Source organism: Pavona decussata, unplaced genomic scaffold, assembly GCF_977016875.1.
Source record: "Pavona decussata unplaced genomic scaffold, jaPavDecu1.1 SCAFFOLD_96, whole genome shotgun sequence".
In the NCBI taxonomy this organism is placed as follows: Eukaryota; Metazoa; Cnidaria; class Anthozoa; order Scleractinia; family Agariciidae; genus Pavona; species Pavona decussata.
Window position 1 is genome coordinate 856114 of NW_028145513.1, and position 143304 is coordinate 999417.

The 143304-nt window shown below is 39.5% G+C and overlaps 12 protein-coding genes and 2 pseudogenes across 21 annotated transcripts in view; 7 read left to right on the forward strand and 7 right to left on the reverse strand.

Moving 5' to 3' along the window:
* Positions 1–5498: 5498 nt before the first annotated feature.
* On the reverse strand, positions 5499–10135 carry LOC146472827 (bcl-2 homologous antagonist/killer-like). Of its 2 annotated transcripts, XR_014866501.1 has the most exons (3): positions 9535–10135; positions 7463–8158; positions 5499–7366 (listed from the first exon to the last, which is right to left on the reverse strand). XR_014866501.1 is itself a non-coding variant. In XM_085119065.1 (2 exons), the coding sequence occupies exons 1-2, from the start codon at positions 10096–10098 to the stop codon at positions 8048–8050; spliced, it is 675 nt and encodes a 224-aa protein (XP_084975191.1). In that variant the 5' UTR covers positions 10099–10135; the 3' UTR covers positions 5499–8047. The 2 variants fall into 2 exon arrangements, 1 of the variants encoding a protein (XP_084975191.1); XM_085119065.1 differs by having other exon boundaries at positions 5499–8158.
* A 390-nt stretch (positions 10136–10525) lies between these two features.
* Positions 10526–11591, forward strand: LOC146472828 (uncharacterized; annotated as a pseudogene).
* A 4582-nt stretch (positions 11592–16173) lies between these two features.
* Positions 16174–17429, forward strand: LOC146472829 (uncharacterized). The gene has a single exon (XM_085119068.1). The coding sequence runs from the start codon at positions 16326–16328 to the stop codon at positions 17280–17282; it is 957 nt and encodes a 318-aa protein (XP_084975194.1). The 5' UTR covers positions 16174–16325; the 3' UTR covers positions 17283–17429.
* Positions 17430–18684: 1255 nt separating this feature from the next.
* LOC146472830 (uncharacterized) lies at positions 18685–19939 on the forward strand. Its single transcript, XM_085119170.1, has one exon. The coding sequence runs from the start codon at positions 18833–18835 to the stop codon at positions 19727–19729; it is 897 nt and encodes a 298-aa protein (XP_084975296.1). The 5' UTR covers positions 18685–18832; the 3' UTR covers positions 19730–19939.
* A 2149-nt stretch (positions 19940–22088) lies between these two features.
* On the forward strand, positions 22089–39611 carry LOC146472831 (CUGBP Elav-like family member 3-A). 2 transcript variants are annotated; one of them, XM_085119066.1, is made up of 13 exons: positions 22089–22380; positions 22449–22531; positions 23156–23204; positions 23646–23774; positions 23860–23939; positions 24896–25060; positions 25752–25830; positions 26613–26831; positions 28337–28504; positions 28934–29005; positions 35994–36137; positions 37283–37416; positions 39118–39611. In XM_085119066.1, the coding sequence occupies exons 1-12, from the start codon at positions 22203–22205 to the stop codon at positions 37408–37410; spliced, it is 1494 nt and encodes a 497-aa protein (XP_084975192.1). In that variant the 5' UTR covers positions 22089–22202; the 3' UTR covers positions 37411–37416; positions 39118–39611. The 2 variants fall into 2 exon arrangements, with proteins under 2 accessions (XP_084975192.1, XP_084975193.1); XM_085119067.1 differs by having other exon boundaries at positions 25764–25830.
* Positions 29710–33547, reverse strand: LOC146472832 (uncharacterized; annotated as a pseudogene).
* A 4077-nt stretch (positions 39612–43688) lies between the features above and the next one.
* LOC146472833 (adrenocorticotropic hormone receptor-like) lies at positions 43689–103521 on the forward strand. 7 transcript variants are annotated; one of them, XM_085119072.1, is made up of 5 exons: positions 43689–43780; positions 46608–46670; positions 96700–96790; positions 97217–97277; positions 97390–97839. In XM_085119072.1, exons 3-5 carry the CDS (start codon positions 96731–96733, stop codon positions 97521–97523), a joined length of 255 nt encoding a protein of 84 aa, XP_084975198.1. In that variant the 5' UTR covers positions 43689–43780; positions 46608–46670; positions 96700–96730; the 3' UTR covers positions 97524–97839. The 7 variants fall into 7 exon arrangements, 6 of the variants coding, with proteins under 6 accessions (XP_084975198.1, XP_084975195.1, XP_084975200.1 ...); XM_085119074.1 differs by lacking the exon at positions 96700–96790 and having other exon boundaries at positions 43695–43780; XM_085119073.1 differs by lacking the exons at positions 43689–43780; positions 46608–46670 and adding an exon at positions 95996–96598.
* On the reverse strand, positions 53451–56863 carry LOC146472834 (melanocortin receptor 4-like). The gene has a single exon (XM_085119172.1). It carries the CDS (start codon positions 55284–55286, stop codon positions 54267–54269), a length of 1020 nt encoding a protein of 339 aa, XP_084975298.1. The 5' UTR covers positions 55287–56863; the 3' UTR covers positions 53451–54266.
* Positions 65989–68430, reverse strand: LOC146472835 (adenosine receptor A2a-like). The gene has a single exon (XM_085119076.1). It carries the CDS (start codon positions 68226–68228, stop codon positions 67233–67235), a length of 996 nt encoding a protein of 331 aa, XP_084975202.1. The 5' UTR covers positions 68229–68430; the 3' UTR covers positions 65989–67232.
* Positions 68546–70809, reverse strand: LOC146472836 (adenosine receptor A2a-like). The gene has a single exon (XM_085119077.1). It carries the CDS (start codon positions 70055–70057, stop codon positions 69065–69067), a length of 993 nt encoding a protein of 330 aa, XP_084975203.1. The 5' UTR covers positions 70058–70809; the 3' UTR covers positions 68546–69064.
* On the forward strand, positions 85520–86817 carry LOC146472837 (adenosine receptor A3-like). The gene has a single exon (XM_085119173.1). It carries the CDS (start codon positions 85817–85819, stop codon positions 86810–86812), a length of 996 nt encoding a protein of 331 aa, XP_084975299.1. The 5' UTR covers positions 85520–85816; the 3' UTR covers positions 86813–86817.
* Positions 99368–101632, reverse strand: LOC146472838 (uncharacterized). Of its 2 annotated transcripts, XM_085119175.1 has the most exons (4): positions 101326–101632; positions 100765–100879; positions 100374–100434; positions 99368–100238 (listed from the first exon to the last, which is right to left on the reverse strand). In XM_085119175.1, exons 2-4 carry the CDS (start codon positions 100828–100830, stop codon positions 99883–99885), a joined length of 483 nt encoding a protein of 160 aa, XP_084975301.1. In that variant the 5' UTR covers positions 100831–100879; positions 101326–101632; the 3' UTR covers positions 99368–99882. The 2 variants fall into 2 exon arrangements, with proteins under 2 accessions (XP_084975301.1, XP_084975300.1); XM_085119174.1 differs by lacking the exon at positions 101326–101632 and having other exon boundaries at positions 100765–101006.
* A 3506-nt stretch (positions 103522–107027) lies between the features above and the next one.
* LOC146472839 (uncharacterized) lies at positions 107028–114811 on the forward strand. Its single transcript, XM_085119176.1, has 4 exons — positions 107028–107208; positions 109890–109983; positions 110392–112403; positions 112994–114811. The coding sequence occupies exons 2-4, from the start codon at positions 109917–109919 to the stop codon at positions 114446–114448; spliced, it is 3534 nt and encodes a 1177-aa protein (XP_084975302.1). The 5' UTR covers positions 107028–107208; positions 109890–109916; the 3' UTR covers positions 114449–114811.
* A 20954-nt stretch (positions 114812–135765) lies between these two features.
* The window catches only part of LOC146472840 (protein PAT1 homolog 1-like), an 18305-nt gene continuing 10766 nt past the window's right edge, over positions 135766–143304 (reverse strand). The window contains exons 16-20 of the mRNA XM_085119078.1: positions 143096–143170; positions 142145–142291; positions 141301–141392; positions 140367–140516; positions 135766–139932 (exon numbers count right to left, since the gene is read on the reverse strand). Of these exons, the coding sequence (XP_084975204.1) occupies positions 139896–139932; positions 140367–140516; positions 141301–141392; positions 142145–142291; positions 143096–143170 (501 nt within the window). The 3' untranslated portion in view covers positions 135766–139895. The remainder of the gene's footprint in view (positions 139933–140366; positions 140517–141300; positions 141393–142144; positions 142292–143095; positions 143171–143304) is intronic.

A 143304-nucleotide genomic window follows, 5' to 3' on the forward strand; every position in this document is an offset into this window, starting at 1 on the left:
GTGAAGGATCTAGAGTTCCATTTTATTCATGAATCAGAGATAATGATCTTTCTAATCTGACGTATACCTGTAGGCAATTACTAATAGCCTGCACCGACTCGGAGAAGAGACGCCTTTTCCAGTTGGATGAAAAGCTGAAAAAGAGATCTGTGTGCTTTCACAGGCTACAAATTAAATAAAGTCATGAATAGAGATCTTAATGTTAAACACACACACAAGCACAAACAAAAAAAAAAATGGCACCTGAAGATAGGTTTAATTATGCATGAAAAAACTGTGATAGTGGATGCATGGTGGTATCAGAGCACCATACTTTTGGCCTGACTTTCATTTGGTAGGTCAGAAGGCTGGTGATTCAAAGCTAGCTTGGTCATTACATTGCTGTATTGTTTTTAGACAAGCAACATGCTGCTGACACTCAGTGCCCTACAATGGATTAGTATCCCATCCAGGTGGAGTTAACAACTTGCTTTCCGTTTCTTTGGTTTGTTACGGAAACTCGTTTAATCTCTGTCCAGGTAGGTCACTTGGGTTTGAAGTGCGACTTCACCATTACCCTAGTTTGTATTCAAACAATACTTGGAATACATGTTTACTGATCAGAGGGCGTTATGAATGTGGCCCCTGAAAAAATTATCTGGTTGGTCTCTCCCAGCACCAGTGTGTTCCTATCAAAAGCAAAATGTGAAAATATATTAATTTCCTCTCTGGCAACTTCCAAGGAGATTCATTTCACGCTCATTGTTTTTGGCTCAAAGGAAATGCAGCTTAATTTGGCTAATAATTAGTCAAACTTTTTGCTCCCAAACTTTCATATAATTATTATATGAAAGTTTGGGAGCAATAGTTTATGAGTCTGTGGATGAAATGCAGCAGTCTCAAGTAGTGTTTTTTTTTTTGGAAGATACTGTTTTTCACCATTATTTTCTGATAACAGAATTAGGTCTTCCAACATCTGACATTGTTTGCAGATGAAGGTAAGTTTGCAGGGTCCTCAGTCTATTGACTGAGTTGATGTGCTTCAGGGCTGTCAACTCTCCCAGATAATCCGAGAGTGTCCAGATTTTGAACCGAATCTCCCGCTCTCCAGATTTATGTCTGTTATCTCCAGATTTTGAGTCGGATATTCTCACTAGCTTGTTCCATGTTTTTAAAATTTAGCCAAAATATGTACATACAGTATATAGGCCCTTTCTGCACTTTGACCCTCATTTTTGTTTACTTCAAGACTGCTACTTATAATGACAGGATACTATTCTAAAACCGGTCAACATAGAAAACACTGTGTTCAATGTTAGAAATGACAGCCACCAAAAACTTTCTTTATTTGATCACACGAATACATGGAATTGAAGCATAAAGGCATATATTTTTAATAATATCATAAATTACAAGCAATTAAATCCACATATTTCAGCTTTCAGCTGCTTTGTTAATTTTTGTTATTTTCTAATAATGAACTAATCTCAAGAGAAAAAATAAGAAACAAAAAACATGAAAAAAAAAATCCGACACAGCCATCAAAGGCAAATAAAATGATAGAAAAATACTCAAATCTGTACAAGTACTTCCACTCATCCATAAATATCACAGCCAATCAACATCCACAACAAATTAAAGTTTTTCAAAGTTTTGACAATAATAAATATTGTATGAATAATAATATGAAGGACACTCTAACTGTTATTTAACCCTTTAAGCCCTAACAGTGATCAGCATCAAATTTCTCCTTATCAATGCTTTATTCAACCCCTGAGGTCATGAGAATTTAATTAAGGATATGATCACCCAAGATTAATTTCTTGATATTTTAATAACTTCTCCCCAGTACGTTTATAAGAAAAGTATGGGGACAAGATAGGGGAATTTGTTCTTTGGTATAAGGGGTTAAAGGGTTCAAACTTAACCCACTCACTACTAAGGTTCTATTATTTTTTTTATTACAGTAACTGTATTATTAGTTAATTATCAATAATAACTTCTTGACTGTTCCGCCTGTCTGCAAATGTAAAGTCAATTTATTGAAAGCTTTTTCCCCGAATAAAGTTCTTATAAAATCTTTAGCTTCGTCAAAACTTGTTTTGTGCAGCAGAGATAACTCCAATTCTTAGTTTTGATGTGAGTGAAACACATCTTGATCATGGTACTTTAATAATAATTTATTAAAGGGGCAGTATCATGGGAGATCGATGGGAGATATCATAATTTTTGGCCAAAATTCACTAAATTTAAACTTTGAACTCTGTGTTAATTAATTTCTCAATCGCTAATTTAAAGAAATGTCAATAGTGATTCTAAGACGAAAGGCTGAACCAAAATTTAGTGCAACCGGCGATTTTTAGTGCGTTACAACAGCGAAATTTGAAAACGTTTGCAAGATGTTTTCAAATTTGAACCCCTCTCTATCTTGGTCATCTGGCGGCGAAAATATCCGTGGATAGTTTCTTTGCATTCTGATAGTCTTTTAATGGAATTTTGTCATTATATCTTGGCTGCTATCAACCGAATGGCGTCTTTCCGATTTTCGATGTGTTACTAAAAAAAGCGTGATAATGTCCCTTTAAGGATTTAGTAATAGAATTGACTGAGGTTTTTCTTATAAGCCAGTTTTGTTACTTGCACTAAGGTGGACACACATGGGGAAGAGGAAGCCAGGGAGGCAAAAAACAACATGGCATCCAAATAATTATTGTGTACTACTTCCAGAAAAAAATCCATACCCACCCCATGGAAGGTCACTGGAAATTCCTAGGAGGAGGGTGGTCTGAAAAATCAAATATTAAGAAGCAAAGTATGAAGTTAAACTGGAATTTCCTGTGGGAGGGGGTTGCAAAACAAAAAGCCTTCCATGGGGGGAGTATGGATATTTTCTGGAACTGCACATTGAGAGAGATGGGCCTTATGTGAGTCGAAGCTGGGAAGGTAGCAAAAGATTATGCCTCAACTGAGGCAATGAGGATGAATGAGTGAGTAAGTTACTTGCTGAAGTTATTGGTAAGACCCAATCTTTTACCCAGAGTCCCTGCTCTTCCCAGTCATTAGTAGGTTGTCCGACCCGTGATCTCCCGCTGATCAAGGAGAGTGGAAACTCTAGGTGCAAGATTGGGTAAGTCATCCCTTCGAGAAACCTGCACTGAATTTAAGAGCCCAGGACACAGAGAATACAGTAAAAACCCGCATATAAGAACCTAGTGATATAAGAACCTACAGGCTGAAATTTTGCATTTAAATACCCCAAAATATAAGAACCTGATCAGCCTGGCAAAGAAAAATAGGTTCTTATACAAAAACAATCACTCCAATTTTGATGGTCAAAATTCTAGATTTTAATTGTGTGAGAAACTTCTGACAAAAAGTTATTGTGTATATGTTTTCTTTGATTTACATTTGTTTGGATTTTCACTAGATTTCACTAGTGCTAAACCATTTTGTATTAGCAGTACAATATTTCTGCCAATGTTTACACTACGACAACCTCTGAAAAGTAAGAACCTATTAAGCACCTAATCAGCCTGAATTGTGAAAAACTACCCTAAAATATAAGGACCTGCATGTTCAGCCTGACCTCGAAAATTCTAGGTTGCTTCTTATATGCGGGTTTTTACTGTACTAGGTAGCGGCTCAAATAAAAAACTTGCCACCCATGCCAGATCCTTTGGTACCCTGAGCGAGCAAGGTCTAGCAAAGCAACATCTGTCAGTGAATAAACTGCGTACCACAAAATTTGTAATATGCAGTTTTTTTAAACATTTAATGTTTGATTACGAACTTAAAAGGATCTTTAGCAAAAATTAATATGTGCTCAAAAAATATTAAGTAAAGAAAAAAATCTTTTTTGGGGGAAATTTGTAAAAATCTCTAGCTTCTCGCTAGGCAGTAATATTTGTGCTGGTAGTTGGCAAAATTTTTAAAAAGTAGAAAGCATAGCAGGGATAGCATTGAGGAACAATGCCTTGCTTGTCTATGAAATTAACCAAGGCTCAGAATTATTGTAATAACATCTCCAGACCCCTAACTCTTACTAACAACTACCACAATTTAATATAACATTACAATAATAATATTTCCTCAAAAAACCACCTTGGGTACTAATCATATTTGTTTTTTTTTTTTTCAACATCTATAAACTGGTCTGCAGAATTTTGAATTTTATTTGGTCTTCAGCATCCATAAACTGGTTGAATGTGAAATTTTTTTTGTGACTATAAATGTAAATTATGTTTAAAACACGAGCAGCAGTATTTTATCAGGATTTGAAACCACAAGGTGCAGCCGAGTGGTTTTAGACCCGATAAAACACCTGCTGCGAGTTTTTTGAACGGCTTAAAAAAAATTCGTGGAAAAGCTTGTGTCAAGTCTGAGAGTTCATAACAATGATGCTTTTGTGACCGTTGGAAATTAGCATACAAGAAAAACATTAAACGCGGCATACTAATAAGGAGGGGGTTTTATCGGATATAAAACCACTGCACGCGATGTTTTATCAACCATTAAACTTTTATCGACCATCAAATTTTGATAGGTCAATGGGCTTATGAATTATTAATAAGTTTTTGAAATGGAGTGTATTCCACGTTCAATAAGCTGGCAAACTATTTCTACCTCTCTTTCATATGCAAGGGGTGAGTGAGTGGTAAAAAATTTCAGTTGTTACATCACCAAGAGGGGTGCTCATTTGAGAGTTGGGGTGCTTAGTTGGGGGCTGTGCTTAATCAGGAACTACTCTACAGTAGTTTCATTAAAAGTATTTTAGGCTATTTTGTCAGAGGGGAATTTCTTACACAGGAAAATATACTCAGTGTAGGCAGGTTATCTTTAAAAACTTGATATTAATTTTTTGTCTTGAAGGTTAAAAAAGAAGTTCCAGTATAAAAAGGCATGGTTCCTCCTTCCATTCATGCATCAAGAATTCAAATTTGTGACACAAAATGGTAGACAAGATAATAGTTCACAGGATCCTCTGGTGAAACTTCATTGAAACGTGATTGCGAAAGTGCTGATCAAAATTTGAATAAAAATAATGTAAATGAAAATTTATTACACCCCAAACGTAAAAAAAAAAAAAAGTACACATAGTACCAGTAATTAGGAAACTTACTGTTAAGTTTGAAGCCCTCAAAAGTAAAATTTGAATTCTGTAATAATTGCAAGAAAAACACATCACTCCTGAGTTTTACAGACATGTTGGGATGACAGGAGTTGATGAAATAAAAAAATAATAAGGCATCAGACTCTGTATGGAACAAACAAAAAGTGTCATCCACGTACCGTCAATAGAATAGAATAATTCTGTTAGTAATACTTTCAAATTAATGTAATTCTAGACAAGTGATAATTTAATCATCACAAAAAAATGCCAGTTTTACACCCAGCTGAGGTTGAAAGGCAATTTGTAATCATATTGTCACTTGCTGGGCCAGGGAACTTTTTTTATATTGGAACTTCTGTGTGACCACATTACAGTTCTACCAATAGAGCACTAGATAAGCACTTTTATGCCAAAATGACTTCATACAAATCCTTATAATTTTGCCTCAGTTCTAAACATTCAGAAAGACAAAATTAGAAGGAATTGTATGGGGTCATTGGGGCATAGAAGACTGCTCAAATCTCTAACCCCCAAATCTCTGTCAATAAGATGATGATTTTCGGCAAGTACGCATTTTTCACCATACTCTTTAAAAATATCCCAACAGATCCCATAATCATAAATTAACTTAGTTTTTGTGAGGCCATCACTTTAGAACTCTATATTGGATATTTACAGTGACCTTGATGCAAAGACAGGGCTCGACATAATGGCTGGTCAACAGACAATGTCCGGACTGATTGGGGAGTTGAATGGTCAGCCTGTCGTCTTGCCGGTCATGTTGACCAGTGACATTTGATCGTATTGAAAATGAAATAAATTAAAATTTCCATGTTGTTCAGTTGTTATCAGTGTGTAGCGAGTCGCTGTGTATTGCGGAAATCCTGGGTGGTCTTATAGACAGTGTACCTATTAATACAAGTAAGCTTATTATTGAGAATGAGTGCTTTAATTATAAAAGTGCTCTAAGCCCTAAGCAACAACTTTTTTGGAAATATATAACAGCAGTTTTGGTTCATGGGCACCCGTTTTTAACAGTTATTTATCTTTGACTGGCCAGAAACGATACGTGACCGAGCTAAAATGAATTTGGCCGGTCATCATGTCTCAAGAATCTCCGGAAATTATTTCGAGCCCTGAAAGATGTTACTGTATCAAAGCCAGCAATTCCTTTAAGTCTTCACAATTTAAACATCCATGTTCTCCTCACTGTTCTTGGAGATTGTAAGGAGAAATTAGATGCTGATCACTAACGAGGGATAAAGGGGTACTGTCACGGCAATTTTATTACATTGTGCAGTTCCAGAAAAAATCCATACCCACCCCACGGAAGGTAATTGGAAATTCCTAGTGGGAGGGGGGTCTTAAAAGTCAAAATTTTAGAAGCAAAGTATAAAGCTAAACTGGAATTTCCTAGGGGGAGCAGGGGTGCAAAACAAAAGACCTTCCGTGGGAGGAGTATGGATATTTTCTGGAACTGCACATTTTGGTAAAAGTGCTCATTAGACAAACATTTGACAAAGAGCCTTTTCTCTAACATAAAAATAATTGCTCTTAGAGCAACTGGAGGAAAATAATTTTAAAAAAGTGATTTGTCTGAGGAAGAACAAGCTGTAAACAGTTTTTAGTGATTTCTCTGAAATACGAAGGAAGTGCTTGAAAAAAATGGCCATTTTTTTCAAGTTGTATCCATTTCCATCCTAGCCATACGCAACCAAACATAATCAATACTTGCTTCTGTGTACCAGTAAGGTTATTGCTAACAAAACTAAACCATTATTTTACAATTCCATTGACTCAAATAATTCATGTTTTTGGCCATTCAAAGCAACATTACAAATAGGTGACACTGCCCCTTTATATCTTGTAATCACAGAAGGCAAAATGAATATTATGTCTCCTTGGCCCAGTTGTTGACAGCCCTATTAAACTAATCCTGGGATGTGAATTTTGATTTGTACTATAGTCAATAAAGATTCTTCCAAAAGATTTTTGTCCCTCAGTATTGACTTTGATGCTTCTTTACCATTAGCTTAAAATGAGCCTTTCAAACCATTTTTAATTGAGCAAGATGAAAACTTTGGTTAACTTTTAATCATGAATTAGTATTAATGGGCTTTCAAACAAGTGGACCCTGGACACTAACCATTTATGGGGGGTGCTGGGAGTGGTAGTAGGGAGACATGATTATTTAACTTGGCTAGAGTACAGGATTATGACAAATTGATTTTTTTTTTTTTTTTTAATTTTCCATCCTTGGTCAAATCAGGTCAAATCCTCTCACTTTGACTGATTTATATACTAATTTTCAAGTGAGTTTTGGCCCATGGTGAAAAGCACCACATTTTCGCAATTAATGAAAGCCCTCTGTACTTTTGTAAAATGTTACATGGATCTTGGCATGGGTCTGGGGCTTAATTATTTGACAGCCTCATTGTTTGTCACTTACAGCTCTATGTCAACATTTTTGGAATGCTGTTAGAAGCTTAAATCCAAGAGAGGAACAAATGTTTCTTGTCATTGTATTTAGGTGTTTAGAAATGAAAAATCTAAGAACTGACACAGTGAGACTGAAAAAAGTATAAGGAAATGCTGAAATGACCTTGGGCTAATATAAAAAGCTTGACAAAAACCTGCATACTTATAAATGGCATGTAACTTACAGTTCCACAACTTATGATTGGGTTCAAGTACATGCCAAGCATCAAATAAATTCTGGAACCTTAGAAATAAATTTTGGGCACATTAACTTCAAACTATGTACAGGCTGGGGTGTGTACCCAACATTACATTATTTTATGCAGAGTCTGGTGTTTAACTTAGAAAACATGGTTGCCATACTGGTAGGGACCTTCCCCCTCAAAATGTTTTATTACAGGCATACTAATTTCAGAAAATGCATGTGATTAAGGATTTACCTTTCCAATCAATCATAAAATTAGTCACATAATTTTGAATTTATGTTCCCGTCTTCTTTGTCGCACAGAAAACAGCTATGGTTCCTAACAAAAGCACAAGACCGATGGTGTACCAGCTGGGTTCTGACAGCCGGAAATCTAGCACAGCTCTCTGTGAAGGAAAAATCTCAACATTAGAGAAAATAATCAAAGTAAGAAAAATCTAAGTCAAACAAATCTTATATGTAGCTAGTGAGACAGCTGGATGGGCAAGTAATTATGTGGGAAATTATAAAAAAGTGTCAATTCAACAAGACAAATTATTTTGCAATACTGGCTTGCTAAATCTGAAAGTTACAAGAGTTCATTGATTTTGGAACTTGAAAGTTTTCAAATAAGGGGAAAAAAGACTTTTATATTTAAGCGTCCAAGTATTTAGCACTGTAGTGCTAACTGGGGACACTATAAACCAGTGAAATAAATATGCAAATTGAAAATAACATTTCTTAAAAATCCCAACTGGTGGGAGGCAAATCAGTTGGCTACTTACAAAGTGTGGCCTTGGAGCGAGACTTGAACCTAGGGCCTCTAGATTACATGTCTGGCGCCCCTAACCACTAAGTCATGCCACCTCCCAGAGCTAGAAATACGAGGAATGGGAGACAGGCTTATAAACTGTAAATAGAGGGATCTGTGAGTATGTGTGTGTGAAGGGGATATTTGAGAGAGGAGGCTTAGACTAAATAACCAATTCTTTCCTGTTCATAAAGACAATGAGGACTTAAGATTGGGCCAGGTAATGACATGCAGTACATGTATGTGGTGTACGACAATTTGTACTAAACTAATTAAGTTTTAAATATATCTGTCTTAACTTGAATATGTCATTTTCGAAACACAGAAAGAAGCTTCTTCAGTGCTGTTTGCCTTCTAAATCTTCCTTTAACGGTACTTACATGTACACTAATCTTTGAAATATTTGTTTCAGCTGTGTAACATGTAATTTACCCGTTATATTTTTATTTACAATTTTGGCAAGAATATCAGTTACATAATCACAGAATACCAGCACTCAGAAGAAAAATATCAGACATTAGGAAGACAAAAAATAATTATACAAGCTAACATGAATACGTATATATACTAATTTACAATTGGAACACTTGAGTCATATAATACATGAGCTTAAATGTGAATTTGATCGAACACATACATAGGATTTCGTAAAGAAGTGACGCAAAGTAACTTACTGTCTATTACAAAAACAATTTACAGTGTAAACGTAAGCTGACAACTAGAAGATAAGAATATTTGGTGAAAATACATGGGGGATTGTACAAACCGTGAATCGGACGAAAAGGAGGAAATAACAATGATCGCATGAGGCTAAGCTTATAACATATGGATTCAGACGATGAGATTAGTCAAACAAGAAAATTTTTTACGGTAGAATTACTAAAAGTCATAAAATGTTATCTTACAGTATGATATCACGAGGGAGTCTGATATTATTTTCATAATAGGCAAATTAGGCTCCGTCTCTCTTACCCATCCTCCATGCTGGGCTATCCACCGAGCAATTCTCTCATTGAAGATAAAATCCCCCACAAATCGAATGATTCTCCGTAGAAAGCTTCCACTGAATCCTCTGCGGATGACATTTACAGCAATCTCGTACCCGAAACAAAGTAGAGCGACTATCCTACCCCAGTTTATTCCTGAACGAAACAACCGTCGAGCGACAGCGGCAAACGTTTCATAAGCCGTTGCAGGAGTAAGGCTTAAGGAATCGATCATATCCTTGAATTGGTCCTTGTATTTAGCATCTATTTCATCGCCTATCTCTCCTAGCCGCCTGCCAATAACGGGAACATGCTGCGAAAATGGATGCACATCATTGCAAGAACGAAGTTCTTCCAGTGCATCTAGTCGAGCACTCGCGGTAGGGTTGTTCATTTCGCCGCTCTGTTCCCCTCTCTCCGTCTCATCTTGGTAGCGTTGGAACATAAAATGACGGAACACACCTTCTGTATCTCGTGCGACAGCTAATTCATCTTCTTCAGGTTGAATTTCTTGATTATTGCCGCTAGAACCTTCACCACCTGAAGCCATCTTTTTGTGCAAAACTACGAACTTACCAAGCCACTGAGCCGACAGTCTCTGAGCAGCGGCACGTTTCATCAGAGTAAAATTCAGGTTCGGGAACGCCCGCGGGATCAACGACTCGGGGAGAGTAGATGTAGAAGGTTTCCCTAGCTCCGATATATGTTTCTCTTTTGCATTTTCAAGATGCCGTGCTAATTTCTGACTGAGGCCGAGGGGGCTGGGATAGTTGTATAAATTCTAAGTTAAATATTGTATTGTTTGAATCAAGTATTTAATCATATATATCAGGAGCCGATGAGTACCTGATATATATAAATATATAATAATAATAATAATAATAATAATAATAATAATAATAATAATAATAATAATAATAATAATGATAATGATGATGATGATGATGATGATGATGATGATGATGATGATGATGATGATGGTAATAATAATTATAATAATAATAATAATAACAATAATAAGTTACAGTTATCAGCTGTGCAAGAATGAGTGTTTCAGTTGGCTGAATAAATGGAGATCATGCCCCTCGCACACTATTGCCGGTGCATTTGAACTGTACGAGCAACTTTTGCCCACAAAGCTATACTCTAGTAAGAAGACACACACGAGTTGTCCCGGGGATGTGAAGTGTAGGCTATGTGGCCATGTCCAAGAAAGTGTCCCGCACATTCTGTCCGGGTGTTCTGCACTAGCTCAGAACAAGTATTTGCTTAGACATAACATGGCTTCAAAAGTCCTGTTCTACGAGTTCCTACGTGACCAAGATCTTCTTGACGAAGTACCACCATGGTACTCGCCAGTGATGCCAAAGCCGGTGTACAAGTCAGAACAAGTAGAAGCGTGGTGGGATGTACCTGTGTATACAGATCATCAGGAGGTGCGAGCCAACCGGGTCGATGCGAGGGTTGTGAATCATGAGAGCAAGAAAGTCATGACCATAGAGATGGGTCGTCTATGGATTAGTAATCGAGACAAGAAGAGCGAGGAGAAAACCATGAAGTATGGTCCGTTGAGGTTCGGAACTGAAGGAGCAATATAAAGGATATGAGGTGCACCAGTATAACATTATCATGGATGTGCCAGGCGGCTGGTCGAAAGAGACAGAAATTAGTGTGCGATCACTGGTTGGGCGGAAGACTACTCAAGTCCTAGAGAAAATGCAGAAGGCGGTTTTATCGGCGACGCTGAACATTGCAAGAATTTTCAAAGTAGTAACATGATGTTTTATTATACCAAGATTGATAGACCAGCCATGAATAGACCAGCTATGACTTTTATACATTTTTATATAAACTATGACTTTTAGATATTTTATATTTTTAGACTATGGCTTTTATATATTTTTATATATTTTATATTTTTTTATATATGTATATATATATATATTATTGATTTATTCACGTGCTATTTTAAGTTTCGCTTGGCTCACAGGTTACGCTACGCACCCTGTGGTGCTTCTTATACTATGCATACAGATAGTTTTACTGCGCATAATAATAATAATAAATAAAAAAATCAATGGAGAAAATATTGATTATTTTCTATCATTTGTAGCCCTGGCCCTGAAGAAGACTATTAGGTGTAAAATCAAATAAATTTCGGAGACCAGAGCAGGCTAAGTAAATTAAATCGTCCATACCCTCAAGAGATGACACATTGCCGAGCTTCTGCCGAGTTGACATCTTGTTCAGGCAGTCGTAACATCGAACGAAACTACCCTTTTAACCAGCCAATCGCAAAGATCCCACTGAAAATATTCAGTTATTGAAATGATCAAAAACATCTACACGTATTAAAGTTGTCACCGCAGATTGAATATAAAAGCTCTCTGACTTCAGCGTTACCCGTTGGCAATCAAAGAAAAGGCGGGTCGATCAGAGAACTCCGCATCTCACCATTTCTTTCCGTTCTTTCTTTCTTTTCTTTTTTTCTTAGCCAAACAAACATCTTGATTGGAGATCACTCCAGTTTCAAAAACCAACTGCCATGTTTCGATGCGTTTCGATCGATCAATTAACCATTTATCCCTTCAGCCGTCTCCGAATCATCTCGGATTATATACCTTCTTTTCAACGGTTTTTATTGAGTTCTGTTTAGGCGAATAATCTTTGTGTTTTCCTTCCATTTCAGCGGCATTGATGTTTTAGTCCATTCCAGACCCATTCAGGTTTCAGAATTGTGCTTACTCCGACAGTCTGGTATGGGTCCTTAGCTTGTTGGTAGAGCACTGGACTGGTATTGCAGAGGTCATGGTCATTCCAATATTCCGTTTAATCCTTATTATTGTTATTATTATTTTTTTTTTTTTTCAGGCTTTCTTTTCGTAAATGCTTAATCTGCGCACAGAACTGGTCTTCGATGCATTTAAAATATAACAACATTCCAAGTTTCCCAAATTAATCCATGCATCGAGAACTTGATTAAATCAGTAATTCATATGTAACGTAAGTATATGTTGTGGTTCAATTTTATCCTTGGTTTAATTTTTACCTTCCTATTGTTCTTGGGTATGGTAATGTGTGGAAATAAATTTGAAACAATGGAAAATAAAATTTAAACCAACGGCAAAATTGAACCACAACATATACACTCGATTGAAAAAAACGTCCCGTTCAAAGTGTGAACGATGTGACCTGATGGAATTATGCCGGGTGATCTGTTTAGATTTAGCATGCGCATATTTCGTCTTTTTCTCTCCCCTGTGAGCATTCTCGATCGAGATCAGAGCTCCTATGACTGAGTCAAGCCACGAAAGCCGGCGACACACCTGGCGATTTTATACGCCGATCGCCGCGATCGGCGAAAATCGCCAGGTGTGCCCGGTGCAGCGATTGCGATTTTCGCCGGTCGCCGTGATCGGCGTATAAAATCGCCGATATCTGGCATGTCAGATATCGGTGATTAAATTCGCCGGCATTCGCCAAGTGTGCCCGTTCCCGCGATTTTCTACGCTCATCACTGCGAATCGCCAGTAAAGTCAACTAGCCAGGTTGGGCGATTTTATCACATGACCTTTCAAAACGCTCCTCGATGGAGCCCGGGAACAAGGTTGAAGTGCCACATCTTCGCAATCGGCGAACAAATCGCCAGGTGTGTCCGCATCAATCGGTGGCGAAAATCGCTTGCGATTTTCGCTGGCGTTCAAATTCGCCGAGAGCGGCGTATAAAATCGCTATGTGTGTCGCCGGCTTAAGAATCAATCAATCAATCAATCAATCAATCAATCAATAATCAATCAATAAATTTTTATGTAAACACGGTAAAATCCATCAGGAGTATAAAAATTAGAAATAACCTAACTAACCTAAACAACATTCAATACCCAGTTAGTTAGGCTAACTACAACTAATCTAACTGAAACCTGTTTTTCATGAATGCCGTGTATACTAGTACTCTAACATTAAAAATGATCATGAACTAATCTTTTGAATTGACTAAGAGATTTAGCTTCCCTCACATGACAGGGCAGGCTGTTCCAGAGAACTGCTCCGCTATAAGTAAAGCTGTTTTTCATGAAATTAGTTCGCGGAAACGGGTCAAATAGTTTGTTAACAGAGTCCCTCAGGGAGTAACGCGTTTCATTTCGTTTAACAAATTTAGATGATAAATATTAAGGAACAAGACCATTTAAAGACTTGTATACCATTATGGCTTCCTGTATTTGAAATTGAGTGCTCAAGTGTTTCCAATCGGGTTGTCTAATTAAACGGTTAGCGTCAGCATCCTAGCTAGAAAAGGTTAAAACGCGAGCGGCACGGTTCTGAAGCTTCTGTAGCCTGTCAAATAATGTTTTACCACAATTACCCCATGCAGACAAGATTGCAATAATCGAAATGCCGGATTAAATTAGTGCGTTGTATATGTAATGAAGGGTAGGTGGAGGGACAAAAGGTCTAATTCTATTTATTGCTCCTATTCTGGAAGCGACCTTTTTAGATAATTTATCAATGTGTGTTTGCCACCGTAGATTTTCATCAATAAATACCCCAAGCGATTTGACAGAGGAAACGTGTTCTACCGGAACATTATTAATCGAGAGCTCAAGTGGGTTCGACAAAGTACTCAATTTTTGTCTGGAGCCAATTAGCATGAATTCAGTTTTAGCAGTGTTCAAGGTAAGTTTATTGGAAATAAGCCATTTGTTTAGGTTATCTAAATCTTGATTCAGATTTAACTGTATTGAATTCACATCAACGCCAGCATAGTGATGTGGGTGTCATCGGCATACATCCTAGGCTGGCACGAAGTTAGGCAGTTTGGCAAGTCATTAATATAAATAAGAAATAAAAGGGGGCCAAAGATTGTTCCTTGCGGTACCGCACATTTAAGTGAGCGGATTCTAGAAAGAGAACCATTAACAAGACATCGTTGTGTACGATTAGTTAAATATGACTTAAACCAATCAAGAGCTGTTCCTTGTATTCCATAAAGTGACATTTTAGATAAAAGGATATCATGGTCAACGGTGTCGAATGCCTTTTTTAAATCGAGGAAAACCACAGCATTAACATTACCACGATCAATATTAAAGGCCCAATTATCCGTAGCTTCCAGAAGGGCAGTTACAGTTGAGTGTAACGAGCGAAAACCCGATTGATGATTAGAAATGATATGTTCATTGGTCAAAAAGTTATACAACTGATCATAAACAATCCTTTCAAACACTTAAGCTATAACAATGACCGAAATAGGTCGATAATTATTCAGATCAGATGGCTCACCTTCCTTGAACAACGGAGTAACTCTAGCACATTTCCAATCATCAGGAAATATACCAGAGACTAAAATCTGGGGTGTAGAAACGTCCGCGAGAAAGATGTAAATTTTAAGCCTTAAAATCCGCACGTGCTTTTTAGCTTGTATCCAGTAGGGAGAAGCTCGGAATATGGTCAGCTCATTGGTCAAACGTTTTTGCCATCACAATAGTTATTACTGTTTTGATGTATTATGTGGAGATGAATAAAGATAAAGGTCAAAATTTTCACCTCGTAGGCTTAATGTCCTACTTGTAGGCTTTCGAAAACTTCCACGGTTCAATTAAACTGTTTTTGTACAAAATTATCCAGGATTTCTCTCCAGGTGTAGGATTTAGAGTGTACAAGCCGTCGGCATAACACTTTTCCTGGCGCAGGCACTTCCGCTGCTGCTTGGCGTGGAACGGTTCGAAACTCTCAGCGTATCTTCGGCGTGGCACGTACACGGAATGCATAAGAATGCACCCTGGGCTATTGGATCTTATCGTTCAGGGTTTGACCTTTTGCCTCACAACGTTTCTTCAATCGAGTGCCCGTGCTAACAGCCTCTTTGGGCGTTTTTCTTTCAACATCTTAGTCAGTTAACCAGACTTATATCAAAACCGTGCCTCAGGTTTAATTTGTTAATGTGATCAGGGATGAAATATATTCATCAAAAACCTTGCAAACAGTAGCAGACATTACCCTGCAAGGAGACTCGCTTCGATCTTTCCTAGATAACTCCGGATAGAGGAACCCTCTACTTTCCCAGCTTATCTGGGAAAGATCGACGCGACTCTGCATGCCAGCAGGGTAAGCAGACATGCGCATGGAAGAAATATTTTTGTTTAGTCGATTGTGATAAGGAAGTGCATTCGTAGCCGAGGAGTAAGGAATCCGGCGTAAAGTAACGTGACGTTTCCGATTAAGTTTATGATCTGTCTTCTTGTCTTCTCATTTTATCGCGACTGCAGAGAAATCCTTCTTGAGCTCGACTTTTCAAATAATTGCCACCTGCTCCTTCTATGGACTCTAAACTTTATGACATGTTTACCGTTTGCATATTAAACACATTGTTGTCACTATATTAATATTCTTGGCTGGAAATGGCGTCTTACAGCGACTTTCATAACCCTGTTTGCACCTCCGGCTTGAAAGACGGCGGCGGGGGATTTTTTAAAATATTTTTCTTCGCTATTATGAAAATCTTCACATTGCTTAAGACAGCCGTTAAACGTAACTGGTCTAATTAGGAAGAAACAAAGAACGGTCGCTCGGCTTACACATGTTCGATTCCGGTCATTATAGTGGTGGTCGAAAGTTATCATAAATTTATGAGCTGGTGGGATTTCACCATAGATACGGTTGGTTTACAAGAAAAAAAAACTATTCTCTTATGAGTGCATCAGTTGTAGTGTTAAGTGCGGTGTCTGATCGTGCTCAGTTTAGTTTTCGCCTGTTCAAAACTGTAGTTCTGACGCTGAAATGTCTGCGGCGAAAAAGCATGTTCGGTTTCACAACGCAAACCGCGAGGAAGGAGGCATTTTAAGTGAAACGTTAACACTGCGACACATAGAGACGCCAAACTCTGAAACAAGTTCCGTCCAGAAGAAGAAGAAGAAAAAGCGAACTAAACTGCAAACCCTCAAAGCCGAGAAGAGAAAACTTCAGAAGGACTTGAAAAGTACGAAGGCAGGTATTTTGGATGATAACGAGAGAAAAGCAAGCCCTTGTTATACTCCATACGAAAATCGACAGAGACTTGCTCGGACAGCGAGCGAAACGCTATCCAAACTTCAACAGTTACAGGGGAAAATATCGACCAAGGAAAAGACTAATAAACAAAAAATACAGAGAAAGTTGACGACTAAGTTAAAGAAAAGATCCATAAGAGCTGATAAGCAACACAGTCGACTTATCAAAATGACTACAAAGTTGGAAAGAATGAAACTGGGTGAGGAGGAATTACGCGCTGAGATAACGCGCGAACTGAGAGAGAGCACGGGGAAAGGTAATTTAAGTGACGGAGAGCAAAACAATCTTCGCTTACCTCGCATACAATCAGCTGATTCGGCTCAATGGTTAAAGATTTCAGAAAGCAAACCTGAATACAAGCTAGATGGTGAGGAAGATGAATCATCCAGACCGACCTCTGTTTTGAGCGAATCTGCCATCCAGCTGACCCCAAGTGAAAAGAGAATAGTGGCAGACAAACTTGCACACAAGTATGATATGACGCGAGAGCTACGAAACACGATTCATGAGCACATGATATCGCGCTCCTACAGTTTTTCTTATTTCAACATTATTCCTCCGTACAAGCGGAAAAAGCCTAAACCGCAGAAAACTAAGCAAGTTTTCAATCGCTTGGTTTACGAGGACAAAATAGGGGTGGTGGACTTTAGCAAGAAGTACCCGAAAAAAGTTGTTTTGAGCACTTAAATTTCTACACTGAAACTGAGGTGAAAATATTAATTTGCGTTTATAGTTTTGTGAATCGCTTTATCACCTCCGTGTCTTCTGTCTATAAATAGACAATCGTTTTCAATTACTGTAAATTATAGGTGTAATATTCTCCAGGAAAGTAGAATTTTATTTTGAACAAAATAATATGCCACAATCTGTTTTATCCGGTGTAACTTGCTCGATTAAAGAGGGTCGTACAGGGGTATTTTCGTGATGCGTGATTAGCTTATTTTATTTCCCGTGAAACGTGAATGTAATAAATTATTCTTCGTAATCCGTGACCTGAAGGTTTTGCGTGACCCGTGAAGAGCTTGAAAACGAAATTTTCATTTCTGTGATCCGTGATTTGCTATTTTTTCTCTTCGTGAACCATGCAAGAGACCCCCCTGTACGACCCTCATTAAACGTAAAGGTATTTAGCGTTTTGAATTAATAACAAGAATTGTAAAAGGGGGACGGTTTCAAATGAATTCGGGATCAACTTCATGTAACAGCGATCATTTATGTAATTACTCAATAAAAATGGGTTAAAACTGAAATGACGAACGTGGTAACGAACAATCGTTAAATTCACCAAATTCGGAAAAGCAGATGTCACTTATTCTCCCTTCAGGAGAAAAATCAACTCTAGCTAAATAAAGCTAACATCACCCACCTTCAGTTTGTAACCTAGCAACCTCATGGTTCGCACCTGCCTTTGGCAATAGTAGTGCACCATATCAGCGTTTTAAGTTGAAAAGTGTACTCGGCATTCCTTTCCGTCTGAACCAGCTCCTGTCGCTATTGACACTACAGGGACTGTTTAAAAATTCCAAAAGTTTATAACTTCGAAAGCGTTCAAGCAATACAAATTTTCCTCAGTCAATCTAGTCGTGAACCTGGATCTATTTTCGTGAAATGTTTTACGTTTTTGTCAGTGGGAACATCTGTCGGGAGTACAAGATCATCCGAAACTCAAATAATCTTACATGAAGATGTACTCGGGGCTCACCAAGGACATAAAAAAGAGAGAAATCAATATCAAATTCACGTTTCTATTATATTCTGGCAATTCTGGTAGATTTTTATCGAATTCTCCTTAATTATGTTTATTCCCATCAGAACGTTGGAGCACTATTATCTTCTATGGTCGGAATGGCGCCCACACGCCGCAATCTTCAGTACTACCTCTGTTTATCACTCCACAGAATCACACTTACGGGAGCCTTTACTCACTGTCAAAAACATCCTTCTTTTCTATTTTTGAAATTGAGTAAAATTACTTACTTAATTTGAGACAGACTTTTAAACACTTTAATTATCTCCAAACAAATAGCCAGCTTTCGTCTTTGACATATTTTGGTTTCAATAAAGTGAGTGCAAGTCAGCCGAAGAGTTATGATAAATTTATGAGGCTGTGGGGTTTCTCCATAGAAACGTCCGGTTTGCAAAAAGCTATCTTCCTCTTGTCAATACATTATTAAAAACACTGGTACTTCATTGCAGTAACGTATGCCATCACAGAATTTAGATTTCAGTGCCCTAAAATGTCGACAAACACGAAGAAAGTTCGCATCAGCGAAAACAATCTAAGAAGCGTTTCGTTTACACAAACATCAAATCCTGAAATGAGCTTTGGACGCAAGAAAAAGAAACAGAAAAAGAAGACCAAATTGCGGTTACTTAAAGCTGAGAAGATGAAGCTTCAAAAGGACTTGAAAGACACCGAACAAGGTATTTTGAAAGACAGTGAGAGAAAAGCAAGTCCAAGTTATACTCCGTACGAAAATAGGCAAAGGCTTGCAAGAGCAGCGTTCGATGCAGTATCGAAACTTCATCAAGTAACGGGTGAAATAGCAACCAAACAGAAGGAACACAATTATAAAAATGATAGAAAGTTGACGGCTAAATTAAAGAAACAATTTATGAAGGAGGAAAAGCAACAGAATCGACTTATCAAAATGACATTAAAGTTGGAAAAATTGAAAATAGATGAAGACGAATTGCGCTCTGAAATTACGCAAGAATTGACGGAGGGGGTGGTAAATCCTTGTTTATTAGAAGCAGGACCGGATCCTATACGTTTGCCACCAATAAACACAGATTCAACTGATGCTGGCTACGTAAGGCTCGCAACAAGCTTACCGGAATACAACGGCGGAGAAAGTGAGAAGGATGAGTCCACAACAGACTTAAGTTTAAGCGAATCTGGAAGTCAACTGACGCAGCTCACAGCGAGCGAGAAGAAAATTGTGGCGGACAAGCTCGCTCGCAAGTACGACATGACACGGGAACTGAGGAACACGATTCATGAACACATGATTACTCGCTCTTATAGCGTTTCTTATTTCAATATTATTCCACCTTACAAGCAGATTCAACCAAAGCCGCAGAGAAGTAAGAAGGGTTTCAATCGAATGGTTTTAGAGAACAAAATGGGGTAAACGGATTTCAGCACTGAAGATGCAGCCGAAAACACTAAGTTGATCCACCAGTTGACTGTTTGTTGAAATCAGTTCCGAATCTATCAAATTTCTAAAATTTAAAGTTTGCAGAAGGTTAGCTTAAAATTCAATCGATAATTCACTTATTGAAGAATATGAAATGAGTTCCTGACAAGCTAAATATAAAGTTTCGCTGGAATCTCAGTTATAATTACATTGAAATTGTATTAAATAAACAATAACCCCTATTTACCCTCGGCAGTGTTTATAGCACAAGTAAATTGAACGTAAAATGGTTAAAAATCCCAAGTTACAGGAGGCAGACCAGGTTGCTATTTACAAGCGCGGCCGAGGAATTGACTGAACTCGGAGCTATCGTGTAACATCTCCAGCTAGCGGTCAGAGTGGGACTTGATTTGAACCCGGTCTAGTCTGAAATGTCAGCCGTCTCCTCTCCCTAACCCACAGGGGGCGCGCCCCCTGTGGGTTAGGGAGAGGAGACGGAGACGGCTGACATTTCAGACTAAACCCGGTCGGGACCTCCGGATTCCACTGAAGTCCGGCGCCCTAACCGCTAGCCCACGCTGCCTTTCACGAATGAGAAAAACTTTTGATCCAGTGTAGCTTTTGTGTACGGGATGAAGAGCGGGGCAAAGCGTGAGAAATACGGCTCAATGTACCGTTATTTGTACAGTTCCCCTAATAAATATCTTCAGCCCCTCTATTGTTACCATGTAAGTTTACATATTTAGTATGTTGACCCATCATGTTTAATTTGGACAAACGCAAGTTGCCAATGACCAGCCATTCTCCCACTGCGTCTAGTGGTCGTAACAGGTGCCTCAATAAGCTGCCAAGAATGGACAAGAAATCATCCGTACACTTGTGGTTTGCGAGAGATATTCTGAGTGCATGATTACTTCATGTGAGTATAGCCCTCAAGTGCGGTAAGCCTAACATTATAGGATTTACTCGGCGAAGGAAAGCTTTAACCGCTTATATTCTATATAAGATTTTTTAGCCGACCATTTGATTGTTAATCGTAGCCAGATTTCCAATAGAGTTTCAAAAACAAATTACTAAGCCTCGTACTTGTTGTGCTGCCGGCCATGACGTTTTTCGGCTTAATCAGTAAAATTGCAAGGAACCCTACATAATTAACTTATGAGCATAACAGTTCTACCTCCTCCCCCCCCCTTCGTCTGCCACATCGGTTGAACAAAGACACATTCTGCGCATGCACTTTTCAAAACTTGTTCAAGCATAGGGAAATGCAAACGACACTTGTATGCCGCTTTCGTTCCATCATGCAGTCCAGGCCAGTTCAAATGACTCAGTGAAACGGTTACCAGTGAATTATTCATGTAACTTATGTGACTTCAGTGTATTTTAGGTTCATTTTGTTACCATTTAAGCAAGCCTTTGGATTGGTGTTGTTTCTCCAAGTCCGGGCCCTAAGTTAGAGCCGCGTTCGAGCTATTGGGCTGCCTGTGGATGGCCCAACGTAGTTGTCAGGTTTTTTCCTGTTTGTAGCTCTTTGGAGGAGGATGCTAACCCCAAAGACAACATTGTTGTTACTGTTGAGCGTTTTGTTGTTGTTGTTGTTGCTTCATTTGCCGCGCACATCATTAGGGGTAGCGAATGGCCCTTTAAAATGTTCTAGCGCTCGAAAAATTTGGCCTTTGCTCGATTTGCTCGCCAAAATTAAAATTTTCGTAACTGCTTGCATGCTCAAAATTTCGTAAATCGTGCTTTGTTTGTTTTTGTTACAGAAATAAATGTATCTCAGTAGTGAACTCCACTGACTGGCTGTCAAGTTCAGTTGAAAATACACGAAAATAACGCGATTATACAGGAACGCGATAACCTGTAAAAGTGTTGCGTATTGTGGAGGTGTCACTCAGACTACTACCGAGGCGCATGCTAATAAAAATAGCGTCTATATAAAGCCTTGCTGGTGGCGGAAAATTTACGAAGTGCCCGCTGCTCGCCAGTTGTGTTTTCTAAATTGCTCGCTACTAGCAAGACAAATTTGATGACTGTCGTGCTCGCAAAAATAACCGCAGTGCTCGCGTGCTCGTGTATGTATGTATGTATGTGCTCGTACCCAGCGAGTAGAGGCCGGCCTTCGACTGATCTTGCTAGATAAGTAGGGAAGAGAAAGCGAAGGTCTCTTCCTCTTCCCGACTTATCTAGGAAGATCGAAGGCCCTCTGTTCGCAGGATAGCATGCTCGCGAGTGCTCGCAAAGACCATTCGATGTAATACCCCTATCATTACATCATTGATTGAGGAAATAAACTTTTGAGACAGTGTATTATCGGTCAGAAGAGTGGGCTCCAGTCTCTCCAAAGGAACGCTGGGATACCCACATGTCGTCGTCTGTCATCCATATTTTTCTTCGGTTCTGTATTATTTGTGCTGTAAACTTTTGTACTTTCTAATTTTCTAACCTAACTAACCTTGTTATTGACATGACGTCGATGACTAACGGAGGCACAATTCCCATGCGAGACGCAGATGCAATCAAGCTGTTCATAGGGCAGGTCCCAAGAACGTGGGAAGACAAAGATCTCAGGCCTTACTTCGAACAGTACGGACAAATACACGAGTTGACCGTTTTACGAGACAGATTAACGAGAAATCACAAAGGTAATATTCAGCTGCTCATTCATTTCATTACTCCTTTGCAATGTCTAATGATTTTTTTCTGTTTTTAGGCTGTGCATTTCTTACTTTTTGTTCGCGCGAAGCTGCCTTGAAAGCTCAGAATGACTTACACGAGAAGAAAATTTTACCGGGCGTAAGTTGTTCAAAGTTTTCGTTGTGATTACCCCTAGAAAGAGCATTTAGCGTAAGCATTCAATCTTACACGTTTTCTCTGATAGCACAAATTTACTTAAAGAAAAATTACGCCTTTTATGGGTTGGAAATTGGTTTCTTCTCAATCTCCAGCACATATCACCTTCAATCTCCATGCAAGCGTACCCTGTCTTCAGTGCTTCCGTCTGTATGCCGTGGTCGTTGTCAAAAACCCTTTCTTTAGTTGTCTCGTGTAATTGGGTGCGGGTTAAGTCTGTGTTGTGTCTACAGTGGTGGAAGAATAGCATAGTGCGGTTTGATCTGCTTAAAAATGTACCAACAAGACAAAGGAATTAGTGGTTTCCTTGTAAATTTAATGCGATGGTGAGATAGACAATCCAGTGTGTTTACGAGCGGAGTAAATTTTGTTGATTTAATAATGTTTGTTATTAGTTTTCCCTGGGACCATGCCGCAGAATTATTTTCTAAAGAACTTGCATGGAAACAAGACCAGCTAAGTTAATAATGAAACTAAATTGCAGTAATATGCAGGGTGGATCCTTGCATAGGCAAGATAATTTTATATTTTTTTAAAAAATGTGCACCTCTGTCCATTTTACTTTAGATGCAACATGCTATGCAAGTTAAACCAGCAGAGAGTGAATCTAGATCCGGTAAGTCAAAGAACTCTGTAAGCTGGTATTTTGTCACCGAATCTCTCATTTTTCTTCCCTGTTCAATTCAAATTTCAACTAATGCTATTCAGCAGAAAGTTTGGGTTTGGTTTGACTTGCTTGGCTGGTCATGCCATATTATCTGGGAGAAAATAAGTAACCGAAACGGCAATACTATTTCTTTTATTCTCTGTGAAATGATTTGTACATACCTGCATGTGATGATACTAGTACGTCAATCCTATCAAAATGTAATCATTGAAAGGAGTTTTTGCTGTCTACAGCTCATTGTTTGTTGTTCCAGAAAATAGCCACTTTCCTCACACGGAAGGGTACAGTACCGTAGTTTCCTGGGAGTCTACTAGGCAGCAGATTTGTCCTGTGTTTTTCTCACTTGCTGTTTGACTCAAGTAATTCTTGGTTAATGTTTTTTTTCTCCAGAGGATCGTAAACTGTTTATTGGTATGATATCAAAAAAAGCAACAGAGGATGATCTTCGAATGATGTTTTCCCCCTTTGGTGCAATAGAAGAGTTGACAATTTTAAGAGACAGTGATGGCAAAAGTAAAGGTTTGTAATTTAACATTGATTTATTGGGTTATTGAGTAGTAAGTTGTAAATTAAAAAGATGACTAAACTCTTGTGATTTCTTTAGGTTGCGCCTTTTTAAAGTTTCCAACACGAATGCAGGCTCAGAATGCCATTGCAGAGATGCACAATAGTACTACCATGGAGGTTTGTTATAATTTGATGTTAAACAGCTTCATAAACAGTACTAAAAGATAGCACTGCTTGGCAGCTTTTGTTTGATTGATCACGCTGGCAGAAATGCTGCTAAGAGCCGATTGTTGGCAATTCATTTCATTGTCCGAAAGATTGCTCTTCATAGGCTCAAATTTCAACAGAATGCAAATATTTGAGGCTAATTCTAGAGGTGCACAGTCCAAAAGAGTTGGCTGGGTTTAATGAGCCCACTGTGGTTTTTCTTAGCAACATCCTTGTATAGGATTTAGGATTTCATCTACAGACTTGAAGGTCAAAACCAGATTGTAGTAATTTTTAACACATTCAGAGTCTACAAAGAAAGAGAGCTCTTTGCAATAAAGCCTGGTTTACACGTACGACGCAAGCATAATCACAAGGATGTTTACACTTGTGATAAGCATAAGCATAAGGTGATGTACACAAGCACAGAAGCATAAAAATTTGGCGCAATTGCGCAGCCAGGCTGCCTTTTGGCACAAGATTTGATTCCAACATGGTGGAAAACGACAACGCATGAGTAACTAGACTGTACGCTGACAACTTGTCAGTGTTGTTAAGTTTCCTTTCCTTGCACTTCTGCTTATGCTTGCGTCATCCTGGTTTACACATATGACGCAACGACGCAAGCATAAGCACAAGCACAAGAGAATGGAAATCGTTCCATTCTCTTGTGCTTGTGCTTATGCTTGCATTGTTGCATTGTACGTGTAAACAGGAACGACGCAAGCATAAACACAAGCGCAAGCACAAGGCGCTTATACTTGCGTTTCACCGGTTTACACATAGGTTTCTTGTGCTTATGCTTGTAGTTATGCTTATGCTTGCATTGTATGTGTAAACCAGGCTTAATGCCGTAACTTTAAGTTAAAGAGTTGATATTCATATTCCTTACACTAAAATCAGTTTTGTTGTCAATGTGTTTTCAGGGTTGTCCATCACCAATAGTTGTTAAGTTTGCAGATACAGAAAAGGAAAAACTTCAAAAGAAAATGCAGCAGATGGTTGCTCTTGGTGGTATGGGTGTGAACATCGGCTTAGGAATGGGATTCCCTTATTTTCAGCATGCAAGTTATAATGCAGCCTGTCAGCAGGTGAGAAATGGCAGTTTTTAGGGATAACATTTAATTACATCAGGGTTGTCATTTAAGTAGCAGTCTTCCTTGTCACCTTATTATGGAAAATCAACGTTCCATGAGGGTGATGCAAAATGTTCATTTAAGTTGCAGTTTCTTGGAGTGGTAATTTTGGCCTAATTTTGATCAATTTTACAGTCTGTCCATTGTTCCGTGTCTTTTACTGCATAGGGATGTTTCACTTTTGAGGCGATGGTGTACTCCATTCCATTATCATTCTTGGAACTATCTAGCGTATCTTGCCATCCTTTCTTGCATATACAAGAAAAGGCTATCTTCAGCATTATCAACATACTTATGCTTTCAAGAAAAAATGCAGCTCCCTCAAAAATGTTAACTCTCCTGTCAGAGCCAACTTGTTCAAAGTTTAATCTGAATGACAGCCCTGAATTATTATAAGTAAGTACTATCATTGAAGGATACTAACTTGACTGTTATGGGACATTCTGAGATGAATATTAACATACTTGTTATGTCAATGGAGTGTGGCCAGGAATGTGGGCTTAGGTGCTCGGAGCCTAAAAATGGCTTGAATTGGGGTTGGAGTGCCTGAGTTTTAGGCCACATGCCAGTGGTGTAACAAATACATTATTCAACTCTGTCCTGTTATGGTTAAGTTACTATTAATTATGTGTTTGATTATTGATAGTTTATTCAACAGCAAGCTAACCTACCTGCAGGGTCATTACCTTCTGGCTTCAACGTTATCCCAGGAATGACTGGACCAGGTAAGATCAATATTGTGTACAGACAAGTCACGCTGTATGCAGTCCTCTTGGTCGTATATTGTGAAACAAGCCCCAGATTATTTGGTATTTTAGTGTAGATACTCACCCATTGAGTGTTGAGTAGGATGCCGTGGGTTCAGCATGTGAAAGTATTCAGTTGTGGTCTTTTATCCCATGCCACTAAAATATGCTCGCCTCAGTTTCCAATTTCAGGAAGTGTCACATTTGCATAGTAAACATTGAAAATTGGCTTAAGATCTTGCCAATAAATAAGGTTTGATTGATTCAAGGCTGTTGTCTAACTGGAGCCCGGTAGCCTGGGGCACCCAAGAAAATGCTCTGGGTGCCTTTGACATTTTTTGCAGCAGTACCTGTCACTTTACATGTTGGGCTCCTAACTTCTCAACTTTTAGCCTTGTGGGCTGATCCTTGAAATTTTTCTTAAGGCAGATTTAGACAGTGCAACTTCTGCTTACAATTGTCGCATGCGATTTCTAGAGCGCGTGCTGCTCACATCATGCAAAAAATCGCACACAACTCTCGTCATTCAACATTGCCTATACCTACGATTGTCGTAGGATTTTACATTTTTTGTGATGTACCCGACAGTCGCAAGCGAGATGTAGGTTTGATTTACACGAAACAATTCGTATTATAGGCCGGTCGTAAGATTGTCGCATGCGACAAAGTCGTACCATGTAAATCGGCCTTTAGGCAGCAGCCTTTGTTCATTGATTGATTGATCGATTGATTGATTGTAGCATGTTTTGTGTATTCTTCAGGAGTGACCCCTGGGACGATGGGTGCATTAGTAGCTGCCTCGGTCATTGCTGCTCAACAGCAACAACAGCATCAAGCAGTACAGCAGACCTCATCATCACAAAGTAGCTTAATGGGAGGGACAGGTGCCCTGGTTAACAGCAATGCTGTATCAACTGGTGGAGCTACCAATACGTCTTCAATGATAGGTGTACAAGGTGTTCCTGGAATGACTGGCATTGGTAAGTGATGAAGTTGGTGGTCAAGTTATTGCGTTTGACATAGAAAGAAAGCACTCATCATTGTGTTTGGAGTGGAGCTTGTAAGGACGAATCGATCAATGGATGAATGAATAGATGGATCTTGGGACGCGTATCTGGCATCTCCTGCAGATTGTGCAGGGGTGGAGACCTCATCATCAACTTGGCAAAGGAAAGAAAGCCTGGGATCGAGATCACCAAATGCACTTCCTAATCCTTGATTATTACTAAATTATTAACATGTTTTGTTATGAAACATCATGCCACATCATGTCCCAGTGTTAGGTAGCTTGAAAATGTTACTTGCCATTTCAACACTTTGCTGCACAGTTTTGTTCTTGCAGATACAGTTATTTAAAGAGCAGACAACTTTATCCAGTTGCTACATCAGTAGGATGTCGCAACTACTGCTCTCTGAATAACTGGAGGCAGGTGTATAAATGCCTGCTGTACTGTTTGTTCAATACCTCTAACTAACCGAGTTCAAGGTCCGTACTGTAAGTTATGGATCGAGTTTAAACTAGGATCCGTAACTTACAGTACGGACTGAGAAAACAAGGTTAGTAAGATATTTATTATATTTCTGAGGTTAATCGGGTGGCGGGAAAGGAGTGTCTTTTAAATTTAGCATGCCGTACAGTGAAATACCACCCGCAAAATTGACCAATCACACCGCATGTACTAAATGAGAGTTAAAATAAAATTTGATATAACATACACAGGTCTTACAGCTGTCAGGTTGAGCACAAAGTAGATCTTTCTGTGGCACATTCTTTTCTGGTATTTCTCTAAGCAACAAAGTTTTAAAGAGAATTTTACAAACCAGTAAACCGCGAAAACCTTGGGGCAGTGCTGGCAGCGATACTCCCCTCGCTTAAGCCAAGAGTCCTTAGGTGCCGTTACTTCGCTTGAGTTCGCCAGCTCGACCGTCTTCTTCACACAGCGCAGACAATGTCTCTGGACACCCCATATAGACAGCAGCTCCTTGTGTGTAAACTTTTGAGTAAGCATTTTTGGAACCATTTTCAGATGTTCTTACAGATAGCCACAACCCTGATTTTGGAGGAAAAAGTTTCAGGGAAGGATGGCTAGCTTGACTGCCAGATTTTACATTTTGGGGAGGTCACCCATACTATACAGTCGACTCCTGATAACTCGAACCTTTAAGGGAAATTGAAAAAGGTTCGAGTTATCTGGAGTTTGAGTTATCGAGGGTAAAATTATATAGAAAATGACCTGAAAGGAAAGGAAAATTGGTTTGAGTTAGTGCGAGGTTTGAGTTAGCGAGGGTTCGAGTTATCGGGAGTGGACTGTTATTTGTAAGCCTTTTGGTTACCATTTTAAAATCTGCACACCATGTACTCTTGCAGTATGAATCTTGTCAGATTTGAGGATAGCAATAATTGTACAGTAGGTCTGATTTTCTAAGTAGCTGTTTGTAGGTGTCTACAGGTAGACTTAATCTTTGGAATTTCATTTTTGTGTAGGTATGAATGTGTCTGGGATGGGAGTTGGCAATCTTGGTGCTATGGGAGCTGGTACCCTTGGTGTGGGGATTCCTGGCCTCGGCAACATGACTGGTGTGACTAGTGTTGGTAACTTACAATCTGGAGACGCGCTTTCTCAAGCCTACTCTGGAATACAACAGTATAATGGTAACATGAACAGGAGATAATTGTAATCTGCAGCTACACTATCCTTGGCTAGTAGAAGGAAAAAATATGCCCCTTGTATTAAGAGTATGTTCATAGTGACAGCTGATGTTAGCCCATCTTATACATGGGATATAATAATTTATTTGCTGTGGGTTAAATTTTGTCTTGAGATGGACAGTTCATCATTATCTTTTGTGATATGTTTATATATCCAGACAAACAACTAGATTCAAAAAGATAAACTGGTACATGTAATTTTCCTCATTATAAGCAGAAATGGATATACTGGGCCACTGAAAAATTTGGTTCACAGTATGTTGTGCTTTAGACTTAAGGAGGGGGTGGGGGGGGGGGGGGTGGTGACTGTAGTAATATTGCCAACGTTAAAATCATTTTATTTTCTTATGTGAGTGCACTGCCTTTTTTCAGCGACGTTTCCTAATGTTTATGGTACAACGATATTCCAACAGCAACAAATACAAAGACAACCTCAAAAAGAAGGTATTTTTGTTTCAGATATATAGTTTTAGAAAAATTCTACACCCTCTTAGGTCCTCCACCATTGTTAGATCATGGTTGATTCATGACATGACAGGCAAATCATCACTGTTGATCCACGTTTGAAGTACCCACCTTCAAGCTTTTAAGTAGAAGGGCATCTGGATAACTTAAGGATGGTCAGATACAATGCATTGTCTCAGTGCATTACTGACAATTCCCGTTAAGTGAGAAGGTCTTTGACAGAATCTCTGTGATTGCTCTGATTTTATATCTTGTGAAGTTTTTCTCATTTGGTGATGACCTTGGCATTTTCTATAGGCACAGTGTGGCTTAGTCTCTCTGCAATAATTGGATCCCCATGTTGGGAATCTCCCGATTGCTGCCAACACAATTGTTAAGTCCCGTTCGCTAAACAAACAACCACACTTGAAAATATCGTTTTCAAATTTGTATTCCTTCACTGGATTTTTCACAAGGTTTTTCACTCCCTCGCAAGCAGTCACTCGCACGCGTACATTCAGATTACAGAGAAATCATTCACGTATTGTAAGAAAGCTAATCTTATTGGTTGAACTTGATCTTCTATTTCCGATCCCTGTCACTTCGCCCTAAGTGATTGACGTTACATTTCACAATAATACTGAGACTCGCTTCCGGTCGGTGATTACAATCGAACAATCAAGTCGAAAACATGAACGAGAAAATATAAAATGGCAATAATTCCAACACCCTCCCCCCATTTGCCTCGAAAGAGCAAATGTACATTTCTTTTTTTTTGAAATTGGCTACGCCAAGAACGACACTAATGTCAATGTCTAGAGTGTTCACAGTTCATCCTATGCAAGGTCCCGTATGCGATGTCTCGCAGTGACTGCTGCATCCCTTCTGGGTCGAAACGTCGGTGCACTCGGGTCAAGGGGTGCTGTAGGTGTCCCAGTCACATTGTCACAGGTTAGTTCCAGGGGGTAAAGGTGCTGTACTGCCCGTTCCATGTGAGACTTGCCAGCTCGTAGTTTTGCTCCCCTGGCAACACCATCTTGGCCTGTTATTAAGTCTTCGACTATCCCCAACTTCCACTGACTGCAGTTCTTCTCCTCTGACTTGATAATTACCACGTCTCCCTTCCCAGGATAATTGGAGTTGCCTTTGTGCTTGAGGCGGTGTCTCTCTCTGAGCCCACGCAGGTACTCAGTCGTCCAGCGCGACCACAAGGCATCCTTGCATCTTCGCAAATACTTAGCCCGCTTCCTGAGGTCGTAGTCTTGAATGTTGTGCAGCTCCAGCTCTGGCAGTGCATTCGGTTGGAGGTACAAAAGAGAACTTGGGATGAGAATGGGCATCTCAACGTCTTCTTCTACATAACTCAAAGGCCTGTTGTTGAGAGAGACTTCAACATCTAACAGTACCTCCTGAAGTTCGGCCCAAGACAGCAACCCGTTTCCAATTGCCTTGTGAAGAGCAGCCTTAACCAGTCCGATCATTCTCTCGAACTGGCCACCCCACCAGGGTGCGCGACTCAGGTTAAATTGCCAGTGGATCCCCTGATGGGCTATAAGGTCGTGGAACTTCTCATCATGCATGACCTGCTTAATCCATTTGCTTGCTCCAACGAACGTTCTCCCGTTGTCTGAATAAATTCTTTGTGGTCGGCCACGCCGTGCAATGAAACGCTTTAAACTTGCAAGGAATTCCGTGGTCTCAAGGTTAGGCAGTAAATCTAAGAACAGAGCACGTGTTAGGCTGCAGGTGTAAAGCAACACATACGCCTTTCCCTCGGTCTTCGCCTTCTTCCGGTACTTCAGCGGGCCTGCATAGTCCACACCGACAACTTGAAATGGTACTTGTCCCTCAGTTCGGTCCCTTGGAAGGTTTCCGGGTGGGGGGCAGGAGAATGCTCGTGCTCGGAATCGCCGACAACCGTTACAAGACTTGACAATCTTCTTGGTCAGTCTTCTTAGTCGCGGCACCCAGAAGTGCTCCCTCACTTTTGTCATCGTAATTCCAACTCCCCCATGGAGGGCTCCAAGGTGAGCTTGAGCAACTAACTTCTCTGTGTAAGTAGACTGGGTAGTCCCCTTGAATTCTCCCTCGACACTCTAATAATCCCTCTGCGTTAGGCTGTAAATTCAACTGCAATCGATCTTCTTGATAGCGCTCATCTGCTGTCGCCCGTGCCTGAACTCGTTTCTCCCAGAAAAGCTTCACTCTGTTAATCTCTTCTGTGGTTAGCGGCCCTGTTAATCTGTTTGTCTTCGCCAAGCGTATGTTATGAAGAAATCGTGTCACCCATGCGCACACTTTTATTGTCTTCCAGTAGCTGAACTTCTCCAAGAGGGTATCTAGCTCATCTGTCACCGCTATTGCCGCTGCGAAGATCTCTCGCGTTGCCTTGGCTTCCACCATTGATTCTTTGGACGGACTTGTTACGATATCTAACGGCCACTGCTCTCTGTTAGACAACCATTTAGGCCCGTTCCACCACAGGGTTTGATGAGCAACACCTCCACCACGACTGCCGATATCAGCTGGGTTTTCAGACGTCCCCACGTGATGCCATGATACCTCACGATGTGCTTGTATCTTGTTCACTCGGTTGCTCACAAACTGCTTATATTCACCAGGTCCCTTTATCCAATGAAGTGCCACGGTGCTGTCAAGCCAGCAATGTTTCTCGGTCAGAGGAAAACCTTCCAAGGCCTCACACACATTCATCCCAAGGTTTACTGCCATGTGCCTGGATACTAATTCTTGTCGGGGTATTGTCAGCCCTCGCTTAGCTAACCTAGCCTTCGCTGCGACCAGCCCTTGATTGGTGCCGGACTCTTGGACTACCACGGCAAAAACTGCAGCTGCCACACCCTTCCCGCTGGCATCCCCAAATGCATGGAGTTGAATGGATTGGATCTCCTCTCGGTGGGTTGCTAAGGACCGTGGGACAGTACAGATCTGTGGTAGTCTCTGCTCCCATCGCGACCAGTCTTGAGTTAGTTTGATCGGCAACTGTGCATCCCAGGAGACCTTGGCTTCACATGCGTCCCGGTAAAGAAGTTTACCTTCCAGTGTAACAGGAGAAACCAGCCCCAGTGGATCGTATATCCTGGCTATCTTCCCCAGAATTCCTCGCTTGGTAGGTTCCATTTTCTCTGAGGGGAACTTCACCCCAATCGTGTCACTCTCCTTTTCCCGTGGAAGTCCCAGGAGAAATGCCCCTCCTTTCCTTGGTATGCCCAACTGTTCCTTTGCATATGTCTCTTCCTCTCCCTCGGCTGGTCTTGTAGCTGTAGAGTCTAATACTGGATCGTTTGAGTGCCACTTGTGTAACTCAAAAGTTCCCTGGGCGAATATCTCTATCGCAGTCGACTTCACCTGCTGCGCCTTCTCACTGGTTGGCCCTCCACTTATTAGGTCGTCCACGTACAAACTCCTTTCCAGTTCCTTCACAATGTCGGGGTAGGCTGACCTACAGCTTCCAAGTAGATGCTGAATGACTCCCCCCAGGAGGAATGGAGATGACGTAAGGCCGAAAAGAGCTCTTGTGAACCTTAACACCTCCACTGTCTCAGTGGTCAGATCCTTGAGCCAATGGAACCTAAGCGCGTCTCGATCTTCTTCGCGAATACGGACTTGGAGAAATGCTTGTTTTATGTCCCCTGCGATGGCCACTGGGTGGAATCGAGAACGGACCAGGACACCCCAAAGCTGGTTTTGAAGCGGTGGTCCCGGGTTGAGGCATTCATTTAGTGAAGGTGCTCCCTTGTTTGCCCTTGCCGATGCATCATAGACCACACGAAGTTTCGTGCTTTCTGCTGCTTCACGGACGACTGCCTTATGGGGTATATAGAACTCACGGCTTTTTACTGGTTCGGTGGTCCGTTCCACTATTCCTTCTTCTATTTGGTCCTTGATAACCTTGTCGTAGCGCTCAATCATTCCTTGGTGCTTTAGTTTCCTTACCAGGGTGTTTAATCTACGAAGACTTCCGGCTTCATTGTTTTCAAGCGGTGGGTGGTTTCCTCTCCATGGCAGCCCAGTTTCGTACCACCCAGCTGGATCGCGATGTAACTGCTCCTTAAATTCCGCATAGATTTCGTTCTGGTCACCCACCGACGAATCTGCTAATCCCAACACGTCTAGCCTGCACAAACGTTCATAATCTGCATTCGAGGTTTGTGTGAAGAACATCGTAGACAAATCCACTTCTTTTCCTGGGGACATGATAGTCCAACCGAGTTTGGTTTTCTCTCCAATTGGTTCACCAAGGGCCCCAATACGAGGCGCTGTTTCTGTTTTCATCTTTGCGTAGTCGCTGGCTCCCAAAATGAGGTGGACTGGTAGCGAATCCTTGGTATCTGTGTCCTCCATATGAATCCCTTTCAAGTGGCTATACCTAGCCAGGCACTGCTGGTAGCGCGGATTATCTAAAACGAGCAACTGGCGCTTGTCAACTTTAGTTACTTCGGTCACGAGGCTGAACTCTCCCTTCGTCGAACTGACTTGTACTTTGAATATCTCCACTGCTTTGGTCACCGCTCCCAGCATCATCTCAATTTGGCGCACTTCGCGTTGATGAGGTTGAATTCGCAGGCGATCCAAGAGTGCTGCTGAAGCATACGAACTTCCAGCGCCCGTATCCAATAACGCTCGACATTTAACACCTTGGACTTCAACAACTACTACAGGATGAGTTTCCCATTGAGGTTGCTGTCATCAACTGCTCACCTAGCCTGTCACAGATGGATGTATGGTGTTTCCTCTGGCAATGCTGACACACCAAACGACTCCTGCAATCCGCTGCCCTGTGTCTGCTTCCAGTGCAGTTAAAACAAAGACGCTTGCTGCTTAGCAACCGCTTCCGATCATCGAGGGTGCTCACTGTTTTGCAATCAGCTGACCTGTGGTCCGATTTATCACAATAAACGCATCCACGCAATTTTTCTTCTCGCAGCTGAGTCTGGTACGATCGCTCGCGTGGATAGGGCGGTTTTTCTTTATCCCTTGACTTCTCATGCCTCTCTTGGTTTGGGATAGGGTTTCTCTCCGTCCATTTCCGTAACGCGTCCACGAACTTGGGAAAATCCCAGTCTTGCCAAGTGTCATCTGTTCGGACCAAATCGCCTCTGATTCCTTCTAACTTGTCGATTGACATCCTTACGTAGCCATTCACCTCCCGCAATTTCCCTAACGACTCCAGGGATTGGACATAAAACACTAACTTCTCATAAAACTCGTGTATCCTCGAGGGGCGTGTTCCAGTTATCGTCGGCAAGGCCATGATGTTTTGAACGTAGGCGTTCACAATCTCGCTTTTCTTGCCGTACTTAGATTTGAGGATAGTTTTCGCTCGCTCATATCCTTCCATCGAAAACGGCAAGCCATCGATGAGAGTTCTCACGTTCGGTTCCACGAGTTCCTTCAGGTAAGAAAACTTAGTCACGCCGGGAACGTCAGAGCGGTCAATCTCAGCTTCAAACTGGTTCCAAAAACGTGGCCAGTCCGTTAATGCTCCACCGAATTTAGTGATTACAAGCTTTGGCAATTTCGCAGTTTTCGCAGAACTAGATGATCCTGACGCGTGACTTTTTTTCGCTTCTTCGATCTTTCTTTCGTAATCAAGTTTAAGCTCCAGCTGCGCTTTTTCGAAATCTAATTGTTTCCCACGCGCTTGCTCCACGAGCTCCTCTTCGCATTTCTTCGCTTCTAAGGTTGAACCGAGTATCAGTTCGTTTAGTCGCTTAGTTAACTGAGAGATCTCTTCGTCGACCGCGGCTTGTTGTTCTTCAATTTCGGAGCTCCATGCGGCGACGTCTTTGGGTGCCTCGCCATTCGCAAACTTGGCTTGCTCAATTTGCAATTTCTGGCTTTCCACTGTTTTCATGATCGCCCGAAGCGCATCACGATGCCGTTCGATCCCTTCTGTGTTTTGTTTCTCGACGATTGCCTGACCTTTCGTTCGCGTGAAGTTTAAAAACTTTAACTGTGTGTCCAAATCTGCAATCAATTTCTCCATTCTTAAGAATTTCGCTGCTGTCTCCCGATCACTGTCCCGTCGGAGGTGCCACTTTGTGTTGGGAATCTCCCGATTGCTGCCAACACAATTGTTAAGTCCCGTTCGCTAAACAAACAACCACACTTGAAAATATCGTTTTCAAATTTGTATTCCTTCACTGGATTTTTCACAAGGTTTTTCACTCCCTCGAAGCAGTCACTCGCACGCGTACATTCAGATTACAGAGAAATCATTCACGTATTGTAATAAAGCTAATCTTATTGGTTGAACTTGATCTTCTATTTCCGATCCCTGTCACTTCGCCCTAAGTGATTGACGTTACATTTCACAATAATACTGAGACTCGCTTCCGGTTGGTGATTACAATCGAACAATCAAGTCGAAAACATGAACGAGAAAATATAAAATGGCAATAATTCCAACACCCAACAGTAGTTTGTGCCCTTCTTCTGACATTATTATGTTCGTCAAATCTAGCACTGAAGCTTCTTGCAGACACATTCTTGTGTTCTCCTTGGCAGCCATTGCAGTGGATCTGTGGGCAACCCATTTTTTGATAAATTCATGTGAAATGCTCCCTAGCTTTTATATCAATAAAAAATGGTTGAAAATTGGAGGTGGCCGTATTCCACTGTGCAGAACTTGACCTCACAAAAGATGAAAAAGATAAATGACTTTTATTTTTCAAAAGTGTCAAAGTATTTAGCACTATAGCGCTAATTGGGGACACTGTGAATCAGTGAAATAAATATACAAACTGAAGATAACATTTCTTGAGAATCCCAGACAAGCCAGGAAAGTAAACCAGTTGGCTATTTACAAAGGGTGGGTTTGGATTTGAAAACGGCGCTACCTCAAAACAAATCCAAGTGGTGATAGTGAAACTTGAACCCAGGATCTCCGGATTACTAGGCAGTCGCGCGCCACTACCACTGGGCCATGCCGCCACCCTTCACAAAGTTTGCTTTTGTTTCCTGTTAGGTCCTGAAGGAGCTAATTTATTTATTTATCACTTGCCACAAGAGTTCACTGACGCTGACTTGATGCAAACATTCTTACCGTTTGGCACTGTATTAAGTGCTAAGGTGTTTATAGACAAAGCCACAAATCTTAGCAAATGCTTTGGTAAGTGCCCTAGTTATTTAGATGCGATGGAGAAGCCCATGACTTTCAGTTCAGTATGAGTTGAGCTCAAATCATGCTTTCATTGGTAGTTTTAAATTGAGTTCAAGTTTTGGTCTACTACAGTGATGGTACTAACCATGTGAGAACAGTACTTGACTCTTGATACTCTACAGTACAGTAAGTTCTGAACTCTAAAATGCATTGATAGCAATTTCAACTATTGATAACTATCACAATAGTTTTCTCAACTATTGATAGTTTCAGTAGCCATCAAATTGTTTTTCTGTGATTGAAACCTACATTTCTTGTTCCTTGCTCATCACCAGGAGCATTAAAAGTTAAAATACAACTTTGCTTCTATCTTTGTTTGGTAGTAGCTTGTTCCAGGGCCTTTGAGGCGGCAAGTAGTCACTCTGCATAACAGTAGACAGTCTGACATTTAGTGGACAAAAATTACAACATTATTGTAATAGTATCTTACAGTGCGATGCAACTTACCGTGGCCACCCAACAAACTTTTTTTACAAGTTAGCCAATCGGGATACATGAATTTGATAAACAGTCACACCTCCTTGCAAAGTCCAACAGGCAAGTGATGCAACAATGAATTATTGAAAACATGTCGTTTTGTATTTTATGAACAAGGAGGAAGATTGACTTGGAAAAAGAAGTTGGTTGTGTGGCCATGGTAAGGCGTGTCGCACTGTAATGGTATCCAAGGCTGCTGCCTAACAGGAGCTCAGTAGCCTGGGGCACCCAAGAAAATGCTCCGGGCGCCAAATTTTTTTTGCAGCAGCACCTAACACTTCACTCGTTGGGCTCCTAACTTCTCGGCTTTTGGTCTTCTGGGCTCCTTGAAATTTTTCTCAGGCAACAGCGTTGGTATCACTTATATCACAATAGTATTGCAATGGTATTTCAAGTATCAGAATACTATGGCAATAAATATAGTAAAAGTGACTTCAATAGTAACTCCAAGAAAGTAGTACCAAACCTGGTATTCAAATACCAATTTTTTCTTGGCTTGGTTGGTTGAGATGGTAAAAGCAACCATGTGAAGACTTTTTCACAGACAGCCAACTGTTTGGTGCCCAGTGCTTAATGAAACCCCCGTGCCTATCAACTTTACCATTTTTGACTTGCAGGTTTTGTAAGCTATGATAACCCAAGTTCAGCCCAAAGTGCTATACAGGCTATGCACGGATTTCAGATCGGGACCAAGAGACTTAAGGTGCAGCTTAAGAGACCTAAAGATGCAAACAGACCTTACTAACTTGTGGTAGGTAATTACTGTTTTACTTTGTCACCTGTCTTTCCCCTTCTAGAAAGGAATAAGCTTTTTCCAAATTGTCCTCTCTGTGGTATAGACAGAGAAAACTCACAATTCTTACAAATGAGTGTCAGCAGTTTCTGGAGATTTACTGACCTTTGTCACTCAGTTGCCATGTTGAGTCTCAGGAGAATAAAAAGCTTTGTTTCTGCGCGGCAAAACTGGCACTGAATTTGCGTCTGGGCGAGGCTTGCCGTGCAAAAACAAAGCTTTTTATTCCCCCGAGACTCAACATGGTCTTGCGTGACAAAGGTCTATTACAACTAGCTTTTCACTGTAAGATAATAAAGAAATAGATAAAAATTAAAAGAAGTAAGTAAAGAAAATATAAAACAAAATTGGGGCTGTTGGTAGGTTGGTGACCATTTAGTTTACAAACTTGTATTTATTACTGCAGTCGTTCTACCAATTGGTTTATGGAAGAGAGTAAACTCTTGACGCCACAAATAATCTGACTTCCTGTAGAAACAAATTCAGACTTGTCACGTTTCTTTTAATCAAAAGAAGGGGATAATCTCTCAGAGACAGCTTGTCTAGAGAGCTCAGTTTTGGAGCAGGGATGACACTTTGGTAAAAGCATGCACCTCCCTTTGGTGTCACCAGCGTTCAGTATGCCTCCATTGCTACATGTGGATTGAGTTTGTTATTGGTTCTCATCCACCTTTTGAGGGTGTTCAAAATTCAATCTGAAATGCAAGGACCGCAGGTTTGTCGGTCACCAACAGGGTTTGCATTAATTTTTGTGGTAGGAAGGTTCTTAATGGTGAATGCATGGTCCCCACTCATTGTTGGTCTTGATTGGCTTTAAATCTCTCCAAAGGCAAGTACCATTTTCAGGGTAAATGTGTGCCAATATCTGGGTCCTTGCTTCTAATAAAGCCCTACCAGATACATCAGAATACTAGGCCTAGGTGATGCCCTCTATCAGCTCTTTCATAGTTGATTCACTCGTGTGGTTTATCCTAAGTGCAAAATGATGCTACGGAATAGCATTGTAAAGGGCAGCGACCACATTTCGAGTGAAAGAGCTGGTCAGAGAGGAAAAACTATTGACATTCCAATTCTGCTAACAAGTGAAACCAAAAGAAAATTGGGAGGAGAATTAAACTCATTTAATAACGTTCTAACAGTGTTTCTGGAAACATGTACGTATGATGTCCAAGGACACAAGAGATACAAGGACGTCATTTCTGCTTTGAAACTACTGTCTTTCATCTTCCTTGCACCTTTAACTTCTTACTTAAGATCACACAAGAGGATAGACTGAGAGCGGTCTCTCTTTTGCTCGAAAATTCGTGGGGAAGAACGCAAAAGACTGAGCGAACACGATATTCGAGGGGCGAGCCGCGAGTCATTCACGCGAGTGGCAAAGCTGCGAGTAGTGCGTCGCGCCTCTCGGCTTCGCTGCTTGTGCTAGTATCGTGCTCGCTCAGTTTTTTGCGTTCTTCTCCGTGGATTTTTGCTCGCACTCTACCAAGGAGAAAGCAGTGACTACTCAGAGACGCCCAACATCGCTGCTATATTGTGGTTGGAGATAGCCTACTTTTACCAAGATTGACTTGCTCCACTTCAGTTTCTGTAGTAAATTTGTGTCACTGTGCACTATGCATCAGCGCCTCTAACTCGTTCCCTTGTCTCTGTCTCGCCTAGATCACGTGACTGTGTACGTTTGTTCGTCGTCATGGCGGTGACCTGTTGCGCATGTGCTTGTATGTGTACTCCAGTTGGTGACGTCAATTGTGAACTTTTGTGCGGTGGCGTGCTCTTTTTCGTCACTGTTGGTGTTGGGACTCAGTAAACGTCACTGTATAGCAGTATTGCGTCCTTGTTAATCACGTCTGTCAGTATATTTATCGGTGCATGTTGTTTAGTTAGCGGATAATTGTTAGCAAGCTTTTATCTGGAGTGTTTATTTGTTTTGTGACCAGTTCAGTAATCATTGTCGTCAGGCAAAGCTCACTGTTTACTATTTATAGAACGTAGTTCATGTTGGTGTTTACGTCCAAGTATTGGCGCTAGTGTGTTGACAGTTCACGTGCTGGTTTTGTAAAAACCAACTATTGTTCAGTGGCTTGTAGTGGGTCGTTTTGTAGGTGGAGTTGTTGCTGGCCTGACTTTTACTTAATAAAAGATATTCACTATTACGCTTGGTATTGCTTGTTGATCAGTGTTTATTTGATTTATTTGGTTTCTCCACTCCTACTACTAACACACAAGTATTAAATAGTTACAAACATTAAGTAAATTACAATTAACTCGAATACAATTCCTATTGGGGAGGAGAGGAGAGGGACCCCTATAATAGTGTACCCCTTATGATCAGTGTTAAGCACCTTTCAGTGTGAAACTGCGTGGCAGAAAGCTACAGACGGCGTCGGGCCAGGTGCGGAGTATTTATGACTGGTTTACACAGGCGACGAAGTCACAAGCGGATTCGAAGCATAAAGGACCTTACATTCTACTGAATTCAGTAAGCGGAGGTTTGAGTGACGGAGTCGTAAGTTTGACGAAAGTGGAATCGGAAAAGGAAGAAAGAGAAGTAAATCATCTTCCGCCATCTAGAATTTTTTTTGACTAAAACTAGGCTTCTGATTTTGCTTCCGTGGTATGGATTTGTACTAAATTACTAGTAGAACTGTTCCGATGTGGATCCCGGTTCCGACTTCTTTTCCGCTGCAATGTAAACCAGCCCTGTTGTGGTTTCAAATTCACTACCCTGGAGCTAAATTACTTGTGATATTACTGAGGTCAAATCCTTTCAAGTACCCACAGGTAGTGTATTGAAAGTCAAATGGGCAATGACCGGTCAGTGTAGACGACAAACGAACCAAATTGTCCACGTTTTATTTCCTCCCTCCCTCCCTCCCTCCTTCCATGCGGCTTTACTTTGATATGTGCGTTATTTCTTGTTCTTTGCCTCCTCGAATCCTAATCCTTGTTCCTTTTTAAATTATCAGGGACTTTCAGTTCTGAGTACGAGTGCACCAGTACGACTTTAAAATATCAAACCAGTCACGTCCCCGGAGCAGATCTCGCTCCTTCCCGTTTCTGACCTGGGCCCGGTTGTTTGAAAGCCGATTAGCGCTAATCCCCGATCAAAAGTTAGCCGAGGTTTTGATCTCGCTCGTTAAAAATATTTTTATAAGTTAATTTGAAGCTAATGGTAAAGAGAAGTCTAAGTTTAAACTGAGGAACAAAAATAATTTAAAAAAAACTATTGATAAGTAGTTAAACTTGAATTAAAGTTCATGTTAACCCGGGATTAGCTTAATCGGGCTTTGAACAACTGGGCCCTGCGGAGACAGAGACCCTAGAAACAAGATTGGTGTGACAAGAGATTATCTAAACCGCGCAAACTAGATTTGAAAAAAATCGCACACGTACTCATTCTCGCACTCGTCAGTAGCCAAATCTAAAGGTCTCTCGCCTTTTGCCGTATCTTGAAAAGTATTTCTTCGTTGATTTAAAGAGAAAATCTTTACGTCAAACACCTACATCATCCGCACGCCAGGGACAAGCTACTTAAAACTTATCGGGCTTAAGGACGGTGCCTCCTAATGTAGAAGTATTTTTGCACAGTTTATGACTATGCGGGAAAGGCAGATGTTAGTATTGGCTACTGGAATCCAGAAAGAAAATTGGGCGTAGGGGGGTATCTTTTTTTAGAGGTGATTAAGAAACAATATTATTTTTCTAAAGAGTAGTAAAAGACAAAGGAATGTATAGGTTTTTTTTTCAAATTGAAGCTCCATTATCTCTGAAAATTACATTTCCAATTTTCTTTTTGGATACCAAGAGCACTTGCTAAGTGAAGCTTTCTCCGCATAGTTTTAAAACACGCAAAAATAGAGGAAACCCGAGTATCTCGAGATGCGCAGAACGTATGCGCAGTTACAAGAGTAGGCACCGTCGTTAACTACTAACCTCGGAAGTTCAAGCCAGTGATCACCAGTTTAACTCCAGAAGTTAGCTGTTATGCCTTGTGTTCAGTTTCAGAATGTTCCTTCTCTGCTTTGGAACTCGCTGTTGAATTTAGTATTTTTATTCGCAAGTTTGGTTGGACCAACTGTTCCGTGGAGAACAAATTCCTGGAATGGTCGAGAATGACGAGTTATAACATTAGGCTCGATTACCAGTCGGCGTACAGAAAAGATTATGCCTGATCTCCCATGCTCGCACTCCCCCTTCCCCTTCTACCAGGCTTGTTAGCTCAGCTGGAGTTGGAGTAATGATAGCCTGTGTTGGAGCTGTTTCCTTTCCGATAGCGCGGGAGGAAGGAGGGTCCCTTTTGTGAGTGTACAAACAACATTTCTTGTTGATAGAAGGAGCAAGTCGATTGGTTTCTTGCTAAATTTCTTTACAGCGTTAAGCTTGTTTAAATAAGAAAGAACCGGTAAATATCATAAACAGCATACAAGAAAAAAAAAATGAGAGGGAGGAGGGGATAGGCAGCTGTTTCCATCTTTGCCTCTTCACCCGACCCTTCTCCACGGGACGTATACAAAACATGGACCCAGGTCCATGGACCGCCCATGTGGACCCGGCCCATGGACCACCCCTGTGAACTGGGTCCATGGACCACCCCACCTTGTGGACCCGGTCCATGGATCACCAATAATAAATTTTCGAAGGCATATTTTACCTGTCAATATAATAAAGGATGGACTGCTGACTGAGTATAAAATACAGATTAAATGTAATTCACCTTTTACTTTCTATGTAATTGAGATTTTATGCTTTTACCACCATTGAGTTTTATACACAGTCCATATTTAGTTTTCTTTGCAATCGTAGAGTCTAATTTCTGGTGAGTACTGATGAGGCAGATTTCGTTCTTCATTGCACTTTTTTAAACAAATCGTCCGGGCGCAAGCAGAACGAGAACCGGTCTGGGCCAAATCCCAAGTATTTTTATTGCAGGGTGCAGAATTCAGAAGACCATTGCTATTCTTTTGGAGTCATACGTTGTCGAAACTAAACTAAACTTTACATGTGCAGTCAAGAAATACGGATAAAACGAAGCCTAGTGGAGTATAAACAAACACATGCCACCACATAAAGTAGGAACAAGATACAAGGTTGGTTTCGTTTATGATCTGTTGTAAAAGGTGCTCTCTAAGAGCAGTGTTTACATTTTGAGATATCGCGTGGAGGGCCAACTCTGCATAACCAACCTCTTTGGAAAAAACCCTATTATGTTGACGGGTAAAATATGCCTTGAAATTTATTAGTGGTGAGTCCATGGACCGGGTCCACAAGGTGGGGTGGTCCATGGACCCAGTCCACAGGGGTGGTCCATGGACCGGGTCCACGAGGTGGTCCATGGACCGGGTCCTCATGGGTGGTCCATGGACCTGGGTCCATGTTTTGTATACGTCCTTCTCCACGGAATCTTTTGTTTGCTTCACGCTCGCTTGGAAAGCAAACAACGGCTACACAGGCTAGATTTCCGACGAAGCTGGTGACCCATCCAATGAAAAGGTGCCCACCACGCAAGCTGCAGTTTTGTATTTTAAGGGATGCAAAAAATGTAGTGAAGGTTACGCTTTGAGTTACCCATAACATTTTAAAGCGATTTGGGAAGAGCAGAGACATCTAAAAGTCACGTGACTCTGATCATGTTTCAACGTCGAGGACACTGTCTAGAGGGAAGTGAATTTACAAGGTTTAAAACTATAAAGCCACGTTTAAACGTCAAATTTACTTTCCTTAAAGAGTTATCTCGATGAATAAAACTGAGAGTCCTTCAGTGGTTGTGTCGAATAAAGACATTCAAAGCAACAACAGCTACCTCGATCGATAATATCCTCCGTGCAGCCGCCATCTTGTTTTCCTGTGAGTATCTCATGATGCATATAAAGTAATCCTCCATCTTAAGCCCGGATTATGTACATACGGCGAAGGTGGGAATGAGGCGAAAGGAGAGAGATTTTTGTGGCACTTCCAGAAGGGGGAAATATGGCCTGTCATTACTTGAACTGAAAAGCGCGATTCCAAAGTAACCAAAATTCAAGTCAACATTATATAAAGCCCCTTTCATAAGCTCCCGACATTGTATGCCGGTGTCCAGTCCAAAACTTTGGTTTTGTTTCCTTGTTATATTAAAGTTTGATTGTGAATGATTTGCGCCAATACTTACGTTAGCAACGAGCGCTCTAAAACGTGCGCGTGCTAATTGAGGGTGGCAATCAAAGGTTGCGTTTGAGACGTCATGTGTTCATGTCCGTATGTTTAATCAAGGTTAAAATAAGGAGGATGGAAACGTTCGTTTCACGTTTCCTCAGTTTTCTCGTGTTTAGCTCGATTTGCCAAGGTAAGACCTACACTAACATTGAATTTTATTCCATCGATTTGATTATTTGAAACCCCGAGTGGCGCCTTGAATGCACACTTTTTTTAAACGCGGAACTGATATGGCCGCGCGGTTTCAGATATAGCTAAATTTAAAAATTTGATCAGTAGTGGTTGTCTAACCTGGTATCTTAATTTTAAGGTTCCTCTAAACTTCTTGTTTTTCTTGGAAAACTTTTCAACAAATTTCCATGCGAAACTGAAACCCGTTTAAATCGGCCCTTTACTGTGATTAAAAAAGTGCGCACTGCGCTTCATTACCATTCGACATTACGTTTAATATTCACCCGCGACAAAATGTAACCGCGTTGTCACACGAATTTTCGCCAAAAGTCGGGGCCAAAAAAGTCTTATATTTTGAAGGTCGCTATACAGTTGCCAAGTAACGACAAAACAAAGTTCTTGTGACGTCAGGTAGATTGCTCGGTAGATTACATCACTTGCGAAGCACAATTCGAAGCCTGCATAGCACGCGCAAAGAATCTCGTTCCAAGAGCCCACGTTATCCTTTCTTAGCGGAACGGGAAACGTTGCCCGTTCCGCTGGATAAGGGTAATAGCACGCTTTGGAAACGAGACTGTTGTGGCACAAGTAGCTTACTTTGATGATAAAAGTGGCACCTTGGTGCGGGAATTGGCGTCACCGTTCTCCAATCTGATTGGTGAATGAAAATAGCTAGATGCCAGTCGCGTTACCATTTCGCGCGGACAGAAAGTAAGCTTGAAAATCTGTTGGTCAACGAGGTTTCCTAATTTCTACTGACGCAAGCAATCAATAAGCAAAATATTACACCAAATATTGAACATGTGCAGTCATGCGATGCGTCATATTCCTGACATTTTGACGTCATCAAAACGGATTCTTTCCTGGAGAGTAAGACGATCTGTGGTGCTTTCAATTTAGCCAAAATTTTCGGTTTAACCGATTGAAATGCAAACGGTACGCGCGGATCAAAGGAAAAATTTCCGCTACAAACAGATAACCTATAGAGGTAGAGTGGAACCCCGCCTTACGACCACCTCGTTATTACATATACGACCACTCAGTTTTTGTGCTCCAAATCAATTGAAATTCCAGTCATTTCCTTAGTATTACAACCTCGTTAGTCCGACCACCCCGTTATTACGACCGCATTTTCGCGGCCAGAAGGTGGTTGTATTAACAGGGTTCCACTGTACAGTTTCAGATATGAAAGACATTTTGCCAAAGAAACCGCATGGCACACCTGATGATCCGCTCAAGAAACAGCTGCTTTATTGGAAGCCGGCTAAGCGCGGAATTGCACCTAATGAAGCCTTCCAAAATTTTGATTTAATGCGTAGCCGATCTCATGAAATGTGGCTCGTTCATTTTCGAGTCCAAACTGTTGAGTGATTAATTGTAAGTAGGGGTGACGCATTTCACTGTGCGGAGTGATGTTTGCTGCATATAGAATGGGAGTAGGGATCACTTATTAATTAGTAAATCAAAATTCAACTTTTTTGTAGCAGTAAGGGCCTCTTAAAATAGCCGTCTGATGTACAAGGGATGTGTAATATATCGAACACCAGTTTGATATATTACATATCCAGTTCTGAGTCAGTTGAAAAACGAGGCACTGCCGAGTTTTCTTTTTTTAATTTAACCAACTTTGACTGAGTTGTTTGGGAATTGGATTATATAGCTTCTCAAACCGTTAATAATTCTTGGAAAAAGTCAAAGCAAAAATTCACCAAATTTTATGATAATTAAGATCACATTTCCAAACCTCCTTCCTTAATAACTTTGGGAAGTAACATATCAAAAAGGGGGAAGAGAGTTTCATCTGATTTCCAAACAAGGGCTGAGTTGAAAAAAACAAGGGCAGCCGAGTTTTTTTCAAACCAACTTCAATGTGTTTGGAAATACGATGAAACCCTTTTTAATAATTCATAAGCCAATTGACCTATCAAATGGTCGATAATACATCACGTGCAGAGACTTTATATCGATAAACCTCCTCCTTATTAGTATGCGGTGTTTTATGTAATATATCAAACACGAGAAGGTGCGTTTCATCAGACATCCAATCACTGAAAAGTAAGTTGAAAAAACAAGACGCAGCCGAGTTTTTTTAACGACTTCGATGTGTTTGGATATCTCATGAAACACACTTTCGAGTGTTTGATATGGCTTCTCAAATGATCAATAATTCTTGGAGAAATTCAAGGCTAAAGTTGGCAAAATTTTATGGTAATTAGGATCACATATCCAAACCACGGTCATGGTAGTGATTTTCTTTGTTTTCTCTTGATAAATTATTAATGAGTTTGAGAACAGCTGATAAAACACTCCTCATTAGTATGCGGTGTTTTTCTCGTATGCTAATTTCCAACGTTCACAAAAGCATAATTGTTATTAACTCTATTGACACACGCTTTTCCAGGAATGTTTTTGAAGCCGTTCAAAAAACTCAAGGCAAAAACTCACAAACCCGATTAAACACTCCGGCTCGTTTTTTAAACATTACATGAAACACTCTTTTGAGTGTTTGATATAGCTTCTCAAATATTAACAATTCTTGGAGAAAATTAAAGCAAAAGTTCACCAAATTTTATGATAATTGAAGTCACATTTCCAAACCTCCTTCACGGTAGTGATTTCTTTTGTTTACTGTTGAGAGTTTGAGAACCAAAGATGAACACCAGCACCATCCAGCGCTAACAGTGAAATCAAACGCAAAAATACGCCCTTATGCCGGCAAGCATATTCAGATACAATAACTAAATGAAAAACAATCAAGGTAAGGAATTCTGTTGTTTACTCTGCAGTTGAACATCTTACCCTTCCTGGACCGGTGCAGCCACCAACAGCGAGCATGGAATTTAAGCGAGGTAAGGATTAAGATTTAAACAAATTTTTACGCATGCGCAATACAGGAGGGTATCAAACTTGTAAGAATATAACGCGTGTCATCCATGTCACAATTTGCATTGCAGTTTTCTTCTGAGTGGTAGAAAACCTAGAATTACTTTTAGACATAGCAAGTTACATGACGTTTTTTTGGCTGACGATCACAGAATATTCAAAAACCAAATATTAAAACCAAGTCTGTCATCAAATACGTTTGCCAAAAACTCTAAAAATGCTCTAGGAATACTAAAACAAGATTGAATATTTATTACAGCAGGAAGATTTTTATCTTTGGACAAAAGTCACAAAATGCTCTTGTTTTTGTCCCATAATTAGGTGCTACAATATTTAAATTGTCTTTGCCAAGTGTACTGTGATAAGTTAATTCTTTTTAACAACTTAATTAAAAATATATAACATAGTATAAAAAGACTGGACCTGTATGAAAAATAACGTGTAAATAGTTATGAATGAATCAACACCGACTCTAAATCGAGCCGAGTTAATTCTGTTGCCAAATATAATGGTTTCTTGTATTGACTCATTCGTCAATGGGCTGTACCAACGGCTTCTAAACAGATTGCGTGAAAATAATTAACATCAGAATATATTAGAACAAATCATTTTTTCGCCGGTGATTTATTCTCTCTCTGTACATTTTAATATCGCCACTTGCAAATACTAGTTCAAAGTGACTTCACATTTATGAAAGGAACTCTTAACCACATGCACATCGGGCTTTTATTTGTCTTCTGTTCCCCCCCCCCCCCCGGCCCCTTCCCCCCCTCCGAAACTTCTCAAGCATAAAAGCTATGGCAGTGAGACTTGAAGGATAGATAGCACGTCCAAAGATGTTTGTACTGTCGTCAACAACGGGAAGTAATGGCGTCGTATGATGTAATAATTACGTCTTGATTGCCAGACGGTGGCCATCTTGGATCCGCCATCTTGGATTCCTGGATTTCCTAAAAACTTCCTGAAAAAGACGAAATTAAACAACAAGTAATCAAAACCAATAAAGGAACGCTAATACGAGCTACAACTACAAAAGTTACGGTAAAAAAGTCATTTTTTTCCTTTAGAAAAAGACCCCACAGTTTCTAAAACACTGCCAGTCAAAAATTGGTTGCCATGGTTAAAAACAAGGCCAACGATCACTTACCGACCACATCAAATTTTTTCCAGGAATGTCAGGGTGTTTGCTGGAAAATTAAAAACGTTGTTCAGGTTCGAAGTCGCCATGGGCAGAATGCCCCACCTCCCCCCCCCCTCCCTTCCCCCTTCCGTTCTATGTAGCTTTAAATGTATATTCAGTGGCGCTTGCTTTACATTTTGATGCCAATTTTTCCGATACATCTGGTGGAATTTTGCTCATGGCGTCTCTATCTCTGCCATCGCGTGTAACTAAGAATTCGAGATGATTTGATATTATGCTGATGATAAGTAGAAGAAAATATGAAAAGTCGTAAGTCGGTACAGACGTCATTATGTTCATGTATTGTCGGCATATTCAAGCTAAGAAAGAAAGACGACTGAGTGAGGTACTACGAAATGAAAGGCAAGGTTTTTCCCTCAGTTTTGTTATCATCTTATTACTCGTGCCGGTACGACAACCAATCAAGGGTTCGGCTCTGATTTTTCTTCCTTTTTCTTTTATTCGTTTTCGCGTACCTTTTGTGCAAGGGTACGAGTTGATGCACGCTTTGCACTGCGTAATTTCTTCATTGTTTTGCGGCCGGGAGAAACGATACATTTAAGGTTCCTATCGATCAAGCGTTAGTGCTGTTTTACGTAAGTGTTTGCCCTCGGTTCACGTACATAACGGGAGGCATGAACTTTGTCCTTATGTATTGGACTTGAACGGTGAAGCGAATTAGAAATACGAGCGGGAGACACTGCCTTTCACTGCTTGGTATAAGTTTTTCGCTGAAGTATAAACGCTTTGTGACCAGTTCTGCCAAGGAAGAAACATTTCCTACTTATCACCACAGAAAGTGTCAAATTTAAGCTTATAAAATCTAAGCCTATTCGATCGGACTTAAAATGAAAAGAAACATACACACATCATAATATTTCACTGCATTTAGTACCGTCAGTTAATAACACATTTTCACTTCAACAATGCAAGTGAGCAAAGCACTATTACATGCATTGCTGAAAGCTTTTCGGTTTCATGGATGCATTTTGAAAACTCTGTGGAGGAAAATTGTTTAAAGAAGAATCAAAATACGGATAAAAATGTCTGAAGCACTAACTTAAATTGAATAAATTTGCATATTACCAAAATAAAATAGCGATAATTTTAAATTAGAACCACTCCTGCCTTGGACATGTTTTTGTCTCAAACTGCCTGTTGACCCTTGGGGTCTTTTACCCTTACTCATTTCCCGGTTTTGTCCTCTTAGGCGAGAGGTAAAGGCGACTATTCTTGTTTCACCTTCGTGGAGTTTTTTTTTTTTTTCAGACTTTTAGATCGATGACATATATGCTTCCTTGCATGTGAGCAAAACAGATAGGCTTAAAGTAAAAAATAACTAAAATAAATCATTAAACTGTCACGCGAAATCATCCCGCCGACAACAAACTTTCTTATTTTAGTATTTTTAGTGATTCTAAAGAAAGTCGAAATGCATTTTTAGACAACTGGGAAATGCCCTATTAGACGGCTCGCTTCCGATTTCTTTCGACTATAATATGTTCTTAAAATTGGGAATTTGCCTCTTGCCCGCTATCAGTCAAAAGAAACCACTAGCTTGCGATCTATATTTGTCGTTATGACATATAGTGCTAGTGGAAGTCCTTCGTTCATAAGGCCAAATTTCCCGGGGCTAATTCTAAGTTTAAAGTGTACATAATTTCATTAATCCTCTATAAGAAGTGCGAAGTAAAAAGTTGCTAACGAGTACAAATCTTAGACAGCTCGTGTCCCTGAAAGGCAACAGCAACAAACATTTATTATTAAAACAATTTCGAATATCAAGAATCTTTTTTTACTTTTCTTTTTCAATTTATCTACACCGCATCATGGCAAGCAGTCCAAATGAAAAACGTCCATCTAATGGCTGTTTGTCACGGTTGGTGCTTGACAGTGAAAGTAAAATCTGACACACAGTGTTATTATTTCTCGAGTTAATTGAAAGAAATATAAATCAATTTTATTGATAGGATCTCGCTCTCTTCGTCTTTGAAAAGATGTTTTCGTTGTCTATGTTCTTGATTTGCATAGATATGAGTTCGCTCCAATTATAACTGATTTAGCCGAATAATAACCGAAAGGGGAGGTAAAAACAAAATTTTGCGTTATCTAAACAACTACAGTCAGCAAAACATGAATTTATGCGAATTAGATTGACTCAGTAATTTTTTAAAAACAATGAATCTGTCAGATTCAGATGTGATGCAATTCTTTCATATTTAAATAACTATAGTACAATCATGACTCAGAAAACGACATTTACATTTGATTTTAGTTTCATTAATTTCAGCTGTCAAATATAACCTCCAGAATTACGAATAAGCGACTTTTTTACTGAATAGGAACTGAGCAATCCTGAAATGGTCTGCATCTTTGAAGGAAATGGCAGTACACACCAGAGAAAAATACACGCATGAAGTAAACAACCTTGTAAACTTGCTTTTCGATTTGAAAGTCGCCAAGGAATAAGACTTAGGGGTAAGAAACTTAAGGAAGGGCTGTTACTTGGAAAAACTGCTCAGAATAGTGGCTCAGCAGACAACATGGCCGCCTTGTTCGGTCACATGGATTACTGGAATGTTTCGGGAAAAATGCTTTCGGACGAACTCAAAAATAGTATGCCAAGCGAAACTCCACGGCTGGCAACAATTTTTAGCATCTGCTACTTAGTTCTGTCAATAACAGCCGTAGCGGGAAATGCATTTGTTATTGCAGCAATGTGGAAAGATCCATTAAAGATACTGAGATCTTCACCTACAAACTTTATTCTGCTCTCATTGGCCGTGGCCGATTCGTTGGTTGGATTGGTTCTTATTCCCGGGGCAGGCGTTTGGTATCTGCGCCTTGCGATGAATGAAAACCCGTGGAACTCCCTCGTTCCAATTATGTTATGTAGCGGTTTCCTCTTGGTTGTGTCTATTGGTCACTTGTTGTTGTTTGCCATCGACAGGTATTTTGCATTGACAAAGCCCTTAGAACACCGTGCAAGAGTTAGCAAAGGACGAGTAGCAATCGCCTCTTTATCTATATGGGCAATATGTATCGGTTATGGCATCCTTTCAAGTTTACTACGTCAACATCTTCTCGTGTTGTGGTTTATTTATGTCCTGGTAATCTTCTTCTGTTCGAACTTTATTTCTTGTTTGTACCTTGTAACACTGAAATATCTTTGCAAGAGTCATAAGGCTCGAATCATGAGAGAAAATTCTCAGCACATACAGGCAGTTTTACTCTATCAAAGGGAGAAGAAAGTGTTCATGGTGATTGCCTCGGCTTTTTTGGTATTTTACGTCTGCTGTCTTCCTTGGCTCATTAACCAGTTTTTATTCTTTTTCTGTCGGGCCTGTCATGTAAAGTATAGTACAGCGATGATCTGTTATCATGCAGGAACAATTCTTATTTTTGCAAATTCTGCTTTGAATCCCTTATTATACTCCTGGAGGTTTTCAAAATTTCGAGCCACATTTAAGTACTTTTTGGCGAAATACTGTTGCCAAAAGGTCCGACGAAGAATACGGTCAACCGACGTCAGTGAAGGAAGGGACACCTACAACACAAGGCTATGACAAGATTGGAGATTATCATATGAGTTGACAGACAACGTTTTGTTCTACTCGAAGGGAAAATCTTAAGGGTAGTGTAATTGCATAGAACGTAGCCTGTTATTATATAACAGTTAATATGCGGCCTTAAGTATTAGTATAAGTATTAGTAAACTGTGTTGGCTTTGTCTCGAACGTGGGGCTAACTGGATAACGTTAACTTTCTTTAGCCCGTTTTATCATCTAGCCCCAGTTCAAAGAGCGGATCGCTTAAGCTTTATCCAGTAGTCAAATCAGTATCCAGTGGGTAAAATGTAATACCTGGAGTACATGTCATCTTCTGGATAGTTACTTATCCACTGGTTAAAGTGAATAACTGGGGCCTGAAGTACATGTGCTAAATTTGGTAGACCAACCTGACGGTCTCTTGATTTGTCTTGAAAAACACAAGATCGACCACGAATGCACAAATGTCGGTTTGACTTCTGTAACCTAAAGAGCATGCCGTAGGTTGTCACGCGTTGCTTATGTTATTTCAATCTCAGCGCCTCCTTTTCTGCAGATGCCGGAATACCACGGCAGAGGAGGAAGAGCTGTGAAAACATGACTACTTTCTTACTCTCATCTAAAGGTTGCTGATAAACTCGGTTCCGACAGGAAAGCATCCTAAAACTGCTTCAATTTGACGTAAAATGCGAGGAGTAACGTTATCATTCCTAGTATTCGTTTCTTGATTTGAGTGCTTGTTCGAGGTTTGAAAAGAAAAAAAAAATAGAAAATACGAGATGGCGGCCCCAATGATATAGCCCATTCAATATTTACGGCGTAATTCAGTTTCAACGTAATAAACGCAACTTTCATACTCCCGCAGTTAGGGAGGACGGCTTGGAGTTAATATTCCCTCTCCCCAGTCACTACTTGGTGTATATAGGGTAGAAGCTATGGCGGTGAGGGTTGCGCAACTCAGCTAGGAAATTACGTCATGATATCAGGGAGCGGCCATCGTTGGTTCTCTGACTTAGATTTCTATATTCTCCTCAAAACTTCAAAATTCCGCCAAGTTAGCCTGAAAAATCATCCAAACCAGTAATATAACACTATGCTTTTGCAACAGCTTAAAACAGCACCCAAATAGATGTCCTTCAGAGGACATCTATTTAATTTTTGAGGCTCTCATTCAGAGACGCGTGGGTTTACTATGCAATGTGACTAACTCAGTCTACAGAAAGAGTTATTGCTGGCCTTTCGGTAGATATGGTGACGAGGAAAGAATTACTCTGTGTTTTTCTCAGTGATGTTAATGTAACATCTCGTGAAGTAGTCCGTGGCGGACCTGTTAATGAGAATGGCGGCTTTGAAATCCGGATTTAAGCCCCCTCTGCCCACTTACTAAAATTGTAACAGGGCGGTGCCAATTTTTTAAATTGAAATTTTGCTCTAATTATGGTTTGATCATGACAGAACTTGTAAAAAATAAAAAAATCTGCTTTAGTAGTCACTACTTTTTTCGCTCTTATAAGTATATTCTAGTGAGATTCTATCCGCTGTTAAAGTTTCAGATGATTTTACGGCAAGGATTTGAAGAAAACCCGAATAATACTGACAAATGCGTGTAGTTGAATGGGCAGACGCCTATCAAGTCGCCACTGCTATCGGGGATAGCCCATGAAGACACCCTACATCGACCGGCTAAACTTACTTAAGAGCTTCACAGATAATCAGCAATCCATTGTTCCTATCATATAAAAAATGAAATGTTTCTGAAGCCATCAAAAAAGTGTTTTAAGACTAGGGCCATTGGGCTTTGCTTCGTGTTCTTTAAGCAGCTGAAATTCTACTCTTCATTTAAAACAATAATTTGTGGCCCCCAATAATTAGAAATGTTATCAGGTCATCAGCAAAAACATCGATTCACTATGAATAGGGTTGTTGTATGTTTGTTATGTTTGTTATAAACGTTTCGAATTCCCCCCCCCCCCCCCCTTCCCCGCCCTGCCCCTTAAAACTGTGTAATGTGCAATCTCAATGTCAGGAATAAAAATAAGTTCTGCCTTTCCATTTAATTTCGGCTTCTTTTTACGATGATCAATAAACTGGTTTGTGTCTTCTGTACTAATACAACAGCCTAGTATTCGTACGTTTTAATTATCCGTCACCAGAAAAACAAACACTGCAAGAACAAATACTTTAATATATTCATTCCTCGTTGAATCCAATTTTTATTAATTAAAATGAGGTTGAAAGACTTGTTTACATCATTAAAGGAAGATGGATGACTCCATCTTATAACTGAATCACCTGCTGCACATTTAGCCAAACAAACACTGCAAGAACAAATACTTTAATGTATTCACACCCTGTCGAATCAAATTTTTGCTTATTAAAATTATGTTGAAAGACTTGTTGTTTACTTCATTAAGAGAAGATGGATAACTCCATCTTATCACTGAAACACCTTCTGCACATTTTGCCAAACGGCTAAAAAAAATTATTGGGGAATTTACATGAACGGTATTATTACCAACTTTGGACCGATGCAAAGTTGGCTTGAAACCCCAAGTTTTGAAAGTCGTTTAATACATTGGGGTGTTTATTTCAGGTTTATTTTTCTTTTTGAGTGTCTGTCTCAAGGACGGGGCGAACGTCTCCATTAGTTCCTAAATTATAGATAGGACAGCATTTCAGCTTAGTCTCACATACGCATTGCATGTCCGTGAACAGTCTCCAGATGATCAAATGGGCTATATATAAAAAGTTAGTTACGTGTTTCATACACGCAGGTATCCTCTGCCGCCGACCGAACAGGCAAGCCTAGCGGAAAGAAGAATTTTGGAAAATTGTCACAGCTTTGTGTCGAGTGTTTGTCTTTCGTTGGCAATGTTGATTGTTTCACTTCTTCGTGGAAACTTTTGGCAACAGTACTTCCTCCAAATGTACTTGAAAGTAGCTTGAAATCTTGAAAACCTCCACGCGTACAACAACGGATTCAGAGCGGAGTTAACAAGTAGGAGGAGCACTGCCATATGATAGCAAATCGTCAACGCTCTATAACTTACATGACAAGCCTGGCAGAAAAGGAAAATTAACTGGCCTACTATCCACGGGACAAAACAAAAATAAAATGCTAACACGACTGATAAAATCACCACAAACACTTTTTTCTCTCTTTGACAAAGCAAAAATTGGTTAGACTGAGAATTGTTTTCGTTAATTCCAGTCTTACAATGCTTATGTAGGTTTCTTAGCGTTACAACGTACACAAAAGTACTACCCTCTGAAGAAAGCCAAATCATCAGGACTAGGATAAACCATAGCACGACAGCCCTTCCACGTAGTGTGACTGAAAGGACACCGTAACAAAACCAAACCAACCATATCGCGAGGGAGCCGATTGCTACTCGTCTTCTAGTAACTATCGCCCGGTACTGTAAGGGCTTTGCCAATGCAAAATACCTGTCGATGGTTAACAACAAAACATGATAAACGGAGACAATCAGAAACAAATGGCTAAATAGTATGACTACAAAGAGAGAGTTCCATGCGTGCGTTTTTGTTGCAAGGCGGAGATACAAAAGGGTAGCTGATGGGGCGAAAACCAGACCAACAAACAAATCGGCGCTTGCCATTTCTAGGAGTATGAAGTTTGTTGGAGAAGATCTCAGTGTCTTCAGTGGATCTTTCCAGACTGCGAAAATGACAAATGCGTTTTCCACTACAGTTATTATCGACAAGAATGAGCAGCAGATGGTCATTACTATCGCCTCACCGGTGGATATGGTTCGCATAGCTTCCCTCCACTTGTCGCTTATCATTGCCACAGAAGCATTCCAGAATCCCATGTGTCCGAACAGTGCTGCCATGTTATTTTCTCTCGTTGCGGATGGTTGACCGTTCACTTTGATGAAAGATTTAGGATTTCAAACTTTTGAGCCGTCGTCGGATGGTGAAACAGGATGTTGTAATTTTCATACAACACATTCATATTCTACAGCTTGCCGCTGGCTCGAAAAAGATCACTTAAAATGCCCTCCAAATTTCCTGATCTTTAGTTAGGTCCTAAAATTGAGGCTAAATATTGTCAACTCTCTTTAGGAAATTTTTGTATTTAAGATTCTTAGGAAACACCTCTCAGAATCTAATTTTAATATGTTCATGTGCTTTTGACTTTTCTTCTGTCAGAAGCAATTGTTTCCTCTTCCCATTTTCGATAATAACACTAAGTAGGGAGTAAGATGAAAACTCATATATCTATGCAAATAACCGTGAACATTTCTTTTAAATTTCGTCAACATCCGTTGAAAACCTTTGTCTAAAATGTAAACTGAGTACGATCCTCATAATAATACATTTTGAAATTTACAATCATATCTGATGGTAGGTGTTCATAAAAGTACAGATCCACCTGCATGCATTCTTTAAAACGGCCTCCTCAAATTATGCCTCGGTTAGATTACGGCGAGAATAATTTTTTTGTCATTCAAAAACTCAAAATCAGCAATATAAAATACAAGGTCAGGCAGTCTTTTTTTCTTCCCCTGTCTCTCCCCTTTCCTTTTCTCTTTGTTTTTCTGTTATTGTGAGCGTCGTTGCACCATAAAAGTGCAAAAATTTTAATCGAGTTGCTATTGTATTTGCTGACAATAGGCTGCGCCCACACACAGCTTGAGAAACGAACCAACCTTGGGCGCAATCCATTTAGCCCGAATTTACGGTTCAACTCGGTTAAAATCCACGTAGAACACGTGGATATTTTCAAATGGACCACCTTCAGAGGTAGTTCACTTTTTTCCGTTCAACCGGGTAGGGACGAAAATTATCGACAGTTTCATTTGCACAAATTTCCATTTCCATTTGGTTATCTTCGTGCACCGTTATAGACGTTAGCTTTTTACCTATAAATGAAATTGCAAGTTTGTAACCGAGCACTAGTTTTTTCTTTTCGATAGTAAAAAGTCCTTTCCATTTGGAACGGAACGTTTCCCGAATCACAAACCGAAATGTTTGGCTAAATCAGTGGAAAGCGCCCCTGATGCTCACTTCATTTCACGGATTTCAAAACGTAACTTTCCTCTTAAATGACACAATATTTTCCCTGTAAAAGCATTTGTTTGCTCAGTATGTAACGCGAAATTCTGCAGGTGAAATAAATTCTAGCTCTTTTGCAAGGTTTTTTTGTGTTGTCTTTGCTGTGAGAAGACAGTTGTAAACCTTGAACACCCATGTCACAGCAAACGCGAGACTGCTACAAAAGTAGAAATGCGGCGGTTTCTTACTGAAACTGCTCGCTACATTTCGCGAAATTTGTTAGGATTTTTTTTTAGAACAGAAGTAAATGACCTGTGAATGACCTATCGCAAAATATGACAATTCTGCGGTGGAAATTTTAAATGATCTAAAGTTTAACGTCGTAAAAACTAAACAAAGGCTATCTTAACGTTCTGTTTAAATTTTGTCCGTAAACTTACAGTATGTAAGCAAGCTAACGACTCAATTTTTGGCAAAAGGACAAAATCCACCCATGTTACTATGGCAATGACGCACACTTCAACCAAACTAACAACATGTTAAAGTCGGTACCCTTAACTCGACTGTTGCCAATTTTGGGTGCCCAGGTTTGAAAATAGTGGAAAATAAGGCATTCTCGTACGGCCTTATGCGCCTTCTTTCGAAGAGATCGATGATAATGAAGGTATTTCCCGAGACATAATTCTTGTGTTTAAACATTTCTGATCTGTAAGACCTTAATTAACTCATAGGGTCAGGAAACTATTAAAAATGGTGTAAACTGGCTGTATGTGACAAACTTTAGAGTGCGTATAGTACGTTTCAAGATGTTTCCTATGAGGCCCGTGACATTAACTGATGACCTCGAATGATGTGGAAATTACGTCACGATTGAAAAGCAGCCAGCTTGAATCCGTGATCTTGTATTTGGCAACCAAGGCATTGGGTGACATTTGCCTCCACACTTTCACTCGTCCCCAGGCCCCCTTAACTCAAAGCTAACACGTAATTTTTTGGAGTGAAAATCAAAATTTCACGCATCTATGAGTTGCTTACCGCAATAGGATTCTGCTAATGTGATTTTAAACGTTAAGATATTTTAGACAATTAAAAAAGAAGTCCCGTCATTTTCACCTTGAATTCTCAAATCTTTCAGTTAATAACTAGTTCGTGAAGAAAAAACAAAGGAAATTATTACCGAGAAGGAGATTTGGAAATGTTATCTTAATTATCATAGCACTTGGTGCAAGTTTGCTTTGAATTTTCCCCAAGAATTATTAATGGTGTGAGAAAGGAAGAGTGAAGTTGGTTGAAAAAGTAAAGCCGAGAAGAATGAAGTTTGTTAAAAAATTGCACGAACAAAACCTCGTTTTCTCAACCCACTTCTGAGTTTTTGGAAATCAGATAAAGCACTTCCTCGTGTTAGTATATTATGTGACTAGTTACCGCGTGGTCATAGCTTTTAGCGGTGTAACTCACTTTAATAGGCGCAATGTCAACACCCGCACTCGGTTTTGGAAAGAGTGGAATTAGTGAACATTTTGGAAGTAAATTGGCTTAGATTAAATATTTTGTCACTGATCCAAAGTATCCATGCTTCAACTGTGCCCATTTTGGCTTCCAAAATTTATTGTGCTGAAGATGCCATGGAAAACGATCAAGAAAATAGGGACGCAAAAGTAAATCTATAGCCTAAGGGATTCGCATTGTCCATTGAATGTCAGCAAATAAAGTAAACATTAAGATTTCGCCAATTTTCAAGTACAAAAAGCAAAGCATAATTTTGGCATCACGTTTTCCTTTGCTAAAATTTTGTTTTGTTTATTTTACTGATTTTCCATTTTAATGACTATAAGCTACAAGATAGCCAAATGTCTCGCCTGTGAGGTCAATTTTGAGCATGTCCCTAAATAGCTCTAAATGGAAGAGAACCAGCAAATTTTAACCATCAAGTAATCAAAATCAATAAAATAACACTAAAATGATGTGAAAATGTAAGGGCCACTACAAGAAAGTTCTTTTTTCATCGATATCAAACAGGCTGTTCTATAACGTTCTTTAAAAGTTAATGTCGTGGTCTTGTGCGACTCTTGTTGTTCTCTCCATATTTTCTTAGTTTAAGTCATGTCTTTGACAGCAACGTTTATGTGCGCAGATCATTGACTGATGGGGGGAAACTCTAAACTGTCTATAGTCTCGTATCATACTGTTCGAGTTCTATATGTTCTTCCTGGATACCTCTCTGGTGAGGTTTGGATAACAAATGCTTGAGAGAGTCTCGGAACCTTGCCAGTCTCCATGAATATAGGAAGGGATTCAGCGCAGAATTGATGTAAACGAAGATTGATGAAAACCAGAGCCCTTTCATAAGAGCTTCAAGGCTCCAACGACATAACATACAAAAATACAAGACTGAGTCAATTATAAACCAAGGAGTAAAGCAAAGGAAGAATACACACACTATTAAAGCTATGGACTTAAAGAGACGCTTCTCTCTTTGGTAAAAATGTTGGATTTGAATGGACGACATATTGCTCTTTTTTCTGGTGGGATTACTATGAAAGCGACAAAGAATTACAACGTTTACGCAGATAATTATAGTAACGGCTATAAGAACTTGGCCCGTGTAAATTATGCCGTATCAAGAAATGGTCCATTGTAGTGAGTCAAATTCGTCTTCACAAGTCCAAACAAAAGCCTTTTGTTGTTTATTGCGCTTAGGGAATTGTTCCGAGACTCGGCGAAGATGAATTTCAAATCGTCACAAAATTGTCGGCGTGTCAAATTAGCGACACTAGGGGAGAGGGGTTTGGAAAGTGGCGGAAGGTTTACTATTATTGTTATTGACCCCAAGCAAGAGACCTGGAAATGCTAAATTATTTTATACGATTTTGGATCAGTTGATAATAGCGCGCAGCACAACGCCGCAAAACAGTGAAGCTTTTATCGATGGTTTCACTTCAGGTCAAGAGTTGTGAATTTCAAAACTAACTTGTTACTCGTAAAAAAAAAAGGAAAGGAAAGAAAAGGCTTCGTTAATGAACTTTGGATTGGAAAAATCGCCCGATTAGACCGTTTGATTGAAAAGGATCAATGTGGTGAGGTCGTTGTCATTGAGTCTTAAAACAAAAGCATCGGTTGTTAGTGCGGCTCGTAAAGAAGAGGTGTTAGCTTAAAACTATCACGCTTTCACTCGCGACGCGACGCTTTCGCCAAATATGCAAATTTCGAACTCGTGCAGTCATCGGCTATTTTTTAATTTCCCTCGTGAATTTCGCTATTGTAATAACAGCGAGTTTGAATTTCCCTCCTGAATTAATAAGCCTTTGTTTGGCACTAAAGCTATTGTTTCAAAATCTCCTTTTATGGCCGTATTTGCGACGCTAAACAAAGACCATTGTCTTTGAATTTGATCAGCTTTTCTTGATACGCTAAAAATAATGAAGAGATCCAATAGTGCCGCGTGCAAAACTCCCAAAACCAACGCGTAGCCCCAAATTAAGATGGTTGCTATCGAAACACGTTTGTTGGTGACCTTCACTCGATACTGAAGAGGTGCAAACAGTGCGAAAAGTCTATCAAGTGTCAATAAAAGCACATGACCAACTGATACGCTGGATAATACAGCATTTATCGCGAGAGGCACACTCACGGAGAAAGTTGGTTGATCTCCCACGCCTATAAGCAGCGACCAATCGGCGAGTAAAGGACACAAGATTGAACCAACCAAGACATCAGCAATGGCCATCGAGAATAGAATGCGGCTGGAAGTGAAGGAGCGAAGTGTCCTCAAAGGGTCTTTCCAAATAACGATGATAATTAACACATTTCCTATCACAATAAGAGGTGCTAGGGTCACCAACGATATTCCGACCACTAATGCTAACGGCCTTTTCTTTTCCATGGAATTCCAGAATTCGTGATCATGACCGTCAAAAAAACTGGCGTTTTCTTGGTCCATTTCTTAGTGTTCGACAGTTTATCAAAGGGATGTGCTCTTTCTGGAGGCCTTCAGTTAATTACTATGTATCTCGGTGTTGCTTAATTGCAAAGTGAGGAGAAATTTTCTTTGACGCATACATCAATCTTTTTGGTGGTGTGAGAAATGGACAACTGTAGATTGCAAATTTAGGTGCAAATTAGATGTCCGTCTCTCAAATGCAAATAGTAACCGCAGAGTCATCACAAGCAATGGAGACCAAAATATTAATAACAAGATAAACGATGGTCTAAGACCTATTTATAAACTATAAGGTTCTCTTATGTCGGGATCTCGAACTTTTATGTAATATGTTAAGTCCTTCTATATAGCGTATCTCTTAGAAAAGTCCATAACTCCTGCCTCTAAGGGAACTTGCGTGCTGGTCACTGTCTAATAAGCGTTATCGCTTTAATGGATGGGAATCTTTAAGCATGACTCACTGAGATCCGACTGCCTTTAAAAATTAAAGCCGACTTCCTAAATTTTCTTTAAAAGTAGTAGAAAGAGCGGGTTAAGGGGAAAAGTGGTTGTTCGACTCCAAAACCTCATGATATTGGTGGTTGGGAAAATTATAGCTAGCAACCAGGCTCGCTGGGGAAATTGAGAACGCAATTAAGGAACTCTTCTAATGTTTTGTAGGGTAAATATTCTGCTTTCAGTTAAAAATTACTCTTTTCAGAAATGTTAGTTAGTTTCCTCAGCTGCTTACTCTGTCGGATGTTTTTTGTATGCGATTGGCTTATTCCGCATGTTTACTGAACATGCACGTATAATAAAACCGAATATTTGAACAGCTTTAATGGATAGGTCATGTCCGAGTTGCTGTGAACCTCTGTGAAAGCTTAGTTTTGTTTGCATTTGAATGAAAACTAATTTTCATCATAAAAACTTTTCACTTACTAATTAGCCTCGTTTTCCTCGTTTTTGAGGGTCTAAAGAACTCGGAAATGGCATATTGAAGATGTCCTTAGGCTAATCGAGTTTTGAGGGAGAAGGTGAGTGCGTCTTGAAGGACAAGAATATTCATGATAGGATAAGGCTCGGAAAAGTTGTCGAATTGAGGCGATTGGTCACGTGGCAACGACATGTGACCATGGTCCTGTTATGTAACCTTTTAATGCCAAGTCACACACATGACCTAATTTTATCCACGATAGAATATTTTATTCGTGTTAGTGGCGTGGTCAAGAGACTGGTTTACAAAATCATTTTTCGCCACGTTACTTGATTTTGAGCACTGGAATTGTATTGGGAGATCCCTGGTTCAAGGTCTCGTTTCTGACTAATGGCTCCGCCTTTTATACCAACCTTGTTTCCCACCGCCTTTCCTTTGAAAATCATATCCGGAGGGTCATATGGCAGTCCCAAAGGTTTTGCTCCTGGATCATCTTGACTCCAGGTCGGATTCTCCAAGAATTTCAATTTGATATTTTTATAGGTTACAGTGAGTTTGTGAGGTAGAAAATCGTAAACACCCTTGTGAGACTTAAATTAAAGACGTCGTCTTGTGCGACTAGCAGCAGTGATCTTCGAATTAATTCTGTGTGTAAACAAGACATCAAACTGCAATCGGACCATATAAATTGAACATCCTGACGCCACAGTAGAAGGACAATCACTAAAGCAATATATTACCGTTTGCAAGTTCAAATTCAATAAAATAAAATAAATAAATCACTTCATTTAAGTGTCAATGTATTTAGCGCACAGCACTTATTGGGGACACTTTCCAAAACGAATTGGAATTTAGAAGTGTTGGTTTTGTAGGGGACGGGAAAACGGGAGTACGCGGAGAAAAACCTCTCGGAGCAAGGACGAGAACCAACAACAAACTCAACCCACATATGCCGCCGAGTCCGGGAATCGAACCCCGTCCACATTGGTAGGAGGCGAGTGCTCTCACCTGACTGCGACATCCATGCTCCCCTCAACATCAACGTCGGTCAGAATTTAATGAAATCAACACGGACCAATTTTTGAAAATTGGTAAATTTTGTATTGATGGCGTCTACGACTCTGTGTACCTCCTAGCCCTTTGAAATTCTAGCATACTAATTATTATTCCAAGGTTTCTTTTCCTTCCTGAAAACGCTGTCTACGTATCCTTATGTCAAAGTTTTGAGGTGGTTTATTGCAGCTGTTAGTTAGAACTACAACTTATTTCCTAACTGACGAGATGGCATTTAAGCACTCTCACAACCTTGAATCATGTGTTTGCCTTTCGTCAGTAACATTGACTGCATTTCTCCGCGGTCCGTTTGGACAGCAATATTTTCTCCAAAAATACTTGAAAGTGGCTTGAAATTTGGAAAACCTCCACGCGTATAAAAACGGATTCATAGCAGAATTAAAAAATATAATAAATTCTGCCGCGTGGTTAAAAACCAACCAGGATTTTCTGTGACAAGCCTGCCGGCAGAAGAAGAATAAAAACTGGTTTACCAACCATGGAAGAAAACAAACGTAAAAGGCTAGAATGACCGAGAGAATTACCACGAACACTTTCTTCTCCCTTTCGTAAAGCAAGACCTTGTTGGACTGAGAGTTTTCACTCATAATTCGAGTCTTATGATGTTTGCATAGCTGCCTCAGCGTCACAAAGTACAAAAAACTAAAGCTCTCTGAGGAAAGCCCAACTAGTATGGTGTAAATGAAGAACAACACGAGAAAATATTCTTGCAGTAAGCTTGCCAGGACAGCAAAAGAAAAACAAGAAACCCATATTGATGAAGAGGCGATCGCCACTCGCTTTTTCGTAAATATCAGCCGATATTTGAAGGGCTTTGCCAAAGCATAATACCTGTCGATAGTCAACAGCAAAATGTGGCCAACGGATACAATAAGAAAAAAATGGCTGAATATCAAAACGGGCAAAAGGGACGTCCAGGGGTCTGTTTTCATCGCAAGGCGGAAATAAAACGCGGAGGTACCAGGGGCAAGGACCAATCCAACCATTACATCGGCTATTGCTAGCGATAGGAGAATTACGTTTGTTGGCGAATACCTCAATGTCTTTAATGGATCTGTCCACACTGCGGCAATAACAAACGTGTTTCCCACTACGGCTGCTACTGATAAAAGTAAATAGCAGATACCCATAATTGTCATTTGCGTTACAGATTCTTCCTTCATCAGTTCTTTAAGCTTGCTTACAAGCATTTTTCCGGAAGCATTCCAGTAATCCATGTGACCAAACACGGCGGCCATGTTAGCTGCTATTACAGTATATCTGAGGAGAATAATTCTGGTGATCCGTAGTATAAATCTGTTCCAGCACTCGCCAATTGGTTTCAGATAATAAAACAGCTTATTATGTTTCTCGCATCATCCAAGCAAAATTGTGATGTTATTACGGTACCAGGGTGAACCGACAAGATCACTTTAATTTTTTTCCTGTTCTGAATAGCCAGAATGATGACTTCACTCTCAGAGAAAAGAAGACATCCATATAAGTTCAGGGTTTACCTAGTCTGTTTATTGCTTTTCAAAAGTATTGTTTATACATCCTTTAAGAATAGGTAGAAGAGATAAAGAAACTCATATATATGCAAATGACCAAAGTAGACCACCGTTTAATTTCATATATCTTAAAGCAATGAAACTGATAATATATTATACATATAAATTGTCTTTCAAATGATAAAGCAAATTTTTATTGTTTTTACTTCATACTGGTATTATTATCAAGTGGTACCGCCCAGAGAAACAAGATCACTTGTAATTTTCTCCCAAGACAACCTATTTCAGGATTACTTCTTTCGCAGTGAAAGAGTTGTGTTTGAGCATACCACACCACAGTTGAATATCTTAACAAAAACGTTTCCATTGGTCAGTTGCTCCAACTCATTCCAAATTCTATTGTTTTTTGTGCAGGGTATAGGCCAAAAAACCAAACAAAAACATACAACAAAGAAGTTTATCAGGTTTCATAACCGTTGCCTTAAATTAACTATGGTTTAAGAACGAAACTTTTTTCATGAAGGAAATTTTCGGATTGTTGATTGTGTCAAGGTAGTACTATATTTATTTGAATAATGAATTGCGTCAAATCGAAAAATTTGACAGCCGGATTTATTCTTGAAAAACGAATTAGTCAATTTAATTCTGATGAAGTCGTGTTTTCGGCTGACTGTAACTGTTTGGTAAAACTTATTCTTATATGGGTTTAGGGTAGATCCACGTTAAACCTTGAGTGACCATATAAGGAGTAGTTTGTTCAGGTGCACTGATGGAATACGCAAGCGATCAAGGGATGAAGGGAACAAACAAAATCCACAAAACTTGTATACTGTTAATAATCAAGAATAGAAACTTATGACACTTTTATACCCTTCGTGAAATTGTCAAATAAAATGTCAAAAAATACCTTGGGTTCTTAGTAACGAGTACTGATATCGGCAGACAGATGAGACACTACCAGCGTATCTCTCTAAATATATTTGGACATTTATGCTTTTAAAATGTCGACAAAATACCACTGACTATATGTTTACTAGGTGCTTTTCATAAATTTTTAGTCACAATTGATTCATTTTTACAAACGCAGACGCAGAAAATCAGAAAATCAGTGGTTAAGATATGATTTTCCAAATATATTCAGACATTAGTTTTCAACCGGTTTATAAAGTACGGATTAATAAATGTTTTCCGTTCGGGTCCAGTCATTTTGTAATTGTAATAGGACTGACTAGAGTCCAATTCAGTCCGTCTAATTATAATATGATTTGAGTGACTAAAACAAAATCAGACTCGGCCGCGTAGCGGAAGTCCAGATAACTTTAATCCCGAGTATGACTACAGAAAGAATTGGACAACGCGATTTGGAACAAAAATGTCATGCATATATTTTTTAAGCTTTTTAAAATTATTGTGCTTAATTATCTCTGAAAAATGCGTGGTTACTCCCAATTTTTTTTGTATTACAACCACCCATGCTAAGGTTAAGATCGGCTGCTTTCTCTCATAATCATAAACTGCACAAAAATACCACTCTATTAACTGAGAAAAACATAACCATAACTAACACATAAAATAAAATCATAGCCATCGCTTATACTTCCCCGTTTAGAATAAGCAGAATGAGGTAAACAAAAAGAAAACTCATATCTATGCAAATGATCTAATTCATATCTCTTTCAATAGCCCTTTTCACGGTTGATTTTTCTCATTTGCATTACAATGTTATCCAATGTGGATGCGAGGAAATTTCGGGCTAAAACTACAAAATAGCCCGAAATTGCCTCACAAACATGCTAGATTTCATTGTAATGCAAATGAGCAGAGTTAACCGTGAAAAGGGTTATTGTCATAAATTTAATCGAAGTTTGTTTCAAATGAAAGTTATATTAGATATAAACTTCATGGGGTCCTTTAATAAAAGTTTGATAAGATCACTGATCAGGTATTATTATACGCGTCTCAGGATATTTGCTATCTCTCAGAGCCTTGATTGATTAAGCCATTCGCAGCCAAATCTACCAGATTCTATCATGACTGATTCGATGGCCGTTTGTGCCTTACACTTCTCAGCAACTCGGTATCAGTTCAGTATATGATTCATGTAGTCGTGTAATTGACTTCTTTTCTTGTTTTTACTGTTGTTCATTTTACATTGTTAAATATTTCTAAGTTAGATCTTAATCAAAAAATTAATATTGTGCCCTGTGGGACTCACGATTGACCTAAATGGATTTACTGAGTCAGTATGCATTGTCACTGTAGAATGCCGGATGGATTTCCATGTTAGCGAAAACGATTCACTAGTTTATAATAGTACTGCGACCTACCTCTACGCTTTTGGGTCCATTTTGTTTTCTGAACGAATGATCTACTTTTTTCATGAAAAAGAAATATCCTCCGTCAATGATTTTCTTTTCGTAAATGTTTTAGTGAGTACTGTTTAAAGTCAAATCCCTTTATTGCGGACACCCTCGGGACCGCGAGTCATTGTCCTGTCCGTAATAGTGGCTGTCTACCGGGGATTTAGCTGCTGTCCGTATTATCGGGGTGTCCGTAATAGCGAGGTATCCGCAAGGCGAGAGTTGACTGTATACATAAACCTAGTATTTTGGGAGGCCTTATTTCAATCATAACCATGTCTACTGTCAAGGTAGATAGACACCTGCCTATGTTCAGTTTTTTAAAGGCCTAACTTCTTGCATGTGCTGCCTGCAGGCAGGATGGAGGCCTTGCCGTTAAAGCCTTGTATCCCAAAAAGAATCATCGACTTGTCGGTTTGCACTGACATGGCACCAGCGCCAGTGTTCAAGAAGTGCTTAAATGTATCTCGATATTTAGGAAGCCTCCATGCGTACAAAAATGGATTTACGGCTGAATTTGCCTACATTTATCCGGCTGTAAACGCATAAACCAACATCAACAGCGATAAATTTTTGGCGCATGGAATACAAATGTAAAGTAGTATCTGTACTATGAACCAAGGCATGAAACAGATGAAGAACACGCAGATGATGATGGCAATGGCCTTGCGGAGCGTTCTTTCTCTTTGAAGCATTTGTTGACGATGTACTGCTGACTGGTCCTCCAGTGCTTCAGTGGTAGTCTTAGCATATTTGTGAAAGCGATACAGGATCACAATGTACAACGCCACTGGAATGGGGTGACCAAAGCGAAAAACCTGTTGGTGGTTAAGAGGAGCATGTGACTGATGCTGACAGTTACAAAGAGAGAACTAGATGTTAAAGGTCTAAATGGTGGGTCTTCATGGTAAGGTTCGTGAAAAGGTAGCGCAATATACCTAACACCACACTTCATTTTAACTTTCAATGTTAGACTTTCATGCCGTGATTTCTGGAGGACTTTAAAGCCTTGTATCGTAACAATCCCTGCCTTGCCTGTTTTCAATGCTGTAGCAGCACTTTCGCCTCTTCAAGAAGTGCTTGAACGTATCTCGATATTTAGGAAGCCTCCATGCGTACAAGAATGGATTTACGGCTGAATTTGCTTGCATTAATCCGGCTGTAAACGCAAAAACCAGCCACAAAAGCGATAAATTTTGGGCGCATGGAATACAAATGTAAAGTAGTATCTGTACTGTGAACCAAGGCATGAAACAGATTAAGAACACACAGATGATGATGGCGATGGCCTTGCAGAGCGTTCTTTCTCTTTGAAGTATTTGTTGACGATGTAGTGCTGACTGGTCCTCCAGTGCTTCAGTGGTAGTCTTAACATATTTGTGAAAGCGATACAGGATCACAATGTACAACCCCAAAATACAAACGATTATAAAGAAAACTTGTATGTTGTAAATGGCTGCCAGTATGACAAAACGTTTTTGCCATAAAGAAAATACACATCCGAACAACAAAAAATAGACCCAGCAACTAACTGTCGCGATACCGACTCGTTTGTTTGTCACTTTAACTCGATACTGGAGTGGGGTGACCAAAGCGAAAAACCTGTCTGTGGTTAAGAGGAGCATGTGACCTATACTGACATTTACAAAGAGAAAACTAGATGCAAAAAGTCCAAACGGTAGGTCTTGATGGTAAAATACAGCCCATCCCCAATAAGCAGTCAATGGACATCCAACTAAACCAACCAAAAGATCGGCAATAGCCATAGACAGGAGAATAAAGTTTGATGGTGACGATCGTAGGTTCTTCAAAGGATCTCTCCAAACTGACAAGACGACCAATGAATTGCCAAGCACAATTATTGGAGACATGGTAATAGCAGGTATAGCAATAGTCGCGGATATAGTCTTTGCATTTCCAGCACGAAGCCATGCCTTTTGTAAAGCGTCTTCGCTTGACAGATTCCAAAAATTGAAGTGACCTGTAACGGCAGCCATTTCGCCAGGAGAAGTTCCAATCTCGCCGTTGAGATGTTGCTTTGACTCAGCTTTTTTCCGAATCTTCCTGTTTGGCGTGTGTTTCGTGATCAACGCTGATGAGTACAGAATCCCTAACTGTTTGTTCTAATTGATTTGAAAGGAAGTGTGACGTATGTAAGTCTTAGTTGAAACCTTTATAATTGAAAGTTTGCATATTGTATATTATATAGTATATATACATATATATATATATTATAAATGTGACAACTTCTGACGAGGTGTTCCAATGTGATTCATGAACGGGATTAAATCAAAAATTCAAAAACCTCCGTACCAGTTTTCGTAACTCAAAATATTGCATTTAGATTTTTCTTGAAGCAGGTTATTTTCTTAAACCTTTGATTAAACAAAGCTACACGATATTTACAGAGTTAGGAAATTGTATTTGCCATCTCTGACGTTGAGAAGGCAGTTATAACTGGCAAGTCAGGCCTTTCTTTGTAACTTTTAAATTTAAAAATGTTTAAAAATACGAATGACGGCACACACGATTGTGCTGTAGATGGGAAGGCAATTCTTTTTATTATTTAGTACAATTGCCTTTTACTGCTGAAGGCAATCCTTATCTTTTGTTACAAATGAAAGCTGTGCGACATCTTCCTAGTAAGAAAAGCACATTTGAATACAGCTTCCATTAAGAATACTCGTTTTCATCTTTATGGAAATTTTACCGGCTGTCATTTTGGAAAAAAGATAATAACCATTTTCAAAACATTCTGCTGCTTTTGGCCCACTATAGCTTCATTTTAATTCAGTTTAATTTTAGACTTTCATTCCGTGATTTCTGGAGGATTTTAAAGCCTTGTATCCTGATAATCCCTGACTTGCCTGTTTTCAATGCTGTGGCAGTACTTTCGCTTCTTCAAGAAGTGCTTGAATGTATCTCGATATTTAGGAAGCCTCCATGCGTACAGAAATGGGTTTACTGCGGAATTTGAATACATCCAAGCGGCAATGATTGCATACACTAACATCAACAGGGACAGATTACGGCCGCATGGAATACAAACATATAATAGTATTTGCAATATAAACCAAGGCACAAAGCAGATTAGAAATGCACAGATGACGATGGCGATGGCTTTACATACAGTTCTTTCCCTATGAAGAATCTGTTCACGAATTGTTGGTGACTGGTCCTCCAGTGCTTTAGTGGTCTGTGAATATTTGTGAAAGCGACTTAAAGTCACAAAGTTCATGACCAAGATACAGATCAGAATACAGAAGATTTGCACGTTGTATATAGTTCCCACGATGATGTACTGGTTTGGCCAAACGGCAAATGCGCATCCGAATAGCACGAAATAGATCCAACATGCTACAGTAGCGATGCAGACTCGCCTATTTGTAACCTTGACTCGATATTGGAATGGAGTCACCAAAGCAAAGAATCTGTCGATGCTTAGCAGAAGCACATGGCCAGCACTGACATTAATTAGCGTAGAAAAGAATTTCAAAGGTTCAAATGCCGGATTGCTCCTGTGAAATACAGCCCAGCCCCAATACGCAGTCAGAGGACACGCCACCAAACCAATCAGAAGGTCAGCAATGGACATGGAAAGAATGATAAAGTTTGAAGGTGATGACCGAAGTTTCTTCAGGGGATCTTTCCAAACTGATACGAAGACCAACGAATTTCCAAACACGATGATCGGAGACATGATCATTGCCAGAACAGCAACAGTTGTGGATATGGTCTTTACATTGTCGACCTTGAGCCATACGTTTAGCAAGGCTTCTTCGCTTGTCATATTCCAGAAATCAAAGTTGCCCGTAATGGCCGCCATTGTTGTCAGTAAGAACTCTCCAGGAGGTCGTTCAGTTTTGATTTGCGATATACCTCTTTGTTTGACCCTAGTTTCGCGCTAGGCGCTGGTGACCTAACGACTCCGAGACGTTTTACTGATTGTCAATACTGAGATTGAGTGTGAGTACAAGTAAAACTTTTAGCGGATTTATCTATCGGTGAATTTGCATATTATCCACTCACTAATGGATGTGGGAACTGATCGGCTGAATAAATAAAAGAAAAAAACAAAAAGAACAAATTGATGTAAAATTTAGTTAAAAACTTACCATGTTTACCTAACTCGTTTTACTGCTAACATGTTTGGATGAAAAAAAGTTCTTACCAGCGACATTTTAAACTTCATTAATAACTCATCAGGAAAGCTTACAAGATATCTGCGGTTTTAATGGCCATTTGTAAATCGCATACACATTTTTTCCTGATTTCTGGGGGAAAAAACCTTTTTCATCTGATTCCATTCGGTCAGCTGAGAAATGACTTAGGCAACAACATTCACGGTTAGATATATGCGTGCCCTTAGCAGCGTAGAATGTATCAGAATATATAACTGTATTAAGAAACTTAAAAATAATTAAAAATTGTAAGTCAAGATATCATATCAGGCAGATAAAGTGTAAGATAGCCGTTATTTAGGCCACGAACAATATATGAGGTAATATTGTTGATCACTGAGGGTGAAGTCAAAATTAATGCATTACATCGCATATTAACGCTAAATCTCTCAATGTCTCTCTCCAGTTTCTCTTGTTACAGTTGACACAGCTGCATCAGACAAAATTCAAAGCTTAAAAGTTATTCGTGTCTTGGCGTTGCCATTCGTCAGAAGGAAATTAGAGGTGGGCTGGAATACGAATAAATCAACCCTTATCACACGTCATATGTATTTTAGTTTTACTGTTGTACAATCAGCGAAAAAGGTTCGATATTTCGAAATATATGACAGCAGATCACGCACGCATATCATTGGTTAGGGAATGATCAAAAGCGCAAATAAATATGACAACCTACGTCTTTCTAATTTACTTACCCTAATGATTGAAAAAACTGCAAAAACGTTCAGGATTATGTGTTCAACAGCGAAGATCATGTACACGACTGAAACGAGAACTTAAAATTACAGGAACTCGGCGCCATAGTGATTTCAAAAATGTTTATATTTCAAATCTCTTAAAAACATTAAAAAAAACGTTGTTCACTGACGTTAACCTCCCTGAATTCATCAGGCTAACAACTACAATAGATCTCCAGCGCCGAATACACTGCTATAGCCCCTCACTGTTTTTCTGGCTTCTATCAATTGCACTTTCTTCCTGGTGGTACAGGAACACGCTTTCTCCGGCAACAGCAAACGATAGGACTGTGTCAGTCTAGGCTCAGGCCGGCCTTGTGGGGAATTCTAGCGATGAGCCCTCCCACTCAAATCAAAACGGTATGACTCAAGCAGCAAACATTTCATTTATTCATACTTTTTATGTCCTAGTTATTTATGTTTCATAACTTTCAGATCTGCCGGTGTTATTTAATACTACTTGGGAGGAATAATCCAAGATCCAAGACTACTGACCGTCACGGTCCTTTCTATGTCATGATCAGCAAACAGTGCTAATGGTATTTCGCGATAGCAAACCCTAATTAAACGTTCTAAAGATGTATATTTCAATAAATAGACTTCAACAATGACGCGTCTTAATCTATCTTCTTGCTTCCTGGCGAGTACGAGATCGAGATACTAAAGCAAAGGAAAGCGAGAAAAGGTGAACTGAGCGAAACGGCCTGCCTAGAATCTAAGTGGTGTTCTTGTGCAATTGTTGACACCGCTTTTTCTCTAAGTAAGATGTAGGCTGTTTGGGGCAATACAAGACGCACCTCCCAACAATATGAAGTTTCATAGCACTATATGAAAGTGGCTTCAACCTGCCGGCTCTCGATGCTGTGAGATGAAATCTCGACATTAAAATGTTTTCTTTGGCAATTAAAATTTCGGTCTTAACGAACTTACGGCCTTTTGTTAGAAGAGAAGGAGGGTAAACATAAGACAGGAAAAAGTAATTAACGTTTCTACCACGTCTTACATGCGAGGATTGTATATTCCTTTTTATTAATAACCACCTTTACAGAGCAGGCTAAAGTTATGTTACTCCTTTAACTTCTAACATGATGCATATGGTGCTATCAAAGCCTTGTATCGTAAACACGATATTCCGCGTCTAGTCTGTTTTCATGAGCACAGCATTTAATTCAATATTATGAAAGGTGTTTGTCATCGTGGTTTAAAATGATAGATGAGTTAATCGTTTGTCTCACGATTGAGTCACAAAGATGTGGATCGCGACGTTTCGACCGCTATACTGCTGGTCTTCATCAGGCGATGGTGTCGACTGATTGCGTGACAGTATAAGTAGCACCTTGGTTTGTATTGATTGGTGTGTTTCGGTCCTCTCTTAGGCTGTTGTTGATTGGAGGATTTCGATCCTCGTCGTTCAGACTAGAAATTGTTCCCTCGGCCGTCCGCCTTGGTACCGATCGGTTGCTGTGTAGTTTGATCGTGGGCATCTACGCTTCCGGAATTTCAATTCCATTATCCCTATTGATGTTGTCAGGGTGAAGTCTTATGTGAATAGCCTCTTTAACCCTACGGGTGTACCAATGTGGGTCTCGGTCAATAAACTTAACCTCATCCCAGAGCGGATAGTGGCCCGTCGCATTGCTGTGTTCTGAAACGGCGGAGGATTGGGTTCGAGCAAGCCGTATGTCTCTATCGTGTTCCTTAATCCTTTCATGCATGGATCTTCCCGTCTCTCCAATATAGACCTTGCCACACTCACAGGGAATCTTGTAGACTACTCCGTCTTGTTTTGCAGGGTTGACAGTGTCCTTAGGTCGCACTAGGTGTGATCTAAGTGTTGTGTCAGATCTGAAAACTGTCCGTATGCCTTGCTGTTGTAGGCAACGGCGAAGAGCCTCTGATAACCCTTTGACGTATGGTAGCACCGCAGTAGATTTAATTTCAGGCGCTGGTTCTTTTGTGGCTGTTTGTTTCTTTGTTTTCGTAATGTTTTTCACAAACGAAAACGGATAACCGTTAGAAACAAGAACTGATGAGAGGTGTTTCTTTTCTTGCGAGATAACTGATGGTTTAGTTATGAGGTGTTTCGATCTATCGTACAGGCACTTGACAATACCGCGTTTTACAGATTGCGGGTGGTGTGAATCATACGCTAGGTATTGGTCAGTGTGTGTAGGCTTTCTGTAAACACTGGTAGAGAGGTAGCCATCCGAATCTATAGTTATCAACGTGTCAAGAAAGGGTATGGTGTTGTTGGTCTCAGTTTCCATAGTGAAGCGGATCGTTGGTTGTTGACTATTGAGGTGTTGCAGGAAAATGTCAACTTTGTCTCGACTCAAGATGGTAAAGGTGTCATCCACATAGCGTTTCCAAATCTTAGGCATACAAGGCGTAGAAGTCAAAGCTTGTTCTTCAAAATCCTTCATGTAGAAGTTAGCTATGACAGCGGATACTGGGCTACCCATGGCTGCTCCCTCTTGTTGCTCATAAATTAATCCATCATACTGGAAGTATGTGGATCTTAGAACGAAATCCAAGAGGTCCGCAATCTGTGCAAGTCAGTGTTAAAGTCGTGCGGTTAGCAAGACACGGGTCAGCTTCTAGTTTCCGTAACGCGGCCTGTACGGCGCCTTCGATAGGTACGTTTGTGAACAGTGATTCTACGTCAAAAGACACCATGATCTCGCTCTCTAGTACCCTCTCACCGTTGATAGTGGACACGAAATGAGCTGAGTTGTTAACTGTATACTCTGATTTCCCTAAACGTTAATGGAGATAACACATCGGCTAGGTAGGAAGACAGATCATAAGCAAAGGTGTTCACACAAGAAACTATAGGTCTCAGAGGTGTATTTACCTTGTGTATCTTAGGAAGGCCATAGATTCTAGGTGGTTGCTTATGTTTGGGCCTGATCTTATTATATACGGACTCTGTCAGGTGCCCACCTCGCTTCAGTTCAGAAGCTTTTCAGTCAACTTTCGGCTCAAACGGCCCGTTGGGTCTTTATTAAGAAGTCGGTATGGACCCTTCTCAATCAGTGCTTTCAGTTCATCGTCATAGGTGTTTTTGTCTAGCACTACACTGGCACGACCTTTGTCTGCCGGGAGAATCATAATGTTCTTATCCTCTTTTAAACCTTTGAGAGCTTGTTTCATCTCCCTAGTGATATTAGGTTCAGGAGGCTTAGCCCTCTGGAGGATAGAGTTTACGTTTCTCCTGACAGTGTCTGCCTGTTCTGCGTCAAGTGGTCTTATTGCAGATTCAACCTTGGCAACTATCTCAGTGGCTGGGATGCTTGTAGGTGTAACAGCAAAATTTAACCCTTTCTGTAGTAAAGATACCTCAGCGTCGCTTAAGGACCTGGAGGATAAGTTGATAACCCATTTGGATTTGTCAACTTGAGGTGTTCTGTCAACATGAGGTGTTCTAGTCGTAGAAACAGGTACTTGAATGTATCTCGATATTTTGGAAGCCTCCATGCGTACAAAAATGGATTCAGCCCAGAATTTGCATGCACTAAATTGGCCGAGAGTGCATAAAACAGAACCACCAACGATAAATTAGGTTGGCATGACAAACAAAGATACATTATTATCTGCACGATCAACCACGGCATGAAGCAGAGTAGGAATGCGCAAATGACAATGGCGATAGCCTTGGAGAGTTTTTTCTCTCTTTGAAATATCTGTTGACAGTTAGAGTTTGACTGTTCGTTCAACTGTCTTGCCGTCTTGGAATAGCTATGAAAGCGACAAAGCAGCACAAAGTACATCACTAACATACAAAGAAGAACGAGAAATATTTGCAACTTGTAAAAGGTTCCCATTGTGATGTAATGTTCACGTAACAGATAAAACGCACATCCACACAAGATGCAATAGATCCAGCAAGTTACTGTGGCTATGCAGACTTACTTATTTGTAACTTTAACTCGATAATGCAGTGGAGTCACCAATGCAAGGAGCCTGTTGATGGTGAGAAGAAACACGTGACCAATGCTAACTGGTGTTAAGAATGCAGTGACCACCAAGGGTAGGAATGGTGGATCTTTGTGGTAAAATACAGCGAAACCCAAATACACATTAAGTGGGCAAATGAGCAAACCAACTAAAAGATCAGCAATGGCCATTGATAAAAGAATATAGGTTGGAGGCGACGATCGAAGTTTTTTCAAAGGGTCTTTCAAAACAGATAGAATTACCAATGAATTTCCAAACACGATGATAGGAGACATGACTATGGCAGGAAGAGCATACGTTGCGGATACAGCCTTAGAATATCCCTCACCTAAACCCAGCCATGCGTTCTGTAAAGCCTCTTCGGTTGAAGTATTCCAATAGTGGAAGTAACCCAACACTGCAGCCATATTGCAAAAACGAAACGGTTAATTATGGGTGTTTCAAATGAGGTATTCTTGCGATTTGCTCTTTTTTTTTTTCAACCGTGGAGCGCAGCGCGCACGTTAGTGAATTCGGTAAAATCTGCATTCTAGTGTCATATCAATCTTAAAATTATTCGTTTTAAAATTTAATGAAATTTCCATAACAACAACTGAATCAGATCTTCTTGACGCTGCTGAGTACTTGAAGAGCCAGCAGCGTTTCGCAAATTGTTGTTTTGAATATTCAAGCTGTTATAAAGCTCTTCGTTCTCTAGCTATATCGGTTACCTGGCCGCTGGGTATAGTTAGAACACTAAGAACACAAAAGATATGTAAATGAAAATAATAATAATTCATCTTAAATTTGCAATTTGTATGTTAAGCAAAGTGGCTTTCACACTTAAAAAGGTTTCAAAGAAATCCTGACTATTAACATAGTTACTGCTGACGTAGTCTTGTCTTTGTTTTAAAAACAAACCAGCAAGCAAACAAGGAAAAAGAAACAAGACCACGTTACTGAAAAGATTCAGTATTGACGCTGGCCTTTTTATTCTTCGATTAAAAGAAGCTGGTGTTTTCAAACACACACAAACACAAACTCCATTAAGCGAACACACCCAGATCAAATGAATGTAAATATATGAAACATAATTTTCAACTGCGGATGAAAGATAAAATAGAAGAAAGATCTTCGCAGTTAGTACGCAGCTTAAGCAGTTGCGAAAAGAAAGCCTGAAAAAACATTCAGGCTTGATCAGGATTCGAACCCATGACCTCTGCGATGCCGGTGCAGTGTTCTACCAACTGAGCTATGAACCCATGACCTCTGCGATGCCGGTGCAGTGCTCTACGACCTGTCACGATAGGAAATCGCCCCCTTCCTCAAACTAGGAAAGATATCTCGTTATCACCCAATGATCATTTAGAATAGCAAGCAGCTACCACAATAAGCAACAATAGAGCATGTGTAATTTCAATAGCACGTCCAGTTACTAATAGAACCTTAAATCACACGTCCCTTCAATAGATCGTCCGGTTTCTAATGGAACATTTTGTACATTAGAACGTATGGTCGATATTTGTCTGGGCAGTATTTTTACATTTCAATAGAACAGTAGCCTCCCACGCAGTCGTTTTTAGGGGACTCGTATTACCTCCTCCCCACAAACGCCAGTTGCTCAACCAAGTGCTACATTCCTTTCCCATTGTTTTACTCCCCAAGCACCCTAGCCAATCACCATCGAGGCATATAACCCGGGAGTGAAAGCAAGGGGAACAGAGCGCGTGTGTTGTGACCTTCGCCATGTCGGATGTCAAAAAGAAAATTCTGGAGAGCTCAGGGCTCAGAGTTCACGTTCGTAAATGAATGAACGATGCGAAGAAGTTACTCAACAAAGGCGATATGGAAAGCATCCGACTGAAGCTGAAGTCGCAAAAGATTAACCAGGAAAAACATCAGAAGGAAATTGCATCGCTTGATCAAGAAATCGCAGAATTATTGGAAGCCGACGCAATCGAAAAGGAAATCCTAGAGCGCTGCGAGTTTAACGCATCGCTACAAGAAACGATCTTATTGATAACCTTATGTTTTTCGCTCCTAAGCAGGAAGCGAATGATGTCGAAGAAACGGTGACATTTTTTTGCCATCGGCGAGTCCGCAAGGATCTTTCCCTGCTCAAAATGGTGTGAAGGGCACAAACAAGGCAAAGCTACCGTACTCACGTTACGTAAGTTTACAGGGGATGCTACAAAATGGACAACATTTTGGGACAGGTTTTCATCCGCAATTCACACGAGTGAGGTTCTGAATGAAGTCAAAAAATTTTAGTATTTGAAATCATTATTGGAGGGCGCTGCAGCCGAAACCATTTCTGGTTTACCTCTCACAAGCTCAAATTACAGCCATGCAGTCGATCTCCTAAACAAGCGGTTCGGAAGCAAAGAAGTTATCAGGGAGCTTAAGCATCGACGACGAATGAGACGACGACGACAGGAGTATGACGTCATGTCTGTAAAGAGTGGGTAGCGGGTTTCGTTCTCGGCGGGAAAAATAAAAACTTAAGCAAAAGCCCCAAACGAAGACGACCTTAAACCTCTCGTTCGAATATGTCGTTTAGAGATATGCGGACTCTTCTTCTCCTGATGCAAAATGATGGTGCGATTGATGATGAAGAATTCATATTATTGTATCTTCGAGCAAACTATCCAGTTCTGATATTTCCACATGAATACCTGACGCTTTCTCCTCGTCCCGTAATTTTTGGGCTTGTTTTGCAGTCAAGAGAGAGTACCTGTCACGGACAGCTCTGGCAGAGACTCTGAACTTTGGCTGGTCAATGGCATTCAGCCGCTGGGCAATAGCTTCCCAAACCTTTCCCCTTTCCGGGCTCCTCGGTTTGAAATTAACGGTTCCAAGACAAGAACTTCACCACACATGATGACATCGTGCTCCGTTGACCACTGAAAATATTTGTTCCTGTTCGATAATAGAAAAATAGAACTTTAGGGCCAAATTTTTAGCAACCTTAAGCAACAATTTACTTCACTAATAGCTGATGTAAGTTAGTGGCAAACTACCGAAGAATGACATCTGCAAAGCTCTGATACTTACCCTTTCTTCGAAGTGTCTTGCGAAGAAGCCATGTTGGATTTCCTGAAAAAATACACCCGTAAGTGGCGCGTGCACAGAATAAGTTATAAATAACAAAATGCGATAAAAACAGGCTTTATCAACCAATAACGAATCAAATAATCCATACAAAATAAAGGCAGAGTATACACCGAGTTTTCGCGAGTTTAAACAGGTTATTACTTACGTTTTCGAGAGAACGCCAACTCACTCAAAATTCAGTCGTCGACGTACGCACGACGACGGCTTGACTGAGACTGACATGCGCAGTTCATTCAAAGCATCACGAATTTACTTCCGGCCCGTCGTCGTCCTGTCGTTTGTCGTCGATGCTTAAGCTCCCTATCATTTCTAAACACATCGAGATGTTAATGCAGCTACCAAAAGTGAATAATACTGGTGATCTTAAACAATTGCGGCAATTGTTGGACAAAACAAAGTCGGCTGTTCGAAGTTTGCAAGGAATCGGAATTTCCATTGACACGTACGGAACATTCCTAACCCCAGTGATCATGGCGAAAATTCCTCAAGGGTTGCGTTTGATTTTGAGTCGTGGTATGAGCAACGAGTGGGACCTTGACACATCAATAAAGTCGTTTGCAGAGAAGTTACAGGTACAACAAAGGTGTGTTCTCGGTCCAGTGACAGATCAGTCGAAAATGAGGGAAAAACGAGAGTTTGGATATGGATTACGGTTCGGTCAAAATAAGAGACCCCCTCACGTCTTCGACACTTGTTTCATACAGCGACAGGCCTCAAGAACATAAGGAAATGTCGTGTACTTTCTGCAATGGACAACATCCTTCGTTACCAGAAGCGAAGAAAAAAATTCTCCGCCAAAAAAGGCGATGTTTTGGTTGTTTGAGGAGTGGTGATGTGAGCCAGGATTGCCAAGCCAGATGTTATATTTGTGGCGGGAAACATCATGTATCGCTATGCAGCGTGCAAAACTTTTCACCATAGTTCACGCAAGCAAGAAGAACCACTCAGGAACACTCTGTAAGTACAAATTTGTATTGCACTCAAGATGTTAAGAATTATTCTGTTTTGCTGCAAACTGCCACATCGAGGGTCGGAAATCCTAATGGAGAAAATTCTTGCCATGTGAGGGGTCTCATTGATTCATAAGTACACGGTTGAGGAACAAGTTAGGCCTGCCCTCATTTGGAAGTGAAACAGTTCTGATTAAGACGCTCGGAAACAATGAAGCCTCATTGAAGAAATGTGACATTGTTCAATTCGCACTGGAATGCCAAGATCAGTTGAAAGTGTTTGTCAATGCTTATGAAGTTGAACTGATTTGTGGACCCATAGCCAACCAGACCATTGAGATTGCACAGCAAAGTTACCCTCATCTACAAGGCTTGCCCCTTGCTATGATTGGTGCTGATTATTACTGGTCTATTGTCCAGAACCATGCGGTATGGGGGCAGTGACATGGACCTGTAGCGGTTCGTACAAGGCTGGGTTATGTTTTAGCAGATGCATTGTAGAGCTCATCAAGTGTTAACGTGTTGCATGTTATGAAGACAGAGTGTTAAGTAGTTGAAGAAGACTTAAAGTCAGTTGACGTCTCTCTGAAAGAAGAACTGAACAAGTTTTGGGACTATGATACTCTGGGAGTGAACTGATAGAGAAGAAGAATTCTATGAAGATTATCTTGCCAAAGTAAAGTTCTTCCCTTTAAGGAAGAACACCCTACAATTCCAGACAACTACTTGGTAGCACAAAAACGCCTCAGCTCCTCATTAGCAAGATTGAAGTCCAAGCCTGACATACTACAACAGTATGATGATGTCATTAAGGATCAACTGAACTCTGGTGTTGTAGAATTGGTTGACAAGAGTCTTGATCAAGACGTCATACCAGAAACTGTGCATAATATTCCTCATAAGGAAGTCGTGAAGGGAGACAGAACTACTACCAAACTACGAGTAGTGTATGATGCTAGTGCTAAATCTCAGAATGAACCAAGTCTGAATGACTATCTACTCCCTGGTCCAGCCTTAACACCATTGATCTTTGACATTCTCCTACGATTTCGTCTCCACAGAGTTGCATCGATTGGTGACTTGGAGAAAGCATTTTTAAATGTTGGAGTGAATCCTAAACAGAGGAATTTGTTAAGGTTCTCGTGGATAAGTGACATCAGTTCCTTGAATCCAGAAGTCATTATCTTTAGATTCACGCGGCTTGTGTTTGGCCTTGTCTGTTCACCATTCATTTTGAATGTAACCCTGAGAAATCATTTCAGCAAGTATGAGAACATTGATCCAGACTTTGTGAACACTGTTGTCAGAGCTCTATATGTGGATGACTTTGGATCCGGAAACGATTCAGTAAAGGACTGCTTCGAACTGCACGGAAAATTGAAGTTGTGATTCAGAGAAGGAGCTTTCAACATGCGAAAATGTGCATCGAGCAACGAAGAGCTCAATCACTTGATTGAGAAGGAGGAAGTTAACCTGTCATCATCAACTCAGCCACCTTCGGAAACCAGACCTCATCAAAGTGATGGGAGTCCCATGGGATAGGATAAAAGAGAGCTTTAAGTTTGATTTTGCAACCTTTGCTACGCAAGCATTGGATGGAACACTGACAAAGCGGAAACCGTTGAGCATCACTGCTCGATTTTGTGATCCATTAGGCTTGCTGTCACCAGTTATGTTGCCCTTGAAGTGTATGCTTCAAGAGATATGTCAGCTTAAGATTGGCTGGGATGAGGCCCTGCCAGAAGAACTCTGTTTAAAGTGGAACGAAGTAGCAGAAGACATGTTGAGCGTTTCAGTGATTCGTGTCCCTCGCTGTGTCCTAGATGGGATAGAAGCAGAAGATGTCAAGTCTATTCAGCTACACGGCTTTGCAGACGCGAGTAGTGACAACCTCTAATGTCAGCTATTCGCAGCTGTTAGCCTCTAAAATTAGGGTGACACCTTTGAAGGGGGAAACAATTCCTAGATTGGAATTGATGGCAGCATTGACTCTAGCAAACCTGATGACAGCTGTGTACAAGGCATTGGCTTGTTCCGTCAAGATTGATGCTGTGTTCAATTGGATTGATTTTCAAATCGTATGGTGGTGGATTAATGGAGAGTCAAAACAATTCAAGCAGTTTGTGTAGAATCAAGTGACAAAGATTCGAAGTCTCTGCAGTAAAGAACATTGGCGATATTGGCCTTCTGAACTTAACACGAGTGACATTGCCTCGTGAGGAACTAAAAGTCCCGATCTTGTATCCAATGAGCTATGGTGGAGAGGAGCACCATTTCTAGAGAAGGAGAAGGATCAATGGCCAAGCCCACCTTATTGTCCTGTTGGTGAAGGCACCCTTTCAGAAGGAGCTACAAGGAAATAGAAGAAAGAAGATGCAGATGGAATCTCACGAGTAATGATCGTATTAGTCCAAGCCCCTGAAAACTTCTCTGAAGCCGTCCAACCAGAGAGATTTAGCAGTCTCAGCAAGCTTATCAGAGTAACCGCCCTTGTATTGAAGTTCATCAGACGGATTGAAAGAGTTCCAGAAATGCATTTAATGTTAGTTCACAGGAGATGAATGCCGCAAAAATTCTCTGGTACAAAGACGTTCAAGGGAAACTTGATGAAAGGGAAAGATCTCGTTCGACTTGGGAACAGTTAGGAGTCTTTAAAGATGAAGATGGAGTATTGCGATGCAAGGAAGGATTCAGAATTCCTCACTTCCATACTCAGCTAAGTTTCCAGTCCTGTTACCTAAAAAGCAGCACTTCACAAGATTAGTAATTGCACAAAGTTATGAAAACGTGAAACACAATGGGGTTAGAGAAACTCTCACTGAAACTCGGGCACAGTTCTGGATAATCAAAGGACGACAAGCTGTGAAGGATGTCCTCTCTAAGTGCATTACATGTAAGAAGAAACTTAAGGGAGAACCAAGAACAGCCATTCAAATTGGTGACCTTGTGCACGTATATGCAGACAAAACACCTAGACAGCAGTGGAGAATGGGGAAAGTAGAGAACCTGTTGCGAGGAAGAGACAACGTTTGTTCGCGCCGCCGAAGTGGCGACAGTAGACAAATCGCTTAGCAGGATTCGTATCAAACGTCCGATTCAGAAGCTCTGTCCTCCTGAAGTTAATGTGTTTGATGACGGAGCAGCTGATATGGGAGCTGTCCAGTGTGACAAAGCAAGGAACGCTTGTGTAGTCAGAGATGAAGATATTCCAATTGTGGTTACTGCACCTTAACTGTCAGATCTAAAACTGAGCCAGTTGGACTGAATTTAAAGAGTTATCTTTACAGTTTCGACTTATGATTGACTCCGTCAATCAGGGGGGAGTGTGTTGGAAACGAGTAGGAACTGGAACTAGTTAAATTCGCACGCGATCATTTTGTAATCGGATTTCTCGGATTATTCTTGTTTTGAGTGTGACTCTCGAAGGAACTCTGGAACATTACTCAGGCTTCTAAATGTAGCGGAATGTATCTTGTACGTCGTGAGTAGCGGAATTCTTTCTCAAGGAATGTTATCATGTAAATCTTCGAGTTTATCAAGTATTAAAGAGTTTGGTCAAATACAACATATACCACGATGAACAACAACAACAACCTCTTTCTCGACAAAGCTTGTATTAGTTGTGAAGTATCTACGAGGTTGACTGTCACTCTACAACTAATAAAGTTGCTTTGCCCAAAAAGACCTCTCCTTTTGCTGTCTGTTTTCGCCATGGAACGAAGAAGCTAGACCTTGTACCTCTGGCAATTTGTTACGAGTGCCGGCTGCCAAGCTAGTCTGCTCTGCCGATTTTCTTCCCCGTATTCCGCGCTAGCAGAGCCTGTTGCTAGTTTTCGGTCCACGCACCGATCACAAGTAATTCGCAAGTAATATTTGCTCGCCCCCGAGTACCAGTAAAGTCGCCGAGATAAGCCAAACTCTTCTCACTACGGCAAAATAGCCAAAAACCTATCGTTACATTTGTCCGCCACGTTACATTCGTATCGTTACACAACTGAGCTATCAAGCCAACTGGGAGCTGTTCATATTGTGAGTTCGTAATATACCCGTGAAGGATGAATAAATGAATGTAAACATATGAAAGATATATTTTGAACTGCGGATGAAAGATCAAATACAAGAAAGATCCTTGCAGTTATAGTACGTAACTTAAGCAGTTGTCGAAAGCGGGAAAGTGATCTTTCATTCGCAGTTCAAAATATATGTCTCATATATTTACATTCATTTATTAATACTTCACGGGTATATTACGAACTCACAATATGACCAGCTCCCAGTTGGCTTAATAGCTAAGTTGGTCGAGCACTGCACCGGCATCGCAGAGGTCATGGGTTCGAATCCCTTTCAAGCCTGAATTGTTTTCAGACTTTCTTTTCGGAACTGCTTAAGTTGCGTACTAACTGCAAACATCTAGATCAGTTGATAAAAGGATCATTTCTCCACGTATAATAAAAAATTCACCGTCAAAAAAGACTGAGGGAAGTCAATGAATAAACGAAATCTGAGGTGACAAAATCTGAACAGTGATTCTCATGTTTTTAGTCTCTTATTGTGGTGGACCGCATTTACAAGAGATCATTCTCTCTAGACAATTGGTATTCTGTTGTAAGCATATATAAATTCTAATTAATTTTTTTGGAAGCTCAATATCGAATCCTTATGAAACAAAAGATCTCCTATTTTCATTGTGTTATCAAAAAGTTGCCACAACGAAGTTAAACAATACAACTATTTTTTAGTTGTTTATGAGATGTAATCGAACGTGTTAATTAATGTACTTTTGTGAGGATTTTTTAAACACAGTACTAGTGAGGAGCAATGACACAGCAACGGAATCTTGTTTACTCCGTCAAGGTTTATTCTCCGACTGGTTTCGTCTGATAACTACAGACTTCATCAGGGAGTTTGAAACAAGATTACATGGGGAACTTATTTATACATAATTTTTACAACACAAATGACGTTTTCGTAACCTCTGTGTGAACAACAGAACAACCGGAAGAAATACGTGCAGGATATGACTAAAATCCTGCGTAGAATGTGTGATGCTTAATTTTGGGACTCACGGATTTAACGTGTTTTGCTTAAATTTCCTTGTTGGTTGTCTCTGATCAGTTGTGCTTGGCAACCGCAACAACCCTCCAAAAGGATTAAATATTATCCCGTACTGCTTGTTCTTCTCGTACCATCTGCTTTATCCTTGCTCTGTCCAGTCTTCCGCTCCTAAGCTATACGATAGTTCCTTTTTTCTAGTACAGTCAAACCCTGTTATTACGGACACTGTTGGGACCAGAAAAAGTGTCCTTATCAAGAGGGCTAATATTAAGGAAAATGTGTCAGGTGGGACCAAGAAAACTGTCCGTAATAACGAGTATCGTCCGTATTAAGTGGGTGTCCGGGTTCCACTGTACCTTGTTCGTTTTTTTTTAATACTTTATTGTAAGGTCTTAGCAACGGAATGTCAATCTTTTATCTTTATATCTGTTTTAGTGAACAAAATTGTGTTATAAGAAGTGTTGGAATATATTGTAATTCATTACAGTTCTGTAAGCTGGTAAGAATAAAAGCGATCAATAAATAAATAAATAAAATACAATATTTTTCTTGCAGCGCAGTCTTTACTAGTCTGTGTGGTCCCCAGGAAATTTTGATCACGTGCAAAAAACCGGACTTTACGCGCGTACGACTAAAATAGAAAAATACTTCACAGGGTTTTCACGTGATCAGCAAGGGAACAATTGGGCCTGAAATGACGTCACTAGCAGTTTACACTTTTTACATTTCAATTACACCAAATTCCAAATTGTTTTTTGGTGAAATGTAGCCGTGCCCAGGCTGTTAAAAAATCTACGTGAAGCAAAAGCAGAATCAATCGGAGTTGAAAACCAAAATAATACAACGGTATTTTTGTTCGCGAGAAAAATACCTACTTCATTATATTGCTCACCTCACCTTCTTAATTATGAGTATTGCACTCAATAAGATTCATAAGAATTTATATCGCTGACCCCAGTAACAAAGGAAACGGCCACTTGCGTGGTTCTTCGCTTCGGCGCCAACAATTGTTAAGATACTTCAACCTCCCTACTGTTCTCAAGCTTTGTTTTTGCGCTTGCGGTCTGGAATAATTCCTCTCACGAAAACATTTTGCCCATCTGTAAATGCTAAACTGTCAGCGTCGGTACTTAAAAATGTCTTGTTGGTTTGTCTTAACATTTTTCCCTCAGAGGTAAAAGTCGCCAGTTAATAATGTTCAGACGAAATAAACAAACAGCCAATATATCTGTGACAGTTACTTTGTTTCCTTGTTGTAATAACTCGTCTTTATTTGCAGTCTATAATTTTTATTTGAAGTTGTTTTACTAAGCATAGAAATTAATATTTCAAGAATGTAGTAAATATTATGACCTCAGTTACCGCTGTAAAGCGAGTTTTTTAACTGAACAGCTCTCCAATTCAAAGATAACATGTAAACCGTGACCGAATACAATATTTATCTATTCAATATAAATAATTGTTTCATAATAAAAATTCATGCTGTAACCGGGATAAGAATATAAATAACACGGTTTGCGGCAGTTGGAAAATTTAAAAATCCTAGAAACTGTGTGTCTTTGAAGCAGCTGGCATTCAACGAACCCAAGAAAAAATCACAGCTCGACTTTAAATGGCAGCTGTTGTAGGTCATTATGACTTCTGGAACATGACGAGCGAGAAAGCTTTACAAGAAGCTTGGCTACATCTAGAAAATGTGAAGCCTTTGTCGGCTACCAGTGCTGTTCTCTCGATAGTAATGTCACCTGTAATCGTGATTGGAAATATACTAGTCCTGTTAGCGGTTTGGAAGGATCCTCTTAAAAAACTTCGTTCATCGTCTTCTAACTTCATTCTGGTTTCCATGGCCTTCGCCGATCTGTTAGTTGGTTTAGTAGTCTGTCCGCTCACCGCCTACTGGGGCTGGGTGATATTTTCTAAGGAGAAATCGCCATTTGATCTTTCCGTTATCTTTGCAATCAACGTCTTTTCTGTCAATGTGAGCTTTGGACACATGCTCCTGTTAACAGCGGATAGACTTTTTGCTGTGGTGTCTCCACTCCAGTACCGATCAAGGGTTACAAAGAAGCGACTCCTCATCGCAAGTTGTATTTGCTGGTTGTACTTCTTGGCTTTCGGTTGCTCATTTCTCATGCTACGCGACTACTTTGCCATAATGGGAGCTGTTTACAATGTGCAACTTTTCTTGATTCTTTTCAGCATGTTAATTATGTACGTGGTAATCCTGTTCCGCTTTCACAGATATTCCCAAGTAAAAGAACAGGAAGCCGAATCGACAAGAAGTCGTTCAATCATCCTTCGAAGAGAAAGAAAACTCTTCAAAGCGATAACTATCGTAATCTGTGCATTTCTCGTCTGCTACATGCCTTGGTTCATAGTTCAGATGCTGATTTATTTGTGTATACCATGTCATCCTAATTTGTCTTGGTTGATGATATCTTTCGGGTTTTCAGGCAGCTTAACGTATGCAAACTCTGGATTGAACCCAATTTTGTACGCGTGGCAACTTCCAAAATACAAAGAGACGTTCAAGTATTTTTGGAGGAACCAAAGAACATGGTTTGGCCGTCGAAGAACTGTTAACATTAGTGAGAAATACTATAATTGAAAGCTTAACTGAACTAAGAAATACTAGCTCATGCCCTTATTTTCGATTCATTTCCACCTTTTCATCTTCATTGAAAAAAAAAAGTTTCCACCTTCTCTCATAAACATCCAAGCGGTTTATGGATATCATTTCGTTAATGTATTTTAGTTTAAATTACTTGTTAAATCTGCTCATTCGAGCGCGATTTACCGGTAAATGAACTGGAATTGTCGGCATTGTAATTGGGTGGGTTAGATATATATGTCAAAGCCGAGCGTGTCGTATTTGGCTCCAGCTGGAATTCTACTTGTACGAAACTGGAGTTTTTGTAGTTTATCCTTCTGGGCTTTTCTGGGCTTCAGGAGCAATGACGAAACAGAGCTAACCAGCGCCTTATAAATCATAGTGCTCAGTCGAGTGAAGTAGTGTGTACAAAGGCTCGGATGGAATGGTGCCGGGATGGTTAGATTTCAGTCCGCCAAAAAAATCGCTTTATCTGTTTTTAAACCCGGAGAAACTTTTCAATTTGTTTGGGTCTAAAAATAAATAAATAAATAAATGAATGAATAAACATTCACTCTGAGAGAGCAGAGGGACTCAGCAATTGGGCAGTCTACCTGATTGCTGGACGTAAGCGGACTCAGTCATATCAACACAAAAGAAACATAACCAGTCAAATATATTAGTAACAATTTGTTTCCATGTAACAATAACTAGTCATCGTACATTCAAGAAACTTTCATTGAAAGTTGTTTTCCAGATCATAGGGAAATTGTATGATGCGGTAAATATTATGAGGTCGACCGGTTCCCGGTGTTGCAAAAAGAAAAGTGATTCATATGAATGGCTTTCAAATTCAAGCTTAAGTGCAAACCATGCATGCAGATGAGAATAAAAAATAGGAAGCTATTCAATAAAAATAATCATTGTTTTTAGTAGACTCTCATGATAAACTTTAACCCCAGTTGAAGTCGGTGAAAAACGGAATAGAAATGACGTGGAAGACAGAATTCGAGAGCTTTAAATAGAAGGATTCTTTTTTTAAGAAGTTGATACTGTCTTTGGAAGAACAGTTGTTTTTTCTCCGAAATCGCAATCGAGCTCGACATATTTATTCAACAGTGCAGTCGTTGTAGGTCATTACAAGTTCTGGACCATAACAAGTCATAACAAAGAATCATCAGTTTTAATCATGACGAAGAAGTATGTTCAATATATCAGGGGGTTTCCCTGATTGGTGGAAAATGCGTAGTTCATGGGGCGTGTTCACAATAACAACAGGAAAGAAACAGTCAAACAGCCGATATATTAGAAAGTGTTTGTTTCCGTGGAGTGGGGTGGACTTAAAGGTATTACAGACGTGAGATCCATGGGGCGTCTTGTTTCTCTTTCATGGCATGTCAATAAACGTTTCTGAAAAGCTTCAGTAGATTTCATGTCACGACATTTTAGCAAAAGATATTTTACGAAGCTCGGACCGTCATGCCTCTTTCACCTGCACCCTTAGGGTCTTATGACGGGGAAGACGGCCATTACTTCAAAATGCACGCATTGTTGATTTTCCATTCTCATTAATGAGCGCGCATTTTGTGCAACACTATCATTTCATTATTGCCAAGAGCTGTGGTTTGCCATCTACACAATAGTCTAACAAGACCATGGCTATATTGCCAGGTTCGGAAAGTGTTTGGGAAGCAACGTTTGACGATGTTCTCGAAGCCATGCCAGCCCAGTTTGGTTTCGATTTTTATTTTATATCTTTGATCGCCGCTGTGGCCATCCTATCTTTCGCACCAGTGACAATTCTTGTTAACATATTTGCATTATATACCTTTAACAAAGATCCAAACAGGGAGCTTCACGTCGCACCTTCTAACGTTCTGCTGATGAGTCTTGCTCTCTCTGATCTTTTTGTTGGAGCTGTTCAGTCGCCATTGACCGCTTATTATTGGCTCGCCAGTTTCATCTCAAGGAAGACTCCGTTTTCGTACACAATCATGCTATCTGTGAACGCATTCGTTTCGATCGGTCCAATATTACATCTGTTGTTATTGTCTGTTGATCGTTACATAGCAATAGTCTTCCCTCTAAGGTACGTCTCAACAGTTACTAAGACACGAACGTACGTCGTTGCGGTGTGTATATGGTGTTATTCCTTGACAGCTGGAATTACCTCGGCTGTATTGAATAGAATCATCTCAAGCGGAAGTTTACTTGCAGCCCACGTTGTTATTCCGTACGCTTTCATGATGTACCTCAACACCAGAGTCATTACCGTAACACGAAGAACGTCAAGAGAATTTAATGACAGTGTGATTAATAGACAAACTCAATTCTTCATTAAGAGGGAACGTAAAATTTTCAAGCTGGTTTTAATAGTTCTCGGTGTGTTTACAACATGTTATCTTCCCTGGTTTATTACAATAATATTGGCCCTCTCGTGCAACACGTGTAACTCGACAGCTTTGGTGTATACCTATGGCATCGCAGGAATATTCCTGTACGTTTCCCCTCTTATTCATCCGTTTCTTTACACGTGGAGACTTCCCAAGTTTCGGAAGGCGCTTTTACATTTTTTTGAGTCGAGACTTATGAACGTGAATTCCACGTCGCAGTACGACTTGAAAGCAAACACCGTTATAACGGACAGTCGGGACATTAAAGTCAGAAGTATTACAATGGAAAGCCTAGCATAATGAAGACCGTACTTATCAGTATCCTGATGATGAAGAAAACATTGAGTATTTTTCATGCGTCATTTGTGCGTTCATCGAGATATCAAGCACACGGAAAGTTTGGAGAGCACGAAAGATGCGTAAGAGCCGGTTGCTCGAGGCGTAGCCTAAAGCAACTCTAGCTTCTTGAGTGCTCTCCAAACTTCCCGAGTGCTTCATATTTCGATGAACGCACAGGTGACGCATGGACCAGTTGTTTAATAACATCTTCAACGAGGTAGTTAAAATGTTTTATAACGACAAATTTGTTTGCTGACGTCACCAGCGTGCACAATGGGAGTATGAAGTACGCACGCGCAATTTAAAACACGAATTTAAAAGCTATGTTATAATATATTCTTGTCTCCTGTTTGCAAGGAGTATCTCAAATCAGATTCCCATCAAAATCCCAGACTTTGGCTGTAAAATGTTACAGACATATATGTATTTGGACTTGGGACGTCACACGTCAGGCTTTCAGGTGTAGCTAGAAAGGTCACGTAGTAGATTGGCTTGAACAGACAGGCATGCATGTCACAGTAGGGTCCTGGTTTGAGATGCCATATCGGGAGTAAAAAAGTTCAAATTAGTTTCAGCAATAGTCAAATAATATGCATTTTGCTGCCTGCTAATTGCAAGATATTTCATCTAGCAATGTAAACTCAATGAACGCCCTCCAGATCTAAGAGGCTACCTTAGCTACTCAAAAGATTCAAAGAGTTATATCTTGAATCGATCGAACAAGGCAGCCTCAGCTAGTCAAAAAACATGGAAATCTAACCTCTGAATAAATGAATATAGACCCTAAAAACCACTGCCACTTATTTGTTATGTCCTCTCTCTCACGCCCTACTATAAGACAACTAACTTAACTAATTAACTTTAACTTATTGTGAAAGTAGCTCACATATCCCTTAGTGAATTAATGTCAACCTCGTTCCCAGGGCTTTTCCCTTCTCGTGGGGGGCGGGCGGGCCCGCCCCCCACGAGAAGGGAAAAGCCCTGGGAACGAGGTTGAAATAATGTGGAATTTTTTTTCTTGTCTGTATCAGGTACTACTCTTTGTAAATTTTTTCTGTGCAATAATGCTGTAATCTGTTCATTGTCAATAAAATTTTAATTCAGAAAGACAATTTTGTTACTGTAATGAAAAAGATTAAAAGGCACAAATTAGAACCTCCTGTGGTATGATGACACTGCAAATGAAGAGTCTGCCAAAAGCACTACTTTGGCCATGCTATGATGTCATACCATTGTACTCTATATAGCTACGTATATCGGCCATTAACTGTCTTTAAATGGCCAAAAAAATGTAAATCCATCTTTCCCTTTCTTCATCTTTCTGTATTGATGACTCGTCGTCTTGGGGGGTTCCCCTTATTTTTGTCTATGACGTTAGGATTTACGTCAGTTTGTGCGCAAAACATCAAAATTTCCGGTGAAGACAACTGCTGTGTAGAGAGTAGCAAACTCGTCTTACTCAATGTTCATTGCGGAATTTTTCACTGCAGAACACAAAGTATGTATGTTTTTTTACAGCTATTTCAAAAAAGTCGAATTTTAAGGCCTCAAGCTTAGGCAATCGTGAGGGTAGTACTAGTATGGGTAGCTGTAAATTTTGTAATTTGGCTGTAATGTGTTCATTTGTTATTGCCATAGGATAGGAGAAAACATAATAAATATTTGCCTCTGTGATTTGTTTCTAGTAGGGGTGCGCCAAAGCTGACTTTAGTAGAGTTATAAATAAATTACCCACGTCACCTTGATTGTCACGTAGGCTTTCTCACAATGTCAATTGAAATAGCTGTATGTTAGAGGCAGCGTTAACGACCGCTATTACGGCGTCGGACTTGCAATCAGGAAGACCCGGATTCATTTCCAGCACTGTCCAACTTAGAGTGATTCGCTCTGACGAAGGGAAACGCTAGTACTCGAGAGTTAGCCCTTCATCAGAGCGAATCCATGCGCTCTGACGAGGAGCTAGATGACCAAATGATCAGTACTTCATGTAAGCCTACGAATAATGTCCCGGGACATGACCAAATTGCCTTATTCTGTTAATAAAACTAAACATTCGTTTCCACACCCCCGCCGACACATCACCAAAGTTTTTATTTTATTTTATTTTTTTTTTAGAAAACTAACCCCAACTAACTGGTTGGAATTAGCCAGCGTAATTTTTCTCAATAAATACGGCGCCGATACAAACTTACTGATGGAAACACTCTCATTTATGATAACACCTTATTCCAAGAATTGTTTAGTTATATGCAGTCAAGTAACCGAGGTTATTCTTGCAGTGTAATCAGTTTTAGTTGAGTCGGTTTATAAGTAAGGATTGCAGGATATGTCAAATAGAATAGCTTGGCAAACTTTGAGGCCAGAGAGATTTTTATAACGAAGTTTTAGTCTTGAGATTAAGAGAACTTCGAGAGCGGTCGAGATGTTGGGAACAACTTGAAAACACTTGAAACCCCCCGATCTGCGGACTACGCCACGGACTTTTACCTTTTTACATTCATTTTTTAACATTCACAATCCCCTGCATGTGATTGTTTTGAAAAACTAACTGCGAATAATATACTCTCTAGTGACAGGATTTTGAGCTATCCTTCTCTTGGATTTATCATTTGGTAGTCGGTCCATGGAGTACACCGTGAAGTAGTCCGTCTGGGAGTGCGTGGAGTAGTCCATGGGTTAGGCCGTGGAGTAGTCCGTGGAGTATTTCACAACACCCAAATCTCCAACGAACGGCAGGCTGGGGTGTCAGATTAAAGCTTCAACCCAAGGGGCGTTGGAAGCCTGGAAAATTATGTGCTTGATCAATCAATCATAATCAATCAATCATGATCAATCAATCAATCAATCATGATCATTCAATCAATCAATCAATCAATCAATCAATCAATCAATCAATCAATCAATCAATCAATTATGATCATTCAATCAATCAATCAATCAATCCAACGAGCACTGTCCAGAAGCCTGGGAGATGATATGGCTTTTTCAGTCAATCAGTGAATCAATCGATCAATCGATGATTGATAATAATAATAATAATAATAATAATAATAATAATAATAATAATAATAATAATAATAATAATAATAATAATAATAATAAGAACAATAATAATAATAATAATAATAATAATAATAATAAATATAAAACTTATATTGCGCATATACAATAGAAATATTTTCATATGCGCTTAACAGCAATAAGATCAAATTAATAAATCGGTTAAAACGCTATCGTAAAAATGTATAAGTAAATCAATTAAAAGCTATCTGAAAAAAGTATGTTTTGAGGGCTTGTTTAAAAGAGGTGAGGATCTGAATGTTTCTGATCTCCGCCAGAAGACTGTTCCATAGTTTCGGAGCAGCCGACTGAAAAGCTCGGTAAGCAAGTGTAGGTAAGCACCGCGCTTTGGCTGGTACCAACAGAGTTGCATTCCTGGACCTAAGATTATATCTTGACTGGGGAGCGATAGCGATAAGATCGACCAAATATTGTGGTGCAAGTCCTTGGAGGCACTTGAATGTTAGCAGCACAATTTTGAATTCAATTCTGTATTTGATGGGCGACCAGTGAAGATCTTTCAAAATGGGAGTGATATGACAGACGCAAGGAGTGTTAGTGACAAGTCTCGCAGCAGCATTTTGAACTCTTTGAAGTTTATTCATATGGAAGGCCATATAAAAGGAAGGCCATATAAAAGACTGTTGTAGTAGTCCAATTTACTAGTGATAAACGCGTGGATAAGGGATATGGCAGATTGATGAGGCAAATACTTTCTCACTGATCCTACGTAAGTTGTAGAGATAATAAAAAGACGAACTGCAGATATTATTGATATGGCTAATCATATCAAGATTAGGGTCAAACCATGATCCCAAGTTTTTCACCTTTGTTGAAGGACATATTCGAGATTCACCAACAACAACTAGTAATTACTTTCTCGAGTTGCTGTCTTGTTCCAAGAATAAGAAATTCTGTTTTGTCAGGATTAAGTTTTAATCAGTCCATCAGCATCCAGTTCTGTAGATCACGAATGCAGGATTGTATAGATGACACGGCAGCAGTTTCGTTGGTGGAATTACCAGGTTTAAAGGCCAAATATAACTGAGTGTCATCGGCATAGGCATGTACTTTTGGCAAGTGGTTGTTGACAATATTGAACAGCTTACTGGAAAAAATTACGAATAATAGAGGACCCAGGCAACTGCTTTGGGGAACCCCAAAGTCGATGTTGAACCGGACCGGTCTGATAGTACACCATCAACTAAAATTTTCTGAAAGTAATCAGATAAATACGAGGCGAACCAGTCTAAGACTTGTCTAGATACACCAAATTCTGTGCACAAACGGTTTAAGAGAATTTGGTGGTCAACCGTGTCGAAGGCAGCGCTGAGGTCCAGAAGGATAAGAAGCGTAACGTGTTGTTTATCCATATTCATTAGAATATCATTTTTAATTTTGAGTAGGGCTGTTTCAGTACTATGGTTAGGACGATATGCTGATTGAAGAGTAGGAAACAGGTTATTCTTAACCTGATAGGACTGTAGCTGATCCGCTGCTGCTCGTTCGACTAACTTAGAAACAAATTGGAGATTACTTATAGGACGAAAATTTTGAAAGCCAAATCAGAACCACACTTCTTGAGCGTAGGAGTTACAAGGGCCTCTTTCCATACGTCAGGGAAAACACCAGACTGTAATGACTGGTCAATAATAACAGTTAGCGAGGGCACGAGGTCATCCAAACATTCTTTGACTACTTTCGTGGGGACAGGATCCAGAGGACACGATTTCGTTGGTACACTAAGCAGAAGTTTAAAATAAGTAAGTAGTACTTTGCCTGTTCAAACGAGGAAACACGAAAGCAAACGTTTATAGTTTATAGTTAATAGTGTAATATTGCTAATCGCAATGGGCTTCGAAACGCCAGTCCACCGAAAAACCTTACAGGAAAAAATAGTGTGCCAAAGGGCAAACTTGATAATTTTTAGCTAGCACAAGAGACACTTTTTCAATGTAATTTTAACAATTAAAGATAATTCATGGATGCAACGAAAATTGTAATAGTTAACTGATAGTTGTAACTGCAGAAACTCGAGATTTTGCTATTATGGATCTTAGCGTGTCTAACTACATCAACAGTGCCAACAACAACAACAGCAACAACAACAACAACAACAACAACAAGCTTTATTTGCATGACTATAACAAATACAGTATTGCAAAAGCTATTCATAACTAATTATTGATTCGTTAACTAATACAGTGAGTGCCCAGAATAGCTTACGGACTACATTTATAAGCAAACTAGAGTGACCACTTCGCGTCCTTTCTCTTTTAACGTTATTACTGCGTGGCAACAACAAAATTGAAAGCTTAGTACTAGGACAAAACCTGCATCTCGTCATGCAAGAGAAGAAAATGGCGCATATTTTGCTTACGTCACCTGGCTCAAAATGAGAGGGAGTTCCAGGGAATACGAGCCGAAAGCTTTTTTAACTTTGAGATGAGAACTAGTCTAACAACACTTAGGGTACGTCTTAATTTAGCAGAGCTTCGTGAATCTAGCTCCAGGGCATTTTTCGAAACTTTTCAGAGGCAAAGTCGCTTATTGGGGCTGGCTATTCACTGACGGGTTTGGTATATGCTAAGACAATTATGCACCTCAACAACGGTGAATAGTGGCAAATGTTTACAATATCCATTAGTCCTCTTTTACCTGACTTCGAACAAGGCGATAATTAACATTTCCCACCCTTCACGATCCACATTTTTCGGGTTCTTCTCACCTTTGCTGGGAGCAGTTTCAGTGACAGTTAGAGTCATTCAACCAAGATATTGTTTATTTGATAGATGTATTTTTCTTTCGGTCAATGACACAAGCATACTCGGAGAAAGAAACTCCGAGTTCTTCCAAGAGGAGTCGAACCTTTGACGTTCCGATTACTAGTTCCTGTGCCACTGACTGAAAAAAATACATCTATCATTTATTCACCAGGCTTAAAACATAACATGACATTTCTTTTACACTGTTTTTTACTACGAAAAATCGGCCGCACCTAAGGCCAAGTATTGCATAATGTACCTGAGTGGGCCCGTAGGCGCCCAAGTAATTGGTCATGTAACTACTATTTCTCTGTGATTTTTTTCGGCGAAGTTAATAAAATAAAATGTGTCACTTCGTCTCTTCCTAGCAAACCGAGCTATGAACCAACGCAGTGCGTAGGAGATATCAAAGTGTAAGCGACCTAATCGGTCATCACAGTTTCAATTTATTTTAGTGAAATTTGCTGGCTATATTTAATATTCAAAATTGAAATGAAAAATACATGATCAAAGGTTATGGTTATTTAGGAACAAAAAGGCTTTCACAAAGAATGCATCTCATTATTTAAAATATCAGTGAGCCACTGCACGTGCTTTCGGAAGGAGAATTTCACGACAACTGACATTACCTAATGCAAAGAGCCATTCTGATTGGTCATTTCATATTTTACGAATCAATCAAATCTCCGAAAAAAAAAAACAAAAAAAGAGTTCTTGCAAAGCTGGTTTCTATTTAGCCATAACAACCTGGACCTCGTACAGTGTTCTGGTATTAGAGCTAAATTTCCAAGAATTTGAAAAGTTAAATGTCACTCGCGGGGTCAGAACAAAGTAAGCCTCTAACTTAATAAAACTTGACCAAAGGATATGGTTATTTAGGAACAAGAAGGCCTTCACAAAGAATGCATCTCATTATTTAAAATATCAGTGAGCCACTGCACGTGCTTTCGGAAGGAAAATTTCACGACAACTGACATTGTCTAATGCAAAGAGCCATTCTGATTGGTCACTTCATATTTTACGAATCAATCAAATCTCCGAAAAAATAAAGAGTTCTTGCAAAGCTGGTTTCTATTTAGCCATAACAACCTGGACCTCGTACAGTGTTCAGGTAGTAGAGCAAAATTTCCAAGAGTTTGAAAAGTTAAATCACTCGCGGGGTTAGAGGAAAGTAAGCCTCTAACTTAACGACACTTGTTCGCTTGAACCGTTCTTTCTTCTGATATACGTGACCGAAACTTGAAAGCGTAAGTCACTATGGAATTCATGAACACTGCTAATTCAATTAAGTATGTCCTCACTGAATGATTTTTTTTTCTTCATATGATGGATCTCAATATTTTTTTAGGTTTCATTTCTGCCGCGTACCGATTCTAATCATGTTGCGGCAAGCACTTTTGATCTTACTTGCCACAGGGATGCTACAAGCAGGGAAACGGGTAAATAATACTACTCTGGGCGTATGCTAAAATTTTATGCTTAAAAACATGTTCGAGGCAGTGCTGATCAGATGCAGAGAAGGTAACAGTCAACTTTAAGTTAACACAAACTTAAAAAAAATACGGCCGAAAGGTATAAAAATCAACGTGGAAAGTCGCGAGGCTTGACCAGCGAAACTTTAGACCTCCCCGATGATAATGTATAATTACAAAGATTAGGGATACTTTACTGAAATTTGTTGACCCAAAGTTACACGCGAAGTTTTTAGGCAGCAGTTCAAGGCAACTGTACCCCAGAATCACCCAACTGATGTTTTCCTTTCGTCCCTTAAAAAAAAAAAAAGCAGAAGAAAAGAAACGATCACATTTTGCTGTACACGCCGGGTCTATAATTTAACTGCAAAAATTCTGTTCATTCTTTATTAGAGGCCATTGGCACATTTGTCCGGGACTATTGGAGAAAGTCGTATATACCCTGCCAACACAGGTAAATAAATGTAAATTGTTGACAGACATTGATACCAGCAGGTTAAGCCTAAAGTTTTCAGTTGTTGTTCAGTTGATCCTAATTGTAATTTTACACGTCCCTTTCTCGACAGAGCTAACCGATTTTCGGTTGGACAAACCGTTTCGACGGTTCACGTATAAGGATGGCCGATTAACAGCCACGGTGAACGGAGTTTATTACATCTACGCCCAAGCTTTTTTCGAGAGCTATCCAAACGGGCCTTAGCTTCATAACCACGTGGCTCTTTCTGTAAACGGGACAGCAGTGAGCGTATTGCAAACGGGATTAGGTGGATCGACAGACTATGGCTCGGTAAACACCGGTAGGATAGTGCCGCTGTATGCGGGTGATTACATCAGCCTTGTCACTATTGATGATAGCAGGATGTGGGTGACTGAACATCACACCTTCTTCGGAGCTTATAGAGTCGCCAAACTGCCGAAGGCATGAGGAACTGCATGTCTCCGTGAAGTAGCAGCAGCCTTTGTAGTGAAATGGTCGGTTCATAAGGGGAGTAAAAATAAAGTGTTGTATTATACAACTTAACTACAGGAAATGTTGCGTGGTAAAATGAGGGAATAACTGATTAAAATAAAACAAGAGTCAAACAGTCGTTTATTCGCTTAGCGAACGATCAGGGAGTTGTTGATCGAGTTGCTTTGAGCAGAAGTGTACGAGTGCAAACAAGTAAAAGAAATTTATTTGACGTTAGATTTCATATGACTGAGCGCGATTTCCAGAACTTGAATTTCTCTAGAATTTTAGGAAATAAAAATTGGCAGGGTGAATTTTTATCTTTTATAATACCGGTTAATGCTGAAACATTTGAATTCTCAGCAACTAATTGTTTCCTACAAACTGAATGCAGGCTTTGAGGAGATGAGTCAACCAGTTGATTAAAAAACGGGCTGCTTGAAAAAGGATTTCTTAGCGACATATACCCGTTAATCAATATTTACTTAAATCTACCAGCTGTACGTTCTTGAACTGAGCAAAATTTTGTTGGTGCATGGAAAAAGTTTCAACTGTCTTCCTTTCGACAAAAATCATTGAATTATTGAAGATGTGATATTCTTCAGTAAATGAAACGTACCGTAAGTTGTGACCACGCAAACTATGGCCTTTTAGTTTTACTTCTCAATGGTATCGTTTGCGCGTAACGAAAATAAAGGTTTTCCTTTAATTTTGATTTCTCATTAACACCCGTGATCAGAGAGAAAGGATCAGCAAAAAAAAAAAAAAAAAAAAAACTAATCAAATTCTGTTCACTGTTGCCTATATTCATGACAACATCGTTCCCTGGAAACGACAGAAAAAAAGACTAGTCAAAGTCTGCTTACTGTTGCCTATTCATGACAATATCGTTACGTTCCCTGGAAACGATTCTGGTAGCTAGGAGACTGATTTAAGCATCAAGCAAACTCAACGTGCTGTTGCTAAGTAACACTGTCAATGACCAGTATTACTGCATGTGCCACAAATTTTCGGTGGCGCTGTTTGTTGTCCCGGGACATGAAATTGTGCACTTTCGGAATTAAAACTTTATAATTGCACTTCTTGAGTCGATATCTTTTCGGGTTCGAAACGTAGAAAATTATCCTTGTCAATACCCCTGTAGTATGGCTGTGAAGGGCTAACCACCAGACCGGTTCCTCCCTATGCTCAAAAACTTAGTTCTTAGCCATCTTGTAATCAGCACGAGTTGCTAAACTGAATTGCTTGTAAGATGCAATGAAGTCTCAATAGCTTCAGATCTCGATTATTCGAACTGCTGCTCAGCGGTGTACGTTTCTTTAGCGAGTTTCATTCCCTTTAAGTTCAAGTAATATTTTGATTAATACGTAGTCCAAAGGTCGCCTTTTAGTCTAAAGGTCGACCTTTATTTAGAACCGATGTCGTCAGAAACGAATCCCTTCAAAATGAAGCGAAAGTTCGTTTTCTTAGGACGCATGGGAATTACTAGCCCCTGGTGACTCGGAAAAAGCACCAACTCATAATGATTTGCTAAAGCAAGTAACAAAGAGATGAAATTTTTTCTCAATATCGTTTTAATTACCTTTTTTCTTGTTTACAATTATTAAGTTTAAATCTATTCTTTACTGAATTCTTAAAATCCAACTAACTCCATCTCTAAATTTTGATTTAGGTCGATAGTTCGATCACCGATATTAGTAACTCCTGGTTCGTCTTGAATCGCTCTAAGAAAATTAACCCTATTTTTTGCAATTAGCTTCAATAATTTGTCATATCCCCTTTGCGGTTTCAATTACATATCGAATTCATAAAATCCAGTCACTTTTTTAACCCCTCTTGAGACTCGTATACGTCGAGCGACAGCAGTCTCCCTGGCTCAGTTTTTGAAAATCCAAACTTCTCTTGAACTAGCTACAAAAGAACACTGAGTTTGTTATTTCACCTAACAATTCAAGTTTTCTGAATTCAACCCATCGATTTTATAAATTCAACAAACTGCATTTGTAAACCTTTACTTTCCCTTATCTTAATGGACATCTATCATTGAAATCCTGAAAATATTTGCTTTTCATTTTCATGAATAGGATTAAAACTGGAAACTTGTTTGCCTCTAGGTGGGTATGTTACTGACTTTATACGCTCCAAAGAAGGTGTACGTGGGTGTCATCACCACATTGCTGTCATATACGGTCACCACGTTTATGTAATCACCACTGTGTAGCTGAGCCAGACCACTGGTGTGCATACTGCCATAGTCGGCTTGTCCACCCAGGCCTGTTTGTAAATAACCGAACGTGGTTCCGTTTACACCAAGAGCAACCCGGTTGTGATAGAAAGGTGCGGCGCTGTAATTGGCGAAAAATATCTGGGCATAGATAAAGTAAGTCCCGCTCTTTTGTGCTATCAGTCGGCCACCGTCAAATGTGAACCTTCGAAATGGCTGGTCGATTTGAAAGTCGGTAATTTCTGTTTAAGGGAAAAATGAAACTAAAATCAAACAGAGAGAAAGAGGTAACTCGTGTGGTAAATTCAAAGACGTTTAAAATTTGCTGCTGAAAATAATAATAATGATAACAAAACAAAATTACATTCAAAGCGTACCTGTATTCGCAGGGTATTTCTGAGGGGCGTTTAAACTCCCGGACACATGGGCCAAAGGCCTCTAAGAAAAACATGAAAATAGATAAGTTTGCTTAAGCACTTTTTGAAGTGAAGTTTGCCTTTTGTATGAAAAGAAATCAATGTTGGCTACGAAATTTACACACCCGATGCCAAACAATTCCCTCAATTATAAGACAATTATATTTCAAAACACGAGGTTCTAAACCAGAGAGGATTGAAGCAACGATTTAGGCCTTATCACCGTATATATATTTTTTTATTTCACGGAGTCTGAAAAATCTATGGAAGCTGAAGTCGTGACTGAACGACGTATCAGAATTGAAGGGAAAAAATCGTGGTTATCTTACTGAAATATTAATTTTAATCTTACCTTCCTGCCCCCTCTGGCTTGATTTATTCCCGTGAGAAGGAAGAGCAAAATAACCTGACGCAACATGAGTGACAATCGGTACCCAACGGAAATCAGCCCTGAATGGACACGCCAGCTAGGAAGAAGGGGAAGAATAAAAAAAGGACATCTCTATTTTTCTCATAAAGGACTATCGAGTGAACGTATCACTTTGAACTGCCAAAAACTGACATATTTGTATCGATTGAAATGTTAGAATAATGTTTCAGTTTTTTTTTTTAAATTCCCCTTCTTGTGCATAGAAACTAGTATTCATTATTTTTGGCTTTGGATGGCCTGAATGAAAAAGGATTGCAGCTTGAAGAACCTGTCAGTTTTTTTTTAAGTACTAGTTCTTCCTGAAAACGCATTATGGCTTGCTTTTCCTTAGAGAAATCATTCAATGACCTTCTTCAGCGTGTTGTAAGAGCAATTTCAATTGAGCAGTTTTAACAAAAGTGAAGGAAAATCTCCGTGACAATGCCCCTTTAAGACCTTTTTTCTTTCTTAACCCTTTGACGGGTCGCTGAAAACGAACATTACCTGCTTTGAAGTTGAAAACCAAGCGTCGCTGGACGGTCGAAGTCTGTTTTAGCCTAAATGGATTCAGCTTTGCTAAAACGGCCTAATTTTTAAGCATCTTGATTGATTGGTAAACACGAAGTGACCAATCACAGAGCCCTTGAAGATCGTCATTTGTATATCGTGATGTTTTCTTACAGATATCACGTGCAATGGCTTATGGAGCCTTTTATCAAATGACATGCATTCTTTGGGATGGCCTTCTCGTTCCTAAATAACGGACAGGTTTAATTATTAACAATAAGCTTAATTTAATTTAGCCGTTGGAAAGTCACAATACCTCATTCAAGAGAGACCTTGTCTTTACAAAATGTATTTACAAATTTACATTTTTAATTTGTTGTATTTCGAACATGCCAATTTTACGAAGGGTCTATTTTTCCCTTACTTTATTGATTTTAAACAGGATTTCTTGAATACGAAAAGTTTGTGGCATTGGCCAAGGATACGAAACTGTAAACAAGCTTTACAGCTAAATCCTATTATCTGGGCCTGTCTAACTTGTTCCATTCGATTGATCCAGTAAGTAATAAAAACGTGAGAAACGAGAAACGTGTGCACGGTACTAGCCATCATGTAAATATTAAAAAATAACACTAGCACAAGAACCAAAGAATAAAATTTTTGTTAGGCTTGTCTTTGTTCATGTGTTAATTTCACGCAGTTTCTTACAGGTTCAATCTCTAACGCTTCTAAATAAACAATAATGAACCTGAGAATGATGTATAGTTTTATTTTATTTAAATTTTTCGTTGATATAAACGTTTTTATGACTATGCGCATTTTGGGAACCAGGATTAATGCGTGATACTGACACTTGAGAATATGGTAACTCTTCCGTTTAATCATCTAGCCAGAGTAGAAGTCATTACCTTGTTTCAAATTCTTGTACGCTATACGGAAGAGCATATTACCTTAAAATGTCTTGCTAAGAGTAAAACGGAAAGACATTTACTGCAGTTAACTATTATTTATCACATGCCTTGAAGAATGAGCCAATCAGAAAGCTAGAAAACTCTTGCACATGATTCTCTGATATTACACTGGGGCCGTAGGAAAGGTATAACATTTCGATCTCTGCGTTCATCACTGTTGACAGGGACTGTTAGGTATACAGAAAACTGGTCTATTGGAAGATCAGCTGGATCAGCCCAAAACACCTCAACTTCGGATCTCCTGGAATTCGTTTGGACGTTTTCGACACTTTGAGTAATAAATCAGAAAATAGATCAAAATGTTTCAGTGATCTTGAGATAACCTGTAGTAAATTTTCGGAAAATGACGAGTGAAACATAACTGAAATCGGGCATATTTTAAGTATTTTAGAAGCAGAGAATAAGTATTTATGCGATGCCTACTCTTGGTATGCTGTTATTATTACACCATGTTAGCCTGTGTGCAGGCGTGTAAAAATATTTCGGACCCAAAAAAGTGTTTTACATGCACAAAATTAATAACCAAAAATATTTTACAATTTGAAAAGCAAAACAGTATTTAGGTTTTCCAAGACTAAGAAACATATAGAGTTAGCTTTTACGAAAAAAACAAAAAAAAAAAAAAAAAAAAAAAAACGAAAATGGAAAATTTGAGAAAAAAACGGCTACTGGAACACTTTCGAGAGCTCTTTGCTTCTCGTGACCAGGCCTTATCGGCTAACAGGTTGTGGACCCTGTAGAGTCTCTTTTTGAATGCTAGATTCTGAAGCCAGGACATGATTGGTCACATCGCTGATTATTGACATGTTTGTGGTAATTGTTGACATCCATGAAGACATGCAATCGTAATTTGCACATCGCATCTCCTGTCGCAATTAAAATAAACGCTCGCGATGTTTATAGTTGAACATAACTTTGGGGGTAAATTTGGAGCTAATGGAAAAAAGGCTTTTCATTTAGAGTAGGTGGAACGTGCCCCTGGGCTTATTCAACTTCAGTGTTTGGTGGGTGGCTTTTATCCGTTGGCGTAGCTTATAAGGGTCTGAAGAAAACGTTCAAGTTTAGATTATTTGTTTTTGTTTGTTTACAGATAGATGGGCCGATAAGCCAGGGGACATTTTACGATGGCATAGCATCTTGGTGATCTCAACTTAACCAAGTTATCAATCTACAACGGCAAGATGCCAGGACGAACAAACTCTTTAATTTCATCCGTCTTTTACATCTTTGCATAAATTTGGCCCGTGTAATAAGAAACAAACGGTCTATCTACAAAGAAACGTTTAGTGCTAATATACCCGTCTGACGGATGCGTTTATCCGTTTTTGCGCGACAATGAAAAGTAGCCCACCACAAACGTCTAACAGTTAGCCTGTCAAATGAGTAACATCAGTGGAAGGTGTTCCTTATCGTTTCTCAAACTCATTTATTTATTTATTTTATTTATTTATTTATTCACCACGACATACAAACATAGAAAGTTACAATGAATAATAGATTAGGATTACTAGTACATAAGTTTAGAGTAAATAATAATAGTAAAAGAAGTAAGAAGTGGCGAGGAGACCTCAAGAAACCCCCGGGCTTATACTGAGAGGTCTCTCCTCATTAATAATTCATAAAGAAAAAAAAAGGAAATCTCTACCACGAAGGGGATTTGGAAATGTGATCTTAATTATCATGATATTTGGTGAACTTTTGCATTAAATTTGTCCAACAATTATTAATAGTTTGAGAAGCTATATCTGCGCCTGGTTTTTTCAACCCACTTCTCCGAATTTTGGAAATCGGATGATACTTTATTCCTCGTGTTTGATACATTGCGTAAATTATTTTGTTTCTCTCTGAGTTGACCTTATCAGGAACGTTTTCGCCGTTTAAACTTTTTGGTAATGCCAGCACAAATAGTTCTAACTTGTAACCAGGGTTGAAAAGCCATAAAGGCCCGTTTAAACGCTTTCAACATTTGACCAACATTCGTTCAACAAAAGTTGAACGGGTGTTGGGTATATGTTGGATGAACGGAGTGTTCAAACGGCTTCAACGCAATTCAACATTTTCGACAGCAACAGAAAATGTTGAATCGATGTTGAGTGAAAGTTTAAACCAATTTAAATTTGATTCAACACACTTTAAACCAGCTTTAGACATTTTTACGCTTTCAACAACGTTGAACGACCTGTTCAAACGCCCAACAACTGAGTTGAACGTATGTTGAAGCAAATGTTGAAACCGTTTAAACGGGCCTTATGGAGTAATAACAAAGAACGCGACGTTTTTCAACGTAATAAAAAAAAATTCCTCCCATAGATCTTATTCCAAAATGGCTACTATTTTAACATTCTTTTGTTCGTTTTCAAATTAGCCCTTCTTACCTCGTTCTTAGGCTCAAAAATCAAAAGAATATTTTACCTTGAACGAGACAAGAAGGGCTGATTTGAATGCAAGCAAAAGAATGTTAAAATGGAAGCCATTTTGGAATAGGGTTAACTTTATTGCTGACGCTATAACAGGCTTCTCTTGTTTATTTAGATTTTGAGTTTCATTAAACTTATTTACAGACCTATGATCCCTTGTCTATTTCACATTTCATTAAATGCTTCTCTATGATTTGTTTCATTGTGTCTATGTTATGTCACGTTTTTGGCAACGAGCCCTTTACGCACAAAACCCACCGTTCGTGAAATCTAGCTTGGCAGACACAACGCCATAAACTCACCCGCTCTGAATCTGAAGCAATATTTACTGGCTAGATGGCTTCGTTTGATCAAGGGACACTCTTCTCCCTCACCCCTTCACACGGACGCGCGCAATAGTTAGCCCACAACAATTGTGCGTTGAGCCAATCAGAATGGAGGAAAATCCATTTATTTCTAACAAGAAATTTGGTGATATCATTGAACAATAGCCCACGTGAATATCCAGGCACGTTTGATCCAAATGACCAATGAACGATGTTTGCACCTTACGCTATGAATTATTATTAGTAGTTACATGACTTTTCCTTCTTCCTGTGATATTGAACAATAGCTCACCAAAAATGTCCGACAGTGAGTAATTAACTGGTCCAACGGACTGAGACGACCAATACCAACGAAGTGTACACATGTATGACTTGTAAATTATAAGCAACGGTCAAACGGTATGGTTAAGGATTTTCAGGATCACAGCTGTCGTAAGGTTGCTGCTACGATTTAATAGGAATTATTCGACGATTAAGTTTTGAGGTAGGTCAGATAAATTTTTTTGCATTATTTTTTTTGTTTATTTTCATTTTCATTGATGTACACCTTCAAGGAAAGCAACTTTGAATGGTTTTTAATTGTTATCATCTGAGAATATTCCTTATAAGAAACAATTTTAGACTATCTTGAACATTCAGTTAAGGGCCAGAAAAGTCATGCAATATTGTTTTAATGCCAATGTTCTATACCACTTTTAGATAATTGAAAAATATTATTTATTCGGCCGGGGGCTACAATTTCATTTCATGAGTCAAAACAGTGATGTCGTCGTTCCAGAAATATGAACTGAACGTTCTTTCGTACCCAAAAGGAATTTGCTTTATTTTCAGATGTGACTTAAGATCGACGTGACATGTTGGTAAAAACGAAACTATTTTATGGAGCGATCGGTCAGGAGTAAATCCGAATCTCCGAGGAAAGCTTTGCCAACAGCGATAATTTTGAAACGGGCCGAAGAATTTCTCGCGGTTCCTAGAGCTTATTTTATAAAAATTTCGGTTGTCCAATTTAGGACCGACCATTTAGATGAGAAATCGGAAAACGGTAGGTTTGTAAAATCTGCTAAGACTGTTTTAAATGGCGAAATTTAATGAACCAGAAAAACTCAGCCGACCTGTTGTTTTGAGGAAGGTTTCTTCGAGTTTTCTCCCTTGCGTGTCTGATTGCCTTCAAAACTTCGACTTTCGAGTGCTTTATTCAACTCCGTCTGAGTAAGTTCAAAAGCAACAGACAATAACCAGCTTATGCCACCTAGCCTCGGTGACCTCTCAAAATGCATTAGTACGCGTTCACTTCCATTTATCTCAGTTCAGCACTGAATGATTAAAACGACACTAAAATGGTGGTTTATTTTATTTGAACACGAAAGCCTAACTCCTCCTAAATTAGTCAATTTGAAGGATATATCTCGAGTGTTGTTTTGACATATTGTAAACTTAAACCGCTCCATTCATCAACCTTAGCGTGGCAGTAGTAAACATGTCCCAAGGTTCGAATTATTTTTCAGTAATCCTCCTCAGGCTATGAAGAATGATGATAACATCTCCTTGCCCATTTTAAGTCAATTACAACTTAACAAAACGATCTCCTACGATTTTGTCGATTTACATTTCAGAAACAGCAACAGCATTTTAACTTTTTGATAGATTTACTCTGTTGGGAGGTATCTTTTGCCACCCATTAATTTGTTGAGCTGCTTCACTTGCTAGAGAAAGAAATGTTTCTCTAGATAACTTATTGACTGGCCAATGCAGTGACTACATTTTACGGAATGCGGACACTGGCTCGTAAATTTAGTGTGCTAATCGACGAATCTAGCAACCCTAACCAGTTCTAATTTTATTGAACAATTATTGAGCAATTTGGCTTGAATCGAAAAGTCTAACAGCGACTGTCGTTCTTGATGTAGCGACACGTTCCAATGAACGAAGTTTTCACAATGCCTTATGAATTATTAGCAATCATTTGATGACTCACCCGTCTTTGTGTCATATTAAACAGTAGCCCACCACGAACGTCCAGGAGTGACTATATGATACTAATGAATGAAACCAGAAAAAAAAGAAGAGTGCACTTAAAATATAAATTATTAACAATTGTAAAACGATATGGTCGAAGGTTTTCAAGTTAAGGTTGCCTTTTGTTTTAAACTTCCTCTGTTTGAGGTGAGTGAGATATTTTTTGGTTTGAATTGCAGTACTAGTCTCTTTTTATTTTATCACCCCTTTTGAGCACTGCTATTTACAAAAAAAAAACAATATATAACAGAGTAAATTCATGAAAATTTCCGTGAAAAAGAAAGGTTTGTGTGCAGCTTTTTATCCACAAGCGTAAAGTATTTCCCCAAATGTCGTTTTATTCTTTCTTATTTCGTTTTAGGTTCTTTGAAAGGAAGTTTTCTTTATCGCAATTAAGCACTTTTACTTGTGGTATGTTAGATATTTTAGTGGCGAGTAAGAGCTAAGGATAAACGCCTTATTTCGTCCATTGACGAACCGTACATTGCTGCCTTCCCTAAGTGATGTTTGAACCTTTTCCACATCAATCACTTTTTGCTTTGTCATGTCACGAAAGAATGAAGTTAAAGTTTACAAAAGAAAACTTTTGAATCCGAACATAAGAGAAAATTGACCCCCTTCAACCAATTATTTTAAGAAAACTATCTGGAAGGTCAGGTCATGCTGCAATGCATTTTAGATAACATCTCTTAAATGGTAGCTCAACTCTTTTAAAAACGGTGTCAAAAGTACATGACCTAAGAGAGCGAAATCCTTCGCCCCATATCCGATAATATTTTTCAATCTTTCAATCTATTATTAAATTCCGAAGCTCGCTGTCTAAGGTATTATAATCACATTGATTCCCATGACTGGTTCAGCGAGATTAAAAGTCATAGTGATGCCAGGTTGTCGCGTTATAGGCAGGCATTAAGTGACACAATGGACATTTTTTGTGATATTAAACTAAACTTTACCTCAAAATTGTTTCTCACAGGTTGCTACAACATTTCTACATTCTTTTAATTTTCCAACTTTTCAAATGGCTCATTCAACTACAAATCTCGAAAAACTTAAGTTATTTACTTGTTAGGTATCGCTTTGTTATCAGAAAGTTGTATCTTGTTGCAGAATCAAAGCTCAAAAGCAGCGAAATTGCTAAGGCATTACAAAACTAGGCTTGTCCTCCGAATCGATTCTTGTTAGGGGAAAGACAGCGAAGTTATTATAAATTGGTTACATATCGTCGTGTTGTATACTGGCGGACGAATTAAAGCTGACAAGGGGCATAATTGTTTGGATATAACACTAAGATTGATCTCAGAATCGTTTTGTGTCGGGTCAATGATATTGCAATCTCTTAGTTTTGAAATGGAATGAAAATAAATATCTACAAAATGAAAATTTCTCTTCTTTTTGTAAAACAATATTAAGTGTACAACACTGTTTTTCTTTTCATCTAAACACGTGCACGTGTTCTAAAAGCATTGCCAGAGAGAATTGAAGCTCGTTTCTCCTCTTCATGTTATGAAACAATTAATCTTCTGGCTTACGGAACCTCCTGATTAGCCATAACTTTCAACCAGGAGTCAGTCTCTGTTTTCTGTAGACATTTCACTGGTGTCTAAACATAACCTGCTATCAGACTTGACATATTCAAGTTTAACTTCACGCAATTGTCACTAGCCCAACTAAAAGAATGGATCGAATTCTCGCGTAGGAAAGATTATTTTACTCGGCGAATTCTTTGTACGGCCCAATCTTTTCACAAGCGCAGAATCATCGAAGGCTTAATGGTCCAACAATGGAGTCCCAGTCTGAACAAACAAGTCCCGACCATTCTTACGTAGCGAAACTGTTCCCATCGGGAATCACCAAAAGCATATAAAATCTGCATGTAGCGGACGGTCTTTTACCCTGAGGATGACTTGTTTAGTCGAAAACGTTTGGTTTTTAATATCGTTTTAACTTTTTAGCCTTGTAAATAGTATTTTAAATCTCAAGCGTATATTATGGACAACATTTCATAAAATGTTCTATTATTTTTGTCTTGACTCTATCTTTCTCAAGTTTTAGCTGGTTTCATGCTCTACGTTCTTTCAATTTACCCATCCACGTAGCCTTTGCTTCGTTCACTTACAGTTCATCTTTAGACCCATTTCCTGGCCAAAGTATAATCATGCCCTTTGTAAATGAAGTTATGTGCTTATAAATTAGAGTTGTGTCGTCAGCAAACAGGCTAAGAGTTAATGAGCTCATTCAATTCATTCTCACTCAAGCTTTGCTTTGAATCCTATCAAGAATTATGAATGCTTTGAAAAGCTACATCAAACATTCGAAACGGTGTTTCCGTTCAATTTTCAATCACCTCGAAGTTAGTTAAATAATAACTCAGCTGCGCGTCGTTTTCAACCAACTTCTCAAATCGGATGAAACACTCTTCTTCGAGTCTTTTAATGCTTCACACATGTTATTCGGCTCAGATACCCAGACAGGACTGCGAACGTCGGAACCAAAATGTAACGTTCTACAAACTTAAAAATTGTTAACATTCTTCTGGAAACCATCTGCAGACTTTCGATGCTGATTGAGTTGTAGAAAGATTTCCCAATTAAGTCAATTGGAACGAAGACTTACCTTACAGAAGCCGACCTAAAACTTGTCGAGTACCTGATTTATCACAAATTGTGCGACAAGGTCGTTGACCGTCGTTCGACTTCTTAGACGAATAGTTACGACCATTTTCAATAAAAATACAACAGAAAGAGGAGTAATAAAACTAAACAAAAGTAAATCTGCTAGTTCTTGTGAATTCCTCACTTATTACCTCACCACTTTGTTTCCTTCAGCGTTGATTTAAACAGTCCTTCTGTGACATGGAGGCCGGAAACATTTTCCTTATTTTTGTTGTGGTGGGTGCTGCAATATCAGGCCAGACAGTGGGTAAGTTGTAAGTATAATTTCTAAAAAGATACAAAATATAATGGGTTCAAAACTCGACCTATAGCTAACCAAGATTTCCCAAATATGTCAATGTATTTGGCTGAAAAAGCTTAAGCATTTTTGTTTTTTACCCGTAACGCTCTAAACGTGTTACTCAAAAAATGCTAGCACATATTTGTATTTGTGTATTGCAGTATAAATATCCCTTTCTCGAACTGATTTGTCGTGAAAAACCACTTATAGAGAGCAGTGATCCACATGATTGCCGCTGTAAGTGTAGAACAATTCAAAGATAGTCGTAGCCCCTAAACGCCTCTGAGCAACATTTAGCGCATAGGCAAATTAATTAAGACTCTATTTTGATTGGTACGACGATTGTTCCACCAGAATGTTATTTACTCTTTCTAGGCGGTCCATGTGACGAGACATTGGACTTTGAAGACGCAAGACAGAGAAGTTGCTTTGTTGTTCCATCCGGTTTCAGAGGAAGCATTGTACGATCCACTAATTTCGCCAAAGATGGGACCTATTCTCTTAAATTTGAGTCTGACCCTACTGGACCATCACGATTCAGGTATCAAAGGCCATCATCTGCTCCTATTCAACGCCACGACTTGTGGAGAGGGGGTATTAAGATCTGGATTTACAAGGAACGTACGGCACCAAGGCAACAGATGGAGGTTAGGCTTACAGACAACACAAGAGCAAGCACTCTAGTGGGATCTTTCATGGTTGACATGGACTTTAAAGGATGGAGAGGAATATGGGTGTCTTATGACGAATGTAAAGCAACTTTAGCCAGCCTAAGAGGAAGAGCCAGAATAACTACAGTCGACTTCGTTTTAAACCATCGCGATACCATTTACATTGATTTGCTAGATTTTGTGCCCAACCTTGCCTTCCAGACAAGAGATAAAATTGTTCCTCCTTTCACCAGGTTTGGACCAAAGTACACTTATCGCGACTTTTGGCAACGAAGCTATCACTGGAGTCAGCTGGCTCCAACTGCTCTTCCCGCAAGCATTGATGCTTCAATGACTTCAAGCATTGCTCACATTGAAAGTCGCTTACGAAACTGGTACTGTGACGAGACGACCACAACTTATGACTTGACAGGAGATGTACAGGAACGTTGGAAGTCACTTACGAGAAGCTTCGACTCTGCACACAGGAAATATGACAGGCTTAATTTAAAAACAGGACCTCCGCCCTTGTTTTGCTTAAGATGCACACGGGGATCAAGCACGTATTCCTCTACTGACCCTGCAAGGAAGTTTGGGTTCGTCATGTCGCGAGTTTTGCTACCTTTAGCAATAGAATTGCATTTAAGATCAAGGAGTGACGAGATAACAAGGACCGTGACGGAAGAAACCCCTCACTTGAATTCCCGTAAACGCCGTGTCGTGCAAAAATCAATAAAACGAATTTGTGGATCAAACACAGCAAGGCAGAACGAGTTTGAACGCAATATCAAAGCGAGAGGAACGCCTTACACACAAGCCAAAGTAAGAAATTCATTAGATTACATCAACCAAGAACGTCTTCAAAGGATTTTGGATGTCCTGGATTATCTTGAAGACCAAGGATGGGCAGAAGGAAGTGCTATAGGTTCCCTGTACCTGGAGTTGCTGCGAAGTGGCGCTGGATTCAGTCATAGTCTTTACCTCCTCAAAGAAACTTTGAACAAAACTCCAGCAACCAAAAACAGGCTTCTTAAATTGATTGCAACGGCTAAGTGGTATAATGACTTTGGAGAAGTTTACCAGTCATCATTCGAGTACAGTGGAACAACAGCTGACTTCATGATAACAAGAATGATATTTCGGCTTCTCATTGTTCTAGCAATGCCCAGTACTACCATTGACGAAAAAAAGGAAAGACAAAGGGATATGGTGGCCTTGCATAGATGGATGGAAAATGCGTTGGTCATAAATAGAGCATTTGGAGGAGTCGTCAAACCCGATTACACTGGCTTCCATCACATGGCATTTTACGCTTCTGCATACATACCAGACGGATTGCACTCGGCAGCTCAAGTGCAATATCTTTTAGAAGGAACGAACTTTGAATTATCAAGTGAATCCAAACGCAATTTACGAGAAAGTCTGAAAAACATGAGAACAATTGCTGTTAAGTATTCCACACCTAGCAGTGTAGGAGGACGCTTCCCAGACTATTCCAATAAAATCCTTGTGAGCGATCTTCCAGCTTATGCATACATAAGCGTATCTCATCCAGGATCCCTTGCAACAACTCCTGCGAAAGGTATAGTAATTCCTCGCCTGACCAGAGATGCAGAAATGTTTAAACGTTTGTACAGCTCTACGGACCCTATTGTCTTAAAGCATCTACGCAATGGAAGAGTCCATCCAGGAAAGTCGTACCGCAACAGCCTTGGATCGCTTCAAATAATGAGCACAGTAAGTTAGAAAAAGATTAATTCCGCGAATTTATTCCACACTTTCCCAATAAGCAAAAAGCACGGTAAGCACTGAATGAATGCTGCCTTTCCTGGTTTTTGAAGACTCCGTAGTTTCCAGGAAGGCGTGGATAGTATCGTGCAAGCATTTCGTTACTTTTCTGGCTTTTGTCATTGTGTAACAAATCGTGGGAAGCGAGGAATAAGTACTGACTCCTAATTTTGCGATTTCATAGAAAAGCACCGGTGGAATTGTGTGTCTGAAAAGCGTGGAAAGTTCATAAAGCAAATTCCCTGCAATCACAACTTTTCCCAAGGGACAGAGGGCGGAAAACTTAGAATGAGTGATAAAGCGCATAATGCGTCAAAGGAAAACTATAAATAAAAATTTCTGTAGGAAAATGTTCTGTTTAGTATTGATGTGATTTAGGCTGTGCTAAACTGATGAAAATCTGGACAAAAATAATCGTTTGCTTGCTCTGCCAATTTTTCTTATTCGTTTTTTTTAAAATACTTTTAATTTAAGATGTTACAAAACAATTATCACACCAATGGTCAACATCCACGTTTTGACATCAATCTTCACTCTAGGTATTTTTAAAGCCAATGACCGGTGAGTCATCCCCACAAGGTCACTGGTCAAAGAACTTTGCTGCGCTCTCAATCCATCGCCGTCAAGACTGGGCTGTATCAGTAAAGGGTTTTAACAAGTTTGTCTGGGACTTTGAACAAAGTGGTACGGAAAATCCAAACGGTATCTTTGCAAGTCACGGCTCCATGCTGATAGCTAACAACGAGGAGTCGTTGAAAGCTCATGATGTGAATGAAGGCTGGGACTGGGCGAGAATTCCTGGCACTACTACGATGTCGCTGATTGTTGTAAGAAACGAAGCAAAATTAAAAAACCAAAGGAACTTCAGCCCACTTTCTTCTGCAGGAGGTGTTACCTTTCAAGGAAAAGAGCCTTTTTCCAGTGGTGTGTTCGGAATGGACTTCCATCAGCCGAATTATGTCTTCTCAAGCACAAGTCATCCTCATCGCAACATCCAACTGTTCTTTAAGAAGTCCGTTTTCTTTTACCAAAACCTTTTAGTCTGTCTGGGAAGTAACATAAGACTAAACAATGGACCCGGAAAAAACGCACAGACAACACTATTTCAAGACAAACTGGTAAGAGGCTCTTCTACATTCTTTGTTGAGGTGGATGGCAATCGAAAACATCACACAGCTCCATTCACAGAAATGACACCAGCTTCTGCAAGTGGTGCAAACCCCTACACTATTCTGGTAGACACAAAAGGTAACAGCTACTACATCCCAAGCTCAACTGCGTCAAGTCTTAAGGTTCATGTTCAGGATCAAGCCTCACAAGACCAGTCAGGGAAACCGTCCAGTGGTGAGTACGCCACCGCCTGGCTTGAGCACAGCTCTGCAAGTAAACGCTACGAGTACGCAGTTTACGTAAAGACACCGTCATATCCAACCACCGCGAACACTGTCTGGAAGTTTCAAAAAAGTACAAAACCTGACCGCAAGCTATATGAAGTTCTTCAACAGAATGATGTAGCACATGTTGTGAAATTCCGAATGGCCTTTGACCGCTTGCGTTTGCGATTAATAAGGCCATTGTATGGCTACGTGATTTTTCAGTCCACGGCCGGCGCAACGCTTCCTCGCAGTGCTCCAATAAGGGAAGTTAACAAGCGCTGTCGCATCATGGCACAAGATGATGGGCGCTATGTGTACCTCAGCATCAGCTACCCTGACCTGGATTTTAATACGTCGAGAGTGTTACACACGATAGAAGATGTAAAAGCGTGGGAAATGTTCCACATGGAAAGCATCGAAAATAGAATACGGGTGACCTTAAATTTCGATGTTGACAAGAAGTTGCCAATTCCACCGAAGGTACATGGATCACCTCCTGATTACGTACCAAAAGTCCGAGTGAAGCCTTCACCTACATCTCCTCGCAAGAAGGGCAACAGAATTGTCTTCTTTAATCTGAAGAATGGATTTAGCGTAGAAATTAAACTGAGAAAATAGCTTCAAGTTCCGCGGCTATATGTAAAGTTAGACTAGTCAAGGGATATTAAAATAGGACATAAGCAAACAAGATATACTTAAAGTGAAAACAGGAAAGCACAGCTTTCAAGAGCTGTTAATTGCAGGACAGGTGATTTCATTATTCACTTAAAAGTAAACTACAAAATAAAATTGCATCACGCATAGGGAAATCTGCCAGGTTTCCCAGCTGAAGCAATCCTTCTTCTAACGATCGTCTCTCGGCTTCGTTCTCTTCGCTTTCAAGAAAACCGGAAGCGTTTTTAAAATGTAAGTAATCGGGTGGAAATAGGCAAGTTATGTAGATAATAAAAGTTGAAAATTGAACCAAAATTTGTGTTTAGCTTTCTTCACCAGAAAATAGGATCATTGAACTGAATAATAAGGTCAATTCCACTATAATGAACTTCTTTAGCGAGTAAACGTTTGCTCAGTTGGATTTAAATACGGCACTCGCCAGAAATGCGAGATACCCCACTGAAAACCGCCAAGGCGAGTGGGCTCCCTGGATAAATATTATTATTATTATTATTATTATTATTATTATTATTATTATTATTATTACTTCGTGCATTAAGATCATTGTGAAGATTCGAAACTTAATCTTTCGTTCATCGTTTCACTATAGGTAAAGACTCGTAGCCCATCCAGATGAGAAACCGGAAAATGGAGGAAAACGTAGAAAATAGGCAGGGTGGACCACGATCGACAAGCACTTCATTCAGGAAATGTAGAAAACCCTCTACAGTCAACTCCCTTTATTGCAGACATCCTCAGGGCCGCGAGTTAGAGTCCTTAATAGCGAGAATCTGTAATACAGTAAACCCCCTTTATTGCGGACACCAGTAGGACCGCGAGTTAGAGTCCTTTCAAATAGCGAGCTCGAGAGTCCGTAATAGCGGGAATTTATTTTATTCAAACGTCTGTAATTTATTTTTGCCGGAGATTTAGCTGCTGTCCGTGTTACCAGGGTGTGTATGATAGCGAGGTCTTTGTAAGGCGAGAGTTGACTGTAGTTACTTTGACCCACGGGAACGGAGGTAAAAACAGTTACTGAAATTACTTTGAGGAGCCCAAGGGGAGAAATCATTTTGGATTGCTATTTTCGCGAGCCACTTGTATTTTTCAAAATACCTAACAGAGTTTTAAAATAACATACTTCTCATTAGTACTTTCTCTTAAATTAGCTACATACTGCGGAAGTGCCTGTCAGTGTCCATTAAGCTTTCTAGAATACAGTTTCTATTTCAGCTGATGGGAAAAAATTGAAGTGATAAGGCGTCAAACTTGCAATAAAGAGATATGATTTCAGTGCACTTCTCGGTTTTGACTTTAGCTTGTATTGTACCATGGACGATACTAACAAAGCTGGCACTTACACAGGACATTCCTCTTCTTAATCTTTCTTCTTGTCCACTCGGTTACATTCGACTGTTTTCTCGACACAGACATTAATTTCTTTCCAGAGAAACGTTTGTCAGTGTATTTCACAATTGCTTTCTATTCATCCTGTTGGTGAAAATTTTTAAGGCGTTCTTTAGAAAACCCACACTGTATGTTTAATGTAAAATTTAGGGTCCCTGCCAGGTAACATTACAGTAAATCGTCTTAACTCTAAGTTTTTCTGGTGCATTTTGTGAGCGTAACTCGTAAACTAATACAAGCTCAATTATCACTCATCAGATTCCGAAAACGTAACAAAACCAGTAAAGACCAGTTAAAATCCACGAAGCATATATTTAACAATTAGATTATGCGCACGAGATTTCTATCGCGTGATAGTTGATGAGGGCGAAGCCTGAATCAACTACCACGCATAGAAATCAAGAGCGAATAATCTAATTGTTTAAGTATAAAACTACTAGTCGTTCAAAACTTAACAACGAGACAGGTTCACGTTTTAATTGAATAATGGGAATAATATTGAATAGGTCGAATTGCATTGGCCTCTGTGTGTGTGCCTTTGCATTTCATAAAAACCGTTTACTCGCTCGAAACTGAAACGAGGAGCCGAGTTTTTTTTATAGTAAAATGATAATCAAAGATATACTGACGTAAAAGTGCCCATTGACGACCATTTTTCCTAAAAACTGTGTCAGTGAAACCTAGCTCTGAATGTTTTCAGAATTTTGAAATTCCCGACTTTTAAAAGTGTAAATGAAGAAAAAAAAAATCATTTAACTCTTGCTTCGACTCCTTTTTTTACCGTGAAAAATCTTCATTCCATATTTCATTGTAATTTCTGTCTTCTCTGGAATCGCCTCGAAGAGTAAATTACCCGAACATCGTCTTCACAGACACTTCGATAACGCGACGAAGCCGCCGCCATTTTGTTGACAACTGCACAATATAAGGATACTCACTATCTACAACAGAATAGATAGTGAGTAGCATAGCCAAACAGAGATCAGCATTCGTGATATAACGCGAGTAGATTGAAACTAAGTTGCAATAGCCTTCTCTTTTCAACAAGTAGACTAAACAGCGTTGCCTGGTAACCACGCACTGGCTTCTCTGTCATTGACTTCAATGCTCTGAACTCCTTCGTGTGTTCCTTAAATTCAACTCTAGGTTAATAACATTCAACGTGATCTTATTTTAACTTTCCTTCTGTAAGAAGGAGATGGATCAACATGAAACAATACAGGCAACAGAATGAGAAGTCGACAGAACAAAAAAAATCATGTGGCACATAATTATAAATCATTCATCGATGTCCTGGGAAGTTTTTTTTTTTCTTTTAATTTATTTAACATCTTTTTTGACTACGAGCGAGGCAATGCACTAAACTAATTGCATACGATACACTAAACTATAATTACATACAAAACATTAGTAGTATGGTAGGGATGTGTTGGTCCTCTTTTTAGGGGGAATCTCATTAATTTGAAGGGGAGGGGGGGGGGGGGGGTGAATTGTCAAAGATCACGGTGCCAAGACCCAAAATGAGCAGACCAACATGTTGTCCGTTCTAAATACTGAAGTGCAAAAGAAAACTTGATTGTCTAGTCTTCCAGATGTCATTTATTACACAAAGAAGACCAAAACTGAACATACACTTGGCCTCAATTCGCGTCACGTAATATTCTGCGCGGTCAATTGTTCATACCTTGAACACTTTTATATCATTTGACAGTTCCAACACCTCACAACTGTCATTTTTACAACCTGAAATGAAGTCATGATGACTTAGAAACGTCGGATATTTTCGCTTATTTTCATTATTAATTGTATTTCGAAATGCCCTGTTTTTTAGAATCACTGATACTACAAGGAAATGTCCACATTTATCGAATGAAAATCGTCTTTGTTTGTCTAGCTGATATTTGCTAGTTTTTGTAAGAGTAGGATTTCCGCTGGCAGTTATAACTTACTTTAATCTTCAGTTCCCTTTCTTCAAAGTCTGTTTCAGTTTTTAAAGGACATTGGAAGTTCCCATAGATTTCTTTAGTTAACATTCGGCAAGTGTCTCCGCAAAGTTATTTATTCTTCCATTTGATGACATAGCGACGACTCAAGTTACTAAGCAATACTCTTTCCTAAAAAGAGGTGTCCTTTTATCTTCCGGACGAGAGTCTAATAAATAATCAAGGATATTAAGTGGAAATCTCCTCTAGCTATTGTAGTTGACTTTTAATTAAAAAGGGTTAGAAAAAAGTCAATTAAAGCGAGAGGTAAGTGATTCGTAATTTAGAAGCGCCAAAATTGGGAATATAAGAGGGCCTAGCTTGTTTTTAGGCTGTTTGGATAACCTCAGATGTGTCTCTAACAGGTAAGTATCACTGTAATTCTTGATTGATCATCATTGAGTACACCAAAGTAAAACACTCAGTGAACGGTACAGTTGTAGAAACTCATTCAGGTCCTTTAGGATACGATTTGGGCAATTTGGTATTACAGTGCTCACGGCTGAGAATCAGCAGAAAACTCAAATGGCTAGCAAGAAAAAGAAGCGGTCACTGGAAATATAATTGCTTCCACCAGGTTATAGAGAAAAAGCTGGGTATTCAGTGACGAGTAAATGGGGAAATAAGTTCTATTTTAAGTCTTTGGTATAAAGTTAAACTTGGGTTGTTGGGCTTGCGTTAAGAGCTCAGTTGGTCAGAGCGACGGTGATCTGATCTAGATGTTATGCATTTACATCCCGCCAAAGGAAAAAATTTTTCGTTATTCTTGGCGACTCAAATTTCCTTTACAGGGCTCAGTGTAGCCCAGGGGAATTTCAAAAACCCTACTGCTTAGTTTATAAGTACTTTAACAGAAACTTAAACACATTCGACAACATTGCACGAGCAGTACTCAGCTCACTATAATAATCACTTTGAAACCCCTTCCTTTTTAGGCCTTATTCAAACTTTTACGATGCGCATAAACACAAGTTGTGCTTATTCATTGCACCTGTGTGAACCGGTGTGAGATAAGCACAAAGTATAAGCAGAAGAAAATAGGGCGAAAAGAACTGCGTGCCTCACTCTAGTTAACGCACAATTTTTCGTAAGTTTATCACGAGTGTGAACCAGGCTTTAGCTCTAAAAATTGAGATGGTTTGCGATAATAATGTTTTGGACTTCAAGACACAGTACTGCTTGCCCAGTGAAAAAGGAAAGCGCCTAAAGGAATGCTATTTAATAAGCAAAGACATTTCTGACTAATAATAAACCGGACCTTGAAGCCATTCTTCAAACAGTAGAAAATACGGGCGAAATAGCAGTTGAAGTGCTCATTCAGATTTTGTAAATCTTGCTTCGATCATTTAAGCACTGCCTGCACATCTGACAACATGGATCAGCTGAACTAACAAAAACTTTCGGAAACCGTTTTAATAAAATTTGATTCCTTCTAGTTACGCATATTTAGTCAAATAGCTTTCTTAGTCTGGTTATTTCCTTTGAAGAAATTTTAATTTTCACTTAGGTTAAGAGGCTGTGTCCCTAAGATGGTCATAATTCGGATTGGTCGCAAAATATATTTTCTTCAAATGTCGCTTATGAATTACACGTTTTCCAGGCTAAATACTACCATTGGTTCTTCGTTATACTAAAATATTACCTATGGTTCCAGATAATTGTTTCAAGCCATAGTGAAAACAGCTTTTTTTTTTTTATCAACCCACGTTCACAGCTTCGGTACAAATACTGGAAAAAAACGTATAAACGAAAATAAAATAGAACAACACCCAAGCTTTCATTTGTAATGTAGTTAGGCATGTTCATAGTTCGCTGATATTTTTTGCTGAATCGACCGCATTTTCCAATTTGTAAAGAGTAAGAATTGCGTAAGAGTAAGAATATTTTTCGATGAAATTTTCTGCTAAACCCCACATTTAACCTTTAGTATCCCTGACTTGGTGATCTTCGGATTGAAAGTGCGATCGTTGTTGCTTTGTTAATTAGACCGGAAGATTTACTTCAGTTTGTTTCTTTCCACCCTGGTGTATAAGTGGATACTGGCAAATCATAAGGGAAGCCTTAAATTAAAGGCCGGACATCATGATAATCTAAGAGGAGAAGACATCTTAGTTCAGTGCTTTATGCTACAGAAATTCGAGTTAAAAGCGATTTGTTTGGGTCCCCGTGGCTCGAGAGTGACTTTCTCTTTTAACCTACTTTACTCGCATATCTGCAACGAATTTAATAAACTTCCTCAAAGATAAGAAAACAAAGCTGACAGTTTTCTTTTGGCAATGTTGGAATTTCACAGTTTGGAATAGTGTTATTTTTCACCAAACCAGACTGACTCGGAAGGTGTGTTCTTCGTGTCCTTCAGAGTAACAAAATGAAGACGGAGACTTTCTCGCGAATAGCGTGATCATAATTGATAAAAACTTTACTAGATATAACGAACACTGTACTCGATCAGGGCTTATTAACTAAGTGCTCTCTTATTCGGAAAGATTAATTTAGACTTTATTCGTAAATGACCTTATATTATTGTTTGAATAGTGGGTACATCATGATCGGAAACTCACTCCATGAGAGCTACCAAAATCAGTCTAAGTTACGTTTGTTATCGAAACATATCAAACTCACAAGCAATCTTCTTACAACTGAACACGGGTTCCCTTTAACTTTGTCATCAGTTTCCCGTTTTTGTCATGGTAACCCTGACCCACAACATTCAGTCCGGTTTGCAACCAACCAAGCCAAGTCCGAAGCACAATGTTCAGTGAGAAAGTGCAGGATCTTCACAAAAGATGTTGTTTTAGTTGCAGCTTACTTGCCTAACGGGAATGTGACAAACCACCGGGAAACTAATGAGTTTATCTAACTTGTTTAATGTTATTAATTAAAAAACAAATAAACTTTTAAAGACAGTACGTATATTTGTGGATAAATGAGAACATAAACAAGCGGACAAATGATTATTAAATTCGGTAGCGGGCACGCGTTTGAAGGATCTCACTAAATATACGGTTATTGAGAACTGACAGGTTCGTCGAGTCCTTACTGATTAAACCGATCGGTTAGTTGCCTGGTAAACGTTGACTTGTTAAGAGTCTAGGTGCAAATCTGCTGTAAAATTCCCCTTGCCAACGTTTTGAGAGAGAGCCTGTAGAAGATTCTGTTTAACAGTTTTTATTTGAATGGTAACAGTTTCGGATTTTAATTGTACGATCGGAATCCAAAAGTTGCAATCCCATTAGATGAATAATTGGGGCCTGATCCTATAATGGCGTTTTGCTGGCCCAAGTTTCACCTCTACCCACACAAGCTCAAGTTTTGCAGGCTTTTTCGTTCCAGACGTCCAGATTACGAGGAGCAACTGAAAGAGAAAATGGCGTGCGAGGTAAACGTTATGAACGAGAAGAGGTGGAGGTTAGGGAGAGAGGGAAACTTCATCTTTACCTGCCATGCTCTCATATGTGTACCCAACTTAATCTGCAGCAAAAGACAGCAGAGAACAAAAGCTTTGAAAATTAAACCATTCATAGATATTGTATTTGCACAAAATAAAACCTATAACTCCCTGGAAGACTGTTTTATTTGCTCAGCTGAGGTTAGCGAAGTTTCTTGCTATGCCCCCTCTTATTGCTAGTTGTTGGAGAGAAATTAAAAGGACAGAAAGTGATCGGAGAAAGGTATCACCTAGTGCCTCCTGTTAATCATCCATTTGAAAAGAAAGTAGCATTTCCTTAGTTTTTCAATTTCCCCCAGAGTAAGAATACAAAGCTGACAATGATTACTGTTTTCATTTGGCATTGTCTGAGCTTCGCAGTTTGAAATCTTTTTATTGATCACCAAAATCAGACAGGCTGGGAAGGTGTGTTCTATAGAGTTACAGATCTACTTCGAATGAAGGCTTTCTCGGGAATAATGCGATCAGAATTGATACAAACTTCACTAGATATATTAGCAAACCACTGTACTGGGTCTCAATCAGTCTTAGCTTATTAGTCTGATTAACTCAATCAGAAAAAATAATTTTGGCGCTATCTGCTCTATTATTCGGAAAAGATTAAGTTAGACTTTACCTTCTAATTAACATTACATGATCAGACACTCACTCCATCAGAGCTACCAAAAATCAGTACAGTCTTCAGTATAAGTTAGGTTTATTGTCGTTTACATGTACATAAAAATCGCGAGTAATCTTTTACAGTTTGAGAAAGTTTTCCCTCAACATTTCCATCAGTTTTCCACTTTAATTTTGTCATGGTAACCCTGACCTACCACATTCAATCAGGTTTCCAACCCGAACAAAGCAGGGTCCGAAATAGCGCACTGTTCAGTGAGAAAATGCTGGATTTTCACAAAAGATGTTGTTTTAGCTACAACGTGTTTGAATAACGGGAATATGACCAACAGCCGAGCAACTAATAAGTTTCTCTAACCTTTTTTGGTAGTCAGGTTTGCAACCAACAAAGCCGAGTCTGAAACACAATGTTCAGTGAGAAAGTGTAGGATCTTCACAAAAGATGTTTTTTAGCTACAACGTGTTTAAATAACGGGAAGATGACCAACAGCCGAGGAACTACTGAGTTTCTCTACACTTATTTAATATTATTAACTAAAATACAAATAAACTTTTAAAGACAGTGCGTATTTGTGGATAAACAAACATATAAACAAGCGGACAAATGATTATTAAATTCGGTAGCAGCCAGACGTTTGGAGGATCTCAATGAATCTACGATTGTTGAGAACTGACAGGTTCGTCGAGTCCTTATATTAAACCGATCGGTTAGTTGCATGGCAAACGTTAAATTATTAAGAGTGTAAGTACAAATCTGCTTTAAGATTACCCATGCCAAAGGTTTGAGAGAGAGCCTGTAGAAGATTCTGTTTAAGAGTTTATCTGAATGATAACAGTTTTGGATTTTAATTGTAAACGTTGCAATCCCATTGGGTGAATAATTCGGGCTGATCCTATAATGACGTTTTGCTGGCCCAAGTTTCACCCCTACGCACACAAGCTCAAGCTTTGCAGGCTTTTTCGTTCCAGACCGGTTCAGATTACGAGGAACAGAGGGAAACTGGCGTACGAGATAAATGTTGTGAACGAGAAGAGGGGAGGTTAGGGAGAGAGGGGAACTTCATCTTTACCTGCCATGCTCTCATAATATGTGCACCGACCTTAATCTGCAGCAAATAACAGTAGAGAACAAAAGCTTTGAAAATTAATCCATTCATAGATATTGTTATGTACTAGATAAAACCTATAACTCCTTGGAAGACAGTTTTATTTGCTCAGCTGAGGTTAGCGAAGTTTCTTGCTATGCCCCCTCTTATTGCTAGTTGTTGGAGAGAAATTAAAAGGACAGTCTTTACAAAAGATGTTGTTTTGGCTATAACGTGTTTGAATAACGGGAATAAGGCCAACAGCCGAGCAACTAATGAGTTTCTCTAACTTTTTTTGTAGTCAGGTTTGCAACCAACGAAGCCGAAGTTTGAAACATATTTTTCAGTGAGATAGTGCAGGATCTTCACAAAAGATGCTGTTTTAGCTACAACGTGTTTGAATAACGGGAATATGACCAACAGCCGATGAACTAATGAGTTTCTGCACACTTGTTTAATGTTATTAATTAAAACCAGGTAAACTACTAAAGACAGTACTCCCACCTATATAAACAAGGGGATAAATTATTGTTAAAGTCGTTGTAAGTTGTCAGACATTTCGAAAAACTAACTCAGTTTACGGTTGTTGAGAACTGGCAGATTTGTCGAGTCCTCCTGATATTAACAGACAGGTTAGTAGCATGTTAAACATTAACTTCATGAGAGTCTAAGTACAAATCTGCTCTAAGATTTCCTTTAGCAAAGGGAGAACCAGTGGACGAATTTAAAAGCCTTTTCTTTGGAATGGCTACAGTTGAATTTTAATCGCAGAATGGGGATCTACACCTTACAATTCCATTACGTGCGTAATCAGGGCCTGATCCCGTCCTGACGTTTTGCCTGAACGCGACTCAAGCCCCCACCCCAGCACTTTTGCAGACTTTTCCAGGTTATTTGTTTCAATCTTTCAGATTATGAAAAGCATAATCTGAAAGTTTAGGGACCTTGACTTAAATTTCCAGTCGGTGCAATCACTGCCAAAGACATTACACCCTTACACCCAAATTTATTCATTTTATCTTTTTGTCCTCTTACTCCTAAATACCACTATAAACGTATCATTTGAAGTGCATTTTAAACTTTGTATCTTTTAGTTTTACCTTACGGTTTACACGACCTCACAAACATTTTTATGCTTTAAATCAAATCGTGTTTAAATAAAGGATGTGCTGTTTTAGCAACGAAAAATTTGCCTGGGAGAAAAATAGTGTGAGCGACAAGTGGGAGAGAGGACGATATATAGTGTTCGCAATCCTTTTTCTTCCCCTTTCATCAACTTTATCTTGTAAGGAATCTAAGTGTAAATCGGCTGTAAGATTCCCTTTGTCAAAACATTGAAAGAGTGGCAGTGGAAGACTCGAACGTTCGAACGTTGCAATCTCGTCACACGAATAATCAGTTTCTGATCGTAGCGTGAGGTTTTGCCTGGCTCAAGCTTCACCCCTGCTTATACAAGTTACACTTTGCCGGCTCTTTCGTTTCAAACTTTCAGATTACGAAGATATGAGAACAGGAAAAAATTGGAGCGTGGGAGGAAAATATTGTGAATGAGAAAGGGGAGAGAGTGCTGCCTGTAGCAAACTGTTCTTGAAACCATTTGTCACATCTAATATAGAACTCATCGGCTTTTTTTACCTGTTATGCACTGAATCAAGCATGTTAAACCTGTGTTTTCCGTGTACCATGCCCGTATCTATGGTTGATTGCTAATATCGTCTGCTAAAGGAGTTAGGACGCGTTAAGATTTCGCATGATAATAAAACCCAATCTACTCCATAGCCCTACCGTATGGAAAAATCAATGAGAGTTTCCGATAAGAATGTAATATTTCTAGTCTTTTATACGTTTGGAATGAGTGTCCCTGAGTTTTTAGGATGGATTTTAATAACAAAAAAATGTGGTGCTAAAAAGCAAATTAAAAAAGATCACGTGTTTCATGTGTTAGGTCTTTCGAGCTCTGTTGCACAGTTCTCCTTGGTTATACTTTGGTTTGAATTGATGGCACTTTACAGTCAACCCAGGTCACGCGTGAACGATATTTTTGAAATTTGAACGGAGTCTTGAAATTTACATGTCAGTTTTGAAAATCGCCAACGAGATTTCAGAGTTCCCGTATAAATTTCCCTAGCTTATTGGCGGTATAAAGCTATGAATTTTTCTTTACATTGCAAAATTGAATATTTCAAGAATAACAATTGTAACAAGTATTTTGAATCTTTTTTTCAGTTAATACGTCTTTTTCGGAACGATTTCCAGAGAAATGTCCAACATTCCATTCACACGTCGGACATTACAGAGAGAAATTCGAATGTTCATTTCATTCTTGGAAATACTGTTCGCGCGTGACCTGGATTCACTGTAAGATATATCTTAAAACACAAACGCTAAAAAAAATTTACTTAAGTTGTACAAGAGTTGACCATAGAGGATAAAACAATCTTGTGTTTAATTTAATAAATTTGAGAGAAAGATTTTAATACCAAATAGCAATTCTTTAAAAATGCTGTGTTTTGATTGGCTAAATCCGATACTCGCTATATTTTTGAAGTAACTTAAGAGTACATACTTACATTTGAGTTCGAAATTAAAACCAAAGAAATTATGCAAAAAAATCATTTTTTTCAGTAAAAATATAACAGTTTAATCAGGAAAACAAAGCAGTTCTTTTTGCTTTATCGCAAACGTTACTGACTATATTAATTTCGCCACCATCTTTTTCCTTTAGGCTCGAATCGAGGAATCACTTTCAGCCAGTAACGTAATATCTACAAACCTATTTTATTTTACTTTCGCATTTTTATTTAGTCCCATTGTCTTGTGTCGCCATCGGCAGGTCATTTCAATCTTTTAAGATATTTCAATCTTTTAAGATATTTTAATTTTTAAATTAAAATTTTAATCGTTACAACAACGTCAAGTCTTGGTCAAACGGCGCATGATAGATAGATAACCTTTATTTTAAAACGACGAATATTAAAGCTAAAAAGGTTATGGGGTCGTTTGCGCTTGAAACTAAATGTCTACAAAACTAGGAAATCTACAAGTTGATGATACTTTAAGTCTATCTGGACTGAGTGGGGGGGGGGGGGGGAGAGGGAAGAGGGGCGGATTCTGCCCTTGGCGACTAACCCTTTTTAACATTTGCGCAAACGCCCTAAAACTTCAGGACATTTTCAGAAATTTATCTGGGAAAAAAGCTGATAAGGTTGGATAGTGTTGATTGAGTTTTTTTTTTTTTAAGAAAATAGAAAATTCCTTTTTTAAAATGAAGAAAAAGTTTTTTATTGTAACTTTAATGTTTTTAGCTCATATTTAGTCTTTTTTTTTATTGCTTTTATAATTTTTCGTTCATTTTCGGCCCTTTCCTGAAGTTTTTGGTAAAATCCAGAAATAAAACATGACGGATCCAAGATGGCCGCCATTTGCCAATCATGAAGTCATCACCACGCGTTGAGGACCTCATAGAAAACATTTTTGGACGTACTACCTATAATCCAAGTCTCACTTCCATAGTTTTTATACTTGCGAAGTTATGGTGGGAAGACAAAATCAAAGGCTCCTGTGAGCCAACTCGTGAATGCAGATGACACATAGTAATTGAAATTTAAACGGCTACGGAAACTTCCTTGAAAGCTAAAAAAGCTATATCTTTGCCCGATTATGTAACGAAAAATAACCATTCTTGTACTCTTGTATTCTGATGCGCCGATTAAAAAAAAATCACGTGTTTCGTTATTCAAAGTTCATAGAAGCACGCCATGTGCAGCTACGTCATGCAAATTCGTGTCTTCGATAGTCCGGGGCTACTGGATTTTGCGATCGGGCTAGTGGATTCTAACCATCACTTGCCCGATGGGCAAGTGAAGTTTTTTTGGGAATTAAAATTACAAAATTACTGTAGGGCAAGCCGATCTCACAAAGGGAAATCTGTTCAACAAAGTATCGCATTACACTTCATGCCCGACATAAATGCGTGAAATTTTTCCTTTGGAGTTCAGTCCACGTAATCCTCAAGTAAAAATAATGAACTATGACAAGCTCTTGCTAAATAAGAATTATTTATCGACCGCGTCCTTTTGCTTTCCCATAAATTACCAGTTGTAAATTTCGAAAACGAAACATTTTCTCCCTTTGAAACCTCTATGAAAGCTGACAAGATCTTAAAGTGTTCATTTCACCAGAAATTTGCATAATTTTGTCTACGACGTCAATGATGCGTGACATGGCACGTTCCGCTTTCGCGTGAAAACTGACAAATTAAATTATTTTTTAATTAAATTATTTTTAAATTCGATTATTTTTAATTCTTAAAAGAAACCGCACTTCGTAGAAAAAAACGAAAAAATCCTATAACTTTGCTCAGATTCAACGAAAAATCTCCATTCTTACACTAAAATGATTGTTAAATTATTCTCTACAGAATGAATGAGAGAATTCTGACGCGTCGTGAAAAAAATTTTCACGTTTTTTTTTTCACTAATTGAGTTTACGACCCCGGGCTTTCTGAAAAACTGAAAAAACTTGAAACTTTGCTCAGATTGAACGAAAAATCGCCATTCTTGCACTAAATGATCGTCAAATTATTCTCTACATATTGAATAAGAATTTCCTGATGCGCCGTGAACAATAAATGTTCGCGTGTTTTTCCCACTAATTGAATTTGAAACTCACTCACTGCGCACGCCCGAAAGTTAACGACAAAACCGACTGATCGACCAAGTCAAAAGCCAGCTATCGCTATAACTCGTTCATTGCGCATGCGCGCATTCACGAGTTAAAAAATGGGTTAAGAACTGATTTTCTTTCTGACTATCGTCGACTATTATTCGCCACTTGACCAGAGCTTTAGTGCAAAGGCTAACTGAAATTCAGGAAATAGCTTAAAAAGAGCTTTCTTACAAAAGGATTCTTTGGCACTAAAATTTATCCTCGTATAAATTTCAATTCAGTGCGAAGTTTGATTGCGGTCTGTCGAGTTATCAGTAGCCCGACCCTATATGAAGTGGTATACACACACACTACCTTATTAGAGCAGTTTATTTATTGAGTGTCGAAAGTAATTTCGCGTTTGCTTTGGTTTCGCATTACTACGCTCTCTGATTGGTTAACAAAACTCGCGCAACTTTCTCAACCAAAGGGAATTCAAGCCATAACCAATCGTGTTTTAACTGCACGCGTTTTCCCGCGCTTGGCGCCGGTTTCATGCGTTTGCTTCGAATTCTGATTGGCTCTATTAACCGTTCCATCTTTTCTTTTCTTTTTTTTTTTTTCAGGGAACATTTTAGAGTTTTTATGAAGTATGATTAAATACTGCTTCCTACTTCTCGTGGCGGTTGGTACCACCTTGTTACTGATGCCATCAGGCCTGACAGCTGGTGAGCTTCCATTATTTGTGTTGAATACTAGAAGACGTATAACAATTAACAATTATTCCACGAGCGCGCGTTGGATATGAGATGATAGATAGCCAACGAGGCGCGTAGCGCCGAGTTGGCTATAATCATCTCATTTCCAACAAGCGCGAGTGGAATAATTGTTTTATTAAAAACAATCAAGAAATATTGCTAGATCTTGCTGATTTCGCTTTGCAAGAACAACCAGAAGACAATTTAATGGTCGCTATTTCTCGGGCATGGTATAATGGCTCATATACCATAGCCTCTAAGCCAATCAAATTCCTTGAATTGCATTATACAATGATCCAGTTTTTAATAATATTTGTTATACCATGACGTTTAAAACCAATTGTACTAGAACTTTGGTGTAGCAAAACGGAGGCTTACTATGCTATAGGGAAGTGGCAATGTGCAATCCCCTTAGTCCAGGCAACCGGTATTTCTGAAATAAGGCAGTCCTGTGTAGATGCAGATATATTAATTTTTCCAACCTATCTGTGTAGTAGAGTGATCATGAATGTAAATATATGAAACATATTTTGAACTGCGGATGAAACATTCACGAGTTAAAAACGAGAACAAAGTTATCTTATGAGAACGGAACAGATGTAACCTTTTATTATCAGATAGGTCTACAATTTAGCCAATCAGACCTTTTGCAAGTTATCATGTTCACACTTATCCTATTGTTTCCATTGTATACTGTGCCACCTGTGTTTGTTTAAGACGATATATAAGGAGTCCCGAAAGTGTTGTAAAACGATTACCTACGATTGCCACCAATGGATTACCAACAAACTTGTATCAGTTGTGAAGTATCTACGAGGTTTACTCTACAATAAAGAAAGTTGCTGAATCCAAGAAAATCTCCACTTTTGCTCTCTGTTTTCGCCATGGAACGAAGAAACTAGGCCTTGTACCTCTGACAATTTGTTACGAGTGTCGGCTACCAAGCTAGTTTGCTCTGCCGAGTTTCTTCCCTGTTTTCCTCGCTAGCACAGCCCGTTGCTAGTTTTCGGTCCACGCACCGATCACAAGTAATTCACAAGTAATATTTGCCCGGCCTCGAGTACCAGTAAATTCGCCGAGATAAGCCAAACTCTTCTCAGCCAAAAAACCTATCGTTACATTTGTCTCGCCACGTCACATTCGTATCGTTACACAACTGAGATATCAAGCCAACCCGTGAGGGATGAATAAATGAATGTAAATATATGAAACATATATTTTGAACTGCGGATGAAAGATCAAATAGAGGAGAGATCCTCGTAATTAGTACGCAACTTAAGCCGTTGCGAAAAGAAAGCCTGAAAAGAATTCAGGCTGGAACGGGATTCGAACCCATGACCTCTGCGATGCCGGTGCAGTGCTCTACCTACTGAGCTATCAAGCCAACTGGGAGGTAGTCTTATTGTCGCAATATGACCAGCTCCCAGTTGGCTTGGCAGCTCAGTTGGTAGAGCACTGCACTGGCATCGCAGAGGATATGGGTTGGAATCCCGTTCAAGTCTGAATTTTTTTTCAGGCTTTCTTTTCGCAACTGCTCAAGTTGCGTACTAACTGCGAGGATCTTTCTTCTATTTGAGTAGAGTGTACTTTAATAATCCTTACCTTAGACAAGAGGCACAATTTCAGTAAGGATTGTTTTTCTAAGAATTTTATACCATTTTCATATTCCTGACCAGATCGATGTGACGAGACTTTGGATTTTGAAGACGCCAATCAGAAGAATTACTTTGTCGTTCCACCCGATTCAAAAGGAGACATTTCGCTCTCCACCTTTGCATCAAAAAGTGGGGACACCTCTCTAAAATTGGAATCGCAAGTTAGTGGCACATCGGTATTCAGGTACGAAAGACCGTCATCCGACCCTATACAGAAAACGCAGCTCTGGCGTGGTGGTATCAAGATGTGGATTTACAAGAAAGATGCTGTCAAAGGAAAAAAGATGGAGGTTAGACTATTAGACAAGGCAAAAAACGTTCGAGTAGGAACGTTCATAGTCGACATGGGATTCAAAGGTTGGAGAGGAATATGGGTGTCATACGGCGAGAGTAGAGAACATTTGAAAAGTCTAAGCCATAACGCAAAAATTACCCAGGTCGAGTTTGTTTTGGACCATCAGGATACTGTGTATATAGATTTGCTAGAATTTATGCCCACCCTTGCTTTCCAATCACGCGACAAAATTGTTCCTCCTTTCACGAAATTTGGCTCAAAGTACGATTATACCAATTTTTGGCAGCAAAGTTATAACTGTAGTCAGCAAACCCCAACTGCTCTTCCCGCAAGTATTGATGCATTGAAGGCTTTAAGTATTGCCCACATAGAAAGTAGGTTGAGAAACTGGAACAGTGATGAAACAACAACAACCTATGACTTCACAGGAACTCTTCAATCTCGTTGGCGCACTCTTAAGCGAAGCATTGACTATGCTCAAGAGGAATATGACAGACTTGAATTTAAGACTTTGTCTGATAAAACCGTGATCAATGGTCCTCCATTGTTCTGCCTAAGATGTGAAAGGGGGTCAAGAGTGTACAAAGCCACTATTCGCCCAAGAAAGTTTAGCTTTGTTATGACGCGAGTTTTACAGCCTTTAGCAATAGAATTGCACCTGAAATCACGAAGCAATGAAATGAAAAGGACAGTGACGAAAGAGACACCAAAACTGAATTCCCCTCATCCAAACGTGGTAAAACAATCACTTATTCGAGTTTGTGGACTTTATGAAGCACGGCAGAATGAATTTCATAACCACCTGAAAAGTCAGGGAACTCCCTACACCGAAGACAAAGTCCACCGTTCATTGGAATATATAAACCAAGCACGTCTTCAAAGAATTCTCAACGTCTTAGATTACCTTGAAGACCAAGGATGGGCCGATGGAAGTGCTATAGGTTCACTGTACATGGAGATGCTTCGAAGTGGTGCTGGATTCGTTCATAGTCTTTTCCTTCTGGAAGACTCCTTGGAAAGAGATGCAGCATACAAGAACAGACTGATTAACCTAATCAACACCGCAAAATGGTATAATGACTTTGGAGACGTTTACCAGGCACCATTCAAATATAAAGGAACAACCGCTCACAAAATGATAACAATGATGCTATTTCACCTTCTCATTGTGCTATCAATGCCTACCAGCACCGACGAAGATCAAAAGGCACTACAAAGATGGCTGGAAAATGCTTTGACCATCAATCAAGCATTTGGAGGGGTCATCAAACCTGATTACACTGGCTTCCATCACATGGCATTTTACGCTTCTGCATACATACCAGACGCATTACACACAGTAGCTCAAGTGCAATATCTTTTAGAAGGAATGGAGTTTGCACTATCAGAAACTGCAAAACGCAATATACGAGAAGGTCTGAAAACCCTGAGAATGACAGCTGTGAAGTATTCCACACCAGGACGCATTCCCGACTATTGTAACGAGGTTCTTTTGAAGAATCTCCCAGCCTATGCATATATCAGTGTATCCTATCCAGGGTCACTTGCAACAACTCCCCTAAAAGGAATAACCATTCCTGGCCTGAATAAAGATGCAGAACTGTTTGAACGTCTATACCAGCCTTCAGATAAGGCTGTGTCTACAAATCTAGGAAGAGGATGGATTCAAGCAGGAAAGTCGTACTTTAATAGCATTGGTTCTCTGCAATTAATGATCACAGTAAGTTGCCAAAAGTTTTTGTGTGGTATAATCACACAGACGTATCGGTTATTTACCGGCCGGGGGGTCGGTATAGCAAAAAACTGTGCCTTCGATCCGGCGTAAGTCCAGACCTTAGGCCAATTTTTTTTTCCTATGCGGACAGACCTAGGCCGTTAAATAATCTGTCTATTTCTTTCTTAACCGTGTTTGCTGGTCGCTGGCCCAAAATGAAATTTTGCACATTAGTCATGGTGAAGCTTGGCAATATTTCTTCCTTCAAGCTTCCTTTGTCTGCTTCATCTGGGTAATAAAACTCACTTTCACTAAGGTGGCTTTCGTCAGAATCCATTGTTTTTCGCGAGAAATTCCAATAATATCACTGGAAGCAACGCTGAAACGCTTGAGACAAATTGCAACTTGGCTCATTTATTCCTTCGTTCACTTGCTACCGTTTTTGGTTACCTTAGTGACCGTGGTCAAGAGATAGGAAAATTCTGCCCGTTCCCGGAAACAATCAGATTGCAGGACTTTCAGAATACTGCCCGCTCATTAAGCAAATTTAGTAATAGCTCATATGTGGCTATGATCGACAGTTTTTAATTCATTATCAGCGTGAAAATATAAATGACTTCAATGTACTGAATTGGGGCAAAACTTTGGTTACAACGAAAAAATCTCATGATCTACGAAGAATGGAAATTTAGGAAGTTATTAAATCAATTCTGGGGCGATATGCATGTGTGAATCAGTGTTTGTTATGTGTTCAACATTCAATTCAACTCCATAAAAGGAAAAAGATGAACAACTCAAAAATTGCGAAGAATGACTGTAAAAACTTGCTATATAACAAGTTATCAAGTTTTGTTAGTTTATAGCGACGGAATTGAGCAAGAGAAAGAATCAGGTTTTGACTCAAATGTTTGCATCCTAGCTACATGCCGTTGCAACCTCCAAGAAAGTATCTGCCGAGTTGTCCCCAGAAGGTCACTGGTCCAAGAACTTTGCTGCACTCTCAGTTCATCGGCGTGAAGACTGGGTGGTCACAGTTAAGGGGTTCAACAGGTTTGTCTGGGATTTTGAGGGAACAAAGTCTGAGAATCCTCACGGTATCTTTGCAAGTCACGGTGCGATGCTTATAGCTAACAGCGAGGAGGCGCTGAAGGCTCACGATGTGAAAAACGGCTGGGATTGGGCGAGAATTCCTGGCGCCACAACGATGTCGTTGACTGTAAAGGAAACGAGACTGACGACTATGGTGGATGGTGTTGAAAAAAGTAATACCTCTCCATTCCCAGCTATGACACCAGCTTCTCAAAGTGGAGCAAACCCTTACACTATTCTCGTCGACACAAAAAACATCAGCTACTACATTCCACCCTCAAACGCACCTAGCCTCAAGGTTCATGTTCAAACCCAGATTTCTGAAAGTAATTCAGGAAAAACTTCCAGTGGTGAGTACGCCACCGCCTGTCTTGAACACAGCCCGGTGAATGGAGACTACGAATACGCAATTCAAGTGAATACACCGTCATATCCACACACTGCTTGGTCTCTTCAAGAAGAGAAACAACAGCTATATGAAGTCCTGAAACAGGATGACGAAGCCCACGTCGTGAAATTTGTTGCAGCACCAGACCGTTTGGAAGCTAAAACTCCCTTGTATGGCTACGTGATTTTTCAGTCGACCTCATCACTTCCTTATGGTCCAGTCAAAGCAGTGAATAAGCAGTGTCGGCTAATGGTATAGGTGATTCACACGGGGATTTGTACCTCAGCATTAGCTACCCGGATCTGGACTTTCCTGCGTCAAGAGTGTTGCACACGATAACAGATGTAAAAGCGTGGGAGATGTTCTACATGGAAAGCACCGAAAATGAAGTCCAGGTTACACTGACGGAAGATGTGGACAAGGACTTTGCAGCACCGCCGAAGGTGCATGGATCGCCACCTGATTACGTACCAAGAGTCCGGGTGGAGTCTTCACCTTCATCTCCTCCCAACAAGGGCAACAAAATTGTCTTCGCTAATCTGAAGAATGGATTCAGCGTGGAAACTAAGCTGAGGAAATAGACTCAGTAAGTGGTTTTGTAGTTAGACTTCGACACTTTGGGACTTTAAGATAATTGAGTCTTGGCGAAACTTTCATTTATCATACAGTTGTTTCGACAAAGGTTGTCCAAAACAAGCGTAAAAGCGTACGCGACAATGCCGAAAGGTAGCCTGGGAAATACCCATAAATTTCAATAGAAGCTCAGAATCCATAATGCCTCAACCGTACAGCGAAGACTTGAGATGGCCGGCAATATGGATTGAGCTTTTATTGAAATTTATTGGGTATTTCCCAGACTACCCTTCGACATTGTCGCGTACGTTTCTACGCTTGTTTTGGACAACCCTTTTTGAAACAGCTGTATCTTTATTAGTCAAGAAATCCAACCGAGTGCTAGCGGCTAGGTCTCTTTCATAGCACCTTGGGCATTTCTTGCGTTAGTGGTTTTTTGGCAAGTAGTACAAAATAGCAGGGATTACTAGCAATATTTATTACTAGCAATATGTATGATTTGGGTGATAAAAGAATAATGCACACATAACTTCACGGGAATATAATTATTTAAAATCTATTCCAGGTGATGGGAAAACAAAACACACAACGGATTTTATTTTTACAAGTTCCATTACCCTTGTATAGCTAGAAGCGTCTGAAGCTTCATAAGCTTCATGCCTAGCTTGTCATGTTAAGGCGCAGTGATGAGGTGTTTAGTGTATCAGACGCTTGACGTAATGTATCAATCACGAGGCGCAGCCGAGTTTTTTAAACCATCTTGGAGATGTTTGCAAATAAGATGAAACACTCTTTCTAGTGTTTGATATAGCTTCTCAAGCCATTAATAATTCTTTGAGAGAATCAAAACAAAAGTTCACCAAATTTTATGATAATTAAGACCATATTTCCAAACGTCCTTCACGGTAGTGATTTCATTTGTTTTCTCTTCATGTATTATTAATAACTTTGAGAACTTAATGTCGTTTGTTCATTGGAAAACATGGTTCCTGGCCATTTACTTCACAGTATCTCTGTTTACCCAAGTCAGTGTACACCGGGTGCTTACCATTTGCATGGAAAACCCGGAAATTCCAGTTGGAAAATCAAATGGTAAACTGGTCAAAGTGATGCATTTTTATTACTCCTTTTGGGATTTACAGCTGATGTTCACACATTTTGCATGTTATCCATCTTCTGTTAAGACAAGCTAAATCATTTCGTATTTATGCCGAAAATTTCAATCCGGGTGGTTTGCGTAAATTGTAAGTAAACTTGTTAACTTGTCGTTGGCTAACAAGTTCATCGAAAAAGAGAGAGAGGTTCAATAAGCTAACAACGGCTCCCAAGTGAGGTATGGGGCGAAGACAAAAATCGATTTTTCTTAGACTGCATGGGTGCCTTATAAAAATAGGGAAGGCAACACAAATCGTTTAGATCCAAAGGCCAAATTGTAGCCCTTTCAAAGGCACAACTTGATTGGCCATGCAAGGGCGATCTAACAGACGTCAAGGTCAACATCTGTACCGACTTGAAGTTGCCCTGACACCACGCGACTTGTCACTGTCGTTGACAGTTTGTCGAACGTTAATTTGAATTGTGCTACCTTCAATTCAATAAACACAAAATGTGAAACCTCAAAACACTTTTTACATATCGCAGTATTTTATTAATCTTAATATCAAAATTCTGTTTGATTCAAATTAAGGATAGCTTATTCCGCAGTTTGCTACTAAAGCAGCTAACGGTGCTTGACATTTAATAATGACAATAATAATTCACAATTCGTACTTCACACTAATTACAATTAACAATTCGCACAAGACAAGGTATACTACATACAATAAATAATGAAAGAGCGCAAAGTATCGTTAGTGAACGAATATGGTCTCGCTATTTTTTATCCGGGCTAATTGCTCAAAATTATAAGCTCCGACTTACGTGTAATTAAATATGATAAATTATATCTCATCTATATCAAATGTACAGTGGAACCTGGGACCCCAGTTCGAGCGGTTCTTAATCGTGTCGAAAACCATTTCGTGTTTGCCTTATATACTGTTGATTTACTGGACTGTGTGATTGGTCAAAAACGTCATTTATGTGCGGTACTGCACATGCGTCAGCTCGTGACGTTGCTCCTTTAAGTCAAACCATAATCAAACGTGAATTGCTCGACTTGTATTTGCTTCGAGTTCTGATTGGCTCATGATATTGCGTCTGTTGATTGGCTGAACAATTTAGAACCGCTCCAACAGGAACACTTCGTCGTCACATCCTCTTCAACGGCCTCGTACATCAAAAACTCATTTCTTTATTAATCTTAGTCCATTTTTTGTTGCACTCGGACGTCGTATTAACAGGTTCCACTGTAAATAGTTGCTTTGTTTACATTTTCACAAAAAGTTAAACTTCACGTCGGAACGGCTAGCCCGTTTTAATCACGTAATTTTGTTAATACTTTCAACTGCTTTCTACAGTCGAACACCACTTAACGTACAACCACTAAATGAAGAAGAAGAAATATTGCTAGATCAGATCTTGCTAATTTTGCTTAGCAAGAATAACCAGAAGACAATTTAATGATCGCTATTTCTCGGGCATGGTATAATGGCTCATATACCATGGCCGCAAAGCCAGTGAAATCCCTGGAACTGCATTAAACAATGATCAATTTTTAATAAATATTCACGTATGTGGATCCGCCCCTGCAAAGGCTTCCAAGTATAACAAATGTATGGGGCACTAAGCAGAATTGGCTTCATTTCGTGCACCAGCTGAAAGTTTACGTTGAACTGTACAAGTCGTCTCAGGTCGTACGTAAAGGTTACCATATACGTTTAGAGGTGTCTCGCATCCAAGCGATGTAGCGTGTCCAGTCTAAACTGTAGATACCTGAACCCTTATATCAAATTAAAGCTTATAGAACTGGCTATCGAACTATACCAAGAATTTTGAAATAAAATGAATTGCCGAATTTTTAGCACTGTTTTCTTGAATAATTTTTTTCACTTGGAGACACTCTAAAGAGCTAAAACTCAAAAGGAATTTGTTCGTTGGCCTTCAAATTTAGACAGTAGCTAGTTTAACATACAAACAACAAAAACGTGTCTTCGAATTTTTCGTTCATATTTTTTCTCTGAGAGCGATTTTTGTACTATCATTCCACATTTATTTTTTACCCTATTTCGAAAATGTTCGTAATTTTTCACTGCGATTGAATATGGCAAAACGCATACACCTTTTTATGGCGCTTTGGGTCCGGAAAATGAGGAGCAAATTAAATTAGCGAAAAACAACATTCGCTTTGACTTGTAGCTTTAAAAAGGTGATTCGGACGCTCGCATTTACAGGTCGTGAAAAATTCGACGATTCATTTTATTTCAAAATTCTAGGTATAGTTTGATAGCCAGCTCTATAAGCTTTAATTTGATGTAGGGGTTTAGGTATCTTCAGTTTAAACTGGACGCGCTACATCGCTTGGAAGCGAGACACCTCTGAAGGTGTACGGTAACCTTAAATTAAACAGGCCTGGCATAATAACAATAAGTGTATTATCGTTTGCCTCACACTGTAGAGATGTAACTCGCGACGATGAACAACAACCACCTCTTTCTCGACAAGCCTGGCATATTAAGAAACGACCAATACAGCTACGTAATGCTCTAACCACCCGGAAAACAAATTATGAAAAATTTGATGAATACCAACAGCCTGGTAAATGTTTTATCAACGGAAAAAAGTAAACACATCGCGAAAATAAGACCAAATTGATTCGATACAAAATTGTTAATGTAATTGAGCTCTCTCCTTTAATTCACTAGAACTATCAAAATCTAATTCCTCAGTGGTATGCTAGTATAATGTGAGGAACGCCGATTGGGAGAAGACAGTGAAATGCAGTGCACCACATTCTTCGATTTAATGAAAATAATAACCATGATTGCATGGCTAACCATGACTGCGTTCTCTGCGTTCTCGTATTTCGAGCTTAGCTATGAAATAAGAACGATGAACTAATTTTTCTAGGTCGGTTTTTAGAATCGTTCATCATAACTATCCACCGCTCGAATTGGAGAAGTAGTTACTGAAATTACAGTATAAAAGTGAGAAACGGGTTTCACATAATTATACTTTGCTAATCTTATGACTTTTATTTCACACAGAGTGGAAAGTATGAATCTCGAAGTCTGAAATAACAGCTTTTGGGGAGAAAAACAATTCCCAAAAGTTACAGGAGATCATCGATCCCTTATTTCCAAAAATAGCTTTTCCAGCAACATGTAAACATTGTTTGCCAATAAGTCAAATTCCCTGAGGAAATAATATTTCATATTTTTGAAACCAAATTTGCGGTTTTTCGTTACGCAATTCAATTTTCATACCGTGAGGGCTTTAGACGGCAGTTTTGTGCACAGCACATCACACGAATTAACAACAATCTACTGGTTGAAAGATTCAAACCACGCGCACGATAATTTCAACTTTATCTTAATATCAGTCAGCCCAACGTCAGTTAACTGAGGTGTAAAATGCTTCAATTTTCAGATTATATTGTTTCCAGAAACAACATTGCTAATAATAAATTATTTGTGATACGTAGACTTAAAGTGTGCATTGCATAGATTGTATTCAGGTGCTTATCATTTGTCAGGCAAACGAGACTGTTCAGCCTTAAATCTTGGCAAGGAACCAGTTTCCTGTCAAGACCTGCCCTGGGTTGTAACGTACTTTGTCTTCAAGGAGCTGGCGATGGCCCCAACGAACGATAACGAAATCTCCTGCTCCAGCACGGAAAAACACCGAAAGGAACGGAATGTTTTGTAGCCTTGTTAAAGGGGCAGTGTCACCTACTTGTGACGTTACTTCGAACGGCCAAAAACATATTTGTAAGCTAGAATCGTTTTCATTCGGAATGTTTGAATGTAATGTTTCAGTTTTGTTAACAATAACGCAACCACTATACATAAACTAGTATTAATTATCTTTGGCCGTGGACGGCCGGGATTGAAATGGATTGCAACTTGAAAAAAAATGGAAGTTCTTCCAGTGTATTAAACTATTATAGTCTGTTCTTCCCAGGAGAAATCACTTAATAGTTTCTTCTCGGTGCTCTAAGAGCAATTTAATGTTAAAGAAAAGGTACCTTGTCAAATATTTCAGCACTTTTGACAAAAAACACAGGGAAATATCCGTAACAGTGCCCCTTTAACAGCAGCCGTGGTCAGGTGTGAAAGAGGAGAAGTACCAGAACACATGAAGGGAAGCATGAAATGCAACTAGAGAGAACAAGTAAATTGGAAAACAAGATCAATGGTATGTTTTACGCGAGGAGAGAGAGAAGGGAAGGGCTTAAAAGTGATGGTGAAGGTGATGACGGTGACATCGATTAGGTTCACAACTGGTAACACAAGAATATTCCCTTTACAAACCAAGCAGCAGTTACCAGCACAAACGTGTTCGTCAAGAGAACTGGCCCATCTCTTGGACGTCCATCAAGACAACAGAGCTTCAGTTAGATTAATATGAATATATGAAACATAGTTTACGTCCGTAAGGTCTGACAACTGACAAGCGTCCGAAGTATGACAAAATAACTCAAGTTGTATTTACACCGGCTTAGCAAAGCACATAAAGTTACTGCAAAAATATCAGCGATCTCGTGGCGAGATTCCCTTTGGCTTTGAACTTTAAGTAATGGAGTTTCACCTATTATTTTCTCAGTTTAACTAAGACCCAAAGGCTCCACAGGAAAACTGATTAACCTCGTATTCTACGTTGCCATTTGTGATTTAGCAGAAGCCGCCAGCCTGAAACGCCAAACAAAGTAAAACGTTAGAATAAAGAAAAGAAACCGAAATGAAAACAAGGAATAAAATACATTGAGAACTGCACTTCCATCAACAATGAACAATTGAATAGAAGGAATACACACTGACCACAAAACAACTGAAACATTTCCCATTTGTACACATCTTTTTCCATGTACTTGTAAATCTGCCCCGACACTGCGATAGTATAAATTTTGTAAAATTCCTCCCTGACACAATCAGCGGAAAAGGAACCGAACCCCATGAAAGCCTTGTACACAAGCCTTTGAGATCGAACTGCTGCACTATGAAAAATTCATGCGGACTCAAAAGTTACTAAGAGCTACATTGCTTGACGGATTTCTGAGAAAGAGCAAGATGTAAATCGACTGCTATCAATGCATAAGCTGTCAGCAAAAGAACAAATCACCGACCTTAAATGCTCCTGTAGTAATGCTTTGGTTTGGACATCAGTGCAAGTGGACAACAAAGCCACTAATCTGTCAGCAGCTTCAAGATTCCTTCCCAGCAGCTTGACGGGGACATCTTGAAACTCAGTTGCAACTTGAGAGACAATGTTTAACCTACGTACAATAATGAAAATTAAGGTTAATGAGCATCCGTCTCAAGAAAGCTTGCCCACTGTCACTACAGTTCTTTTGTTAACATCTCTAAAATAATGAAACGACCATAGGAGCAGGTAGCAAACTAGTTTTTCCAGTACGTAGGTGAAATATAAAGGGCCCGTTGGAAGAGGCCGTAAGTGACGATTGACCTTTAGAATCCAAATTTCTCCAAACACCGCTCAACGTTGGCCTAGATACTTATCGGACCCGGTAAGTTACTGTGACTTTCGGCTTCCAAGGCCAATTGGTGACTCGCGCATTTTTTTCACCACGCCCTTTAGGTACAACCCCAGAACCGAACCCCGAATATTTATCACCTTTCCCTTTTTTTAAGAGGCTACTGTATTAGTCAAAGTACAGTAAATTTTTGTTTTACGTATGATGATTAATATGTATTAGAAATTTAAATTTTACCTAGTATGCCATTTGATGTTTTTTAATCTGTGTTAGTTATTTCAATCTTTTAGTGTGAAATACCTGTAAACTAGCTGGTGAGCCTAGCTTGCTGGTCTCACAAAAGCTAAGCGTATTTTCACAATAAACTGCTATCTATCAAGAGCAGTTTGGTTTATCCGTGTTAAATTAACGGACATCTCTCAAAATGGGAAGAGGAACAGAACAGAATCACGGTCCTGGATAAAGGGGACTCTGATATTCAGTACAAGCATAGCAGTTCCATTGCACTGCCAGTTTTCTTTAGACCATAACTTTTTACTAGTGCAAAACGCATAAAGATTCTTACCAAGACCTTCTCATGTCATCTTCAGATTCGGTCAAACTGTTAGACGTGACAGCTGCTCTTCGTAGCAGTATGCTCAAAATTCCTAAACCAAACTGAAAACAGATCATACATGGATTGTATCAGCTTCCTGTAGCCTTACTACAAAACATGAGGTAGTTAGTTTCTAAAGAAACTGCGGTGCTGCGTCGGTGGGGAGTGGAAACGAATGTTTGGTTTACCTCAAAGACGAAATCAGAGACGAAGGGCTAACGCTCGAAGCGTCAGCACTCAAATCTCTTTACGACGGCCAATTTACCTTTAGTTATCAACTCTTACTACAAAAAGTTTCATTGGTAGTCTTTGTTCATCAGTCTTCTGCGAGGGAACCTACAAGCAGTCAACCATCTCTCGGAAAAGCACTGAAATAATAAGAGCGCCTCTCTTTGTCCTTGAGAAACAAATCTGTAAACCAGCCATAATCTAAGAGATTATTCTTTCGGATCATGGCAGTTGGAAACAAAAATGTTTGATAGTTTGTTTCAAGGGACTATCGGCTAAGAGTTGCCCCGCGGAAATTTGATGCTCTTAAAACAAATACTAGAACATCAAATTTCTAAGGGCAAACTATCACACCGATATATAGTCCCGAGCTGTTGTTTCTAACGCTCACCACCAAATTTTCTACCGCACAAAAGTCATTGAGATTCATATTTCGAATTTACAGAAAAAAGACAAATGAACGCAACCTGTTTGTTAATGCGTTAAAAGAAGAAGAAATGCGAGTATTTTTCAAAACGAGAACAATCCTTCCGAGAAATTTCGTCTCCCCACGGATGAACACTATAACTGCATCTTACGGCATTACCTGATTGACCAGGACTACAGGAAGGGATGATCTCTGTGTGGTAGACATGCCTTGTGCAAACACCATGCCTTGAAGGCAGTGGATCACAACTGACGGTGACACCCGCTCCGACACTTGGTTTAGCGGAACCATCAAATGATCTAAGGTCTGTAGTGAAACGACACAAAAAATTATCGGAAATAGGAGAAATACTGATTAACGGTTAATATTGTTTTTTGTTTGTTTGCTCGTTTGTTAGGTTTTTTTGTTATCGCCATATCAAAAACCTAAAATAATGGCGTGGACTTCAAGAAGTTACAACCAAAGCACTATTTTTGGCCCGCACTGTAACCACAGGCAGACCACCCTCTGTTTGGGTGGTGTAATTACTTTTTGGAACTTGAGACAACAATGTGGAACAGTAAACTCGCCAAAGAAAGGTTTCTGCGGCTCGGAATGGCAAAAAAACACCATGCGTGACTCAATCAACATTTCCTTGAAGCTTTATTTCAACATAAAGGTAAAAGGCGACTTTAAGTATCTTCACTCAGTAAAAAATTTCAACCGATCGTGTCGCAGTAATTACACCAGACAAACAGAGGGTGGTCTGCCTGTGCTGTAACTAAGGAGGTATATTTTGTTAGTGCGATAGCAAAAAAAAGGAGAAAAAGATAACACATCTGAATAACACATCGGTTTTTACTCTATAAGAACTCACACAAGCTAAATGTTGACTGTACAATATCACAAAAATGTTCTTTGCAAATAGACGATATATCAAAATTCTAGGTTGGCTACGAGGCTTAGGGGAATAAAACAAAATAAATTAATTATTCATCTTTGAACCTCAATGTATTTTCTGTTGTCTTATTCCCCTGAGCCTTGTAGCCAAGTACGAATTTTAATATATCGAAATTGGTCTATTGTTTTCAAGAAGGATTATGGTGAAATGTTTGTTTTGTACTGTCTAACCTCTTCATTGGTGTCCCTTTTAATAAGTGATGTAATATTCCTGGTTATGGCCATTAAAACTGCTTCTACTTGACCCTGGCAATAAACAATTAACACACAACAGCAAGTGAAGGTAAAATGGCTCGTTTTACCACTTGTTTTTGTGTGGCTGTTTGCTTGTCCACTGGTTTGCCAGCTTGATATAATGTTAATCCTCTATTAAGCCTTTC

Coding starts and splice junctions, on each gene's coding strand:
- LOC146472830 (XM_085119170.1), top strand. CDS start 18,833: ATGTCGACAAACACGAAGAAAGTTCGCATCAGCGAAAACAATCTAAGA.
- LOC146472839 (XM_085119176.1), top strand. CDS start 109,917: ATGGAGGCCGGAAACATTTTCCTTATTTTTGTTGTGGTGGGTGCTGCA. Junction 109,984..110,391: donor AATATCAGGCCAGACAGTGG/GTAAGTTGTAAG, acceptor TACTCTTTCTAG/GCGGTCCATGTGACGAGACA. Junction 112,404..112,993: donor CGCTTCAAATAATGAGCACA/GTAAGTTAGAAA, acceptor TCTTCACTCTAG/GTATTTTTAAAGCCAATGAC.
- LOC146472838 (XM_085119175.1), bottom strand. CDS start 100,830: ATGTTGCGTCAGGTTATTTTGCTCTTCCTTCTCACGGGAATAAATCAA. Junction 100,435..100,764: donor AAGCCAGAGGGGGCAGGAAG/GTAAGATTAAAA, acceptor TGTTTTTCTTAG/AGGCCTTTGGCCCATGTGTC. Junction 100,239..100,373: donor GAAATACCCTGCGAATACAG/GTACGCTTTGAA, acceptor TCCCTTAAACAG/AAATTACCGACTTTCAAATC.
- LOC146472829 (XM_085119068.1), top strand. CDS start 16,326: ATGTCTGCGGCGAAAAAGCATGTTCGGTTTCACAACGCAAACCGCGAG.
- LOC146472834 (XM_085119172.1), bottom strand. CDS start 55,286: ATGGCAGCACTGTTCGGACACATGGGATTCTGGAATGCTTCTGTGGCA.
- LOC146472827 (XM_085119065.1), bottom strand. CDS start 10,098: ATGGCTTCAGGTGGTGAAGGTTCTAGCGGCAATAATCAAGAAATTCAA. Junction 8,159..9,534: donor TAGCCCAGCATGGAGGATGG/GTAAGAGAGACG, acceptor TTTCCTTCACAG/AGAGCTGTGCTAGATTTCCG.
- LOC146472831 (XM_085119066.1), top strand. CDS start 22,203: ATGACGTCGATGACTAACGGAGGCACAATTCCCATGCGAGACGCAGAT. Junction 22,381..22,448: donor ATTAACGAGAAATCACAAAG/GTAATATTCAGC, acceptor TTCTGTTTTTAG/GCTGTGCATTTCTTACTTTT. Junction 23,940..24,895: donor ACAATAGTACTACCATGGAG/GTTTGTTATAAT, acceptor ATGTGTTTTCAG/GGTTGTCCATCACCAATAGT.
- LOC146472837 (XM_085119173.1), top strand. CDS start 85,817: ATGGCAGCTGTTGTAGGTCATTATGACTTCTGGAACATGACGAGCGAG.
- LOC146472835 (XM_085119076.1), bottom strand. CDS start 68,228: ATGGCTGCCGTTACAGGTCACTTCAATTTTTGGAATCTGTCAAGCGAA.
- LOC146472833 (XM_085119069.1), top strand. CDS start 50,428: ATGGCCGCCTTGTTCGGTCACATGGATTACTGGAATGTTTCGGGAAAA.
- LOC146472836 (XM_085119077.1), bottom strand. CDS start 70,057: ATGGCGGCCATTACGGGCAACTTTGATTTCTGGAATATGACAAGCGAA.